Raw genomic sequence first — 142121 nt, forward strand, 5'->3', positions numbered from 1 at the left:
GCCCACAAAAGTGTGCTACAAAAATGCCACATGAAAGGGCTGGGCGAGAGAGAGGTTAGGGATAGGTTGGCAGAAGGAGCGGCGCTGACTGGGCTGAGCTGGCATTGAATTGAAGCTCATGATTATTTACGCAAAGTGGATTCGAAAATTTTTATGGTTTCGATAAGCCGCAAATTAATTTCGTAGCACAAGCACAGAACGAGATGTGGCAACGAGATGGAGATGGAAATGTGGAGAGAGAGAGATGAAGAATGAGCAAGCAAGAGTGGCAGTGGGGTGCGGGAGTGTTTGCCTTGGGTGTGGCAGTTATTCAAAGTTACACACAATGACAGCAAATGGAGCGTTGTACAATTACATTCAGCTGGTGGGGAAGCCCGCCAAGGGATGGCGTTGAGGCGCAGCGAGCGGGAGCGCCAGAGAGCGCGAGTTAAAGGGGAAACCCATTGAAGAGCCACGAATATCGCTGAAAGATAAGCTCACATATCTAACAATTAAAGTCTCCTCGCAGAAACAACAAAATTAGATCACCGAGAAAATCCACACTAACCAACTTGCTGGCCAAAACTGACAGATATGCGAATGGCCAAACTTGAATTCCATTCCTGCACCTCCTCTGGTTGGGGGAGACAAATCGAAACTTTTCAACTGCCGCCTCCTGCTGCTGCTGCTGTTGCTGCAGCGCTGGCTCCAGGGACTGCTCCAAAGTTGGCCCAATGCCCCAGGAGCATTCCCATGTCGAAGAACCAGCAAACAAACAACAAGCTTGTAGCCACACTTTTGCAACAGCAGCAACAACCTACAACGTTTCCTTACAACACCTAAACGTTCCATTAAATTTACGTTTTACAGTTTTAAAACACACAAATTACCAGCTACATAAAACCAAAAGAGTTACAAGCCATCGACCCAGGTGTGCTCCAGCATGTTGGCTGGGGATCGGAGATTGGGGCTGCGCCTGCTGGGGGTGTGCCGCAAACAACTTTACTGCAGCAAACTTGCCAAAGTTTTGTATTTCGAAATGATTTGTGCGGCAGTCGGGGGCGGCATTCTGCAACTGGAACAGGAGAACGAGAGCGAGAACGGTGGAGAAAGCACGGGGGAGCAGAGGCGGGGAATGTGTGCAACTGAGGGCAGGGATATGCGTGCGACATGCTGGAAAAGTTTATTTGCCAGACAGCAGCAGAAACCAAGCAGGAGCAACAAGAACGAGAAAAGCAGCAACGAGAGGAGCAGCAACTAAACGAGAGCAAGGACAACGAGTGTCACAGCAACGAGCACAAAGCGAGCAACAAATTGAAACAAATGAAAGCACATTTTTGGCAGGCTCGAGAATTGGGTGGCAGAAAGACATTTTGCAGTAGGAACAATTGAAAGGAGAAAGCGTAAAAGCAGTAAATGGTGTACCAGCAGAAGGAGTGCTCAAACAGGAGCAAATGTTTCGCAGAGCCCACAGATCGTTCATTGCATTTCCTATGGGTAAACACATCCCAAAAGTGTTGGATCATAGCTCCAAGAGGCTGAGTAAATATTTGCGACAGCTCCACAGACACAAACACAAAGTGTAATGACCGCTGGAGAGCCTCAATAAATAAGAGGAGAAGCCAGAGAACGAAGCTGCTGCCAACTAGCTCAAGTAAATAAGGGCAAGGTGAGGAGCAGATAGACTTCCTCTCTCTCTCTCTGCCAAAGAACACACGAGGAAGAGGGGATAAAGCGGATACCCGCTGCATTGCTGACCCGCATTAATCACATGTGTAAGTCGACCCAAAGCGCAAAGCCCCAAAAACCCGACAAAAACCGAAAATGGGATCCGCACACACACAACAAGAGAGACTCCACACACACACAGGCACACACACAGATAGCGCGTTGCAGAGGCCGAGCTCAGATGTCGCACCATTAGATCCAATAACAAATCGCAACGAATCGAATTTAAAAGCGAATTACAATCAAATGTATTTAAGCATTAAGCCTACCCCACCACCCAGAGAGAGAGCGAGCGAGAGAGAGCTGCAAAAAGTCGGTTAAGAGAGTGACCAAAAACTTGAACCTTTCCCCCTGCCGATACACAACGCCCCTCTCCCCCACACACAGGCCACAGTCGAGAGCCGCTGATGCTGCCGCACCCTTTCGGCACTCAGAGACACCCAATTGACTTTGACAACAGTGTAACTGTAACTGTAACTGTATCTATATCTGTATCTCCCTCTCTCTCTTTATATGTGTGTGGCTGTGTGGCTGTGGCTGTGCCAATTGTTGACTGACTCGATTGAACTTTGTAGCGCTGACTGCTGGGCTGATGAGCGGGTTGAAGCGGGCATTTGTCTGGCTGACGTTTTCATATTGTCCAATGTCGCCGGAAGCCGTAAAATCGCACCAAAAGAGACAGAGAGAGAGCGAGGGAGAGCGAGGGAGAGCGAGTGGGTGGCTGTCATAGGCCGTTACATGAAAATTGCCACACAAAAAGCGTGTGGCACAGCAGTAACGGGTGTGAGAGCCGCAAATCCGACATTGCATTGCCACCCATACACACACACATTCCAGTGTGTATATGTGTGTGTGTGTGTGTGTGTGCATGAAAATGAATCCCCTTTTGGCGATGTTTATTGTGGGGTTCTTTGGCGTAGTGCCGGCAGCCGTAATCATTACTGAAACGGAGTAAGCCACAAGGCAGAACGCACACACTTTGGGGTTTTCGCAGTGGCCATAGCCAGCTAATTCCATAATTCCAGACTACTTTTTGGGTGGCTCTAAGGCGTGGGGCAATACTTTTTATGGAGCAGCAGCCTCGGGCAATGCCCGGCAGCAGCAGCAGCAGCAGCAGCAGCAGCAGCGACTACAGTTGAGTTCACCTCCTGCTTGGTTGGGGTAAGCCGGAAGCTTGGACACACACACACACAGCCACACACACAGCCACAGAGACAGAGAGAGCGATAGAGGGTGCGACCCACATGAAAACCAATAAATATTGTTCATCCACTCGAATGCTTTTTAACTGAAAATCGTTGAACCCTTTGCCGCAGCCTACAAAACACAAACACAAGCAACAACAGCAGCAAAAAAAGAAGCGCCAGCAGAAGGCAGCGAACGCTCAATGAACGGGAGGGGGGGAGGAAGAGTTGTCTAGGCCCAGATCGATGGCTGGCAGCCAACACCCACAGCAGCGTTGCCACACAGGCTGCTGCTGCTGCTCTCTCTCGCTCTATGGCAAATGCATGAATGAACATTTCAATTTAATGCATTTCTCGCCCATGAAGGATAATTGATGCTCGTCGCAGGGCCACACCAGACTGCAGACAACAAAGTGCGGCAGATTGATGCAGCAACTGTGGCAAAAGTAAGGCAGAATATCAATAATTTCCAATACTAATTCTGAAGCACATAAATTCTGGGAGAAAAACAATCTCAGATCGGCCACTCGCAATGGTCCAGCAATCTGCTTTCAGCTCTCTCTCTCTCTCTGACGCTTTCAGGATGTGTCCAAGCTGACACGTTTCTCACATTAGCTGTGTCCCTTTGTCCCTTGGTTGCACGCTCCACTCCACTCCACTTCGCTCCCCCAGCAGTCAGCCACTCCCCTTGGGCACATAATTAATCACGTGACGCGCACGCCGAAATATTTTCAACTAACACAAAAATGTCCGCTGCCTCGCAGTGCGAGGGCGAGAGTGAATGAGTGCAAAAAAATGATTTTAAAATGCCCTTGATGACAATTTAGTCTGATGGCGGGCCAAATAAATTATTGCTGACAGCAGACAGCAGCAGCAGATCGGGGGTCATGTGTCCAGGGCTGTGATTCCGACAAAGATGTGAGGAGTTTGAGTTGGAGTTGGAGCTGGAGTTGGAATGAAGTTTGTGTCCCTTGTTCCCGCTGGAGTTGCAGCGGCAGTTGCATAACAAATGAGACGCCTCAAAGGGGTTGCAGCAGCAGCAGCAGCAGCAGCAAATAGTTGTACAATTTATAACCTTATTGTGAAATTCCTTCCATCCCGAAATGGGGCGAGGCAGTGGACAGTGTTCCCCCACCCAAGCACGGGCATGGGGCACAGGAAGGTGAGAGCGAGAGCGAGAGAGAGAGAGACGCAGCAAGGGCAATAATAAATTTTATAAAAGTCATTAATCTTATTGCAGTTGAGTGTGCTGCCTGCCCTTTGTCCTCTGCCCCGCTGCTCCCGATTTCCAAGTTGGCAATAAAACAACGTAATAAGATGTCCCCTGGCCAGCCATCCACAATGCAGCAGAACCAACCGGACCCCAAGTCGCAGAGTCCCCAGTCCCAGGCCAGTCCCAGTCCCAGTCCAGAGTTCCTTTCTGGACTGCTTGCTGCTGTATCTCAGCAAGAGAATCTTTGCCATTGCATACATGCATGCATTTGTGCCTGTATGTGGCTGTGGATCTCTCTCTCTCTCTCTCTCTCTCTCTCTCTCTCGCTGTGTGTTTGCACTCAAAGCGTTTTTAATATGGCTTGTTAGTCGAGCATTTTCCGGCATGTGGACTTAGCAGGGGGAGCTGCAGCTGCTCTTGGGACTATGCCCGGATGTGGGATACAAGTGAGCCGTCAACATGTTTTTGCCGCCCATAAAGTGCAGACGATTCATCAACGTTCAACGTTGAGTTGCTGCGTGTGGGGGGGTCTGGTTAGGTGCAGCAGCGGAGGCAGGGGCAGGACATTGCATACTCGTGCTTAAGGGTTGATATAGAAAGGGGTGGGGGGGGAGCAAAGTTCGCATAAGTTTCCTGACTGCCACCGAGGGAATACACACTCGCAGTTGTTAGCGGAATGCCTTCAAGCAGCATTGATTAATTGACCATCAGATTGCAAGGCCATCGATCAACTTGGGGTGGGAATGGAATCCATAGAAGATTACAAAAGTTATGCACTGCTTGCCAAGCGGATAGATCAAAACACTTGACAATATTCACACAAACACAAAGAGAGAGCCAGCAGGGAGAGAGAGAGAGCAGATCAGCGTGTGTGTGGCTAACAGAGCCGTTAACAGAGCCACTAACAGAGCCAGTAACAGAGGCAATAACAGAGCAAATAAGCAGAGGCAGAAGCTGCCGTCGATCTCTCTCTCTCTCTCTCTCGAGTAACTACGGAATTCCAGGGCCACTTATGTAACTGTACATGCTTGTAATTCCTTTTAGATCCGCACAGACCTGGGCTTAAATGCTTTCAAATTCAATCAACAAACACAATTAACGCGATTTGAGCGATTTTCGCGATTTAATGAGCATTCCAACTAATCGCCAAATTATCGAATCAAAGCGCACTACGTGTCCGACTGATAGTTAATTAAATACATATGAGTAAATTGTCAGGTGTATAGACGACAAAATTAACCGCAAATTGGGATAATTTTTGGGATAATTTCCCTGGGAATGTGCCGGCTGTGTGGATGCACATTTAATTGCATTTTTTTGTTTGGAGAGCCAATAAAAAACCTCAAAATGTGTGTAAAGTGCATTAACAAAATCGCAGTGCTGCCCCCTGCCCACCCCCCGGGTATTAGTTATTTATCAAAATGTGCGCCTGCAGAAATTTGCACACAAAATATTTGCAGAGAGCAATAGAGAGAGAGAGAGAGAGCAAGTGGCAGACATGCCCACCCCCTGCTCTAATTAACACTTCATTTGCTTGATTTAGCGTGGAAATCCCCCCCCTATAACCGCCAGACTTCACTCCACTCCACTCCGCCCCACTCCTCGACCGCAGCCAGCGACCACGACCCCGACGCTGTCTTGGACTGGAGACCCAAAGATGCCAGCTGAAGGAGCTTATCTAATGGATCGACTGAGACTGAGGGCAGATGCTGCTTAGATGGGGGTCCGCAATGGGAGCAGCCAGAGTTGGCAGTTGTTTTCTCTTCTCATCGCAGCGCCCAACGACTTGAGCTTATGTTTGACTGCCAAATATTTGTGGCAAGTTGATTTTTTTTTAACGAAACTTAAAAACAAAAAGCTGCAAACACACTTTAATGGCAGAGTATTTCGACAACTGTCAACGCGGCTGCCAAACTTTGCAAGTCCTAAACCTTTTTCACGCATTTTATTCCGACCTTCTGCCGGGGGTCGGCCTTATCAGGGCCTCATCTGGGGCCCAAGTTTTCGGGCCTGACACTTGAGTGTGAAAGTGGGAAATCCTTGTTCATTTTTTGTTGGCATTGGCTGGCTAATTGAAAGGCCACAAATCCATTGACTGCCGCCTGGGAAGGAGTTCAGAGGGCAAACACAATGCACACACAGGCTGCAGGTTGCACTGGCCAGGGATACTTATTGGAAGTGGACACGTTGGAGCCTCATCAGCCATAAATAGGTGTGTGTGCCGGCAGGGATTATGGCCAATTGAAGAGCCGAAAGCCGAAAGCCGAGAGCCGCTTTCCTAATCGAAAATGCATCGCATTCAATTCAATTTAATTCAATTCAATTCAGAGTCGAACAGGGCTCGAGCAAATTAAAAGGTTGTTGTGTTCCTGGGGCTGCAATTGAAATGCATTGAATGCATTTGCCGAGGCGAAAGGTGAAAGGTGGCAGAGGCAGAGGCAGAGGCTGAGGCAGAGGCAAAGCCGCATAGCCAGAAGCCCAACCAAGTCCAAGGAAGGACATGCTCCAGGAGCTTAGGCTTTGACTTGGCTTTACTTTATTTTACTTTGGCCAGCCCTTTGCTGACCTGCACAGGCTGAGACTTCGTAGTCCCATGGTCCGCACTCCTTAGTCCTTACTCCTTGGTCCCGCAGTCCCGCAGTCCCTGCTCCCTGCTGAGCTTCCAAGTCCCTCGCTTATAATAAATTGTATGGCGTTTTAGTTGGCCGCACAACTAACTCATAATGCAGCAGCAGCAGCAGCAGCAGGCAATGAAGTGACTTCCAAATGGCCCCGTGGGCAGCCAACACAGAGCAGCAGGAAGGATAAGGTTTAGACAAAGGCCAGTCGCCAGCAGGAAAATCAGCTTACAAAAGCTGCTTTCAGTCTGCGTCTGCCCCCGCCCCTGCCCCCCTCCTGGGCGTTGCTCCTTTCCGGCGGTAATCTCTGTAAATCACTTGAAGCTGTTGGCCAAATATTAAGTGAGCCCAAGCTATCGCTGCTAAGTTGGTCTGGTCTGGTCTGGTCTGGTGTGGCCTGCTCTTGATTTCCACTTGCTCTCTGCCTATTTCGGGCACCAGGAATTTGAATTTTAATCTGATTGATGGGCTGTATGGGAGGACTCTGTTCATCTTCTATGGCTAGACGAACGCAGAGGCTCTCGAATGATTTATATTTGAACTATCGCTGCACAGCTTAGAGCGAAACTGATACGTGTACGTGCTCGGGTGACCCATGCGTAGACGCATGTCCCCATGGCAGCTGACGAGTTTTGAGGTCTGTTGGCAGGCGAGTTCGGGAGGGAGCCCTTTTTTTTCTCCAAGCTGCCTTCAATTTAAGCGGCTGGCTGCTGCGTCTTACGATTCTCTCTCTCTCTGCTGTTACGAAAGCTTCTTCTCAGTTGCTGATCTGCTGTTAGCCTCGCTCTGCTGTTACTGCTGTTAGCCTCGCTCTGCTGTTAATGCTGCTGCTGCTGTTACGGCATCTCTGCTGTTGCTCTTCTTCTGTTATTTGCTGTTGATCTGCTTTGGCCCTCTGTTACTGTTGTTGCTCTCATTTTTCTATTGCTGTTGCTCTTACTCTCCTGCCATTGCTGTTGCGCCCGTTCTGCTATTGCTGTTGATCTGCTCTGGCTCTGCTTGTGCGCTGCAGCCTCTGCTTGTGCGCTGCCGCCACTGCTTATCTGCTGTTGATCGACATTCTGCCGTTCTGCCGTTACTTCTTCTCTGCCGCTATTCTTCGGTTGCGTTGCTTTGCCATTTCTTCGTTTCAGCACACACACTCTCGCTGTCTCTGTCTCTCTCCATTCCCTTTTTATGTTACCCACGGCTTATCGCTTTTGAAGCTTTACTCATAATGCACTCCTTTCCCCCACCCCATCACTGACCCACTGCCATGGCTGTGTTATGCTTTATTGCATTTAAATATGTTTTGGTACTTTGCGCACTTTGCCAGCCGATGCCAGCGATGCGATGCGACGCGATGTTTGCATAATGAACAAATTTGCGAGGAAACTTTATGCCGATTTTTTGTTGCTGCCGCTTTGTCTTTGTTCGTGTGTGTGTGTGTGTGCGTGTGCGTGTGTTGCTTTCTTTTATGACTGCCGAATGGTTTGTTTATAATAATTTTACGTTTGTGTCGCTCTCGGCAGCCCTGGCAATTACTTAGTTATGTAAAGTAACTCATTTTTCGGTGCCTGCGGAGAGTGGCCTGATGATGGGTTGCTTTCCCCTCCGTCCCCCGTCCCCCGTCCACGTTCCATCGACCGAGATGGGGTGCAAACTTGATGGGTTCTTGGGGGCTGCTGCGCTCCTCCATCTGAGGCCCCCTGTGTTGGCTTGGCTCTTAAATTATTCACTGGGCGCGTGAAAGTATTTTACATACGCTTTCACTTTACTCTCGCTCTCAGTCTCTCCCTCGCTCTCAGTCTCTCCCTCTCTCTCGCTCACCCTCTCTCTCTGTCTTCTTTACGCTCTCTTGACGCTGTCGCTGCTGTCTTTGGCTGCGCTGCTTGGCTGTGCTTAAGTGTTGAGTGCACATCGCTTGATGTCACACCGAAAAGTCATTCAATATTTATGTCTGTATATTACGCATATGCCAGCAGCAGAGCCAGCAGCAGAGCCAGCAGCAGAGCCAGCAGCAGAGGCAGCGCCAGTGCCAGCGCCAGTGCCAGCGCCAGTGCCAGCGCTCACCCATACATATGTAGTTTCCACTCGCTTTTTCCTGGCTCCCCCTATTTACGGCATAGTGCAAATATCTGTAGCATTAGGCAGGGATTACCCAGAAAAACAAAACTGTTTGGGAACTTAATTGAAAGTGTCCAACGCTTCGTGTGCCGCACCCATCTCTGGGGCACATTTAACACTTGCCAAAAGCTCCAAAGTCGGCAACACAATTTGTACATTTGCTGATGCAATAAATATTTGAATTTATTACTCAATTATGGCCAGAGCTGGGCCACCATTTGCAGTCCGTGCTGTGGGAGGAACTTCTGCCACTTTCGAAAAACAATTTTATAGGCAATTTGCTTCAATTAAACGATTTAATTTATTTTATTAATTTGTTCCAGCAGCAAACCAAACCAAAGAAGCTCAACACAAACTTTTGCTCAATGCAAACCGAATGGCTGCAAATGCGCCAAAGCCACCAAGGACTGCTCATCATTGGTGTGGCAGGGGGATGCCGGGGAGGAGAAGAAGGAGGAGTGCCAGGTGGTGGCAGGGAAGTAGTGTTTGAAGTGTGCAGCGAAACCGAATGCTGCAATGCTCTAACCAAGGACTAACTTTAGTCTTCCATCTCGCATGAAGTTCAAGTCAATGGCTTAAGTTTTCTCCTGCCAATCCATCATTCTTTCCACTCCTTGGCTGAACCACAGGGTATGCGCTGCTTCGGTTCGCAGACTTTTGACTGTCTGCCTAGTTTTCCTTTTGTTTGGGGCATTGTTTTGGCTGAAATGGCTTCCCACTCCCGTTGGCTGGGCTGTGGGCTGTGGCGCCCCATTGCTCCAACTGCGACCACGGCTTGCGTTGATTGTTATTTTATTGCCCGCACAATGTGAGAGAGAGAGAGGGAGAGAGGGAGAGAGGGAGCACATCCCGGCGTGCCAAAAACCAAAATTGTGCTTGCTGCTGATTTTGCGGTTGAAATCTCATTTCGCACCAACCCACCCCGGCTGGCCCCGCACCCAACATTTTTGCAATTAATGTCTACACAAAAAGTTGCGTTAAAAACAATTTCCCGATGGCCGAGAACAATAATTTGCGGCAATAAAAAAGCGCACAAGAAACTGAAATCGAGGCAGGGAAAGTTTTCGTGCGGAACTTTTCTCGACGCTTTCGGTTGCCATGGCAATAAAATCCCTACGAAATTTTCAACTTAATAAGCCATGTTTGTGTGGCAAAGCCAATCAATCATAAGCCGAACAGCCGACTGGGCTGGAAGTGCCACTTGAGCAGCAGCCGCAGAGCCACAGAGCCACACAGCCTCAATCCAAGGGACAAGGGCCGAGGGCCGAGGGCCAAGGGCAAAAGTCAAGACCCGAAGGTGGCATACATTATGTTTGGCAGCGTGTCATCAAGTTATTAGCCAGAGCAACCAGAACTGAATGACTGGATGGCTGGATGACTGTCATGGCAGCACACTCAGCCCCTGGCTTTGCGGCAGTTCATTTAAATATGCAAATGAAGGGGCAAGTAATTAAATAAATTAAATGTTTTCGAGCCACAAAACTCATCACCGCCCAGGCCTAAACAACATTCCCGTTCCCACATCTCCCCATCTCCATTCTCGATGCTCCATTCTCCACTTCGTGTCATGTGCTAATTTTTGCATGTTGATTTAAATTAACATAAATAAACGAACGAGCAAATGAATGCCTGAGTGAGTGGGTGCCTGCCTGTGCGGCTGTGGGATGAGCTTTTGGAGGTGTGTCCACACCGGACATATGCATATTTAAGCACACACACGGACACATACATACGTACAGGACATGGTACAGGCACGGCCATAACCATAACTTGCCTGCATAATAAACAACAAATAATAATAATAATTGCAATTACACTCAGCACAGCAACAAAACAACAACAACAAGTGGGGTGTCCCGGGTCCGGCCTTCAATGTTCTGTTTTGTTTGCACTGCGCCCCCATTAATCATGTTAATCGCCCAGCAATGCGCCCTCCCGACACACACACACACACAGTTGGTCGAAGGCTTAGGCTGAGAGACTCAGGGATCCCCAGAGCACATCCATGCAGTTCTACTTCATATTATTCCATTAAATATCATTCGGGACTCCTTTTTTCTGGCATTCATTATCGATAAAGCAAGAGATAGTGGTGAATGTTCTATGGAGTATTTCTGTGCTTTCACTTACGCAGCGAACTTCATTTGTTGGCTTCCCTGGTGACCCCAACGGAATATCATAATTGCCATTAAATTATGTATTTGACCAATACTTGGCTCCATGTTTGGCCACAAATGTTTTACACAATCACTCAAATCGAACAGCATAAACGGAAGGTCTGCTGCTGTTAATTGTATCTGATTTGGGGTGACCCCGTTTCGTGTGTGTGCTGGTGACCCCCAAATGGCTGGCATAATTGCTAAGTGCGACCATTGTTTGCATTGTTTTGTGAGGCAGCAAATGTGCGTGGACTTCTTGTTTGCCCGCCGAGCAAGATGGTATTAATTTGTCTCGAAACACTCGGATGACATCATCTGGTGGCAGCCGCAATAACAGCTAAACGAAGCTGTCAGTAAGTGTTCCCCTGCCTAATTGCCATTTAAGCAGGCTGCCGTTTTCTCTGTGGCTGTCTGCACTCGCTGTTCGATTGGGGAATGCGATAAGCAGTCGGCAGGCAGCAGGCAGGCAGCAGGCAGGCAGCAGGTCGAGGACATCCATGGCTATGGCAATGCCACAAGCAGGATTTATGAGTCGACATCGCTCCCACTAAGCAGATTAAATGCGATTTGGCGCACAGGCAAGTTGCCAGGGTAACCCTGGATCAGCCGCAATGATAAAAATAGGCAAATCTGCCAGAGGACTGCCCTGACTACCACCACCAAATCCAAGCTCCAGGACATTCACCCACCCCCCCAATCTCTTCAGCACAGCCAGGTAACGGTAACTGCCTGCCTCCAGCTACCAGCTCCATCGTCTGTCGATTCTCTGCGGGCTGTGGGCTGTTCGCTGTGGGCACAAAAATGTCTGGCTAAAACTTGCGCCTGACATGCGAACAAACAAGTGCCATAAATAAATTTAAATTGCGCCAAAAATCGCACGCTATTATTATTATTTATTATGTAAGCAATTTGCTGGCATTTTCTCTATAGCTCATACGCAATTTGATTGTGTGTGTGTGTGTGTGTGTGTGTGTGTGGGTACAGCAAAAGTTTATTAGAACTTTGTCATAAAGTCAAAGTTCGACAACTTTAAGTCCATGGAATTGGCCAACATTTTCTGGCATTTATTTTGCGCAAAAAGCACCGAAAGTACACCAAAAATTCAATGGGTTAAAGCAGCGGGGAAAAGCAGTCTGGAAATAATTTTTGCCTCTCGCTGGGATATCAGTAAAATTTATGCCGCCGCAAACATGGCAGACAATTTTGAAAGGAAAATGCAAAATATTTACAAATTTCTTGGAATAATTTGTGTGTTTTTTTTAAGCTTGTCCTGAGTTGTGGCTGGCATTATGTATGTGAGGGGAAAAATATTTAAAGAGGTTTAAGCGCTTGCCATTGATTTGGTTACATGGCAAAGTTTGGGTTTTAAATTGTGCTTGGGAAGTTGAAGGTAACGAAAGAGAATATGCGGAGCGAACAGCGGAGTATCCAAGTGCCAGGCAAAAAGCTCTTGCACCAGTCGTCAGGTAGGTGGCCGACTAGGTACCGTACGCAAGAGCACGATCACGGGTGCTTATTCGCAGAATGATGACGCGTACATACAAACATAAACATGTACCTGCATGCAAGAAAGCTCAGTCAGGTACCGCACATTTAGGTGCGAGCAGACAGCAGACCACGAGAGTAGAGAATACAAAGCAAGTCGCGAAAACGAGAGTCAAGCTTTTCAGCTATGTCTCTCTCATTCTGCCCTCAGCCAGATCCTAGCTGCAGCGTGTGAACAAAGCGTGCAGCCTCACCGACACGAAAGCTCCACTTGCAGCCGTGCCATCTCCTTCTAGCGCGTGTCTCTCTATGAAAGAAGAGAGCGAGTTGAAAAGGTGGTTGGATCATGGAAGTAAAACAAGTGTCACACACAGAGAGTGAGGGTTTTGAAGTCACAGTTATTGTTGTTGAATTTTATTTCCATTTGATCATATGTATACATGCATGGATGCATCACTGTATTCGTACCATTTATAGACAATAAAAATAAGTGTTTGTTTAAACATTCAGTAAATGTATGTACTATATGTAGATATATGTATATGTAGGTTGCTGTTTTTGTATATAATAATAATATTCTCATAATTATTTAAATTGTTTTTGCATGACTTGATTGAAGTATCATTATCATTATTATATGGTACATATACATATATATAGAATATAAAAGTTATTTAGCTTTGTGGTCTCCATATCTGTTCAGAACTGAGCGATCAACGGAAATAAAGTAAATGAGAGTTACGTAAATGCATTAGTATGCATACGAGTACATACTCGTATGTACATATTGTATACCGTTAATATTTCGGTATACCAAAACCAAGAGGAGAAACACTCTGCCTCGCCCTTGAGAGTGGAGTGGCGTCCAGGAACCAATTTACATACATACATACATATTACTTTTTATGTATTTATGTATGTACATATAACCGTATGCTACGTGTGGCGTTTTGTGCGTTGATTGATTGATTGGATTTGTAATTACTTATTGGTTAGTATCTATGTCTTAGCTATTTGGATTTAGAGCCCAACTTTGGTGTTTGCAGTTTTTGGTTGAAGTTCCATTTGTTTCATTTTGGTGTTTATTTTTGCTTATTTGTTTTTTCTTTCGATATGTTTTTCTTTTGTACAAAAGAAAACGCTTTCAAGTGAATAGCTAATTATGTATATAATTTCGATATCTGCTTGATTAACTATGCATAAGTATGTATATATCTTTGGTGCTTTATTCTGCACACCTTCAAATGGTTTTATTTATCGTAGTTGGTTTTTAGTTCCTTTCTAGTGTAGATTTGGTGTTTGGTTTGTTTCTTATTTAGAGTTTATTTGGTGTTTGCTTTTGTTCCTTGCTAAAGTATATTTTTGGTGTTTTGTTTTTGCTCTTTTTGTAGAGTTTCTTTGGTGTTTGTTTTTGCCTTTCCTTTTCCTTTGACCGACTCTACCATCTCTCTCATTCACCCTCGTGCTTTCCGGCTGGCACAGCGAGTAAATAATATTAATAAATAATAAATAAAATAATAAATAATTGTGTGTTCAAGTGGATGTTTTGCTAACCGGCATCAAATAAATAATACATATTTAATAGTCAAATTCGTTTCGATTTCTGTTTCATATTTTGGCAACTCAAAAGCTTAAGACTCTCTCTCTTTCTCTTTCTCTATCGCTATCGCTATCTCTGTCGCTTTCACATACACAAATCACTAGCTATCTCGCTTACACAATTCGAGGACTCCAGGACTGTGTCATTCGGTATTTTTGGTATCCCTATAATACAATATACATTCATAAGTTCTACAAATAGCTAAGTTACAGTTTATCATTTATCGTTTATCGTTTATCATTTATCGTTTATCGTTATCTATATATATATATCTGCCAGACTCCAGCCTGCAACCCAAAATTATAAATTTATCGTCAGTTTCTCGATCATTTCTAGCATAGGCACAATGACTGACGGTCCCGCGACGAGAAAAACTAATTACGAACCAAATTAATATTAATTTGAAATATTTAAAATTAACAGGAAATGGCAAAATAGTCTGCGTTTAGTTATCCATACATGTATATGTATGTAGATATATGTATATGCATCATATATGCATGCATTTATGTGTGTATGTAGCTCTTGCTCTGAGATCGCTCTGGGCGTACCGCCAGACTCCGACCCTCTTACCACACCTCGCACTTGCTGCTGGGATTCATGCGCTTGCCCGGCTTACACTGAAAGACCTCGGCGAACTCCTTCATGTTGGACAGCGTGCCAATGACTCGGAACTGTGACGGCGAATGCGGATCCTTTTCCATTTGCAGCAGATTCGTTTCCTCTGTGGTGCTGGAGCACCACACCTAAACGAAAGACAATAATCCCCAGTTAAAATTGCTCATTGGATTATTTGCTATGCATTTCTCATTCACCTGTGCAAAGGACACAAAAAAGAGCTGCGAATGTGTCAGATTGAGGCCGGGCAACTTCAGGATGTCCGCCTCCTTTTCGCTCTTGGTGTGCTGGTAGGCGTGGTAGGCTGCCTTGAGGCCACCATTATCGGCAATGTTCTCACCTAGCGGGGTGGGAATAGAAAAGGCTGTCAGAACTGCACTCCTGCTGCACTTTGCATGATTCAAAACTCACCCAGCGTCTGCTTGCCATTGAGATTCCTTCCGTTCATCTTGTAGCTGCTGTACTGGCGTGCAATGCACTCGGATTTCTCGGTGAATCGCTCAATGCTCTTGGCATCCCACCAGCGATTGATGTTGCCAAACTTGTCGTACTCCCTGCCCTGATCGTCGAACGCGTGCGTCAGCTCGTGGCCCATCACCACGCCCATGGCGCCGAAGTTCAGGCTCTTCGGGTTGTTTATGTCGAAGAAGGGCGTCTGCAGTATGCCGGCGGGAAAGACAATCTGATTCTTGGTGGGCGTATAGTAGGCGTTCACCGTCTGCGGTGTCATGCCCCAGTTGGTCTTGTTCACCGGCTGATCGAGCCGCTTCAGGTTACTCCTCAGATTGTAGATGGCCACCTGCAGATTGTTCTCGAAATACGCATTCGCCGTGATGCTCAGGTCCGCGTACTTTTTGTCCAGATCGGCCGGATCGAGGATGTAGTCGGGGAAGCCAATCATGTCGGAGATCTGGTCGGCCTTCTCGATGGCCTTCTCCCGTGTCTGCTTGTCCACCCACGTGAGATTCTGCATATTGTGCTTGAAGGCCTCCCGGATCTCGACAATCATCTGCTCCGCCGCCGGCTTGGACTCCCCATGAAATGCCTGACGCACGAATATCGCGCCCACAGCAAAGCCCACAACATTGTTGGTGTCCGAGACGCAGTAGCGCCAGATCTCCTCCCCGCCATCGGAGCCCATCAGAGCCTTGCGCACACCCTTGTAGGCATCCCGGAAGGGCTTCGAGAGGCAGCTGGTCAGTGTGCGCACCGCCTGCCAGATCAGATAGTTGTTCAAAGTGCTGCAAGAGAAGAAATCCAATCGGGATTAGCCTCAGAGTTAAGAGTTGTTCCCTGCCTGCCCAGCACTCACATCTTTCCCTCATCGGTCTGCTGCATTTTCATGATTATATCGGAGAGATTCTTGAGGAATTCGGGCGCATAGACAACGACCACCTCGTCGTCGGTGACGCGTCGATTGACCATCTGCAGCGCATTGTCAAAGTGATCCGTCCAGTTGAGGAAGGGCGCCAGCTTGGCCAGCTTGCGCAGCTTCATGGGATGGTACATGGCCTCCTCGTTGCGACGGTCCTCCAGCGGTATGGTGATGTTCGCCAGCTTCTTCTCGAAGTTAATGATGCCCAGCATCTGGACACGGGCATCGGTCTCATTGGCGCCCAGCAGGACGCACACCTTGGTCATGTACTCGATGTATTCGTTGAGCACTTTGCGATGGTTGTCCGTCTTGTTGTTGTAGTAGTCCGCCGTGGGCAGGGTCAGGCCTCCCTGATCGATTTGGATGACGTGGCGCGACGAGTTCTTGTCATCCTCCCCGATCGCCCAGCCAAACAGGCAATTAAAGTTGTATCTAAAAGTGGGAGTCGTTATAGAGGATTGTGTGGAATTATCCCCGTGGCTGTACCCACTTGTTGTGCAATATTTTGAGTGTGTTGCCCATGGTCCAGTTGGAGACGTTGTAGCCGCTGCTGGTCACATTCCAGCCACCGATCTGGCGCAGCAAATCGTTCATGGGCTTGGCACCGAGCTTCTCCATATGCTCGTCGGCATCCAGGCAGGACTCGTAGTACACTTTGGCCTTCTTCTCGGCCTCCGACTTGAAGCTGGCTGCGGGCTTCTCCAGCACATTGCGTATGATCAGCTGATTCATTTGCTCCAGCTTGCCAAATGTGCCCCATGTGGATTTACCCTCGGGAATTGGATTGTTCTTGATCCATTGGTTGCTACAAAGATATCAAATCAGTGACTGAAAGGTGTCCAAAAGGTGCCGACTCTTACCATGCATATCCGTAGAAGTCGTCGCATGGATCGACTGTTACATCGATTGACTTGAGGATCTCGCTCGAGGCAAATATACAGTGCTTGTTCAGGCACGGCAGCTCGCTGCCCGATGGGCAATCTGTCAATGAAAAATGATCATTAGATCTCCATGATATAGGGGTGGTTTTTAGTGGGTTACCCTTCTTGTGCGGCTGCACGTGTAGTATGTGCTTCGTCTTGTCGCCGTTGCTGTCCGCAAAGAGTATGATCAGCAGCGTAAAGATTGTCATCGTCATCGCAAATGTGGCGATGAGCAGCCATTTTTCGGTCTTGCTCCTTGAGCGCCAGTTCCAAGTGGCCTGCGAAAGGGAATGCAATGCGCCGTCAATGGCAATGGCAATGTCATTATTCAGTTTATCTGGCAGCTTGACTGCGCATGGAATCTGTTGTGTAAACAGCAGCCAGCAGCAGCAGTTCAAATGAGTTCAAACTTGTGTATCCAACAGAAAGAAATCTCGTGTACTTAAGCCACTTGCGTCTACATTTCTACACACACACATTGCCCGGCTGCACGTCGGCACTGGGGGAGCGAAATGAAAGTCACAACACAACGACTGCCAAAATACGCTCACAAAAAGAACGGAAAATTAATTGAACATATTCTCATTGTGCCACCCGCCCTCAAGCTTTGCGTATTTATAGCAGAGAGAGCCGGCAGAGTCGTGCTTATGCTTACGCTTATCTCGATTGCATAGAAAAAGATCTCGGGCAGCGCAGTCGGCGTTAAAACTTCGTGTGGCTACGGCCTATGCAATGTAACAACTTCGTGCGTGTGTGTCGCCTATGCGTCGCAGCGGCAGAGAAGCAAGAAACGTTTTCTGACTTTTGCGTCTTCGTTGGTCTTCGATTTATGTGCACAATATTTTAGCATGCGCTTTTGCTAAGCCATAAAACGCTGACCATATGTTAGGGCAAACCTAGAAATCCGACATACACACACAGACAGACAGACAGTGGCACAGTGGGGATGGCGAGCGACTTTTCACTGTCAAATGTTAACCTTCAAATGAATGAGAAAAGCGCTCGGCGCTCGCGTTGGCCTCATTTGCCTACAGTTTTTTTGTTCTTTTTAGGTCATTGTCATAAAGTAACAGATAAACCGACTTAGTGTCTGTGTGGGGATGAGGGAGTGTGAATTAGGGGTAAGAGAAAGAGAAAGAGAAAGAAAGAGAGAGAGAGAGAGAGTAACACTCACCCGCGCTGTGTGATAGCGTATTTGCATGCCAGTGTGGCCTGTGCCTTCGTTCAGTTGAATGCCGCCAATTGAACTTGAATCATCTTCTGTAAATTCTGTCTGTTTATAGCGTGTCATCTGGAATGAGAGCACACTCGCATTATACTTGGTAATTTAGCCAAATTCAAATATATTTATACTACTGTATGTCTGCCTGAGAGATCTGGAGACGGACACCCCCACCCATATGGTAGGGATATATTGCCGAAACTTTGCTTTCTTTTGTTTTGTTTCGTTTTGTTTTGTTTCCACCATCGACCTAAGCAATACATATGTATCTGTGTATACATAACAGTTCATAAACATACATATATTCGCGGAGCTTTTTTCGCTCTGCTTTATTCTTCTCTCTCTGTCGCGCATCCCCTTCGTAGATGCTCTGCTCTGTGCTGCCCGATATTCATTCATTGTTTCGTGAGTTTTTCACTGCTTAACCCAACAGATCATTGAAGATCAATGCGGGATCAAATTGTATCTGTAATATCTCCAAAAATAATGCTTAGAAAACTTAAAAGATTTTTCAAATGTTCCCCCTCAAGTTTTCTAGGTTTAATTTTTGATGCCCTACTCTCCAATCCACCTCCAACTCCTTTCAATTCCTTTTAAACCACCCACTGGCACTTAGGGGGTAAAAGAGGGCACGTCACGGCACAGGCACGACCTACCGTTCGGCAATCGGTAAGCCACATTTTCAATTAGCCAACAAACTCAAACAGTCTCTTCTCTGTGTGTCTTTGTGTCTCTGTTTTCTCTGCGTGTTTGTATTTGCTTTCGGCTGAATGTCGTTTTATTTTGGGTGTATCGTATCGTATCGCTTCGATGGGATAATGATAACAGAGCGCGGCGACGATAGTCTGTGTTCGTGTTCAGCCCATGACCGTTGGATGTGCACTGAAAGCGCCGGCGGGTGGCGAGCGAGCTGCCCGCACAGGAACGGAACGAAACGGAACCACGCCGCACCGCTGCGCCCGCACCTCGTTGGTTCGGCGCACTCGAAAGGCCCTGCCCGGGCAGGCCCCTTGCCGGGCCAAACCCCCACAACGCCGCCAGCCTAGCCACGGGCCCACCCCGCCTCGTCCATACACTCGCACCCATATATTCAATAGTTTTGCATTGTATACAAATTAATTGACTCGTTTGTGGCTGTATGTGTGTCTCCGGCTCCGGTCCGGGCTCGTTCTGTTTGCGCGCATTAAAACCGGAGATGGGGCCACGGAGCAAAGCAGAAAAAAACCCCACAAATTCTCAATAATAATGCAAGGAAGAGTAGAAGAAACTTTAATAGCTAGCTTTAAGATAATTAATTTAATATAAAATTCAACGGAAATCTTTAGTTAGTATATGCCGCAGCCCAAAGGAAGTTGTTTTTCTCTTTGAAACAAAAGCAGCAACAACTTCTTGGATCCCTTGTTATTTCGGAGTATGTGAAAATATTTATTCAATTCCCCAACGCAACGAATGTTTTCATTATAAATTATTATTTATGCGCATTTTGGCGCTTTGTTGTTGTTGTTGCTCTCGCAATTGTTTATTTACACACATCAATTGTTTCTCTTTGGCATTTAAGAATTTCGCAGCAATTTATCCAAATGTGAAAGCCCGATATCGTGTGATAATAAAACCCGATTTGTTGTGCTGGACATTTTTATCGCGATCGTCCAGCAGGCAGTTAGCTATTGTCTGCGATAACTACCATACATATTTATAACTGCATGAAGCACTCACACGAAGGCAGATTAAGGACTGCGAATGATGTGAGCAAAGAGTGGAAAGTGGAGGTACGGTGGTGCCTCGAGAGTAATGAGAGAAGTTGTTTGGGTTTTGGTTGGAGTTGTTTGGAGTTATGTGCTTAATATTTGTAATAACAGCAGGAGCTGCTATGAGCTTTGCTCCATTAATTGATTGGAGCTTTCAATTGAGGCACATAATTGATTATATTTTGGCATTCCAGCTGGATCCCAGCACTGCCAGTGGCCACTGTGCATTATGTACACTGTATTGGCTTACAATATGCGGGGCAGGGCATTGAATTTATTACCAGCAGCGTCAACGCCAACGCCAACGCCAGCAGCGGCCAGCGGATGGACAGGCGTGGACAGCGGGCGGACCGGGGGGACGTACAGCAGAGCACAGGACAGAACAGGGGGAGGACGTCGTCGTGGTGCTTCGTGGCTAAAGTGAAAACTGTTGCGCAGTTTATTACTCGTATTTTTGTTTTTGTTCACAATTTTCTTTTTGATTTTTGTTGTGCCTTTCGTTTTACACGCCACCTCCACCTCCAGCTTCGCGCTGCGGCTTTGGCTTTGGCTTTGGCCCTAGCGTTTCAAATGAAATGTAAACACAAAATACAAACAAACATATACAGTTACACACACACACACATGCACATGCATACACATTCATGCAGTGACAGACATTTAGCGGATTGTGGAATGTAAACAGACATTAAATGGCAAATGCCAAACGAGGACTGCGCTTCGCCAGGCACTCCATAAGCCAAAAATCAAAGCTGCAAGCAGGATTTAAATTTATTTTTTGTCTCTTCATAATAATAGACAGAGAATTTGATGTTTTGTTTGTTAAAAAGGTTTATCTTAAACGAATCCTAGACAAGGGCCAATTCGCTCTAATGCAAAGTTCTATCAGCAAGGGCCAATTCGCTTCACTGCGAATTCGCAATTATGACAAGGGATCACGCATCACGAGAGCAGAACGACGGCGAACGCAAAGCCCAAAACGAGCGAGGGCGAATTCGCTTGCAGCAGCAGCAAAGCATGAACGATCCAAAGCGAATTCAGACGTGAGCGAAGAGCAGAGAGAGAGAGAGAGACTCCAAGAGAGTTTCAATCTTCTGCTTTCCTAGCAGCTCTCTTGGCAGCTCTCAGAATGATTATTTTATGGGTCCACTTCCCATACCGATTTTTCGCAGTGTGGCATAAAATCAACAGAAATAAATTCTGCCTTTAAGCAGAACCTAAACGAGAAGTCATAAACCATCTTTGACTGCGCCTCGCAAATGGGATTCGTTTGCTATTTTAGCACTTAAATATGTCAAAGGGTGGGGGCCTGGCGCTGGCTTTCCATTGTGTTGCATGCAGCAGTTTCGTGAAGCCCCAAAAACAGAGAGCTCGACTCTCGGGTTGCCAGGCAACTTGTAAATTGTGAAACCAGAGCACCCTTTATCACACAATCACTTCGTTTCATTTCATTTGCTCCATCTCTGTCATCCATCTCAGTCTTTGCCTCTCTCTCTCTCTCACTCTGTTTGACTTTTTCGCTGTGTGCGTCTGGGCACAGCATATGTTAGAAATCAGTCTTCGTTGCGGCTCTTAACTCGATTTATGCTGCAGTCCTTGCAATTTATGTATACCAATAAGCCCGGGACCAGGCACCAGGCACCATAACCGTAACAACCGTTACTCCTCCCCCCCACCAGAGTGGGGTTGGGTGTGCAGTCTCTGGTGGCGCCTCAAAAGCGGAGGCGTGGCTTTAACACATTTATTCAAGCAGCAAAAGGCAATTACAACATGCAATGGGAGTGCGTGCATTGAAATGCTAGGGACCTGCAGCATTGTTGATATCACACAGATACACACACACACACACACACACACGAACACACACGGTTACACACACACACATAAAAAAAGGGCAACAAACATTTATGGGAAAGAGGCGCGCGCTCTTGGCCTACCTTAGCGCTCATTTTCTTTGTGCGCCTGAAAGAGTGCAAGGAAATTGGTATCCTGCCGCTTGGACTGCCTGCTTTTCCTGTAGCTCCCTGGCACTGGTGCTCCTCCTGCTGCTCCTGCTCCTGCTCCTGGTCGTGCTGCTGCTCCAATTTCTCGTGCTGCTTCCCGCTAATTTATTGGTTTTTACTTGTCGCAGTTTTCCGCACCAAAACTTTGCTTCACTCGTTACTGGCCCGTTTTGTGGATATTTTCTGCTGCATTTTTGTTGTTCTAAGCTGAAGCTGGAGCGCTGAACGACAAGCCAGCCAAGCGAGCAGCGAGCAAGCAAACAAACAACCGCAAACACGAAACCAGTCCGCTCCCAACGCTGCAACGGGTTCGAGTATCCAGCAAGCAGAGCAGCGAAATCGCGAAAAGAATTGCCAGTCCAGGTGGCGCTCTCGCTTAGAAATTTTGCAAACCGAACGAGAAATGCCTGCACCCCGACTGTCGCTCGTCGCAATGTCAGACAGTGACCCGAGCGGGGCAGAGAGCAGTGCGAAAATACGTCAAAAGGGAAAAACAATAACACACAAACGTAGTAAAATCCCCAAATCACACACAAACAGAGAGTGGCACAAAGAGAGAGAGAGAGAGAGTTAAACAAACCCTTAGCTGGCATATTTAGCTAGGGGTTGTGCTGCCAGAGTTGCCCTCAGTTTCAGTTGCAGTGCCGGGCACAATGCGCAGAAGCTGTACGTCGAGGGCTGGCAGCACTGTCGCAGCACAGCGTTGCCACTAAATTAGCACAAAATACCGTTCGAAAATCGAAGGGCAAGGAGCTAACGGCTAGCGTAAAGCTTCAATTGGGAATACATAAAAATCAAACTGCACCTTTAAGCCTGGTGCACAAATCGTATCAAAAAATATAATCTAAAAATATATAAAAATCCAAATCATTGACGAAATATGGGAACATGTTATGCAGCTTCAATCCAGGCTTAAATAATGCACAACTTACTGAGAAAAATGGCCCCAAGCCCTGGCAAACCCAAGCCCAACTACGAGTATCATCAATGGGAAATCTAATGAATAAATACAAAAAGATGCTCAGTTGCTCAGTTCCACAAATTGTCTGATATGGATAGGCATGCTAGATGGTGCGACCTACATACACACTCGTGGGCCCACTCTGGCCCCTCGGGTTTACGTCACAAGGCAGCGGCGAGAAAGCAAATAATTTGCACTTGCCCCACAATTGAGCTGCGGGCGGACTTTTCCCTTTCTTTTTGCCTCGCAGCAACAACGCGAATGCATTGTTTGCTCTCCCAACTGCCGTTTAGCCACTGATCTGCCCTTGGAATGTGTGAAATGTAAACGTACATAGTACATACATATTTTTATGTACATTTTTAGCTACAAAGAGCGTCGCGCTGCATGCATTTTTTTTTGGGGTTACAACTTCAAAGGCGTAGTATCGGTTTTGAGACATTTGCTATTTGTCGTACGACTATCAACATTTTGACAACCCTTTGGCCCTGGCCCCGGGCTCCGAGCACCGAGCCCCAAGCCCAAAGCCCGTGTCGTGCACATCATTTCATTAATGAGCCAACAAATTAACGTGTTCTATACCGGAAAAAAACTCACCCACACAGACGCACACACACACACAGTCATGGATCCACTCAGCCTGCGATTCTCACGTCGCGCCGCAAAAATGTTCGACCGCATCAACATTACATTGCATCAATTTGCGTGTTCTGTATTTGAAAATAAATTATACACATCGCTGGGAGGAGTGTCTGTGCATCAGCGTTACAACTAGCCGATGACCTGTGAGCTGAGCAGTGGAAAAATAACATAAACAAATAAGCTGCGGAAATGTGTATGTGGAAAACTTCATTTTGAAAATTTGTTAATCACATTTTTGAAGATTTTTGAAGTTTCATATTTGAGCTGAAAGTTCTTTAAATTGAATTAGGAACTCGTGAATTTGCGCACACTTCCCTTCCCCCTTTCGAGTTCATCGTGCACTTCCCGCTCGAAAAAAGGGTATTTGAATAAACAATTAAAATCAACAGCAGCAAAGCAGCAACAACAAATGATGACTCGCTGCTAAAGCAACCAAAACAGCGCCAACAGTGATCAAGTGATTGTTGTTGTTGCTGTTGCTGTTGTTGCTGTTGCTGCTTGGGCCCAGGGCCTGGTAAAACGAGTTTAAAACCACTGACAACGCTCTGGACGCGATTTAGTTGGAGCCAAGCGTGCAAGCGGTAAACATGTCTCAAACGCGTCTCAGTCGGTGGCAAAGCGGCAGCAGCATTGTGTTCTGCCTGCTGTTGGCCGGGCTCGCAGCGGGTGAGTGGGCGATGCAGTGGGGGTCGATCACCTGATGCACGACCGAGTGCAGGGGAAAGCCAGGGAAAAGTGCACTCAAATTGCGTTTGTTTCGTAACACAAGACACAAAACATCTAGAGCGCTGCGAACAGAACAAAAATCACTCTCAAAACAAGAACAAAAATCTCTTCAAAGAAGCACAAAAAATAACCAAAGACTGGCAAAAATAAACACACAAAAAACTGCGCAAAATTCGTAGGAAAAAACTGAAAAACGCTAATTGAGAAAACAAATATTAAACGCTTAGCAAAACTACAGAAAATGCAAATGCTCGCTGGGCTGGACATGAAAATAAAAGCAAAAACAAAACGAAAAGTTACCCAAAAAACTCTGCAAAAATTGTATTTGTTTTTGTACGTTTGTGTGCATTTTTGTTGTTGTTAATTTCTTTGAATCTTTGTTGCTTGCAGTGCACGGCCAATCGGGCACTTGGAACAATGGCAATGGCGGCGTGGGCGCCTGGTCGAACGCCCAAACGGGCGGCGCTGGCATGCATCCGCCGGGCAGTCTGAGCGGCCAGGATCCGCAGTACAGCTATGGCTATGCGGGCGTTGATTCACGCGGCACGTACGGCGGCGCGGGTGGCAACGGGGGCTACTATGTGAGCGGCACGGATGAGCACGGCAGGCCCTTCTCCTACAATGGGCAGGGCAATCAGCCACTGCCCGGACAGCCGGGCTACAACATGGACAGCAACGGCAGGTATCCCGGCAGCTATGGCTACAGGGGCGGAGCAGCAGCCACCGCAAGCGGCACACTGGGCGTGGCACTGACCCTGGCCCTTGGCGCCGCACTGCTGGCCAGGAGCTCTTGAACTGGGGAAGCAGCAGCATTTGTTGGTCTTTTTTTTGCTTAGTTTCTAAGTTTAATTTATGTAAATTGCCGCAAACGTGTGAATTGTTCAATTAAAGAAGGAAAAGTGGCAAGCGAGAGACAATGGCGGTTTTCGTGTTTGTTTTTTTGTTTACTTCTGCTGCAGCTCCCACAGGCAATAAGCCGAAAACCAGCACGAGGCGCCTGTCCAAGTGGAACTGCATTAATACTAGCAATAATAAGCCACAAAGCGGCAGTTTTCCCTGCTACTAAATACTCACAAAATGCGCAAGTTTGGGGTGGAATCGGCATACAAATGGGGCAACCGCAGCTGCAGTTAGCCCACGACATCGACTTCTATTCACAAACAAATTCCATAAAGAACTCCCTGAAATATGCACGAAAAGAGCGTGTAGTAGTGCTCGTAGTACCCATAAAGAATAGGAAAACATTCAGTCATGCACTGCAGCTTCAGCAAAGTGTCTGCTCAGCTACTGTGTAACAAAATATCTTTGCAAAATGAAAAGAGTAATTTTTGTAAATTATTTAAACACTTCCAATTATGGAAAATGCTGCAAACTCTACAAATTGTTTCAAGTTTGCGTGTGAATCTGCCCACTTTGCGGGCAAAGTATTCTCCCTCGCTCACTGAGTGTGAGATTCCCTTCCCCATATGCGATTTTTGGGCAAATTAAGAGCCCGTGCGAGTTTATTTCGACGGCTAATTATAGTTTCTTACACACACAGCTGCGCTGTTTAAGTGACTAACGATTCTGATTCTGATTCTGATTCTAATTCGCAATCCACACGCTCATCATCGTCACTTGGCCCACGCCCACATAATTGATGTGTTTAGAGTAGAGAAACGCCCATGTAATTAGTCGGACACATCGTGCCGACTAAGCAAAACAAAAACACGACAAACGAAAACGAAAACGAAGTAAACAAACATAAATATACATTTGCCCAGCGATGTGCGAGTGTTTGGGAATCGAACGAGAAGACACCTGTTGATAAAGTTTTATTTGGGACAGCAGAGAGCAACTGAGTCACAAGTGGGTGCTCACCCACAGTGAGCTCATCGACAGCCCAGAAGATGAGACATATTTACACTCAAAAATATAAACAACAAAATAAATGTTAAGCTCTTGAAAAATATATCTAATATTCAGTTTTTGGGATGACTTTCCCTGCCGTGATCTGAGCCAGCAATTTGTCCAGCGATTAACTTAATTGTTCTGTCGCTTCTGTCAATGTCAATGTTGTTTGTTTCACTTTTGATGTCTGTTTGCGGTTTGTCACTGACTACGTGCAGTCGCTGTTTATCTCAACTTTGTTGTTGTGAGAAGAAAGCGGCAGCTAAAGTTGATCTCAACGAAGCAGAAAATACGCTGCGATTAGGCAGTATTTTCAGTGAAATTATCATCAAAGTGTGCCCTAAACAGTTGTCCTTTTTGAATGATATTTCAGGGCCAGCCACGACGAGCTTTGGTGCATTGAACATATTGTGAAAATGTTCAAAACCCATAGAAACCATCTGCAAAAATATTCACAATTTCTATGAGTGTTTAAAGCAAACAACATCCATGGCAACCATGTTACATATGATTCAATAAGCTACATCTAATCTATGTACGCGTAAAACCTCTTTTGGTGCCACAGATAGCATATCTTTCCGAGCATAAAACATTGTTTTGTACACATTTGTAGCCAATTTCCGCTGAAAGTTCAGCGCTCATCTTCCATGACAAGTCTCAGGAAAACCACAACAGTGAATGGTAGAGCATGCAGCCAAAAAAAAACGTACTTGTAGCTGAAACTATGCCCCGAACTGAAGCATGTTCGTACGCAAATCGTGGGAATCAATGCAGTTAAGATCACACAGCGCACATGTGACCTTTGTGCGCTCAACAATTTGGAACCATTTATGTAAAGCGAATTTTAATGAACATTTTACGCAGAACTAAAATACTTGAAATAGACTTTATGGCAATTTGCATGTGCAAAGAATCCTTCAATGATCGATGTAATAAATAATTGTGTACTTTTGCGTTGGAAATTATGTTTATAAAGAGCTCAATAGCAGTCAAGGTGAAGCAGGGGTTATGGGCATCAGAGAGCAGTGAAGAGATCTCGGGGTGGTAATTTGCCAAAAAATAAATTTATTTCTCTAGTAATAAACAATAGTATTATATTGGTTTTGATTTATTGATCTTGTTTTGTTTGTTTGTTTGCTGTTGTTCCGCTGCTTCTGCATTACTTTTGTTCATCTAGCTCATTTGTTGTTTGTTAATTAATTTTGTTTGCTGTTAAACTTGTTGCTGTTTGTTTTTGGTGTTATTACAGGATGGAAATACAATGGGAAATGATGGAAATGTGTGGAGTACTTACAGACATAAAACTATCAACTAAATGAGTAAGTATGTAATGTATGTAGGTATGCATGGGGGCAATGGGAATATTGAAATTTGTAAACCATTGATCCTAAAACAAAGGACATTCGAGACGATCATCTCTGACTTTTCTACGAGCTTCTACACAATAAATGGTTAACATTTTTTACCTTCCAACAAAGTGAAATGAGCAAGAGTAAAAATAAAAACTATTTTTTGCTTATTTTTTTTCTGTTTTTTGTTGTTTTGTATTTAGAGGCATTTCTGTGTGTGTGTCTGTGTGTGTGTGAACGTAAGTTTGTTTTGTTGTGCGTGGTTGACTGTACTTGGCCTTGAAGAACTTCGACAGGACAGGACAGGACAGGACAGACACTTCCTTTCTTTCCATTCTACTTATAATACATGCAAATCGGTTCTCGTTCGTTCGCTGCGGGCTGCTGCCTTCCCATAGAAATATATATTTATTTTTGTTGTTGTTGTGTTCGTCCAGCAGGAACAGGCTATTAACTATATATATGTATGTATATATGTATGTATAGGTGTGTGTGTGTGTGTGGCATACAAATATAATGTTTCTTGTCTGTGTGTTTTAGGCCACAGTTTCTTGTTTTTTGGTGTCTGTTTGCGTTTCACTAATTGAATTCCTTTCCACGTCCCACTCCTCCCAGGGTACAATATATGTCTATATATACGTATACGTTCGGTATCTGTTGGATCGATCGCTTTGTGCGTCTGTCTGTTTGTTTGTGTATTCGTATTTGGGTTTATCGTATCATATGTATGCTCCCTATAATGTAGCTGGTAGGTCTGTCTATATGCTGCCTCTTTCTAGTATACTCAAGCGTTCTCTCATGCTCTCCCTCTCTCTCTCTCTCTCTACTTGCTGCCACGCCTACTAGCGCCTACTACAGCTGACTCACCATTACAAATGATCCTCCACCAACACAATTCGGACATAAAAAACTCAAAAGCACTAAAATTGGTTTTAAAAAAATAATACATATAATTTTTTATATTTTTGTAAGTATATCCATAAGATTATACACGTGTGCATAGATATACGTTTGTGTGTGTGTGTGTGTGCATAAATAAATTTCTTAAAAATTTGTGTGTGTATTTGGTATAAAACAAATCATATTTTAAATATCAACTTAACAACTAAAAACGCTACGCTTTACAAACTACAATTTAATTTAATTATACTAAATAGATTATCAAAGACAAAAAAAAATTAGTTCCTTTAGCGCTTACAGACAAGTATTTAGTGTATTTAATTTCGTATAGCTATCAATAATTATATAATAATAATAATAATGTGACTTGTTGTTGTTTCTGTATATTTCTTTTTAAGGACTCTTCCAAATCATTTCCCATTGAAATCAAATTTCTCTTTCTCAAACTATATGCAACGAAAAATAGTTCTAAAATACATAAATCCAAATCTAGTGCTTGTGTTTTTGTGTGGGTGTGTTTTTCATTCGCTTACAAAACCTAACAACAACGAAAAAAAAAAAAACTATAGGTTGGTACAAAGCAAAATGGATATCAAGTGGATTCCACTTTTTCCAGAGTCGGGAATCTCATGTCGAAAGTCCACACATAGATCTATCGATTACTTAGTTTATGTGTCTGTGCGCAAAATGTTTGTTTTGTTTTGTGCCTGAGCATTGGCTGTACATGGCTCCTATGGATAGAGTACATGGGTGGGGGGGCGTAAGAATTTCAAATATTTTTTGAGTACACAAATTTGTTCAACAACCAAAACAAAAAGGAAAGAAAGAAATCTTGACATGATCAGGAGCTGGCATCTTATACTCTAGCAACACATTCCCATAAGCGAACGGCACTGCCTTGATACGCGTATACAGAATTGAATTAAATACTATCAACAGATAGAACGAAATATGAATTAAATCGATTCGAAAAAAGACAATAAATAAATACATTTATAAAACTTAATAACAAAGTATCTGTGCGCGTGTGTGTGCCTTTATATGTTCGTGTGTGTGTGTGTGTGTATAGGTTGGGGGTAGTCAAAATAAATAGTTTCTATAATCAAATGTAACTTATTGTGTTGTTTCCTAAAACGCTCTCTAACACGGTCTAAAGTTTCTTTGCTCTACCTCATTCTATAACGCGTTTTGCCTTCCTACCTTCTCACATCAGCTGTAAGCTTTTGCCTACATTTTGGTCATGTATGTGTGTGTGTGTGTGTGTGTGTGTGCATGTCCTGCCCCGACAGAGGCATGCATAGTGTATATATACGTTTGATTGGGGGCAAACATCAGACAGCAATTGCCATAAGCCGCGATCCGCGCACAGTTTGGGATAGGAACAACGAATACAGTCGCTTGGGCGGTACATGAATTGCTGCCTTGAGATACAGATACAGATACAGATGTCTTCCCCCCTACAGATGGCAGATATCTTTCAACAATGGAGACCCAAAAAAATATCTTTAACAATACTGTAAACTGTAGACTGATCAAAACAATTTTCAACTCTCTCAAATCTCTCCTCCGCAATGGGCCTCTGTCAGGGGCAATCTACTCGCCGCTCCGCCTCCTTCACTTTATCCAAATTTATGCTAATGTTTTGTATACCAAAAAAACAATTGGTATCCTCCTCGTGTGTGCTTAGGACGAGGCTTAAGTGTATGCTAAGGATCGATTAGCTAGTGCCAGCCTTGCGCTAGCTGTGGCTGCATGCGGCAAGCGCACTCTTTTGTGGCAGCTTCAGCAGGCGGCGTGTCCGAAACTCGTACGCACGGCGACAGAACATGACAAGCTCCGGATTCGTGTGCTCCGGCACTGTACGCACTGGATAACAATTGACAATGGCGGTGGTTGTGGTGCTGGTGCTGGTGGCGGCTGCGCTGGCCGTCGCATTGCTGCACGGCCGACGCGGCACAATGCTGACATCCTCCACATCCTCCTCGGCGGCACGCAGGCGGCGACGATATCTAAATGAAACACAAAAGGCACGTTAAATTGCTGCTCAGGGCTCAGTGTTCCCTGGCTAATGCCACCCACCTGCAATACTCGCTGAAGGTAAGCACATAGCACTTGTCCTCAATGCAGGCCACCGAATTGTGATCGCGATGCCGTGAGGCATACACCTCGTCTGGGCAATCGTTGCGCTGCCGCCCCTGGTCCGTATGCTCTGGCCGATAGTACCACAGCAAGGACATCATCATTTCACCTACAACAAAAAAGGGTTACGATACAGAGAATAAATCAAAAGATGGGCCCTGTTCCACTGAAACGATCTCCTGGGACGCGCACTCTTAGCATCTCTCTCTTTTCCAGTGTGGCTTATCAGTTAAGGGTGAGTTTTTCCCCTCAAAGAGTGCCCAGTGGAACCCAGTCATCATCTATGCGTCACCGCAACTGCTCACCATCTTCCGGATTCTGCCAGAGATGCGCCACCTTGGCCACATACGGCAGCTCATTGTCCTCGTTGGCCTTGAGCAGGACACAGTCCCGTGTGCGTATTATGTCACCCTCCACATGTCGCATTGCCGGATAGCAGGTGCGCAACACCAACGGATCATCGCTCTTTAAAGAGGAGAATAAATATATTTCAGTTATTTATTATTTGTTATTTTGGATTTGGCATTGGAACTTACATTCAGAAATACGGCGCCCTGGAAGGCCTTGCCCGCCCACATCCAGCCATTGTTCCACTTGGGCACCACATTCGCCTTCGTTGCCGGCGGCTGTGTCTCATCCAGCTCGTAGCTAACTCCACCCGGTCGATGCTTTTGGCGCTTACGATTCCCAAATTTGCATCGGGATCGCGCACGCTTCGTGTGCGTCGTGTGTTGACTTTGGCGTGTTGTGGCTGTGGCTGTGCTTGTGGATGTACTTCCAGATGTGGACGCGGGCGTAACGGTGGTGGCTGCTGCGGCTGCGGCTGTTGCTGCTGCTGTCGGCACCAGGAACTTGTGTTGCTCCTCGGAATGTTGCTGCTGCTGTTGCAGCTTCTGTGCTTGCAAATCCGCCGTCTGGTACTCGTTGTTATTTGTCTCTGCCGATGCAGGCGACGCTGTAGACGCTGCTGCCGCTGCTGTGGAGGATGCCGCTACTGTTGCGCTTTCCTCGACTGCTCCAGCTCCAGTTGCAGCTTCTTCTGCTGCTGCTGCTGCTGCTGCTGCTGCTGTCACCTTTTTGCCCTTCGCTTTGGCCTTGATGTTGCCCTGTTTCTTCAGTTTCTTTGCCGGTGGCTGTTCCGTGGATGATGGCAGCGGCTTTTTGGTCTCCGACTTGGAACGCTTCTCGGCCGGGGCCTGGGGCACAGGATGTGTGGCCAACAGCGGTGAGGGTGCGGCATAGATACCGGCACTGCCACTGCCACCGCCACCAGCACCCACTTTCCCCTGCACCTGACTGCGACAGCTGTTCAGTTCGGGATCACTGAAGTATCCACGACTGTGCGACGTGTCCAGACCTTCCAGCAGATGCAGGGCGGCAATCTCCTGCTTCCGTGGCCGTGCCCGCTTGGGCGAAGAGCCGCTGGTCACATTTTTGGTCAGACTTTCCTCCTGGCCAGAGGAGCCAGCTCCTGCTGCTCCTCCTGCTGCTGCTGCTGCTGCGTCAGTTGTGTCTGTTGCATCGTCTGCTGTCTGAGCTGTGGCAGCTGCCTCTTCCTCGCGTAGCTGTTGCTGACGCTCTTGGCGTTGCTGCTTCAGCTGCTCGCGCCTCTGGGCACGGATCCTTTGCTGCTGGCGCTGTGCGAGCAGCAATTGCCGCCGCTTGGCATACTTGGCCGGTGCTCGGCCGAGGCGGCGCACAAACGTCCTGCCCGGACACAAGTAATTGCGCGGTTCGGCCTGCTTGATCAGGCTCTTGTAGCTGTGGTGCGTCTTGGGGGCCTTGCCCGAGGCAGCTGCACCTGCGGCGGAGGATGTCGATGAGGCAAGCAGATTGATGCGCTGCTTGCTGGCTGCCGGTGCCGGTGCCTCTGCTGGAACCTCTGCTGCAGCCTCTGTCTGTTGTGCTTCGGTTTCTGCTTCGGCTTCGGCTACGGGTTCGGGTTTGGGTTCCGCTTCTGGCTCCGTTTTGATTGTTGGCTTCAGATCTGGCAGTTGGCTGATATGTGATGGTTTGCTGCTGCCGCCGCCGCCGCCGCCGCTGCTGCTGCTGCTCGCCAGACGTCCCTCCTCCTGCTCCTGCTCCTGCTCGATTTTGATTTTGGTCTCTGCTTTGATTTCCGCTTTAAGTACAAAAGGCAACTCTGGCTGTGCTCCCGCATGCTTCTCCTGCTCCAAATCCAATTCCAATTCCAGCTGCTGTTTCTTTTTCTCCTCCTGCTGCTGCTGGAGCTCCTGCTGCTGCTGCTGCTGCTGCTGCTGCTTCAGCTGTTCCTGTTGCTGCTGCTGCTGCTGCTGCTGCTGCTGCTGCTGTGCTGCGAAAACCATCTCTCTGGCCATGCTCTTGCCGATCCTCGCCTTGCGCGGCGCACCAACACCGCCTGCTGATGCTCCTTTGGCAGGTGCTGCGGCTCCTGCTACTGCTGCTGTTCCTGCTGGCGCTGGTGGTGGTGTGCTAGAGGTCAGATCATACGCCTCAATGTGCTGCTCGTTGTGAGTGTGACCCTTCTCAAGGGTCAGGCCCAGACCCATGCCCATGCCCATGCCGAGGCCCATGCCCATGCCCAGGACCAGCTCCATTTCCGCCTCCTGATCCTGATCCTCCAGCAGCTTGTCATCGCTGGCACAGTAGCTCTCGGGCGGCGTGGGCGGTGGCATCACATGCGCCTCATACTGCATCTTCTGCGTCACCTGCGGATCGCTCTTCAGCTCCGTCTTCACTGCCAGCATTTGGCACTGCGTTCCCATATTGTTGGTTGTCGCTGCTGTGGCAACGGCCACATCCACGTCCCTGCCCGTTTGCGTCTCTGTGGCACGTGTGGCCGCTGCCTTTGCCCGCAACTCTTCTGTATTGGTTGCTGCTGTGGCACGCAACTCCTCCGTGTTTGTTGCTGCTGTTGCTCGCGTATTTGTCGTCAATGTCTCAGTGTTGCTCTTGCTCCTGCTGCTGCCGCTGCTGCTGCTGCTGCTGCTGTTGTTCGTGGTGTTTTTGTTGGCATTTTTCACTGGGCCTCTACTGGTATTCAACGATGTTGCTGTCGCTGCTGCTGTTGGGGCAGCGGTGCTCTGGCTGCTGCTGCTGCTCATGGCACCCGGCAACATGGCACTGCTGCTGCTGCTGCTGCTGCTGCTGCTGCTGGCTGTCTTGTGGCTGCTGCTGCTGTTCTGTTGGCTGATGTTGTTGCTGCTGATGTTGCTACCAATATGAGGCCCAGTATGGACGTTTTTTGGACACGATTGTTGCATTGGGCACGGACACTGCGGCGGATAGTCTGCAAAGCGAAAGGGAAAACATTAGAAAGGATTCCAGCGGAAAGGATGGGCACTCCTGGGACTTGGGACACTGCCTATGAACCATACTTTTCCTTACCCATATACGGTCCCTGTAGGCCGCGTGTATAGCACTGTCCGGCGGCACTCCCTGCTCCGCCCGGACTGTAGCCGGCGTAGTAGCTCGGTGGGCCCGGATAATGTTCCAGATGCGGCGGCTGATGTGGCTGCGGCTGTTGCAACTGCTGCTGCTGCTGCTGCTGATGTTGCTGCTGCTGCTGCTGCTGGAGCTGCTGCTGATGGTGATGGTGATGTGCGGGCACCAGTTGACTGCCTGCTGGACCCACTCCCACTCCTCCCACTGACGTGCCCTGCTGCGGCTGGGGTTGCTGCTGCTGCGGACTGGCCGCTTGGGCAGCGGCTGCTGCTTGTGACGGCGGCGGCGGTGGCTGCTGCTGCTGTTGCTGCTGCTGCTGCTGCTGCTCGTACAGCTCTGGGTGTGTGGGCGGATGCGGTGGCCCTGCGTGCTGGTAGTATGGATAGCGTCGGTAGGCGCCTGGCGGCGGTGGCGGTGGCTGGTGCACAGCGGGATGGTGTCCCGGCGGCGGCGGACCCGTCTGGTAGACCTTGCTGGTGAAGTAGGGCTGATAGGCGGGCGGCGAATAGCACATGACCTCGCCCGGATACGGCGAATAGTAGTTTGGCGGATAGGCCGTCGTGTAGTGCATCTGAGCCGCGTGCATTGAGCGGGAATAGGGCACGCCCGGATGGCCAGCAGCCGCTGCGGCAGCGGCTGCCACGGCACTGGCCGGGTACGGCTGAGGTTGCGGCGGTTGCTGCTGCTGCTGCTGTTGCTGCTGCTGATGCTGATGATGCTGCTGCAGCAGATGCTGCGCCTGTGGCTGATGTGGCGGCTGATGCTGCGACTGGGATGCCGCTGCCGCTGCCGCCGCTTGCTCAGCAGCCTCCGCTGCCTGCTGCTGCTGCTGCTGCTGCAACTGCAATTGCTGCAGCTGCGTGGGTGAGCCGGAGCTCGACTCTTCTTCCTGCAGCTTCTTGAGCAAATGCTGTTGTTGCTGCTGCTGCTGCTGTTGCTGCTGCTGCTGGGTCGGTGGTGGCGGTGGTCCGCCCGCAATCACATGGGGCGAGATCAGCGGTCCAGCCGGCTGATAGTAGCCTGAAAGGAGAGGAAAGGATTTCGGTTAGAAGAGAATCATCATCGGTGGCAGTTTGCGGTGCAAGTCCAAGCAGAGGTGCAATTGCAGTTGAGAAATGTGGCAACAATGCATAAAGTGAAAGTTGGCCAGGCCAAAAAAAAAACAAAACAAAAAAAAACCCCAAACCAAAACCAAAACCAAAGAAAACCAGTTAAGCGGCTCCAGTCAGCCAAGCAGCTGGTCGTGCAACAATCCCCCCCACCAAACCCCACTCCGCATCCCAGTTGTCCTCCCTGCACTGCCCCTTGGGGGCACCTCCCCCGCCCCTGTGAATGTTTTACCTCTTCCCAGCATGTGGGCCGCATACAAAATGTCGCGAAAATGATGCGCCGCATGCTGCTGCAGAAATGTGAACGATTCGGCAATGTTGGCGGCCAAAACAGCGGCCGCTGTTGCATCTTCTGCTGCTGCTGGTGGTGCCAAGCCCTGTCCAGCTGCAGCTCCAGTTCCAGCAGTTCCTGCTGCAGCTCCTTCGGCCGGACCCTGCATCATGGCTGTGACTGTGAGTGCTGCCGGCGACAGCGAGGAGCAGGAGGAGCCTGACGATGGGTAGGAGCGTTCCGTTTCACAGGTGCCGCTGCTGCTGGTGCTGCCCACGCTGGAGCAGCGCTGATATTGATATTGTTGCAGTTGCTGTTGCTGTTGCAGTTGCTGTTGCTGTTGTTGCAGTTGCAGCTGCAGATAATGCGGCCTCTGTGAATGTTGCAAGTATGGTTGCGGCGGCGTTGCAATGTGTAGCGCTTTGACGAAATCTCCAGAGAGGGACCGTCCCAGTGGCAGAGGAGCTGCTCCTGCTGCAGCTGCTGCTGCTGCTGTTGTTGTTGCAGTTGCCGTTGTTGCTGACTTTTTTGTTGTCTCTTTTAGGCGCATTTTTGGACCGACCTTTGCCAGCTTTTCCTCAGCCTTTTCTGTTGCTTCTTCCTGCCTTTTTTTTTAGATTTATTTTTTACTCCCTTTTTTGTATACAAAATATATTTTTGTATATATATTTGCTACGTTATGTTGTGGTTTTTGCTTTGCTTTCCTTCTTTAAATTCTACTCCTTCTATTGCTTTTACTTTATTTGATTCCTTCGTGATGCTTGTCTTGTCTTGTTGTTTGTATAATTACTCGCGTCTCTTGCTTCTTGTATATAGGTTCTTGTATATAATAGTAATAATAGTATTCTTGTATATGGGGTATACTGTATGTATGTATATGTACTTTGTATATAGTATATATGTATATATGTATATATGTATTTGTATCTTGTATATGTATGCATATATGTCAACAAGGAAGTTTCATTGTTAAGGCAACAGTTTTGTTTTTTTCTTTCTTTCTTTGAATTTCTTTTTTATTCAATGTTCTTCCTCTTCTTCTTGTTCAACGTTTTGGTATTTCCTTTCCTTTCATTCCTTTTCCATTTTCCATTTGCTTTCCTGCTTTTTCCTGTGTAATTTTTGGTTGATTTGTTGTAAATTTTTGTAGATTTTTCAAAAGTTTTTTACAAAAGTTTCTGCATTCTTATGGCTGAAAGATCCAAGAATTCCATTTAGCACACACACACGAATACAACTCAGCGCACACACACACAATAACACCGACGGAGCCGACTCCATCTTCGGTTACTCCCGTTATGGCACGATTTTGATCCGTTGCTGCCGAACACCTTTTTCTGTTACGATTTTCGTTGCATTTTTCGGCGCGATTTTGAATTTTTTTTTGTTTTTCCAGCAATATTTTTATGTCCAGTCATTTTTTTGCGATTTTTATTTTTAGTTTCTTTATTTTCTCACGAAGCACATCACTTTTTTGTCTTTCAGCATTTTTTTATTTTTTTTTTTAACTTTATTTTTATTAATTTGTATTTTGTTTTGCTATTTCTACTTTAATTATCCGATTTTTCGTCTCTTTCTTTTTTGGCCGTTGTTTTGAAATCATATCAAGTGTCATGTGTGGGTGTGGGTGTGTGTGTGTAGTGGAGGGGGGAAGCGCAGCAGGTGAAAGCAAAAGAGAAGTGTCGTGTCATCGGGAGGTCGCACACGTTGGGTTGGGGGCGATGGAAAATTGACATATCAGAGGTGGCAGCTAGCAGCACAAATCGACGTCAGAGGGCAACACTGTCGCCACACTGCCATACACACCCACAATCAAGGGGGTGGGGGTGGGCGATTGGGTGGGTTGTGGGTTTCAGCAGCAACCACAACGAACAGCTGTTAAAAGTCATGTGCACACACATGCCGCCTGCCTGCTTGTCTGTCTGTCCTTTTCCCACCATCACCCATGGTACCCTCCCCACGCCACCTACAGAAAGCTCTTTCACAGCCAACAGTAAATTAAAGCAAAGGTAAGGCACGACATTGAAGCAGCCTTGATTTGCATTCGTATGCACTTTATGGCTAAATTCAATATTCGACACAGCGGGAGCGTGATTAATAGAGAGCGGGACATGTCCCACCTTCCAATTGAAATACCTTGCACTCCATCTCCTGCTTAGACACCCACTCAAACCGTAAACTTCTCCCATTTCTCCTAGTCACTCTCTGTCTCTCCACTGCCGCCACTCTCTCCCTCTCTCACTCCCTAACTGTCTGCATGTCGCCGCCCGCTCTCGAACCGAGTGCGTCGTGTCTGTGTTTCGTGCTTGTGTATGTTCGGAAGAATCGAGAAGCCGAAAAGCCAAACGACAACAAACGGAACCCCAACAACAACAACAACACCAATGGAGTTGCAGCGTGTGAAATTTGACGCCAATGGTGACTGAGCAGCCAACGCTGACATCGACATCGACAGCGACAGCGACTGCGACAGGGGCATCGGCACGTAGCACTTTCTGGCAGTGACGTCACACAAGCATGGGGGCGAGTGGAGGGCAGTGGAAAGCGATGATGATTTGGATAATGATTATGATACGCGGACAAATTGTTCGTCTTCTGTGTGGAAGGTATCGAACGGGAAACGGGAGCGTAAACTGGGGATGGAGCGGAACGAAAGAGCAATAAGCAGGGGAATCTTCTTCAGAGAAACTGTAGAAGAAACAGAACAAACAAGCAATCTGCAAGATGTTCTGGAAGAGAGAGAGAACAAGCATTGGAGCAGGCAGAATCTCCAAAACAAAGTGCGTTTATGCCAGGTGAGGCATTTCCAGATAGCGCTCCAACGACAGCTTCGATATTATTTCTATTTTATATGTAAAGGTGACATTTCTTGCAAATCTTCAAAATAAATAAAGCGACATAAAGCCCAAAGAGCTGGTATGCTCGGACACACCTTTAATAAATTCACTTCAGACTATGCCGCATGGTGGGAGAGAGCGGGTGCAAAGCGAGAGAGAGAGAGAGAGAGAGACTAACGGATGTCAGTGTGAGTGTCTGCAGAGTGCCAGAGACACGTGCAGCAGCTATGTATCTTTGTGTGGATATGTTTGTATTTTATGTCAATCGGCTGTCAAATGCAATACGAAATTGTATAAAGTAAACACACAACACGAGCACACGATTCCAGCCGGCAACAATTTGTCAATGGGTGCACTTGACCTACACACACGCACACCTAGATAAAGAGAGAGAGAGGGAGAGAGAGAGAGTGGTAGAACGTTCGAAAAGCAGTCTGCAAAAAGGCAAATAAGGCTTGAGTGAAGCAGTCGCAAAAAACATTAAAATAAAATGTCGGAGCGTAATGCAGCAGCGCCCCTCGGTCGTCTGCTTGATGCATTTTCAGCCCAGTTCGTTTCTGATCATCGATATTCGATGCATGCGTTGTAAGCCCTTTCTCTTTTCCGTTTGTCTTTCTGCATTTTCATTTCCTGCTTCCTCTCCTTCCTGCACTCTCCATCTAATTCGCTTTTGCTCGCTCTATCCATGTCTTTTGCTGAGCGTTATTACCTTCTTGGCTCTTACCACTTAGTTAACGCTAATCGCCCGCTTATGAATCACGTGAGAATTACATAAAAATGTGATAAAAGCAAAACACTTTGGGGCGGCATCGCAAGGCGCACATGTAAGACACCTCTCCCGCTCTCTCCCTCTCCCTCTCCCGCTCCACTGCCACGTTTTGGGATCGTGGTTCGTGCAATTAGCGGGGAAACGCTTGCAATTAAGGGACTGGGACTGGGACTGGCACTGGGGACTGGGCACTGGGGACCGGGTCTAGTCTCAGTCTCAGGCGCGCAACGTCAGCGTCATCATCATTTTTGTGGCATAACCAACTAAGTGAATAATTACGCATCATTAAGTGCACGCAACATGTGCCACGCCCCCAAAACAAAACGCCCACCACAGCACCTGCTACTGCGACTGCGGCCGCTGCAACGAATGGGCGGCTGGATGGGGGGTTGGGGAAGTGCAATCATTAATAACAAAAACACTCTGAATCCTGAATAGCGCCAGAAACCACCGAAAAACAAACAAACACACACACAAAAAAAGCGAAGTAACTTTCACCTTTCTCCAAACGAGAGAGACGCCAAGGAATTGATGAATCCATCGCACAAAGAGCTATAAAATGTCTCAACATAAATACAGGTGAAAGGTGGAACAGCAGCAGACAGCGGCAACACAAAGGACACAATTCCAGCAAGTAATTCAACAATTAATTGAAAACAATTTCATTTGAAGAGATTACAGTTCCAAATACTTCCAATTGCTTCCGCTAACTAGTGTCTGTCCCGTACACCAGCTGTAAAAAAGTAGGAGGCAACGCTGCCTGAGAACAGGAATTTGACAAGAACGTTCCCATGAAGCAGATGAATAAAATTAAACAGAAAGAAGCCCCAAAAAACGGCACAATAAGCCGCTAAATAAACGCTTGTGATACCCTTGCAGTGGGTAAAATGATTATAAAAAGCTAAGTAGCATTTTCGAAACCATAAATAAATGTTTATGCAAAATTTCACAGTCCCTTCAATTCCTTCAGATACATGATACAAATTTCCCATCAGCGAAAGACAATTCTCAATATTTCAACATTTTAACAGCATAAATTTCTATGGCATACGAGGAAATCGGGCAAAAGTTCTACTCCTTTCAAAACATAAATCCCGAAAATATGTTTTCAATCTATAATTTTGTATCACTATCCAATGGATTTGTATCTTCTCGCAGCTTCCTGTCTCTCTCTCTCTCTTTGCTTCCCTGTGCACATTTTTTGTGCACTTTCCTGTCGCCTGGCGGACAGACTGTCGTGCAGTCAAGAGTAAAAGTCAAATATTATAATTATGCAAAATACATAATTTACTTTTGGAATTAACAGCTGAACAGCAGCAAAAAAAAAAACCAAAAATGAAGAGTGGCAAGTGGCAAGTGGCTGGCAGGCAGCCCAGCCGCATAAATGATATTGAAATTGCTGGCAAAAGATAAGGAAACAGCAGGCTGTCATGGGCCAGGAGCTGGGGCTGGGGCTGGGGCAGGAACAGAGGCAGGGGCGTTACCCCTAATGCCGCACAAGAAAACTGAAATAAAATTCAATTAAATTGCTCGTCCGCTCGCTCGCTCGCTCTTGCCCGCAACGCTCTGACGGACAGGGCAAGAGCTAAGAGCCAGAGCCAGAGCCATGGCCAACAACAGGTAACAAAAAAGAGCAGCGGCAACAACAGGTAAGGGCAGAAGACTTACCAACCACCAGAGAAACGAAGAAAATAATATTTTGCGGTTTTGTTTTGGCACCTGCCACAAAAGCCACAAAAGATCCCCAGTGTGAGATGTGCCGGCTGGGACTGGGACTGGGACAGGGACTGGAGGTGGAGCTGGAGCTGGAGCTGGGGAACACAGGAACACTGGCAGGGGGGCACCACACCAGGAGTCAGCTGTTCCGCATCGACATGTGCAACACAATTTGGTTTCTTCTTTCTTTTTTTTGGGATTCACAGAACGATCTTTGCCGAAAGGAAAGGAAGGAACGAAGCAGCAAAGTGGAACAACAACAGCCGGCTGGCAGCTACGCCCTCCCCCTCATTTCTGCCCCTTTCAGAAGCAAGTGGGCGTGTCCTTATTCATTATTCACTCTAGAGTACACAAGCGGATCTGTGAATGGGGCGGACTGGAGTGCCAAGGGACGGGGGGGGAGTGATCTCCGACACACATTGCGCACTTCCTGGCTTCGTCTCGAGTTTCGGCATGAAATTACCCAGCAAGGGCAGACACAGGGTGACATCTCGTGAATGAAGATACTCGTTTATGCAGCATGAATATACTCATGAATATGTGGGTAATTGATTTGAATACACTCACAAATACGCTTCTTTGACGCAACGAAATGTCAAATGTAGATACTCATAGATGCACTTGTGAACCAACAGCTAGAAGACTTGAATAAGAATGTGAATACACCCATTCTAAATGGAGTGCATGAATATAATACCAATGAATATATAGATAATTATGAATACGTCCAAAAAGTAATTTTATGCAAGATATAATTTGCATTTGCACAATTTGGGTATATGTGAATACACTCATGAATACATTAAAGCACATTGCAAGAGCTCTTCTGAATGCTCTTATGATTTATAGATTCCATTACATATTTTTGTACATAATTAGCTACAAAAAGATCGCCAAAGGACAGGAGTTTTATATACGAAATGAATGAATGTCAAGCGAATGAAAGTGTGAGCACGATGAACTTTATGAATACATTTATGAATATGTAGAACTCGCAGAGCGGGAGAGAGAGAATTAGTCACATTGATGGTCTCTTGATTCATGGTACATATACAAAAATACTAATGAATGCGAATGAATGCAGATGCGCGTGAAGAAGCTTACAAGTGCATTTATGAGTTGAGTCAAGTGAATGATTTGTGAATATTTGTGAATACATTCAGATAATATTACAACAACAACAACAACGAGTAACACACACGAATTGAAAACAGAAACAACGAATAGAAGTAGTTGAAAAACATTGAGAGATTCAGAGAAGACGAAGATGATAATTGGAGATGAACAAAATACTCACACTTCTCTCTCTCTCTCTCTCTCACTCTCACTCTAACACTCTCTCACTCTCTTTCTCTAGCTCTCTAGCACACAAAACTCTTCTCAGCCCCTTGTCTTCTCTTTCTTCTCACACACACTCTGGCCGGCCACTCTCTTTCGTTCTCTTTCGCTGCGTCAGAAATCGCTTGAAAATATCACCAGGTCGCGTTTTATGCGCGTTTTTTCCAGCTTCTCTTTTTTGTGTATTTTTTTTGTTTTTTGTTGCTAATATTTACTTTTGGAATTTTTGTTTTTTAGTTTTTTTATTGGTTTTATTTTAGTTATTTTTGTTGGTTTTTAGCTAAAGTTGGTTTTCTATTTGCGCTAGTTTTTGGCAATCATCAGGTAAATGTATGCGTGCGGGGCGCGTTTTTTATCGCCACTTTGGGTGTACGTGTGTCTGTCTGTGACTGTGTGTGTGTTTGCGCGTTTTATTTTATTATCTCGTTTTGCTATATTCCTTTTTGTTGCTGTTCTTGTTTTTTGTTTGTTTTACGACTTGATATTTATTCATTAGCTGTGCTGCCTAGTTTTTACGATTAACTTTTCGAAACTCGAAAAAAATAACTGAAACGACACAAAAAGACGTCCAGAAAACGCGCGCTTTTGCTCAGAAACCGCGTCTTAAAGCCTGTCGGTCTGCCGGAGACCTCTGCCAATCAAATTAACACATTTCAATTAGCATTTTTGCATAATGCCACAGCCAGATACACCCAGCGACACCCAACTTCACCCAGAGGCACACACACACACACACACACACACACACAAATCGAGTGAATGGCAGGGTGGGGAAGGGGGGCAACGGACAGATGAAATCTGATATGCAAATTTGCATATGAAACCCCAATTGGAAATGTCGCTGCCACACAGCGCAGACACATAATGAGACAGATCTGTTTGTTGGCTCTCCTCTCCTCACCGCTCCGCTCCACACGATTCATTCAGACATTCGAGAAATCGTTTCAGATTCGAATTTTGGGGGAACATTTGGAGGTAAGAAAACCTCTCAACGATCTGTAAATTGTCTATAAACCACACTCAGTTCCAGAACCATGAAAAAAGTATTTTAATAGCTTTATTCCTCCATCTTCATTTGATCAAATTGTATCCAATGGTCGGTGCCGGAATAGCATATCATTTGCAAAGAAAATTCATTGAAGGGTGCTTGACTGATGCTTTCCATCAGATTACAAACTTCCCCTAAGCGAAAGGACTCTAGCTGTTGGTGAAGATTTCTGTTGGAAGAGCCACGAACGAATCTTTTGGCTTCCATCGTTCACTTTGAGCTGAAACCAGCTGACTAAATAAGTTCACAAAACTAAACAAAAATGCAACTCCCACCACACACACAGCAAACAATAAAGATTATAATTGTTGTATTTCCAAACATAAACGATAAGCCACAATCCATATGTGGATTGTATTTTGCAGGCCTTTTGTGGGGAATCAAATAAAAACAGAGAAATCTATTTCTGTGGTTTCTTTTCTTTCTTTTTTATTCTGTTCTTGGTTTGTTGCCTTAGCTGTTGATTTTTGTTCGAATTGCAAGTGTCAAAGTCTATAAGAAATGTTTAAATATGTATTATAATTCCCCTAAACAAAAGGAAACAGCGCGCCAACGAAAGACAACATCTCAGAAGATCTCTTACAGCAATTTTGTGTTGGAAAAAAACCAAAAGAGAAGCAAAATATTTGCACGAATCCAAAAGATTTATCTCCTTCCCTCTCTCTATCAACACCTTAAACCAAAAATTTCTCTGTGGCAATTTCCATCTGCACCGTTCAATATTTGATCAGCTCATTTGGAAGTTTTGCCTGTGAACAAACCAATGGAATTCACACTTGCAGTGGCGTTATCCGCCATATACTTTCCATCAATGAGGAATCCAAGTACAAAAAAAAATAAAGCAAAGGCAAAACAAAAACACAAACAAAAATGGGAACACAAGACAACAAAAAAATGAAATGAAATAAAATGAATTGAAGAGAAGAGAAGTAGAAGTAGAAACATGTTTCGACCAAAAGCCAGCCACATTTTGAATGACTTCCGGTTTTTGGGTCTCTCGGTTTCTGGCCTCTCGTCTCTGCTGTTGGTGTTGCTGGTGTCCCACAGAGTGACGGACGAGCGAGTGAGTAAGTGAGTGAGGGAATGACTGACTGACTGACTGACAGAGTGACTGAAAGACGAGGAGACAGAGAGACTAAGGGAATGACGGAATGATAGGCTGACAAACAGAGACTGAGACTGAAACTAACTAGCGACAGCAGAGTCCCAAAAAGAGACTAACAACAAGCAACTGAAGAGCAATGGAGAAGCGGGGGTGTTCTAGAATCAAACAAACAGAGAGAATCAGAGAAAGCCTAGAAAGACAGAGAGAGAGAGAGAGAGAGAGAGACAGAGATGCTTATTGAGGGAATCAGAGCTCTACTTTTGTCGCTCCCTCTCTGGTCTGCTCTCTCGATTCGAATGTGGAATTCCTTGTGGGTTGAGCGATTACAATTCAATGGATGACTGATCCCTAAAGGGAAGTTCCACTAGCCTATTCGGGGAGGATGTTGCAGGGGGCAGGCCTCTGGCTGTGGCAGAGCACTGACAAGACTGGGTCTGAGACCATAGCAGGAGAGGCTACAGGGGAATTAACATACAACGAACGACTGGTAGTATGTGAACCAACTATGCGATAAAGCGTGGACTTTTATAATAAGCGAAGCTCTTGACGACGACGACGACAGAGACGGAGACGGAGACGACCGACGACCGACGCTGGCGATGGCGACGCTTTGCTATGCGAAGGTCACAGCAGACGGCGACGGGCAATGAGCGACAAGAAAAGCCCGACCGGCCGGCTGGCCGTCCACCGCCCTCTCAAAAGTAAACGATAAATGAGGCAAAGGAAGGAGCTAGAGAGAGAGAGAGACAGAGCCGAGCGGAAGAATTTGCAGTGTGGGGAAGACTTTGTGTGTGTGTGTGGGCGGAAAATTAATAGTCGCTGGGGGGAAGTCAAAAAAGAATAGCCGGAAGAGGCCTAAGAACAGAAAGGCAGAAAGAGCAGAGAAAAGGAAGGAACAAACGAAAAAGAGAGAAACCAAACCCAAATGGGAAAACTCCAAGTAAAATCGGGGGAAGCAAATGTGAGTAAAATGAACCGAAAGTAAATACTATGCAGAAAATGGAAAGAAGATTTCCACGGTAGGCTCCGTTGAGGATAACCAAATGAATGAAGCTTTATCTTTCTATATCTGTTCAGAGTATTCTAAATGCATATCTTAAGATCACAATGAATATCGTTTTAATAATTTCAAAGATATCAAAGATGAAAATCGAATGCAATGTAATCAAATTAAACAATAATTGAAAGATACAACTTGATTCCGGCTCAATGAATAAATTCATATGCATAGAGCATTCCACTACTCTCAAGTTCGAGCAGTCTATTGACCCTCAAAGGCCATTTACATGTGAACATTTTCTGTAATTTGATGCACGCTTGATCGAAATAAGTACACAAGAAGAACAGAATCTATGAATACAAAGGAAACGATTCATACTATACCATTCATTGGTAGCTTTTTGTACAGATTTACTCCCAAAAATAAACCCGAACTTCTGTGAATGTGGCCAAAAAATTCTAATTCAGATTACCCTAAAATCTGGCTCAAATCTCATCAAAAGCAGAATCCAAAATCCATAATCCAAAAGAATAATAATTGCAGAGTGAATGAGTGAATGCACTCACAGTCAACAACGAGTGTGTGTAAATAATTCAATTGAATTGAATTGAATGCATTCAGCGCATGATTAATGTTCCCATAACAAAGATGATACTTTTGAAAAAAGAGAGTCAGTCACTCTCTCTCTCTCTCTCTCTGCCTGTCTTTCTGTCTCTCTTTGTTGACGTGTGCCACTCTCCGCCCCTGTCCCTCAGTCCCTCCTTTCCTTTCCATTCATACATTCTGTCCGAGTGCCCGAGTGTCTCTGAGTGTATGACATTCAATTGCGCAGCAACAACAGTTAATTGCATTTACAGAATATTGTTGCCACAGCTAGTATGTCGATCCACTAGAGAGGCCGCCGATAGAGCAGAAGGGGAGCTGCAATGGGTGGCAAAGTGATAGCGAGAGAGGGGCTGCTCCCCCCTGCATCCCATCCCGTGCAGCAGTTCGTTTAACGATCGCCTCAGCGAGACTCATGTTTATTTATGAGTAGTTTGCCAATCGATTCGTATCCACACACTCACACACTCACATTTGTACACTCACTTCATTCCGCTCCACACCACACCACTCCACTCCACTCCGCTCCATTGACTGACACAAAACGACTGCTTGAATCGTTGCCAATATCTGGTGGTGCGGCGCCCGGTGCCCGGTGCGGTGCTGCAGAAATGCAAATTTTTCCTCTGTTTTTTTCTCGGACCATAATATTCCGTTCCCATAGATGGTGGGCCTAGGGGCAGTGCCAAAACGGAGGCACAACAGACACAAATGCCATGCCCCTCAAGGACATTTCAAAGTGCGTCGCAATCTAAACAAGTTCCCTCTCTTCTCTCCCTATCCCCCTCCACACTCACGCTGTGTATGTGTGCGTGTGTGTGTGGATATATGTAACCCTTAGGCAATGTGTGGAAGGGTAGGGCATGACTTAGAAGACAACAAACCCTTAAGAAAACTTTGACATGAGCGAGAGAGAAAGAATGAAAGCGCAAGAAAATACATCAGCCAAAAGCGGCATGGAAATACTCTCACTTCATTGGCTTCACAAAGTGTACCCTAAGTGAAAGGACACTAAGGGATCGAAGTGCATACGCTGCAAAGGATTTGGTAACTTCTGTGATGAAATTTCGAAGCGATGTTAAAGTTTGCCAATTGTTTACATGAACTTATGTAAATAAGAAATATTTCAATATGATTGGAAAAATTTAATCATTCCTTGAACCATTTCGATGCACAGTAAAAACTTGAATTAAGTTTCGAAAAATATCTTTTGACTGTGATCTCTCTCTTTGTGTCTCTCTCACTGTCTGTGCACCTCTGGGCATAATATTTATAATAATGATGATCTTCACGATGATGACGATATCAAGCATGGGCAATGTGTGTCATGAGATCATCCCCTAAACCCTACCCCGTGGCCAACCACTACATTTTCTCTTTCGCTGGCTCCAGAGAACAACAGAAATGAGAGTAAAAGAAGAAGTAAATTGTAGAGCAGGTAGACAGCAGAGAGCCACAAGACACACAGAGAGAGAGAGAGAGAGAGAAACAGAAAAACGACAGCAGACAGCAGCCAGCAGTGTCGGCAGCGGCAAAAGGATAAACAAGCAGCCGAAGGATGAGGACGAACTGTTGCTTCCTTCGTTGGGCATGTGCATGCGTGTGCGTGTCCTTACGTATCGTATCCCTGCCCTGTGCACGTCCTGAGCGCGTGCACAAGCCGTAAAAGAGTGTTTGTGCCTGTGCCTGTGTGTGTGAGTGACTGGCAACAGCCGCCGCTTCTTATTGACATTGAAACCGCCGCCGCCGCCGTCTGTCTTTGCCCCTTGCCACTACTCCTTCTCCTTCTCCTTCTCCTGCTGCTGTTGGGTAACACCCGGCGCAGATGCTATATCAAAAGTGTAGAGGAATTACAATTCCAAAACGAACAACAGAAGCAAGGAGCGTACTCTTCTACCGGTGCTTAGATGTCTTAAAGCAAAAGAAAGAAAGAAAACCGAGGAACAGCAGAAGAGCCAGAGCAGACCCAGAGGGAGTAGGAGAGAAGAGCAGCAGCAGACCAAGACCAAAAAAAACAGGGAAAAAAACTACCAAATAGGAAGTAAACTAAGGATTTGCTTGTGGTGGGTTTGGGGAAGGATCTGCATAAGTAAATGGATGTGTGCATGGGCCAACTGTTACACCAAATGGTGTGACAACAAGGACTCAGTACAGCCCGAGAGGATTCCTGCTCCAGAAAATAGCTGACATTTATTGAATGTATTGTTGTTCTGCTTGGAAACCATCTATGAAGAACAGTGAGCTTTGGCAGGAATATTCCGATGGTATAATCTATTCGCAGATAAGTTTTCAGTTTCCTAAAAGATCTCGCCTTAAAGTTTCTGCTAAGGGAAAACATTTCAAACATTATTTTACCCAGCAGTTGGGTTCTTGTTCTACGATAACAGCGTTGAAAGCAGTTTCTGAATTTTGTATTTCATGCTAAAAAAATGTTATTATTGATACAGTTTTCACGGGAACCACAAGCATTAATTTCGTATGAAAAAAAAGTCCAGAAGCAGCGAAAACTACGCCGACTGCCACCACCACTCTCCCAATCACTCTTTGGCGATATCGCCACCATTCCAGAAATGCGATATCTTTCGCACATATTTGGATAAATTTCTTTGAACTGCGACAAGAAAACACACGAATTTCACGCGAAAACAGCAGCGCGAATTGCTGCGCCAAGCAAAAGTACTCGTATCAATTATAATACCTTTAATCCAGGCGCTGATCAAACAAAAACGTTAATGCCTCTTTTATACATATATAGAAAAAACGTTTTTGGTTGTTTTGACTAGAATATGGAAGGGTGGAGAGGGGAGAGGGGAGTGTCAACTGCAAGTAAAACACAAAACTGCAATTGTAGTCAACCGAAAAAAAGTATCAGTCATACATCTGTTTGTGGTTCGGTTGGGTGGGAGGAGACATGTATGCTCACTCGACTATGTGTATACCCTTTACGGTGATAATTCAACAGGTTTCCAATTATAATGGGCATACAAGTCTGATATAAATCTTGCTGGGAAGGTCTGTTCTTTAAGTGCAAAAGTTATGCACAATTTCCACATTAGGGTAGCAAATCTTTCCATGGATTTTCGCAGATATTTCGATCAGCACTGCAAGGATACTGATCCTCTCTGTTTAATTGAAGCCAATACACCCCCCTCATCATTGTGATCCACTCAAGGGGGTAAGCCAAAAATCAAGCAAACTGCCGAATGGAAATTTTGTGGCACGCAAACTTGTTGCTCTCTCTCTCTCCCCCTCTGTCTACCTCTCTCTTTCTATCTGTATCTCTTCTATACGTGTGTGTATTTGCGGATCCCTATCTCCGTTTGCGTGTGTGTCTGTGGATTGGCTTACACTTATGATATTTTAATCATTGATTATTTATTTGGTGGTTTTTTTGTTTCAGCTCATTCAATTTTAATTTTTAGCAATGCATTTTCCGCTGCCGAAAAAACCGAAGCAACAACAACAAAAACAACAAACAAACTATTGGATTTTAATGCGAATTTTTGCGTTTCTTTGGCGTTTGTTTTTAATTTTCTTGTATTTGTTATATTTGCACGTCACCAGCGACAAAAAACGCGCGCGTATGTGGTTCGGCAGCGTGTGTGTGGTTGTGTTGGTAGCTTTTTGAGGCACTTTATGTGCCTGTGTGTGCGCGCCAGAGACGGGGCGTATGAGCAATGCCACCTTTTTGTTTTTGTTTTGTCTCAAGCAAACGCACTGCGCAAAAAAAAAAAAAAACAGAAAACAAAACACCGATTCAAACACACGACAACAAAAATAAGCTTTACATTTGACGCCGCTGCTGGCTGTTGCGCGGCTGCTGTGTGGCTACAACGACGACGACGTTGCGTGTTTTTCCTCTGCTAACGCGCGCGCGGTTTCCGCCAATGCGTTGCGTTTCACGCGTTGTAAGCGGTTCGACAGGTAGGGCAGCACTGAACGTACGGGCTGGCACTGAGACAAACGGTAAGCCCCCCACCCGCCAAGCGAGCGAGCGACAAAACGAAGCGAAACGAAGCGAGCCGAGCCACAGAAAGAGAGCGGCAGTGCGCGCGAAGCAAAACCGAAGCATGAAGAGCTGCTGTCACAAGAGACACTTCTGCTCGGCTACTCTCTGCTCTCTGCTCTTCGATTTGTTGTTGTTGCTGTTGCAGTTGCTGCTGCTGCTGCTGTTTGCCTGCCTGACTGCTGCTGTCTGCTGTAAATGCTTTTACATTCGCGTGCATTGCGCTTTGTGTTTGCTCTTTTGTATTTGCTGTTGATGTTGCTGTAGTTGCGGGCAACACTTGTCGTTTTTGGTCATTATGCAACAACAACGACCACGACGAAGCAAACGGCTGAAGACAGTCAGCGAAGTAGACAAAAACGAAGACAGGCCAGCAAAGACGAAGACACGGCCACAGACACACGAAGTGTTCAAGCTGCTCTCTGATTGGTAGAAGGATGTCCGACACGAGCAGACACGAACCGGAACGAGTCTCTGGTCGTCTCTCACTCTTACACTTCCTACCTGCCACCACCCCCCGTGACTTTACACAAACGTTGGTCAACTCAAGCAGCGAGAGAATTGGAGAGAGAGCAAAAGAGAGCAAAGGAAGAAAGTCGCTTTGAAGGAGAGTGGCCAAAATGTCATCGGGGGAGACATCAACATCCACATCCACATCCACAACGTCATCAGCGTCAAGAGGCGCTTTTGATCGGAATAAATTTGAATCGAGTTATCCAGGCACACACAGACACACAGCAAAGGGGCAACGAGTGGAGTGGCAAGAACAATTTCCAGGAGTTGCAGCCGTGTCGTGGGGGGGGAGTGCATGAAAACTTAATTGAAAAACTATTTTTCACACTTTTTTTCCAATCAAAATTATGAGCCAGAGAATACCTGTCAAAGAAATAGGTTTTAAGTGGTTTATTTTTAAATTGTTTTGCCATCCACATGGAATTTGTGTGGGTTTTTCCATTGCATTTTTGTACTATGTACCATCAGAAGGATTTTTGATTTCAAGCAGTTTTAAAGGAGTTTCTTCTCTCTTTCAGTGCAGCTTAGCAGCTCAGCTTAACAGTCCTGTGACAAATAGATCTTGGAATTGAAAGAACTTCAGATTTTTGTATAAGTTTTTGTTGGATTTCATCTTCCTCTCTCTCTCGCTCTCTCTCTGCACCCAACGATTATTTTTCTTTTGCTCTCAACTTTGAAAACAAAAACAAACAAAAAACAGCAAAAAATCGGCAATCTGCTGATAAGAATTTTTGTGAATTCGATTCCCTTGTGATCTGTTTATTTGTGGTTATTTGTGGAAAAAACGTCGTTCTTTGGTTGGCATTCCATTTGATTTGTTTTCCTTTCTTTGTGTTATTTGTTGTTCAGTTGCTATTTTGTTGATAAAGATAAAACTGCGTTTATGTTTTTGTTGTTTTCATTTCAATTTCAACGAAATCTGTTTGCCATTGTTTTTGTGGCACTTTTTGCACAAAACGCTGAGGGGCGCTAGCTGTGGATAAGATAAGGAAGGGGGCCCCATGGCAATAGAATCGAGAACCGAACCAAAAAAGCGATCCACAAAACTGGAAGCGTAGGAGAGTGTAGGTGCGGGTGTGGAGGTGGTTCTTGGGTGTCCAAATGTCCCGTTGATAATTATCATTATTATGGTTGTTTTTTGGATTGACCCGAAAAGTGAGTCATTCGAGTTCATGGAATGAATCATTCACATGGCGGAGGAGGGTCACTAAAAAAAAAAGGGACTGACTGCACATCTGACTGCGGATGCAGATACATTTGTATCTTAACCCATTAAGGGCAGCGAACAAGCGAGCAGGAGAAAGTTGTTTTTCGTGTGGAGAGTGGAGAGTGGAGAAAACTCCACAGCCTCAGACAGAAACAGATTTGGAGAGTTGGTGCAAAAGAGATGGCAGGCTGATGTTTAATTTGTTTTCTATGTTTTCCATGCAGCATTCGTGGCAGTTGTTTGCTGTTGCGCCAAAAAGTGTATCATGCTCTTGACCATCATCATCATTATCCATTGTTGGCCAACTTGTTTTGTCTCCTCTCTTCCATCGAGTCTTTTTTTTTTTCAATCTTTCTCTACGGATCTATTTCTTTCCTCGTGTCTTGTTCAGACGCTTTGTCTAGTTCCTTTTTTTTTTAATCATTCTTTGGTTTTCCTTCTGCTCCCTGGCTCCTTTTCCTGACTTTTTCCAGTGACTTTTCGCTCACAATATTTACATGTACATATTTACCTTTTATTCTCACTCTGTTTATCGTTTTTTAAGCAAACTTTTTCTGCCCATTTCTCAGTTTGTTTCTGTATTTTTTGACAGCTTTCCTCTGGATTTTAATTTGGATTTTCTTCACGGAGTAATACCTGCGTTTTTCCCTCTCTGTTCTCTCCACTCTTATGTCGCTTTTCTCTCTTTATTCCGTTCTATGACTGACTCTTGCTTTGGTTCTTTCTCTGGCTGTAATATTTCTTTCCCCTTGATTCTCTCTCTTTCTATGGCTCTGCCACTCGCTTCCTTTTTCTCTCTTGCGAATTTTTGCGAATTTTTGGACAGCTTCGGCAAAGCGTGAGAGAGAGAGAGAGAGTTGTTTTTGTTGTTGTTTTTCGAGCGACACAATCGGAACGGAAATGGAGATGGAAATGGACACACACGATGACAGTCCATTGGCTTATGGAGGGGTCAACAAAGTGGTGGGCGGGGGAGTGCTGGTAGAGATGGATCTGCACGGCGGGGTAGGCATAGGCTGCAGAATGAAGTCGAAATAGTCACGCTTACCCGCACATGGGATGGAAAATTATAATGACCAAAGCAGCGACAGCGACAAGAAACAAAAACAAAAACGAAGGAAAAGCTGCAGCCACACAGCGACAAAGCGGCAAGCAGAAGAGAGGAGACGAAAGAACAACGGATGGACGTGAGAACGCAACGAATCTTCCACCATCCACCAGTTCAAAAGGGACTTCCCAGAGACTTTTGGACTCGTCCAACCATGCAAATGAGACCAAAACGAAGATCAGTTGAATCAAAGAGAAATATGCAGACAGAGAGCGAGAAATGATAGAGGAACAGCAACAGAGAGAGGAAATATAGATATGTATAAACAGAGAGAAGTGTTAAGAGAGAGAGAGAGAGAGAGAGGCGCGTAACCCGCCGAGCGATCGAGTAAGACGATAATGAAACCCGACGACAGCTCGAGAACAGGGCACATGAAACACACTACTGCGTGTACCCTGGAAAGTCAACTTGAAATTATATGAAAACACAATGGAAAACATCTGCGAGGAAGTGGCTTTACTTTATCCAATTGGAGACATGGATTCAGAACCGCTAAGAAAGTTCGAAAGCTAAGAAAATGCGTAAAAGAGAAGCCACTTCCTATGAGGGATTGCAGATGTGAGGCATAAAGTTTTCCCTTCTGACAGTTGGTCAGCAAAGCTACTCCTAAAAGCTACAGCAAAAGCCTCCTTGGGTCGGGTGCTCCAGTTAAGTGAATTTATGATGTTCAGGGCCAACCCATCGACACAAACGACTTCCTAGAAGCGAGCCTCAAACACCATCAGCATTTTAATTTGCATGTTTAAGTTTCGCACTGCACTTGCACCTACCATAAACAGCAGCAGCAGCAGCAGCATCAGCTCATCAGTTGCCCTTCTTTATAGGGTTTCCCTCTCTCTCTCTCTCTCTGGAGACTCTCCCTGCTCCAGACAGCAGCTGTGTGTTGACCAGTCGACAACCTTGACACAAATGCACACGCCAATAGCCACAGGGCCACAGAGGTAGAGCTCTCCTCTGACCAGACACATCAGATCCCATCAGAGCCAGGGCCAGAGACCAGAAGGGAGAGAGAGAGAGACATGAGATGAGGGCAGGGCAGGGCCTACAATCAAGGGCAAAGTGGGCGTTGATGCAACAACAGGAACCAGCCACAGCAGCAGCACTGATGAGTGCTGCTACCTGAACTCATTTCCCTAATAGAACAATTATCGACGCCTACGGGGACTCATGAGAGCCATGAGCCATGAGCCCATAGCACGAGAGATGAGACTGCAAAACGCCATGGCCAGGTGATGATTGTAATGATGATGATGATGATGATGATAATAATGATTGTGCTGCTTTGTAATGATGATGATTATTATGGTAATAGCTCAAGTTAAAGGTGAAAGAATCGCCAGTGAAAGGCCAGACAAAACAATCCTCCAACTATGATAATACACAAATGCATTTTTGGGAACGTTTATATAATTTTGGTTGCGTCCACGACTCGAGCGACATCTACTTCGCCTCCTTCCACTGCCAATGCGACGGCGCTCATGAGATCTCTCCGTTTTGGCGCCAATGGACAAGCCAACGCCAGCCATCAAAAATATTGCCAATTCGAATGCTCACTCAAGAGACTATCAAGCACAGAGACCATGGGAAGCCAGCAGGCCACACAGATGACAGATTCTAGTCCTGATCTTGTCGTTTACTTACTGCAAGTCTGCTGCGGGCCAACAGGACAGCAGGAATTCAGTGGCTGCCAGAAACTGTCAAGCAAATGCATCAAAGTGGACATTGAAAGATCAAAAAGAGTTTTTACCATTAATTTGGAGAACACTCAAGAGGAAAACTAACTCTTAAACATGGGCATCTGATCTACATATGTTTTTATTACTTGTATAATTCTTATAGCTAGAATTCTTATAGTCAAATATCCCCGCTATATGCAGTTGAATTAGTCATGGACTCTCTTACTGGGAGAGACTCGTACATCCCATTCGTGTACCCGCCATCCATCCGCACGTGTCTTGCTCCTTGACCTCCGTCATCCGCTTGAGAATCAACATTTCGCCGCTGAACAAGACAATGAACGCCGTAATGAATATGTAGAGGGGCGTGTGCGGCATAATGCCTGGTGTTTGTTGGGGCATGGGGCATGGGGCATGGGGCCTGGACAGGCAGCAGAGACAAAGTGCAAGAGCGCATTAAACGGGGGTTTTGCAAATAAGCGGCAAGGACGCGTCGTACAACGAAAGGGAGGAACACACACACAACCACACAACCACACACACACACACACACACACACAGAGAGAAAATGGAAAATAAAGCAAATTCACATGCAGGAAGAGGCCAGCGGAAAGGGCCAACGATTTCAGTCAGCGATGTGTTTTAAAAAACAAAAAAATGTCAAGGCTTCGCTTCGTTTTTTTTGTTTTCTTTTTTTTTTTTGGGTGTGGATTGTGGGGTTGGGTGTTGCCCTGGCAACGGCCCAGCACAATTCCCGGCGCAAGCCCATTTTGGCAAAAGCCAACGTATCCATAAGCCAACCCAGTAGTCATCAAGGGCAATTCAGTTAACAGAACAATGGCCAGAGCCCAGAGCCAGGACGAGGGCACACAAAAAAAGAGAAAGAAAAAAAAGCGTTGACAATATGCATTAGGGGTCTGGGCGACATTCAAGGACAATGCAAGAGGACAAGTGATTCAAGCCACTTGAACTTCGGGTACCAAACATATCAGAAATCTATTTAGATAATGCTTCAATCAGATTACAATATCGATTCATTGCAAGTCAATAAATATGCTCAAGCCCAACCAATTAATGTATAAAACCGCCTCTGGGGCATATACAACATTTTGTGATTTTCCATTTGGAGTTGATGAAACATTTATGCCACATGGCAACACTTTTCGTGTGACCTTGACTCGCTGAGTCGCTCATACATATACATATGTAGGCCATCAACAAAACGCAACAGCAAAATATAATCTGGACGCCGCTTAACGCTTTTGCACGCCAATCATTTTTGCGGCCACTGCGTCCACATCCACATCCTCATTCCCAATTCCCATTCTCCATTCCCATTCTCCATTCCGATTTGCTTTTGTTGATTCTCTTTGCGGCGTGGCTCTGCGTGTCAAATCTGATTTCTTTGTAATTTCTGTGCGCAGCGTATTAACATTTTGTGCAGATTTTTGCCAACAAGAAAAGGGAACTTGCCGCCCAGAGCAGAATATGTACATTAAAAGATACAAATATGATCACAAGAAGATTACTTGGCACAGGGCACATATTTTACACGAAAATCCATCACTTTTCCGAAAGCTTTTGGATTTTTCTCTCACTCTTTTGAGATTTGAAGCACTTCTAGTTGCAGTTGTGTGTGCACGAGAATGCAATAATAATCGCAGAACACTCACAACGATAATGTTTGTACTCGCAAATGGCCCTCTAATTGCAGACAGGTTCCACATGGACAGAAAGAGAGAGACATAGAGAGGCAGAGATAATGGAGAGGGAATGGAGAATGTATTGGGGAGAATAGGAGTAAAAATTCCACAACCCAAACACAGAGCTTGCATTTGTTGATTTGTGGTTTTCCATTAGCGGCAACATCGCCTTAAACTAGCTCCACAAATTTCACATAAACGAAAGGACTCTATCGATACGTGCGATATTTCATAAATACATCAAAAACTTTGCAGGTAAGATGACAAAACATGTGCATAAACAGGAGGATAAAATACAACCAATAACCCAATGCAAAATCATTATTTTTGTGCTTAAAAAATCAAGAGAAAAAGCTGTTATTTAATTAGTATTAATTCCAGTTACAATTCTCATATGTGAACGGGAGTGTGGACTCCCACTTAAAGGCAATATTCAATTGTGATTCACTTTTGATTAAAATGAAGTTGACTAACGTTTTGCATGAGCAAATTGTAGAAAAATCAGAAGTTCATCATGCAGTTCCGAATGGGCTAGTTTTCGTTCAGTTTCATCTTTAGATGATTCGTTTTGTGCTGTTTTTAGATCTTAGATCTTATCTCGCATGGCCCACAAAATGATTTACTTTTCGTTTATCATTAAATAAAATTTCCATTGAGTTTTATTATCCACTTTTCTCCACACGCTCTCGAGTGTATTTAATGTGAAATGTTCACTCTAAAATCGGAATTATGGTGTTGCATGTTTACTCAAGGATTTCCATTGAATTCATTCATTTATTTTGTGGAAATTTGCGCACTTTGTGCGCCAGGAGTTTCCCCTGAAATTCTCGTCTATAAATGCCACAAACCATGGCTGCTGCCACAGCCACAGCCACAACAAACAAGCCTTAATAATTCACGCACAGAATCCAACAGGTGGAGGCGGAGGAGCGAGCCATGGCATGAAGCTTTAGGTGGACTTATGACACGATGTAGGAGCACACGATGTGGAATTGCCAGGAAGAGCAACAGGATAGCCTTCTGCCCGACAGCACACGATTCTGCAATCCGGTAAACGATGTTGCAGCCACCCCCCATCCGAAAATCGAGCATCGAAAATTGAAATGTGCGTGTGCAATAAAATTGCGTTTTTCGTATGACCGCAAAAGCTCGGCTCTGCACCAAGGTCCTCCCTCTGTCGACCTAATTGAGGATGGAAAATGGTTATGGATGGATGGAGCTTTGGGGGCTTCTGACTCTGCTGTGTGTGTCCAAAGGTCAGCCAGCACTCTGGCTGTAGCCATGGGTGAGTGGATCCGACAGTCATGCCCATCAGGAAGCTGACACTCTCTGATGACAAGGCTGCCTGTGGCATGCAAAGGCAGAGGCACAGGCAGAGGCAGAGGCAGAAATTGTGGCAACGTCGCCCGATGCAAATTCGATTTCGTTTCGCTGGCCTTGTGCAGGATATTGAATCCTAGTTGGATTGCTGTGGTTTATCGCACCCGACCCCAAAATTGCAATTCAATTCGATTTCGCACCTCCCGGCCCCCAATGCATTCAAGTAAATATTTGCATGTATGGATGAGTGGGAGGGAGGTGGGCAGGAACAACCTCACATGCATACCCTGGCATATTCCATTCATCCATTTGAATGCCAAGTCTCTGGCTGGCATTTAACTGAAGTATCAATCAGAATGAATGGATAATTGCCTGCGTATGCCAGTAATTCAATTCTTTTCTCAATCGTCATCTAATTAATGTTGATTGAACGATGAATGAATGCAGTTATTGAATGTTTACACAAAGGCCACGTACTGTAAAGGATTTTTCTTTGATATGCACAACATTTTTCCAAAGTAAATAAATGAATTATTACGGAAGTTCATAGAGCATTCATTCTACTACTCATTAGCTGATTTATTCACATTTTTCTTCAGTTATGGCTTTAATTTTCCCTTTCCTTTCCATTTCGTTTTGTTTTTCGGTTGAAGAGTTCAAACACATGACACAGGTCACGTTATCTTTAGAGCTGTTGGGGGTGTTTGGGGCGTGTTGGCGCTGCAACAGAAGGTGTGTGTCATGCATGCATATATGTATGTCAGAATCTTCCAGATGTCTTCCTTCCCATACCCATTCGCATCCCTCCGCCACTCCCTGCAACACTGTTTCACTGCTCCACGGAATTCCCACACCTCTCTCTCTCTCTCTTTGCACCCATCACCAGTCAGCTGCCCCACAGCATTCTTTCTTTCTCTCTCCTACCCATCCTCCTTTGCCCTTATGAATTTTTACATCGAGATTTCGTAGCGTAAAAAGGGGATATATGGTTTATCGCCAAGGAAGCGGTTTGTATCTGCATCAAATATATGTTTATTCATGATTTACAGTACATGGAGAGATCTACTTGAATATATTTATAGCGTATAAATAGTAAGAAGCAAAATAATAATCATTTTTGTGTACGAAAATCCCCCAATTTGTATTTATAGAATTTCTCAAGAGTTTCTTTTAAGCTCTTCTGTGCCAAATGTATCCGTTTGTTTATGGGAAAGTTGCAAGCAAATCATAGAGGAACAAAGGGTATCAAAAGCTTCGTTTCTGCGCCTCTGTAGCATCCTTTTCTTCTTGATTTTTGTTGTATTTTTTAGCTCTGTGTGCTGCGCTGCTTTTTGTTGCATGTGTGTCACGTTGAGTTATTTTCAACGCGAATTTTCGAATTTATTTATCGAACATTGGCCGAACGTCTGGGGGGGAGTGGAGTGGAGTTCCCTCAATATGCATTCTCAATTCGTAATTCCTATGGCTACTCCGCTTGCTTTTTCGCGCCCCTCTGTTTCTTTTTCTGCTTCTCTCTGTCTTCCTCTCTGTAGGTCTCATTTTTTGTGCTCATTCATTTTCTGCTTTGGTTTTTTAGTGTTTTTTGGACATTGCCAACGGTGGCATTTTTGTGGCCTAAATTTCATGGCAACAAAATTGCACAAGAGGGCTGGGCGTGTAGCGCAGGAGACGGCTTGATAGGCGTCCCCCTGACTGACTGCAATGTGTCAACGGGATTTTCCTCTTCAAAATGTTTACATTTTTCACTTTGATGTCACCCGCCCGACCCCCCTCTATCACTCACTCTTTCGCTCTTTCTCCTTGCTGACTATTTTTTGTCGCCACTCTTCTTCTGCGACTATCTTCCTGGTGCTCCTCTTACTCTCTCTTTTCTATTGCACCTCTCTCGCTCTCTCTTAACACCGTCCATCGCATGGCATTATGCCATGTTCTTGTTCTTGCTCCACTTCTCCCCCACTCGTCCCGCTCTCACACTGTTTCAGGCTCCCCTCATTACCGCTTGATAGCTGATAAGAGTTTCCAACAAGAAACTAAAAGCAACTAAAACAAAAAACAGACTGACCAAAAATAAGTGGAACGACAGTGCAACAGAGAGAATGCAGAAGAGTGTGAGAGAGGGAGGGGGGTGGTAGAGAATGGCGAAACACTTTTTGTGCAAGCTCACACACGCACTCACATGCACACATGCATATACATATGTAGATGTGTGTATGTCTGCTTAGAAACACCGTTAAACGATGACGGCAAGAACAAGCAAAAAGCCGTTGCTAAAACTCTGCCCAACAGACGTCGACAGACAGCAGCAGCAGCAGCAGCACCAGTAACAGCAGCAGCAACAACTCAACTTCCAATAAGAAGAAGAAGCGAAAGACAAGCATCGGTTGCCTGATGCATTTGATACCCTGCACAACACAAAAAGCAGTTCGTATTATTTTGAACTGCACAGAAAACTTCCTACCTCTTAATACGACATTGTGTTGAAAATTACATGAGCATACCCTCTTTGCCAGGGTAGCGAGACGGCAGCAGCGACCAAAGCAGAAGCAGCAAGAAAATTGTTCAAGAAAATTCTTATAAGAAATTAGCAAAAACGATGACGACAGCAGCAGCAGGCTGGCTGGCTGGCTGGCAGGCAGGCAGCGGCAGCGACAACAACGATGCGATGCAATGCGATTTTGCCGTTAGCTTTTTTCCCCATTTATTTTTTCTTGCATTTTTTTTTTTAGCGTCGCAAAGCTCAAGAACTGGCTGCATGATAATGCGAAGAGCGAGAGAGAGAGAGCAAGAGGGACAGTGTAAAAGAGAGCAGCTGAGAGCAGCGCAAAGCCAGAGAGAGCGCAGAAAAGGCAAGCAAGGCGCGACTTGCAGTGAGATAGAAGCAGAAGCAGCGACGCTCGGCTGCGACAGAGGCAGAACAGCAGCCCAAAGGAGAAAGACAATTGCAACAGAAGCAGGGCAGCGGCCGCGGAGCAGTGAACAGGCGACAAAAGTGTCAACATATTATTGCTGATACATGTGATAAATATGTTAAATGAAATAGTGACGTTTTCTGGACAATCTTATGTTTAACACTTAAAGTTAACATTGTTAAAATCTCACAAATTTGGGGCTTCTGGTAAATGTTTCACACAGCCAGACAGATGGGGCCTTTGTCGCCTTAATATAAGGCATTTCCCTACTTTGGCAGTGACGAATTTGTCGCCTGTGCGACAGTGCACAAAGAAGAGCATTCCTCAGACTCTCAGCCGGATGCTAGTGCTCTAGTCTCTTTTTCTTTCGCTCTTTCTCTTTCGCTCTTGCTGCCCAACGAAACAGAACACAAGCAAAGGCAACAGAGAAAAAATAGAGAGCGAGAGGCAGAGAGAATCAGTAAACGACAACAAAACACAATAATGCAGAGACAAGAAAAAAAAAAAGATGCAGCGCTGCAGCAGCGGCCAGTCAGATGAAAAAAAACAACAACAATTATTGCGTTGTTCATAAATCAGTTGCAATTAAAATTAACTGGGCAAAGAAAACAAAAAATGCAAGGCTAATTAGATTTGTGGACGAAGCCGGGCCGAACCGGACACTGGCCAGCCAGCCGGCCGGCAGGCCAGAGTAAACCGAATGGCCGGCCGTTCGTGTATGCGCTCCTCGGCTGTTAAACGATGCATTTTATACCGTCGATACTTTACTGTTGGTTTACTTGATGCTATTTACATGCCAAACGCATTGGTGTGCATCACGTTAATTCTTGCTGCGAGAAAGCCCAAAAAGTAAACAAATTTACATTGTTTTCTCCCCCCGATCAAAGAAAACGATTGCATGGAGACTTGGGCCCTAAAAACGTTCGGCCTAAAACGCAACGTGCGGCAGCAGCTTGACCGAATGTCGCCGACGCAGCTGACAGACACGCCGGTAGGCAGGTAGCCGGCACGCGATTCCTCTTTTTCATATTTTGTTCTCTCGGCGGTCGGCGTCCGGTGCGAGACGGGGCGGGGCAGAGATACTTTGAATTGCTGCATTCGATTGCTATTATTATTATTAATATTATTATTGCATTTCTTTACATATTCCACACACACAAAAAAGACACTTTTTACATTTTCTCGACTGATTTTGATTTTTTGTTTCTTTTTTTTTTAAATTGTGTTTGCAGAACACGCGCAATGTCGGCGTTTTTTTTGTTTAATAACAACAATAGGTAGCGGGGTGGGGTTCTTCTTCGACTGTGTAGATTCACAAATAAATTGCCAGTTGGTTGCTGTTGCAATCACAAAACACACACAAAACAACAACAAAAACGAATGTGAGCACGAGGATGAGGTGGATGTGGAGTGAGCCGAACGAAACACGCGCTTTTCCACCCACAAAAACGTATACGCCACGCCACGTTGTGTCTCGCGCCTTTCACATTACGTATACGCCCTGTGGCATCACCACCATTCATATTGCGTATTCGCCTTGTGGTGGCAGCAGCAGCAGCAGCACGTTGTTGCCACCGCTTCGAATAATAATCATCATCAGCATCATTATCATCATCTTTCAACTCCTCGTTTCTGCCTCTTCTCTGCTAACCCCACAAAACACGAGCGACTCTCGAGAGGCATCGTTGCCGTGTCCGACGACGTCTAAATGCGCACTAAAACATTTTTCCCGAGAAAAACACACGGTCCATGAAGACCAGAAGAACCGGCACAAAACGGAATGGGATAAAAAAAAAAAATAAAATAAAATGGCAAATGCCAAAATCCTTTTTTTTGCTTTTTCGCCAGACTCTCTGCCGGCGCTCTGGCGTTGGTAACAGAGACGCAGCAGCCCAAGACAGTCGCTCCATCGCTCTCTCTCACTCTCACTCCCTCTCTCTTTTCTCCTTTTCTCTGTCTGTCTCTGTCTGTTTGTGTGTGTTCGCCGTCAGCAGCAGCACGGATGAACGAACGTCAAATAGAACATGTGCTAATGAATTATCAACTGTCAGCAGAGTTTCCACGGAACAGCAGCGTGCAAAGTGCAAACACTCACGCGGACATGAATGAAGGCGAGAAAAAGGAATCGGGTGGGAGCAGAGAAGGAAAGAGATGTGTGAATGGAAGCGACAGAGAGACAGAGAGAGAGTGGAACACAGTTGGCTGTTTGGGTTAATGGCGGATAGCCTTCTTATAGTATGTGTAGCCTGCACATGACTGGCAAATGCAATCGACGATGATCTCTGAATGAATGCAAAAGATAATGAATAAGTGCGTTCACATACACACATACACATATAGAATTCAGTGAATGCAGTCAGGAATAATCTGTTAATCTGTTCCTGTAAATCTGTCATGCACAGGCATGTATTTTGTTTTTGCCTTCGGGCTTGAGAATTAGCAAGTATTGTCAACGTAACTGCGCCACTAACTGCTCATATTTGTTATGGAAACGTCGATAAAGTGCCAACATCCGATGTTCAATCAGCTGTCCAGTCCTTAGCGAACCATAAAATAAACGAGTAATGTCTCAAGCTCTACAAAAATCGGTCGAGTGAAGGCCATGTTCCAGCGCAAATTGCGGATCAAATCAATAAGAATCGATATTGCAAGGGAAAAACCCACCCAAAAGCAGCCTCCGAATCATTTCGCTTTACTTTCCCATCTCTCATCGCATGTCAACTCATCTCAGCTCTTTCCCATGGCCCCATAATATCGTACCCGGAGGGCGCAATCGTCTCCATTCTGCTCTCCAGCCTCCCCTCTCTGCCTCTCACTCAGTTGCATGAGCATACAAAATATGTTGCCTGCTTTTAGGCGCATAAACGCAACTTTTTTGCTACGTAATATGCATTTCCCCGCCTCTGTGTGAGTGCCACACTGTGTACTTGTGTGTGTGTGTGTGTGTGTGTGTGGAAAGGTAAATGACATCAATGGAGGTTGGCTGGCTCCTCTAGGCCGCCGCCCCTGTCTGCTGTCTAGGCCTGGGGAGGAGTCCGTCTCCCGCTCTCTCTCTCTCTTTCTCTCTCTCTTCGTTTTCCTCTGGTGTTTACTTTTTGCTTGCATTTTGGTCTCTGTTTCCGTTTTGCTGCTTGCCTGCTTACAGTTTCCGGCTTTTGGCCAACACAAACACAGACGAAGGGGCGGAGAGCAAGGCTTATTCTGCGCGCGCCTAAGTATATGCAATGATTTTTTGTATTCTTCTTGTTGCTCAAAGAACAAACCGCAAAAGGCTAAAGATGAAGGATGAAAGATGCTGGCCGGAAGGAAGGCAGGAAGGCAGAGACAGGCACAGGCAAGCAGTAAGCCAACAAGACATCGCCCATCTGTTTGAGGACGGTAGGCAGGCAGGGTTTCGGGCCTCTACAAACTAATCTCGACCCCAAAACCCTTCCTTGAATGCAGTTTTAGGCTAAGAAAACTTTTCTAAAACTACATCATTTGCCCCCATTGTTTGATGATAATAGAAATCAATGAGAATTTGCTTTTTGTTGCTGCCGGAATAAACTTTTGGTGCGCTGAGGGAGAGAACTTGTTTGGCCCCTTGCCAGAAAGGAATATGAAAATGAAATATGGAAATTTATCCCCAATTGAGTTTTGGGCATAAAGTTTGCTGATCCTCTCGAAAATGCATTGGGGCAACTTATCGATTATTCAATTGCCGAACTGCAGGCAGCCAGAACTTTGCAACAGAAATGGAATTCAATTGCATTTGAATTGCATTTTTGGATGGTGGAAAAGGTAACCCAGTAACCCCCGTACATACCAGACTTAAAGCTATCGCTGTGCAGAGCATTTAATGAAGGTGTAAGAACTTACCACTGGGATCGTGATGATGCGGCGGTCCTTGTTGCTGGCTGTGATGCTGATGATGGTGATGGGGATTCGGGGCACAGAAGGCGCTCGATCCGCCGCCTATTGTCGGTGGTGGCACAATACCCGATTGCGGCGGGGGATAGGCACTGGCCCGATACGAGGGCGGCGGCGAGCCAACATCACATCGATCGGGCGGCACTGGCACGGCGACGGGCACTGGCACCGGCACTGGCACCGGCACGGGCACTGGCAGTGGCGCCCCAGTTGGCGGTGGCCCATAATGTGGCACCTGGGGCGGCGGTGGTCCTCCGTAGTGATGCGGTGGCGGTGGCGGTCCGTGGCCATACTCGGCCGCCTGCTGGTAGTGATGGGCGTGCGCTGCATGTGCGGCATACTGATGCTGGTGATGCATGTGCAGCATGCCGCCAGCACCTCCCGGACCCAGCTGGTGGGCATGGTAGGCGGCGGCTGCCGCGGCCGCTGCTGCAGCGGCGGCGTACGAGGGCGGCGGTGGGCCATGATGCTCGGGCACGGCATGCTCCGTGTGTAGCCCCAAGTCGGGGGCATGGTACATGCCAGCACTCAAATGTTCGCCGGGCAGCAGGACATGCGGTGCTGGCGGTTGAATCGCCAGCGGCGGCGAGCTATGAGCTGTGATAAGCAGTGTGGTAGGGGGAGGAGTAGATAAAGGTCAATGCAAAATGGGAAAAATCATTCTATAACTCACCCTCGCTGAGGCCAGAGCTGGCGCCGGGCGGCAGCATGCTGGAGAGCGCACTCAATGGCGTATAAGATTTTGGTGGCTCCACGGAGCCGGGCCGCAGGACGCGCTCCTCGGTGACGCTGGACTGCACACGGTATTGCATTTTGCAGTAGGCCTCTTGGGCGGCACCATTGCTGGCATTTACGTAGACGCCGGTGATGGTGACATCTGTGTCCTGGACAATGACAACGCTGGAGGAGGTGGGTCGGCTGCAGTCCTTGGCATCCTTGGTGCTGCTCGAGTCACGGTAGCCGCCGCCGCTGGTGGTTGTGCCGCCGCCGCCGCCGCTGCTGCTGGTTGTTGTGGTGGTGTCCGTGTTCGTCTCCTTGGTCTCCTTCGAGTACTTGGAGTCGTTGCTCTCCTCGATGAGGATGTGACTGCTGGGCGGCACCTTGTCCTTCAGCGAAGACTCCTTCAGCTCTCGCTCGCGCTCACGTTCGCGCTCACGTTCCCGCTCACGCTCTCGCAGCGATTCCTTGGTCTCCTTGGGCTCCTTCTTGATGTGCACATCCGTTTTGTGTGGCATCATCTTGGTGGACTGCTGGACGACGGCCTGCATCTCCAGCTCGTCGTAGCTCTCGAAGCTGCTGCAATCGCTGGCCAGATTCTTGTCCAGATGCCGCTCCACCTCGTAGGTGGCCGCCACAATGGCGCTGGCATTCAGGCTGGCCATTCGCTTTCTCGCCAGGATGCCCTTGTAGTCGCCAATTAGCTCCTCGGTGAATGGTGTCTTTCGCTTCTTCGGCACTTGCTTTGGCGCTGGCTTCGGTTTCTCTGACTTCTTGGCATCTGATGCCTCGCTGCCGCCTGGAGCCGCCGCCGCCGCCGCTGCTGCCGCCGCCTTCTTTGGTGGCGGCTTCTTTTGCAGCTTCTTTTTCTTTGGCTGCGGCAGAGCGGGCAGCTGCATTTCATCTCCCTCGCTATCGCTATCAAACTCCCAGTGCTTGCCCACGCCTCGGCCACCGGGCACATAGCGCAGCTCCCTGCGTGGCTCAATCTCTTTGGGCGGTGGCGGTGCTGGTGGCGTTGATGGCGTCGACGAGGACTCCTTGTCTTTGTCCTTGTCCTTGTCCTCTCCATGGCGCGGCGACTCCTTGTGATTGTTGTCATCGTCACTGCCATCCAATGTCCGTATCCGTGGCGGCTGTTGTGTCGCCTTCGACAGCCCCAACTCGTGGGCGGTGCGCGATTCATTCTCGTAGAGGCACTGCACCTTCGCCAAAGCATTCAGCGAGGCCATGCGATGCCGCTTGGGTCCGCTGTAAGCGCTCAGCTTTTTCTCATCCTCGGAATCGCTGCTCTCCCCAGAGCTATCGCTGTCAGGGCTATGATTGGCAGCCGCCGCTGCCGCTGCCGCCGCTGCTGCTGCTGCAGACTTTCCCGCTGGTGGTTTCTTCTTGCCGGGCGGTGGCTTTGTCGGGGAGGGTGATGAGGGTGTGGCCAGCTTGCGTTTCGCTTGCTTCTTGGCCGTGGCCGTGGCCGTGGCTGTGGCTGTGACTGGGGCACTGATCTTGCTTGGTTCGGACTGTGCGTCTTTTGTGGCTGCTGTTGGCTTTTCCACTTTCTTTTCTTTCTCTTTTTCCTCCTCCTTCTCCTGCTCCTCCTCCTCCTTGATCTGCTGCTCCACCTTGGGCTTGGCCTCCTCCTTCATCTCCTGCCTCTGCTCCTGCTCCTTTTGCTGCTCATTCTCTGGCGGCTTTTGCTCTTCGTTCGGTTTCTCCTTTGGCTGCTTCAGCGGCTTTTTATCCTCCTCGGAGAATTCCCGCAACTGCTTCAACGCTGGCAGCACCATCTTGATGGGCTCCTCATCCTCGGAGCCCGACTTAAAGTCGTAAATATCCTTGGCCCCCGCTCCGCCTTGACACCACGAGGGCATTGCCTTCTGGTGGCCACCCGCTGCACTCTGCTGCTGCAGGCGAACCTTCGATCCTGCCGAGGTTTTCGTGTACTTGATCTTCGGTCGCTGTTTTGCTGCTGCTGGCGGTCCAGGACCCTCCACGGGTGTCGCTGTGGGAGTGGGTGTCGGTGTGGGTGTCGGTGTGGGTGTGGGTGTGGGTGTCGGCGTGGGCGTGGGCGTGGGCGTCGCTGTCGGCGTTTCCGTTGGCGTCCGATTAGGCGTTGGTGTTCTTGTCCTTGCTGCTGTCGCTGTGCCAACAATCTCCTCCAGCTCCATTTGCACGGGCTCCGTATTGGAGTCGGGCAGTCGCTGTGTGGGATTCGTTGCCTTCTTCGTGGCCTTGACCACCTTGGCGGCTGGCTTGGGGGGCGGTTCTGGTGCTGCTGCTGCTGCTGCTGATGCTCCCTTCTTGGCTGCCACCTTGCCCTGTTTGGCGGCAGGTGGGGCAGGTGCTGCTGGAGCAGCTGCTGTAGGCGTCGCAGTTGGAGCTGCTGTGGGCGGCGCAGTCACCGTCTCCACTTTTGTCTTCTTGGCGCTCGTGTGCGCTGCCTTCTTGGATCCTTTCGATCCTTGAGATTCCTGTGGCGTCACCTTCGAACTAGCATCGCTGGTGGACTCTGGCTCCGTTTTGGTCTCCGGCTTTGACTTTTCCTTGTCCTTGTCTTTGTCCTTCTCTGGGGAGGGTCGCGGCGGCCGCTTCACGGGCATCGTTTTGCCGGGATTGAGGCTGGCTATCACCTTGACAGCGGCTGCCCGCGACTTGGTCTTGACATTCTCCGAAATGGACGACTTGGATATGGAGCTGACGTTCAGGGGCCCCTCACCGCTGGGCAGCAGATTGTCGAATCCGTGGATCTTGATGTCCAGATTTTTGAGCATCTTGTTGATTGCCCGCGCCTTGCCATCCTCCTGCCGCTCCTCGGGCGAGAGCTTGGGCGTTGTATTTGCGCTGGACTTGGAGCCACTGCCACTGCTGGTGCTGCTCTCTGTGGCTATTGCTGCTCCGCTTACTCCTGCTGTTGAAGGATCCTTTGTCTGCCTCTTGCCCGATGCTGTCGCTGACGCTGATTTCTTTTCCTCCGTCTCCTCTGTGGGGGCTTTCACTTGTTTCCCCACCCGCTTTTTCCCCGTCGTTCCGCACGCACTTGACGACGCTGGGGCTGCTGCTGCCGCTGCGGCTGCTGCCGCTGCTGCTGCTGTTGCCGTCGAGCGTTGGGCACGCTCAGCGACGCTGGAACGCTTCTTCGAGACCATCTCGTGGGGCTGCAATGAGAGCGGGTGGCCATGCCACACAAGGCATAAATAAAGTGCGGGACACAACACAAAACAGTGGACTATGGGAATACCCTTTACGCAAATATATTGGGGGATAAATGGACGGAGGATTCCACGTGGGTGTACAGGGTACAAACTAGAAGAGAGGAGCACAGGGGGAACCTCTCTGCTCTCTCCTCCCTCCTCCACCACCACATTCTCTCTCATTTTTCCAGCGTTTATTTAGTTCAAGTGTCCGCACGTGACAAACAAAAGGGAATGAAAATGCTTGCTAGAATGTTCCCCCGAATGGGGGACGAAAGAGGAAACTCCTCTCTCTCTCACTCCCTCTTTGGTAGGGGGAGCTGGCATGCTGGGCATAAAGAGGAATCCTCCCTTCAAGAGGAAACATTTGGGAAATCCTCGAAATTCTTATTATTTTCGTGTTCGAGAAGATTCGGCAAAACGGGTAATGGTTAACGGTTTAACGGTACCATCCATGCTTACCTCTCTTACTCTGTCTTGCTCGCACTCACTGGGCCGCTATGGCGACTGCGGCGGCAACAACGACGACGGCGACGGTGACTTCGACGTCGATGGCCGCTGTTCTGCTGCTGCTGCTGCTGCTGCTGCTGCTACTGTTGCTGCTGCTGCTCAGCCACGCAACGGCACTCCTGGGCATCGGCAATGGCTCTGGATACCGTTGAACGATACCCATTTGGCGCTTCAATCGGGAAGTCGGTTAACCCGCTTCCCAAGTCCCACACACAAAAATATTTAAATGCACTTTGAACAAACGTTTTTCGCTGTTTGCTTATTGTTTTTTTTTGTTTTGTCTGTTTATGTTTGTTTGATTTTGTTGCACGTTTTGTTAATATTGCAATTGTTGTTGCATTTTGTTTGATTTTGATTTCCACAGCGGTCTGCAATACATACACACATGCATGTGTATACACGTGCGTGAGTGTGGGAGTGTGAGTGTGTGCAAATAAACATAAACGTAAACAATTTTATTTCGTCACAAAAATTATGCAGCACGCACACAGCCGCACGTACGCGTACGCTCTCTCTCTCACACACACACACAGAGAAAGAAATCCCATTCACACAAATTCACACACATGCATGCATACAAATATGCACAGGGACAAGGTATATTACATTTTATTGTAAGGCAATTCCTGCTCTCTCCCTCTCTACTCTACTCTCTCCAGCTAGGAAAGACCGCTCTTTCAGTGGGACTTTACTTTTTGGCCACATTTGTGTATGTTTCCCACTCAAACAAGTTTTGGGTCTCGCGCTTTTGCACTGCCTTACCTTCTAAGTAATATAGCATGCACACACACACACAACACACACACACAGCCCAGCCCACAAACAGGGCGCGTTTTTCCCCAAAACGTTCATTTACACTTTTTTTATATATTGTAATTTCCAGTTATTTTCTCTTGTCTGCTTTTTCCATATATGTATGCATTAGCAGAGGCTACCGCCTCCCCTCTGGCAACCATCCATCGCCCTCCACCGCCCCATCGCTAACAAAAAACACCAGAGGCTGGGACTCCCTACCCTCCCTCCCTACCACCCTCTCTCTCACTCACACACACACATACGCGCGCCCGCACTCCCCTTTGTCGACAATCAAAAAGAAAACGCTTTGGCGTGCCACACACAAAATGATGCAAACATTTTCCCAATTGGCATTCGATTAAGCCAAAAAGGGAGTTATAAATGCGAATACGAGCGCCACCAACGCCACGAATCATTAATGCCGCTCGACCCTTACATTTGTATTCTACAGAATCGGCGATAATATCCGCGCGAACACGCACTCGATAAACAAATCACAAGAAAAAAAAATAAATAAACTAACGCACATTGGTGTATGTGTGTGGCAATGGATTTATCGATAAGATATACCGCCTGACCCTCACAAATATACGCAAATATACATACTCAATTTAAAAATATACCGTAAATATACCAATGCAAATCTTATGGATCGATTTTGATATTCGGCTTTATATTACTAGCTAACTGGTTTGCTTAGTTCTGAAACTTTGATTGTACCCGATTGATTAATCAATTTTCCCATGATTTGATTATTTCAAAGGATTTCTTTATTGTATTGTTTATAGAAACAAGGATTAGACACAAAAATATGTGACTTTGTTACATGGCAACTACACGGAGACCACATTTTTGATACCTGTCATCGACATATTTGGAGTATGGACGTGTTGTATTCCCTTTTCTTAATTGTTGATAACTATTCATACACTTAAATACAAGTCGATCCGAAAATGCAAGGTAAACGCCACCCCATTACCAAACACACCATGATTCACGCTCCCTGCTCATTTTTGCGTTTCGTGCACGAGCTCTCGCTTGGGATATATCGATAGTGAAACGATTTGGCGGTAACATCTGCTTATTTTGAAAATAGCCAACAGCACAGAACAGTTCTGGAACGGTTTTAGAGCGGTTCTGAAACGTCCATCCATCTAGAAAAGCTTCCAATCATCTAGGGAAACTAAACCCACGCACCTTACACCCTGAGACACATTGAAATTGACCAAAATCATTTTTAAAAATTCTAAATTTTGCATCCAGACTTCTATTAGACAAAAATTAGCCTCCGTGGGGGCTCTGTTAGGCCTGCAGAATGCTTCACTTGGCTCCGTTAAGTCTATAAATTGTTCCATTTGGTGAATAAAATAATTGTATTTGTATGTATGTAGATAACTACTCTTAAAAACGACAAAAAGCGCACTGGTACTGTCTGACAATTGTTTGAACTTTGCAGGTTTGACGATGGAGCAGCAGCTGCGGCATCGCCTAGTCCCATTCGCTGCGCGACCAAACGACACGAGCACGTAGCACCTCCTCGATGGACGCCAGCAGGGCCGAGTCCTGCTCGAAGGCCGCTGTGAAGCCATCGGCCACCTCGCGGATAACCATCAGCGTCTCGCAGTACAGATTGCAGCCCTGCTTGTCGAACAGATCGACATCGCCGCCATCCTCCGCGAGGGCGCCATGCTCCTGGGTGGGTGCCTCCTGCGCCATCAGCAGGAATGGCTCGACAATGATGTTAAAGAGGCGCAATAGGAAGCCGCTGTCGCTGCCGTACTTCTCCAGGCTGGCAATGAAATGTCTGAGGAACTCCTTGAACACAACATTCGCGAGAATCTTCTTGGGCTGCGGCTGGGGCTGGGGCTGGGGCTGCGGCTGTGGGTGGACGCCTTCCCGCAGCATTTGTTCGGCCATGACGGCCGCATCGTTGCGCAGTCCCTCGTCATCGTCGACCAGCAGCAGGAGCACCAGCCGGGCATAGCGGCCGAGGATCTCCACATCGCCCAGGAAGAGCTGACGTCCGATTTCGGTGCCGATGCGCTCGCACAGTCCGATGGCCTTGTGCCGCAGATAGACTGGCTGCGTGGCATAGCTCAGGATCTGCGCATACTCCAGCAGCAGCACCCAGATGGGCTGCGGCAGCTCCGCCTGGCGGTCCATCAGCCGCTTGATGGCCAGCACCAGGCCAAAGTGCACGTGCGCAGCATTGTTCTCCAGCCCCAGCTCCAACAGTCGTTCCAGATCGATTATGGGATTGAGGGGCAGTAGCAGCTGCAGGATGCCAATGCGGCCGGCCAGCTGTAGGCTCCAGCAATGGGGCGGACCCTGCTGTCCCCAGGCGTACATGCGGCGCAGGCAGGCGTGCACCGAGGGCGACGAGGCGATGCCACGGGCCAGCTCCTGGCGCTGGTCGGGCGTCAGGGCCCTGTGGTAGCGCACAATGTCGCTGGAGAAGCTCAGAACCTTCACGTCGCCGGCATTGACCAGATCGGGATGCAGCGGTGGCAAATCCTGCAGCGCCACGTACAGCAGCAGCTCACCCTTCAGCTCCTCAATCTCCATGGGCGGCGGCTCTGTGCCGCACAGATCCTCGACAATGTGCTTCATGGCAGCGCCCGCACCGCACTCCAATCGGTGCAGATGCAGCCCAAACACCTGGAAGATCTTCGGCGAGAGACGCTCCCTTCGGCACACGTCATAGATGCGACCAGGCGACACCGCGTACACCTGCCGCAGCTCTACAATCAAACTCTCTTCGAGCTGTCCCTGTGCCACATCCTCCAGTATGGCCACCAGCAGCTCCAGCATTCCATTGAACAGAAAGACGCTACGGCCGAGCAGATCCAGCGTCACTTTTGGCAGTGTCCTTAGCATCATTCGTATGAGATTCGGGCGGCTCCAGCGCAGTCGCCGGTACAGCTCCAACAGCAAACGCTCTTGGCCATGGATACGATTGTGGCACAGCATTGGAGCAGCCTCTTGGGCGGAGGATGGTACCTGGGAATTGGAGTCGGAAGTTAGTAGAAGAAGCAATTATCCAGAGCTCTATTAATCGATATTTATCGAACTTATCGATAATCAAATATGTAGATTTCAGCGGTTAATAGATAGAGAAATGAGCAAGGATCAATATTTATAGATAATGAATAAAGAAAAATGAACTAAGATGATGAAATTATCAACCGATTAGTTATCGATATTTATCGCTCGATGAAAAATGGTTTAAAGCTGAAGAAAATATCGCAAACAAAATCATGAGAGATATAAGACTATGAGGATCTTTAAATCGATATTTATCGAACTTATCGATAAACAAATATGAAGATTTCAGCTGTTAATAGATAGAGAAATGATCAAGGATCAATATTTATAGATAATAAATCAAGAAAAATGAACTAAAGCTGATGAAATTATCAACCGATTAGTTATCGATATTTATCGCTCAATGAAAAATGGTTTAAAGCTGAAGAAAATATCTGTAAATCATTCTTGCCACTCTCCCTACTCACATTTAATCGTCCATGCAGCGCCATCATTTGCACAAGGATGCATTTTAGCCGCCCAAAAGCATCCTGATCGTCCACGAAATTGCCAAGCACCGCTGCGGCCTTCTCGCGCGTCAACACATCCGCACAGAGGCTGATTTGCAGCAGGTCTGGCACAAAATGGCTCAGCTGCAAAAGAGCGCAAGAGGATCGAGGATCAAGCAAGAATCGTTTCGGGCGGACTCACCTTCAGTGTGGACTCGGCGCCCTCCATCGACGAGGGATAGAGCCGACTGAGCAGCATGAGCATGCTCTGCAAATGAATCTTTTGAGCGCCATGCAGCGTCCGCGGACCGAGTGCGGCCTGGGCCAGACCACGGCTAAAGTAATTGTACAGCTCTGGGTAGCGCGTGAAGAAGATGCGTCCCGTCATCCGATTGCGTATGTGCAGCTCGCCGGCGTCATCGCGCGGCCGTTCCACGCCAAAGACACGAACGACAAGCGTGGCCAGCAGCAGGCTGGCGCTGTTCTGCTCCGCCCAATCGCTGGCCAGCAAACCATTCAGCGTGCAAACGATGCCGCGCGCCACAAACTCACCCACCAGATCGGCCAGCTCGCTGCTGCGGAATAAGGCACGCATTATGTTGAGGGCATGACAGCGAGCGGCGCCCGTCTGGCTGGTCTCGCACACCTTGAGCAGCCGCAACATGCAGCGATGCAGCGTGTTGTGGGTGCCCAGCTTCAGCTCTGAGCAGACGAGCGCCTGCAGCATGTAGGGTATGCCCGCACTGCGACGCGTGGGACACAAACGCGATGGGGATTGCTCCGCCTGTGGCTCCTCCTCCTGTGGCTCTCCCTGTATCATGTCAAGCGCCTCGTTCACCCAAGCAGCTGGCAAGTGATTGAGTGCCGCCGCATCGCTGTGCCAGAAGCGGCGACAGAGCATGCTGAAGCCCACATAGGCCTGCTCGAAGGCGCCACGATGCTTGATCTCGGCCAGCAGCAATAGGAAATGATCACCAATGGCCGTTAGCTGACTACCGCTCAGCAGATATGCTCCTGCATCCTGCTGCTGCTGCTGCTGCTGCTGCTGCTGCTCCTCCTGCTCGAGGGGCGAACGTTCCACGAGGCCGCCGAGAATGTTGGACACTTCCTTGATGCTGCGCCAAGCGCAGAGCAGCACCATTTGCGGCGTGGTTTGAATCTGACGCAAGGCATCGGCATCGAGGCGTCGCCGCAGCACATTCGCCACCTGCTGATCCGTCTCCTGGTCACTGGTCTCCGGCAAGTAGCCCTCGGGCGCCACGCTGCTCACCACCGGCAGCACCACCTCGCTTATGGCCATGCACACAGCGACCAGATCCTGCACATATCGCCGCCACAGCGGCTCCCTGGCCAGCTCCTTCAACGCCAGCAGCTCGATGAGGTGGCGACTGGCCAGCAGCAGCCCGTACATGGGACTCAGCTTGGCCGCTTCGGCGAGATTTGTGCTGGCCAGGGCCAGTGCCTCGCGCAGCGGCTGCAGCAACCACTGCAGCGCCGCATAGATGCGCGGCTGATAGCGCACGCCAGGGGGCAGCTGCACCGCCAGCGGCGTCTCCACTTGCTCGGCCTGGCAGTGCACCTGCAGCAGATAGGCGCCCGTCAGCGAGTCCGGCGGTCGCAGCGACTGCAGCAGCTCCAGCACGCGCTCGGGCTGGATGCGTGTGCGCGGCTGTAGCTGCACCAGCAGCTGGGCGGCCACTAGCTTGTTGTGCTCGTAGCTGTCCCAGAGGCAGGCCTCCACGCGTGCCGCCTGACTGGCGGTCAGTATGTCCTTCATGGGCATGTCCAGGCGGCTGCACATCAGCGCACAGCTCTGGAGCAGACGCAGCGAGAGCCAACGGCGTCCGTAGTTGGCCGAATGAAAGAGATTGTCGGCCAGCAGGGCCATGAGTGCGCGCAAATAATCCATTTGCTCGGCACCCGTGGCCGTGGGACGCTTCCTGTGCTCCGCCAGGCAGAGCTCAAGGCGTCGCATCACCTTCAGCATGTGGCCAAAGCCCAGCTGCCGTATGTGCGCACTCGGATTGTTAATGTTGTGCTGCAGATAGTGGCCAATGATGTCACGCTCCTCGAGGCTGAGCGGCTCACTGGGCCGTGCCGCAGCGCTCACAAAGCGCAGCGTGAGCAGCCGCAGATGATCGTCCTGCCCCACCAGAGCCTCCCGCAGCCGCTGGCTGTGCGCACCGAGCAGGCACTGACGCAGCTCATTGGACTCGGCGTTGCGTGCGCTCAGTATGGCCGTCAGGGTGGTGCTGAACGGCAGGGCCGTGTCGTTCTGCAGCCAAATGTGACGCAAGGCGCGCGGCTCCTCTTTGACGGCTTGCGTGATCAGCGCCTCGATGGCGGACAGTCGCTTCGTTGGGTCCTGTGTGGCCTCCAGCAGCAGCTCCAGCCATTGATGGCGCCAATCCTCGAAGGATTGCTCCTTGCGCGAGGCCACCATCATGGCCTTAAAGAGCGCATCGACGGCATCATCCACGCCCAAATGCTCGGGAAAGACGCGTCCAAAGAGGCTTGGGCAATGCCCGATGGCCTCGCGTGCACCCCGAACGCTGACAAGCTTCTCCAGCGCCACGCAGCCAGCATTGAGGCTGTCGCTGCCATCTTCGAAGCGTGCGTAGACCGCTTGAAAGAGCGCGACGTGGCCGCTGGCTTGGCCATGCTGCAGTATCTGCGTGAAAATGCCGCCGCACATGTGGCGCACCGAGTCCGTGGCACTGCAAATGTTGGCCAGAGCGAAACGCTGCAATGCATGAAGGATGCGCTCGTAGCCGGGGCATAGATGCGGCACGGGCAGGCCCAAGCTCTTGGAATATGCATGAAAATGCTTGGCCATGTACACGAGCACGTTGTTGAGGCTGCCCTCGTGGGCGGTGTGGTCCAGCAGGCGATCGACAATCTCCGCTGCCTGGCTGCCAAAACGTTGGTAGTCCTCCGGCAGCAGCACATTCAGCGCAGCCGCCTGTATGGGCAGGCACTCGATGGGCAGGACCCGCGACGACTCGTCCAGATACGCCGCCAAACGATCAAAGAATCGCGCATTCTTGGCAATGACAAGGCCGGCAATCGAGCGCACGTCCCACGGTGTGTCCCTGTGGCGGGCCACCTGCTCGGCAAGCAGCTGCACCGGCTGCAGCGGCGCATCGCTCGGCAGCTGATCGCCCCACTCGGACAGCACACCCACGTGGAAGCGCAGCACATTCTGCACGAACAAATACAGCTCGTTGAGGCGCGTGGGCGACAGCGCCAAGGGGCCATTGCTGCAAGAGCAAGTCCAATTGAAGCCAAAGCACACAGACAAAGACAAGGCCTCACCTGATGTCCCGCCAATAGCGTTCCAGCGCTATGCTGAGCAGTGGCAAAAAGCTGGACAGCTCGTGGCCCAGTGCCTCGCGGCCATAAGGGAAGTTCTGCAGACACGCATTGGCCGACACAAAGACATCGTTCACCTGGTCGTGGCTCAGTGGTGGTTCTGGTTCTGCGGCGGCCACTGTTGCCGCCAATTCACGCAGCGCCTCTCGCAGTGCCGCCAACAGTTGTGGCTTCGTGTGCTGTGGATGGCCCAACTGTTTGGCCAGCGATTGGTCCGAGAAGAGCCTGACAGCGAGGTGGGAAATGGGTTAGAGTTTGTCGGTTCTTTGTGGTTTTCCTGCTTCTAACTTGATCAACTGATTGCGCACCGAGTGCTTGAGGGGACTGGCAAAGAGCACACTGGCCAGAAATTGCTCCACCGCCAAGCGACGTGCCTCCTGCTCTGCCTCCTGCTCGTGGCGTGCATGGAAACAATTCCGGATGACCATCACCTGCTCCGCACTGCTGCTGGCCGTTGCAAACTGCTGCACAAAGCTATGCGATGCTGCAATAAAATCGAATCAAAATTCCATCATTTGGCGGCATTCGAGACGCTGGCAGTGTGGGGCTCTACTCACATCGCTGCCACTTGTGGGGCACCGGCACGAGGGCGTCGCGCAGTTCCGCGAAACGCTTGGGATGGGCGCACAGCTTGATTGCTGCCACCCGCAAATTTAAATCGTTCATCTTTCCTCCTTTAATATGTGATCGAAAGAAAATAAAACAATGGGAATGGGGAACACGGGGAAAGCAAATAACAACAATAAATCCAAAACGCGCCGGGAGCAACAGGCAACAGGCAGTTATCGATAAAATATACCGACAGACCCTCAATTTAAAAATATACTTTAAATATACCGTAAATCTAAAATCATTTTCCTCGACTTTGATCTTCTGTTTAATATTACCAGCTAGTTAGGACTCTCAACTTTAAAACTTAAATTTTACTCAAATCCTCATTCAATTCTCTACAAGATTGGCTGATTTTCATGACCTATCTTTATTGGATTGATTGCAAAACAAGGTTAAAAATAAAAGGTTCAACCAAAAAAAATAACATTAAAAGTTAGGTTGGTGAATTTGGAATGTTGCTGGCCAACCAATAGTATGGGCACTTGTGTACCCTATTTGCTCCACATTTTACCAGCTGCTTTTAAAGCAGAAAATCCTCAAGGGACATTTAAAAAAAAAAACGGATGGGAGTTTCGATACCCTATATTCTTGAATATACCTTAATAAATTGTATATATGAAACGGATGGATATATATTAATTACCATACCCTCGCCACAGGCACTACGCAACACACACACAGACCGCCACACAGAGCATATGGCAAATGTATCAGTTATCGATAACTTCTCGAATACCGTAAATATACCAAACTTAACCCACATATGCCCCGTTATTTGGAACAGCTTAACAGCTTCAAGTTTATGTTTAAACGCCTTTTCTAGATCAATCCTGTTACCGTTATTTGGAACAGCTTAACAGCTTCAAGTTTATGTTTAAACGCCTTTTCTAGATCAATCCTGTTACATTTCTACCAAAAGCAAAACTGACTAATGTTTATTTCATCTGAATTCCACCAAAAGGAAAACATACCACAAAAATATCAAGATACCGTTACCTTAAAAAGTGCTGCCAATCGAATGCCCATCTGTGAGTGGGGCAGCACTGTTGACCTTTCTCCAATAATGCCGCGAGACATAGAGAAATTTCACTCCAGCGAAGCGATGGAAAGGGGAAGCGAAGGGAGTAGGCAGTTAACAGGCATGAATGTCATGGTCCCTGACGTCAGTGCTTCAGGTAAAAATCTGCAGAAACGAGAGCTGCGTTTGACTGAAGTCTGGATTGACGTCAAACGGCACGTGCAAGCGCGTGATCAGCCAGAAGTCGTGGGAACTGTAAGGCAACGTGTCCCTAAAGATGCGACTGTTGAAGCGAAACACCGCTCGTTCGATGCAGTAAATAAATGTTGGATTACTTTTTTTGAGACTTACAAAACTAGGACAGAAAATAACACGATAGGGGTACAAGGTTTGGATAAATGCAAAACTTATATAAAGGACTTGTCATTGGCATTGCCATTGGAGGCAGCAAACTGCACCAGCGCCTTGATGCGACGCAACAGGGAACCATTGAAGCCCTTGCACTTGACGGTATGTTCTTCACTGGCAGCAATCAGCTCAGCGCAAAAGGTCTCGTTGAAGGTGGAAATCAGATGCTGCTTCAGCTGCAGTATCTCATCGGGTGTGGCATGCAGCACGGAGACGCTGTCGTTGCCGCCGAAACTCTCCAGATTGCTCTCGTTGATGGCACTGCGATTCTCGCTGGCAAATATCACCGCGTTGCGCATGTAAAAGTCTAAATGGATCCACAGCAAATACAGATTCTGTTCCGCTATAAAGACGGCCTGCATCAGCTCGTTGCGCTTCTCGCTGTGCCGCTGGCTCAGCTCCACGTAGCTTTCTTTGCCTGCAAAATAGAAAAGAACACTCAATAAAAATCATGCACACGCATGTATGTTGTTCTTTGGCGCTTACCGCTGGGACCGAAGCTAATGTTTGGCAGCGAGGAGCGCTGCTGCAGCAGATTATCGGCATGCGACTTCTGCGACAGATAGTAGCCGATGGCACCCTTTAGCTGCTCGATAATTGTGTGCATAATGGCCGTCAGCTTCTTGCCATCCGTCTTGCCCGTGCTGCAAATAGAAAACGATTCGATTTGTGTGAGTTATGCAAAGTGTAAGCCAAAGCCAAGCCAAAGCCCCTTACAGTGGTGTCACATCATTGACGATGGTCGTGAGCAGAAACTTGGAGGTGGCGCTCTCCCGCACATGGCTGGTGACGGCATGGCGGCAGTAGAGCGACAGATTGGCGGCAATGTCCAGGAAATACTTGATGTAGCGACTCCTCTGGCTCTGCGGCAGCGACTCCACATGCTGCTGCTTGAGGATCTGGCGTATGGTGTCCTCGGTGACCGTGAAGCGTCCAAAGACCACGATCATCAGCTGCTGCAAGCGATTCAATCGATTGTACAACTCCAAATCACGCTCCACAGCCACGCAGCTGCCTTCCATCTCGGTGCACAGTTCGGGCGTGGAGGTGCGCGAGAAGAGATTTGTGATCGAGGCCAGCTGCTGCAGATGCCCCAAATCCATCAGCGGGGTGGCCGTGCGCAGCATCGTCTCGACCATATCGATGTGGGAAAACAGAAAGTTGAGCACCTGCAGCGCCGCCGAATTGTTCTGTGAGCCGAGGCTGCTGACAATGCCATCGCAGAGGACCAACGCCGGCTGCAGTATGGCATGAAAGCGTTCGGATGTGTCCGGCAGAAAGCCCTGCGCATCCGGGCGCAATTCGCTGGCCTTCAAGTCCGGCTGCAGATCAAACACACGCATATTGGAGAGCACACCCAGAGCGCCCTCGGCGAGCAGCAGGCGTGCGCCCGGCTGTGTCTGCGACAGGCGCGTGAGGAAGGCCAAACGCGCCTCGTACACGTACAACTGCCGCAGATTCTCGGGCACCGGCTGCAGTGTGGCGCTGAGCGCATCATTCGAATCGGCCAAACTGTCCAGCAGAAGCTTCAGATAGCCGCGAGAGACGACGAATTCGGTGAGAGTGCTGACCGCATCCAGTTCGGAGATCATCTCGAGGCAGGCCAGGGCCAGCATGCGGCAGACATCGTGTCCGGTGACTGCATCGTGGCAGATGGAATCGATAAGCTTCTCGCCATAAACGCCAATCACCTCCGAGGCCATCTCCTTGAGGCGATCCTTGTCCTGCTCCTGACGCTGATCGTTGACATGCTGCTTGGAGTGCTCCAGGCGTGAGGCAACGCTGGAGAAGGAAACAAAAAGTATTAGAATGGCTGCCAACTGTGGCTTCAGCCTGGAGGCTTACCTCTCATGAAAGTCCACCTCCTCGTCGGTGCGCAGACGCTTCACAATGCGCAGACAATTGAGCAGCGCGGTGTAGAGATTGATGCGCAGCTTCTGTGACTTGACGCCGCTCACCATAATCCACTCGACAATGCGCTTCAGGATGAAGCGCAGATTGCTCGAGTTGCCCGTCAGCATGCCAAAGATCTTGGACTGTGTGTCGTTGCCGCCGCCGCCGCCGCCGCAGCCATCGCCATCGTCGCCGGCGCGCTGATCCTCCAGCTGATAGTAGCAAATGCGCAAATTGGCCAGCAGCAGCAGAATCGTTTCGGTGATCTGTATGGAGATCTCGATGAGCGGCTGCACGGGCTCCACCTTCAGCAGCATCTTCTCGATGATGTCAATGATGTACTGACGCCGCAGTGCCGGCGGCAGCAGTGCCTCGGGCATGCTGCTGAACAATATCTGCACCAGCTGGCACCAGGCATCGACGAACTTGAGCGTGGAGAAGCGCTGCGTGCGCACACGATTCACCTCGACGGCATATTGCAGCAGCAGCGTTATCTCTCCACTGATCGCCTTCAGCTGTCCCGTGGCAATGGTGCTCTGCACCATGCGCAGCTCATCGTGCAGAATGTCGTGCAGCTTGCGCACATTTATCATCATGTAGGAGCTGCTGGCGGCCACACTGCCCGGACTCGGTCGCGGGCGGGACTCGCACTCCTTGAGCAGCTTTTTCGTCAGCATCGGATCGAAGAACTCCAGCTGCGGCTGTGGCGCCGTCGTTGTGGTCTCCTCCAGCACCAGACACTCCAGCAGACGATTCGCATGCAGTCCCTGGGTCTTGTCGGGCAGCGTGACCGACGTGGCCGCCGTCGCGGGGCCCATTTCCATGCCGAAGAAGCTGGCCGATGCTGTGCCAGCACTCAGCATGCTGTTGTTCAGGTCCTGCGGCATGCCCGCGCTCGTGCGCTGCCCCTCCGACTGCCCGCCCAGCAGCAGAATGTCGCACAGCAGATTGTAGCGCGTCATCTGTCCATGGTTGGCCGCCAGACGCACCTCCACGGCCACACAATTGAGCAAATGGCTCATGGCGTGCATCAGATGATCCTCGCGATAGCGTCGGAACGGCATGGCGCTCAGGTGGCGCAGCAAAAAGTCGTTGCAGGTGAGGCGAAAGAAGCGCAAAATGGTCTCCGAAGTGCGTCGGTTCGAGCACAAGCCCTCGAACAACTGATAAATGCTCTCCACCAAGTGCGCTGTGTGCGGGCAATATTCCTCCTGGCCGTGTCGCTGACTCTACAGAACCAATGAGAGGGAGATAGGGATAGAGTTGGGGTGTGAAAGAGAGGCAAGATGTGGCACATACCTCGAGATACTTTTCGAGCACCAGCACCAGGGAATGAACACAGCAGCACTGCATCTCGATGCCAATCTGCTGCTTGTCGCGTGCCATAAAATCTCTGAGCACATCGATGCCCAGCAGAAAGTAGACAAAATTTGGCGGCGCCTGGCATATGTTGAGGCCGAAGAGCTGCACGACGGCCGCCTTGATCTGCAGATCAATGCCCATGGGTATTTTCTCGTTGAGCGCCACCACCTCGTAGCAGGGGCCGAGTGTCCTGTCAGCCGCATCGGCGGCTGTCATCTCTGGCTCCGATTCGGTGTCCGTGAGGTCAACGCTCGGCGGCTGCTGTCCGCCATGGTTGAGCACATCGCCCATCGCCTGATAATCGTTGAGCACAATCGCATCGAGCAGCTTCTCGTGCTGCTGGGAGAGGCGTGCGTCCATCTCGAGGCACTCGACAAAGCCCTGACGCACCTCCAGCTTCTCGCTGCTGCCGAGGCTGTACATGTTGAGGATCTGTGAGGCGACATTCGGCAGCATGGTCACCGCGCTCAGTATCTTGATGGCCGCCAGCGCGTGGCGCGGCAGCCAACTGTTGTACGTGACAAATTTGATGATTTTCAGCACATAGTCGGGCCGTCGCGTGCGCGGATTAAAGTCCAGGAGCATGCGATTGAGGCCGGACAACAAGATCGGACTATTGGCAGCTGAGTGGGCCTCGAAGAAGGCATTCTGCTTGGCCAGCGCCACCTCGAGCAGCAGCAGGGCATACAGCGCGCACTCCTCCAGCTGCTCCTTGCCGCGGAAGCGCCTGTACTCATCCAGCCGCTCGCGCGCGTCCTCAATGATGCGCAACAGCAGGCACAACAGATCCGACTTGACCTGCAGCTGCAGCATCACGTGGTAGCCCGGATAGGGATGCTCGTCGCGCAGCTCCACAAAGTCCATGGCCTTGGGGCGGTACGTGGCGAGGAGATAGAACAAAAGCTTCAGCCCCTTGGCGCCCACCTCCCACATCTCGCTGGCATCCTTGTACGAGCGATTGTAGAACTTGAGGATTATGGAGTCCATGAGGAAATTCAAGTACGGATCGTAGCCGGGCTGTCGGGCACCGGCGCCCACGCTGCGCGGCATATGGGTGGTCATGAGAGTGTGCAGCAGCTGCAGCACGCCGCGACTCAGATTGTACGACTCCAGGCGGCTCTCGTTCTGCTCTATCTCCTCCGCCAGGCTGCACTGGCTCTGGCTGGGGCCCTGGCCCTGACCCTGTCCCACTGCCAGTCCCAGTCCCAGTCCCAGCGTGGGTATAATCTGTGAGTCCTCCAGCTGAAACCAAATGGCACGCGCCGTTTCCTTGGACTTCGCCAGCGCGGCGAGCGTGAACATAATCTCCGCCTTGAGCACCAGCGGTGTGGCGCATGCCACCAGTCCGAGCAGCACCTGCGGCGCCTGCCAGCTGGCCTGATCGCACATCATCACGCGCGACACACGATCATGCTCGGCCACCGCACGCATGATGCCCATCACAGCCACCAGATGCTCCGTTTCGCGTTGAGTTATGTTCCGCGGCTGCAGGGCGCGCCGCATGAAATGCTCGCCATTCGTGTAGACATTTCCAGCGACTATGACGCACGAGGCATCCGTTCGCATGTTTCTGTGAGTGGGAGTTCAAAGAAGATTAGGACCAGAGGTTGGGGCGCCCCACACTCACCTGTAGTAGCTGGCCAGTGCCTGAAAGAAATGATCCCAGCCCATGGAGTAGCTGGACGCCGTCGCTGGTGTGTTCTTGAGCAGATTGAAGGCGCTGCGTGCCGCCAGTTCGGTGCGCGTGAGGCCCGTTATCATTTTCAGATACGACTTGAACAGCGTTTGGGGCAGCAGCTCGCTGGCCAGCGAAATGAACTTGAACAGGGACACGGCCCGTGAGCTGTTTGTGAATGCAAAGAGGTTGCCGTCGTCGCCGGCATTGTCAGCGTGGTTGCTGCTGTTGGGTGCTGTTATGACCGCCGTCTCGCTGGCTCCCCAGTACTCATTGCACAGACTGTGGCTGGCGCGGCGATCGCCATAGAGACGGGCCACGCACAGCATTAGCAGCTCAAAGTTGGCATCGACATTTGGCGGCGGCTCGAGGCCTTCATTCAGGAAACTGATCACCGTGCGCGCCGACTCGTCCGCTCGATTGCGCAGCTCTGCCACCTTGGCGTGCATAAAGTCAATGAAGTCGGTGATCAAGAGATGCGCCCGCCGATAAATGAACTCCGTGCTGGCAGGAGCAAGGAGGAAAACGTGTTAGCAAAGGATTTAGCTGCGAGCATGTGCTCGAAACTCACTTGTAAATCATTTCATTCTCCAGCAACTGGCGATAGATGAAGCCAAAGACATTGGCGGCGAGTGCCTCGTCCATGAGCTGCTCATCGCGCGATATTAGCGCACTGGCCGGTGCCTGCAGCTGGCTGGGCGCATGCCGCAGGCTGGCCAATGCCAGAGCGAAGCTGTACTTGATGATGGCATCCAGGCGTGGCGTCTGCCACTTGGCCTGCGCGCACAGTGCCTCGTGGAAGCTCTTGGCAAACTCTGCATCCCACATAATGGGCAGGCGGGCAGTGTACGGATTAACCGCATCCGTGCCCAGCAGCACGGACGTGTCGTACGAGTACAGCAGCGCCATGAGCATAATCACGGTCACATCATCGATGTTGCCGCCAGCGCTGTTCTCGTTGCCTTTGCAGCCGGCGAGCATTTTCATGAGGCGTATGGCCTTGGCCCGTGGCAGGCCACGTTGGGCCGAATAATTGAAGAGGCTCATGGCCACAGCCTTGCGGATGTCCTCGTACAGGGCCAGCACTTGATTCTGATGCTTGGTGGAGCCAAAGGCGCGATTTTTTGTCAGCATGAGGTTCTGTAGAGTGGAGAGGGGGTTCATGTTTACAGTGATTACAGGGGGTGGGGAGCGGATTATCCTTTACCTCCTTGACCACATCCATTTCGGTGAGTATGTCCAGCAGGCGGCCCAACAAATTCGATTCCTCCGTCAGATTCTGCACGTAATTATTCACCAACGAAAGAAACTGCAAAGCAGGAAACAAAATTTAACTTTATGTCCTCTTGGGGCTGCTCGCTCTCCCCCCCAACCTACCTCTCTGGGCAGCTCTGTCACCCAGGACACGCCGCTGATTGTTTGCATCATGTCGCGCAGGGCACAGGCCATGGCCTTGCGGCCATCGTAGTACAGCAGGACGGCAACGAGGCCACGCGGCAGTCCCGGATGATGCATCTGCTGCCGCTGGGCGGTGTACAGCAGCTCAACGGCAAACAGCTCATCCAGATCGAACATGTCCGACAATATGATGGCCTCATCGATCAGGTCCTGCGAGAGCAACAGCTTATGGCCCTGGGCGCCCAGTGGTATGCCCTCGCTGATGCCGGCCCTCAGCTGATTGCGACTTTTCTCATTCTTTGGCTGCAAGGGAAAAGGTCAGACAGATGCCGGAGGTTATGTGGTTGGGGGGTTGCCTTACCGGATTGCGTAGAAAATTGGAAAAGTTCTGCTTGTACTTCTTGAGGCACTGCTCCAGTTCGCCAATGAGTTCCTTTGGCTGGGCAATCGCCTGTTGCAGTGTGCTGTAGAGATGCTTGTACGGCGTCCACATGTCCTCGGTCATGCCTGTGGCGTGCGAAAAATACACGAAATGTGCCACCCAATTTTATTCACCACTTATCCCAGTTGAGCTCCGCCTGCACATACCATCCATTTTTGGTGTTTCTTTCTATTGAACGCAGCAAAACAAGATATAAATATATAAAAACGCGGTAAATTTTTTGTTTGCAGAAATCGGTGCCGGTTTTGCCTATCGAACAGTGTGACCAGTCATGGCTTGCATCGAAATCACTCGATGCGGTTGTTCTTTACCAGAATGTATGGTTTTTTGACGAAAGTATTGTTTTCAGTTCTATCCCCAACAGGAGTCTAGCCCCGGTTATTGTGTGCCATAAATATAACTGCCTTAGAAATTACCTCAGTTTATTTCAAAGATGAGATGGTATATTTCGGTATATTTACGAGCTGCAGGTGGTATATCCCATCGATAAATCTGCAGTCACACTGTTGAACTGTTGTGCCGCGCGGGGCGGGGCGTTTTTCGTGAAAATTTACGCACGAAACTTTTCGTAGTCTTTCCCCCAAAAATAGTACACCATTTGTTTATTTTGTTTTGTTTTTTCTGTTCAATTGCACACCCGAACATAGGATAAAGTATAAAGTAAAACAAAGGAGTAGTGTACGCGACAGCTAATATGAAAATGCAGTGCAATTTTGTCTAAGGAAAACCCCCTCTGCATCGCATGGCTGTGTTTAAATAAATTATAGCCAAACAAAATGCAGCAGCAGAAGCAGCAACAAACGGGCTGACTGACGCCGCAAATAGGAATAGAAAAAATTAATAAAGAGGAGTATTGGCAAGGAAAACACATTGCAAGAAGCTTAGCAGGAAGAAACACTCGGGGAAAACGGAGTTGTAAAAGGAACTGCACACATACAAACACTCGTTGGAAAAAAAAGGAGTCCAAGGAGGAAAGGCCAAGAAAGAGGCAACTAAACACAAACGCAATTTGCAATTGGAATTGATATTCGAAATTGGAGTGGGAAGTGCAAGTGTTGTGGGTAGTAGAAAAAGGAGTGTAGTGTGTGTGTGTGTGGATTGAGGAGTGGAGTGAGTCGTTGGCAAAGGAGTGTGAGGGGAAGTTTATTGTGCAATTGGGCAACACATCCAGCAATAAGAGTGTGAGTGCCGGAGCGAGATAGAGAGCCAGAGAATTGCATGTGTGTGCGTGTGTGCATGTGTGGGTGTAGTTGTTGGCTCTCCCCAGTGCATAAACTGTGCTCGTGCTCGTGCTCCATTCGGCTTCTTCGCCCACGCACTTACCCGAAGCGCAGTGATAGAGAGGGACGGAGGAAGGCGCAGGAAGAGCGGTTTTCAAGAAACAAGAAACTGCATCAAAAGCAAAATGCAAATCGAGCCAACCAACGGCTGAGGCGGCTCAAATTTGTTTAAATTACGACGAATAAGTGTAAAACAAGACGGAGAAACCTGCTTCTCCTTCTCAATTGCATTTCTTCAAAAATTTGTGTGCAATAAAAAAAGCCAGCGATCGCAGAAAAGGCTCACACAGAGAGAGTGCAGAGCAGAGCAGAGTGTCCAGAGAAACATATATATAGACAGAAAGAGAGAGAGCAGTGACAGCAGACAAAGAGAGCACACTCGCTCGCTTTTACAGCTGCAGTGCCCTGCTCGTACTCCTACACACAAAACACCACCCGCGCTCCCTCCGACCGACCACACTCTCTTCTTCTGGTAATATGGATTTTGGCGGTCTGGCAGCCCAACAACAACTATTACAGCAACACTTACTACAACAACAACAGTTACATCTGCAACAACAGCAACAAAATCTTGAGGAAACAACAGCAATAACAAATGTAAGTATCGTAGCCTTTTCTGTCTCACTTGAACACACGCTTAATGCATATGCGTACACGAGTGTGTGTTATTTCTCTCTCTTCATTTCTTTTATACTTCATAAATCGCTCCCACACACACACGCACAAAAAACAACAAGAAAAGCAGAATGCATCGCTGCTAATGCTGTTTGCTGCTGCTGTCTTTTGTGCAGTTTATTGGTTTTCTTATTAGATTTCTGTGACGCTGACGTTGGCAGCGACCGAACTTGTGTGTGTGTGGGCGGGCTTGTGTGGAAAAGGAGTCTCGAATAATGGGGTTAGGGTTTGACATAGGTAATTGAAAATATTCCCCATTCGGTGTTGTAAAAGGCACAGAGATTTTAAGGGAAAAGAAAATGAGTCAACGCTGAAACGTCCAATCAGAAAGAAAGACATGCCGATGATTAATCTCTGGGCCATCTGCGCTGCCTGGTGATGCTACTCTGCTCTGATCTTCTCTTCTGTGCTGCCAAGAACAAGAAAGTGCCGACACATTAATTGCGGTACTAACTTTTGTGTTTCCCCTCATTACTTTCACCATGCATAAATTCTAAAGAGGGTGAAGGAGAAAGACTGAAGAAAAAGAAAGAAATTAAATTGTTTATTCAAGTCCAACAGCAAAAGCAGCAGCGCAGCAGAAACAACGCAGTTGTTGCTTCCTTCTTTGTTTCTGCCGAAGCAGCAGCAGCAGCACAGCTCAGCAGTCGCTGTCGTCGTCTCTTTTCATTTACTTTTTGACATACCCAAAGCAAGTGCGAAGAACTCTTCGCTTTGCCAGGCAGTTTGTTCGAAGTACAAGCCAGAAGACTGATCTTCATTTGAACGCAAGAAGTAATCCAAATAAGGTATCTTTTAATTGAGAAAAAGTTGCGGAAGTATCGAACATTTTTGTTTTAGGGTGTTCACTATTCGATATCGCCCATCGTAATGGAATACTCTTTCGTTTTTGTTTTCTTTTGCCTTTTGCTACGTGACTGCAATAAAATTTAACTGCAATTACGTGCTGCCTGCACACACACACGCGCATACTTGGTTTTGAGGGATTCCTGAATTCTGAATGCGGCAAGCGGCATGCAGCGATGCGCGATGCTGGTCTCTGTCCACCTCAAGGATGCTGTCCTCCCAGCAGGACATGCGGCCTGTCCTTCTATGTGCGTGTCTAATTTGTTTAATTGTGCTGATTGTGCGAAAAAAAAACAACCGAAATTCTACAAAAAAATGTCAGTCCCTGCCTCCTGGACCTTTGCCAAACTCTCTGCAGCCCCTATGGTCAGGCCTGTGCAAGGCATATTAAGCAGAAGGTATGGCAATGCGAAATATGGGCCTCTGCTTACAACATAAAGGTTGCATTCTAAATTGATAGGAATTTTTTGTATGAATTTTTGGGATTGAGCGTCGATTTCTTTGTGAGCTGCAAGCTACATACATATGTACATATGTAGCTCTAAAAAAGCGTATTCCCTTCTGCTTCATATACCTTGGCCTTGGCAGCAACGGCCGGCCAACTTAGCAGTGTTGCCAATATCTTTCTTTAGTAAGATTAGGCTAAGTTACAAAACTATAAAAAAGCTGGAATTGCCAAAAGGCAGGAAATAATACTAAAAGAAGTTCCCGATATTTGTTTCTAAATGCATATAAGTAATATGCACTATTTCTTTCTCATCAAACTTATCAACTGACCAACAAAGAAAACAATTAAAGTTCCCTCTGCCCGCTGTTTATAAATTTGAATTGAAAAACAGCTAGAAAAACAGGAAAAAGGCTGATGGGGCATCACTGCGGCCCAGCGAGCCAACTTCGTCCGTCCGTTCAAAGTGAGCAGCGCTCTCGCATTTACAGTTCGAATTCGGCCGACGCGCGCACAAGACGTATGACAGCACCAGCACGACCAGCAGCAGCGGGGAGTAGTACACGAAAAACGAAAAACGGGACCGCAAAGATAAAACTTGTGTAAAAAGAGCGCGCGCGGAAATTGAAATTCACAATTATTTCAGTTTATTTTTCGGTTTTTATTTTTTGATTTTGCGTTACGTTTTAAGCTCGTTTTGGCTTTGTTTTTTTTTGCTGTGTGTGCTGTTGTTGCGTCGTTTATTAAGTTCCTTGCAACAACACAACTGTTGTGTACATACAAATTGTATATATAGAAGTGAAGCATTTGTGGGTAAATGAAGCAATAATTAAAAGTGCCTTTTGTTAATTGAGAAAAGTGGAAGAAGTGGAAAAAAGGGAGCAGAGAGCAGAAGCAACAGCGGGACGTAATCGTTCGAAGTGGTAAGAGGAATAACAGACAAGAAACACACAAATACCGCCGTCCAGCTGGCCCACGCACCCCTTCCCTTGCTCAAAAGCACCGTTTTTTGACGAGAAGTAAACGCAGAGTTAGTGCCAGCAGAGACAGCGGCAGGGAGATTTGTTTGTTTTTGCTTTTGGCAGTTAATGTTAATGCGTTTTCGTTTTGTCTTTGCCTCTGCAATAGTGTGGGGTGCCGCCTGCATCGACAGAAGTTTATTTTCTTTAATGTTCAATCGAAATGGTGGAGGGAACGGAAAGTGATAGAGGGATGAAGAGTATGGAGGTCGGTGGAAGAGGGAAAATCAGCTTTTATTACTGTTTACTTCGTCTTCAATTTCTGTGCCTTATCTTTGTTTATTCCACAGACTCCTCATCATAGTAGTAGTAGGAGTAGTAGTAGTTATACCCGGTACTCGAAGAGTAAATAGGGTATATTGTATTTGTGCACATAACGGTTGTATGTAACGCACAGAAGGAAACGTTTCCGACCCCATAAAGTATATATATTCTTGATCAGCATCAATAGCCGAGTCGATTGAGCCATGTCTGTCTGTCCGTCTGTCCGTCTGTCCGTCTGTCCGTCCGTCCGTCTGTCCGTCTTGTTTGTCGGCTAGTTCTCAGAGACTATAAGAGCTAGAGCCACCAAATTTTGGCACCAGACTGCTGTATGCTCACACTGAAACCAGTGTATTTCAAAAATGAGCCCCGCCCCCTTCCGCCCCCGCAAAAGGGCAAAAACCTCCCAAATCTACAATTTTGAAGATAACAGAAAACTAAAAACGCCATTCCGTAGGGAATGACCTTATCTATCAGATCACCAAATTGGAATCCGATTGGATCATTATTATAGCCACAATGAAGAAATTAATTTGCAGTAGTCAAACCCACCCCGTCCCGCAGCATTCACACTCTGCTTCGGGCTGTTTATGGCCTGGCCCCTGACACGTCACTGCTTTTGCCTCTGCCGCTGCCTCTGCCCTGACTCTGCAGTGTGTGTTTCTAGGGGAGGGTGGCGAGCTAAAGGAGCGTGTTGGCGTGAGTAGTGTTGTTGATGTAGATGACAGATGAAGAAAAAATGTAAAATTGGACAAATAACCGCTAAAGTGCAGATGTAGTACTGAGTGCCGGGTATAAAAGTTGTGACGCGTAAGAAGCGTCTCACACGTCCCTTCTCGTTTTCTTTTTGCTCCATTCAGCATTTTCGTTTCCTCTGTCCCACAGCCGTCTGCTGGTGCTGCTGTTATTTTGGCTCTTTGCCGGCTTTTATGTCGGCTCGACTCGTTTGTGCGTCATCATCCGGCTGCACCCCTCACCCTCTCACCCGCATCGCTGACTCGACTAAAACTTTGTGACTCCTTTGGCCGATGATGTCGGGGTCCTTTCCTGTTCCCACTGTTCCCTGTTTCTCAGACCCTTTTAATTGCTTCTGCACGTTCGTCAAATATTTGCTCAACTCTTTTTAATTACATTGCCACTATACACACGAGAACACGAACGAACAGCATACGCACATTTGTACCATTTACCCTTTCACACGCGCACACACACACGCACACGCCGAACAGATTGTAATTGCAGATCTGTCTTACTGTCTCGCTTTAACACACGCTCGATTGCGGGGAGTGCATTTGTTCGTACATTTTGCACAGTGTGACCAAGAAGGAAATTCGTGGAAACTGCAGTGATTGATCTAATGGATACCGGAAATGTTGTAAAGCGAGAACTAGACTCAGGCTTCCAGTGGGTGCAAAAATGAAAAGCAAAACAGAAAGCAAAAAACGTTGCACTAGACCCCGCACAGTGGGTGATACAATGGATTCTAAAATGTAAAAAGTTCACATGTAGATTAGGTACAGAGGGTGGAAATATTGTGAGTCAGTGGTCTAATAAAGCCCCTCTCCCGGTATAGCTCACTCACAATAAACCACTTGACCAAGAAGTGTACGCATGGAAATCGAAATGTACTCTGTAATAATTCTATGTTGCAATTAATACGTACATATTTCTGTATGCGCGTACACTCTATATGTATAAATATGTATGTGTGTCCCAACATTCTCCTCTTGATCCACATACAGATGTTTTGTTTCGTAAATCTCTGCATACGCCATTAATTTTGATTATTTTTCGCCCACACAAGGCCATGACACGATCCACTGTGCTTTGTGTCGCGCGGCATTTTGCCGGCAGCAGAGCAGAACAGAACAGCGCAGCAGAGCAGCATCAACGCAGCTTCCTCCCCCTACACAAACACACACACACACATTTTAGCAAAGCGTTTACGTCGCTGCCGGTGTGCATTATGGAAGCTGAGTTGAGCTCTTGCGGTTCTTCTTCTTTTTTTTTTTACATTTCTTTTGGTTTTTCGTTGTCCACATTCTTGTTGTTTTTGCTATAACTTTTATGATTCTCTTATTACACGCTTTGGTGCCTTTGATTTTGCTTTAGTTTGCTTATTGCTTTTTGTCCCTTTTTACATGTGACCCCAGGCAGTGCTGCTGGCAGAGGCGTAGCGTTGTCGCTGTTGTTCATTTGAATCATTGCTGCTGTTGTTGTTGTTGTAGCTGTAAATATTTTATTATCGCTTGTTTCCGTTTAGGAACCGAAAATGGAGGAAAAATAATGTACGGCTGCGAGTAGCACAGACACGCACACACACAAATACGCATATATGTACATATGTATACACTTTTACAACATGCACACGCGTGTACATATTTAAAATTCTTTTGTCGCCATATTCATTTCGAAATTATGTACTTGGGGGCCTTGTTGCTTCACACGACGCGTCGCTCCGCTCTGACGCTCCCCCCTCACAATGTGTGTATGCTCTCGCACTCCCTCGTTGCGTTTCCCTGTGCGTTCAATCGCTCACTCTCTCGTTCTCCCTCTCGTTGGCCCCCCTTGTCAATTTATGCTGCTGTTGCTTCTGCTGCTATCTGTCTATCGGTTGAACGGTTCTTTGCTTCTCTTTCCCTTCATTCCATTAGGTTTTCCGCTCTCTCGTCTCTCGGTTGACCCTGTGCATTTTGGTTATAATTTTTATTTTTGAAGGAGGGTGAAACCAAAGAAGGGAAATTCTGCTGCACGTGGGGAGTGGGTAACATATTGATACTCCTGTAATCGCTCTGTATGTACTTACAGACATTTGACATGGTTTACCCTAGGATGGAAGATCATTTACAGGGTAGCAAGACAGCGGCCCTATTGTTTTGCCTCTGCTCATTGAGCAGACATTTTTGCTGCACTCTGGGTGTAACAGGGTATCTGTGGTGTGGTAGCCACAAGGTCTCTTTCTTGTCATTGAAGCTTCCCGTTTCTACTGGGTCGTCGGGTCGTGTCTTCTCGTCTTCATTTCAAAATTAGCGCAAAATATTTGTATTTCTATCGTATTTTTAGTTGTGGTTTTTGTTTCCCTCTTTCATGGCACTGCGACTTTCCCTTCCATTTTTATTTTCTCTCCCGCTCCCGCTCCCTCTCTCGCTATTTATTTTCTCTCCTTCCGCTATCGTCCGCGGATCGTCTTTGAGGCGGCGACTCTCGTGTCCCCTGTGGGCGTCTGTTACAATTTGTAAATTATATTTAAACACGAGCTGCTGCCTGCGGTTCGGATTTGGTTTTGGCTTTGGATTGGAGGGTCGGGATGGGATCGGAACGGAACGGATCAGTTTCGAGAGCAGACCAGGGTCTAGTCGGATGTGGTGTGTTGCAGTTGCAGTCTCAGTTGCCTTGACGTGGAACCGGGAGAGGGGCTCTATGCTCTGTGTTTCTCTCTCTCTCTGTCTCTGTGTTACCAAGTGGGCGTGCAGTGACCCAATTTCGCTAATAGATTGCAGTTTGCCGCACACACACACACACAGAACACTTGGCTACACACAAACACACATGAAAATGCATTTGCATTGAGGATTGGGATAGATTTATTTAGCACATTGAACTCTGGGCATAAAAATGTCTTTTGGGTCACACTCTAAATCAGTTTTCCCCATTCTAATATCCAGCTGCACTGCCAGAATTTCCATTTAAGCATTCCAACCTGCCCGTATACATAAAAAGGTGTTCATTGTGTTTTTACGTAGATGTTTCATTTACCATATCGTTGCATTCACGTTCTGCTTCAGTGTGATTTCCCATATGTCTTTATTTGCCGAACTGCCCGGGTTTCATTCCCATTCCGTTTCCAGCCCATCAACGATTTGCTTTTATTTTATTTATTTTTTTTGCCAATTGAAGCCGCAATAAACATTTCAACCATTTTAATGTTGCACAAACACACACACGCATGAATAGATGTTTAGATGTATGTATTTATGTTTATGTATGCAGACCAGATATGTACATACATATATAATAAAATATATATATTTTCGGTATTTAGCATCCACATTTTGTAGTTCCGCATTCCATTCCTAATTGATTTCGTTTATAACAAACGAATCGTTCTTGTGTGGGTTGATCCATTTCCATTTCGCTACCAATTAGCCGAATTATAGTTTCTATAATTATAGTGCAATATTATTTGGAGAACAATCGCTGGAATTAGCTTTTGGCAGCTACTTTCCTTTCATTTCCATTCCCAATAGTATGCCCCACCCCCTAGAGACCACAGACCGCCCCACCCCAAAGCCATTGTATACCATCGAAACCCGAACGGAACCCCTCCTTGAATATTTTGTTTTTGATTGAGCGGCAATAAAAAATTTGTCAAAGGGGAGAATGACATGGTAAATATGAACGGGGATGGGGCGGGAAAATAGTAGCGTACGGAGCGTGTAATCATATGTTTTGATGATTTATAATGCAAACCCACAAGTAAATACATGAATAAATAAGAAATGAGAAATAAGAATTATTACAAGTGCCGGGAACCCAAAGAAAAAAGCCGGTTGACCCTGCCCTGCCCTGCCCGGCCCTGCCTGCTGCACTGCCACCGGCATCAACAAGTGATTGATGTCGTCGGAACAGAAGCAGCAGGGTTAAGTAGGGAGAGATGGCCCCGTCCCAAGCCAAACGATCTCTCAGCTGGCAACCCCTGAAAGACACCACCAGAGCCCAAAGGAAGAGAATGTCTCAAGTTACCAGTCAGCACTGAAAGAAACAATGAAACAGTGCCATTAGATATCGCAGATTCAAAATATTGTTTCCTTTTCGGAGGGAATTGGAATACACAATGGAAATATTGGAACCTTTAGTTCCATTTTTTTTTTTCATTTACGGTTTCAATTGGTTTTCTCGCAGTGTAGTGTAGCCTGCAGCAATGGGATACCAGTTAAAGGACCACGCCTACAAGGGTCACAAAATGGGATAACCAACCACTGCTGAAAGCAGGAGAGAGAGGATGTGCTCGAAAACGCATCTGTTCGCATGACACGACAAGAAAACGAAGAATGGAGTGCAGAGTGGGGTGAGCGCAAGAGGCGGAGACGGAGACGGAGACGTAGACGAGGCTGTTGCTTATCTTGATCTCATAATCAGCAGAGTGTAGTGCAACAGAGAGGGGGGGCTGTCTGTGTGAGTGAGTCAGAGATGGCTGAAACGACAGAGGGGCGGAACAACGAGACAAAACAAAATCGAGTGAACGTCATTAACCATTTTTGGGTGTAGGCACACACACACACACGCTCACTTGTCTTGGTTCTCCTTCTACCCCTCCCCATCTCTATATTTTTCGTCTCCTTCCACTGCCGTTTCTTCTGCTTTGCATTGTGTTTGAAAAACAGGCGGCGGCAGGTGCAATTTTTAGCCCGAAAAAAAAGAGTTATAAAGACCTCTCTCGGATCTCCGATTTATTGTTTGAGGGGCAGCTGCTACTCCCGACACGCGTCATTTGCCGCATTGCACGCGCGCACCGGCCAAGAGAAGATTATAAGAGAGAGGAGGAGAGGAGAGAGAAGGAGGAGGAGGAGTGGTTTACAATACCAGATTTCCTTTTCTTGGTTCTCGAGTCCCAGCTCTTAAGGGTTCTTCGGTTTCGCTCGGCCTTAAAGTAGGGACAGATGTTTTTTTAGGGGTCCGCATCGCGCGTGTCTGAATTTAATGAGTTTTTCTTATCCTTTCTGCTTCCTGGATGGGTTTTCGATGGGTTTCGAACTCAAACTAAACAAAAAAAAGTGTCCATTAAGGGATTTCGAAGGTATACAGGATTAAGAAGATGAAATCAGAGATCTTTATTTGGCCCTTGCATTTTGACAATCGGAGAAAAGAGAAACAAACAAAGAAACGCACCCATATTGGGACTCAGGAATTTCAGGGATTATTTTCTATCGTCCTGCAATGTTGCGGGTCGCTCTGGTGGAGTTTTCCCCTACCCCACACTGCACTGACCTCTGACTCTTGCCTTGAGCTCTGAACTTCTTTAAATGTAGTGCTTGCCATCGTAGGGGCCTCACTCCAATTAGGCTGCTTAACGAACCACAGTCGTCGTCCCCCACCAACAAAAAAAAAAAGAAAAACCAGAAACCACAGAAGACCAAAGCTCGGAACGCGACTTCTTTGATGGCCGCAATGAAAAATGGTGGATGAAAATACATATCTACATATTTACATATGCTTGTATGTTATATGAATACTCATGAGCATTATAAATTCTGTGTATCCAAATTTTGCCACATTTTTACGAGCAATGGGGGAAATTCGCAAAAGGAGCGAGTGACCAACGTTGCGACTCACGACGCTCTCTATAAGGCCCTACTTGTTTGTTCTCGGGTGTGTGCTTGTGCGAGGGGATCATTAAAAGTTAAATTTAATGAATTAATTTAGTTGATTGTTGTTCCGTGTTGTAGTTTTTTTTTCGCGGTTGCTTCTTCATTTTATTTTTGGCGAAAAACCATTTTGTTGTCCATTCCTGTGGTGGTGCTTCATGTGGCGGCTACCCTGTAAACTCATAATGTGGTTAGAGGGTTTACCTAATTTATGTATGCAATGCACCATTAAAGTCAACTTTTATCACAGACTTGGGAGACTTAATAATAAATAAAACTCATTGGATTGCCGTTGACGTTGCCGTATATTTTCATTGTCTGTGCAACTGCTTACACATGCTTAATCCAGCAGCTCCCGTTGCTTCCTTGCTTATCTCTTAATTCGTTAATTCCAATGTAAACAAACACGTACAGACCCTGCGAAGATCGAGCGCAATGCAGAAAGTAGATTTGTCCCGCTCTCACTCCCACCTGAACGTGCGGAGCAGCCGTACCCGTTATGTCTTCTGTTGTCCTCTGTTGCTCCCGCCCGCTGAGTCGAGAATATCCCATGGCTGATGCTCACCTTTCTTTTTACTATTCTCTGTTGGGTTCTTCATTTTGCAATAAGTCGATTTGGGTATCATTCGAGTCGTAGCACTTCCCCTCGAAAGCTTCTTCTTTTCCACTCATTTTCTTGTTTAGTTTTTTGGGTGTTGCGTTTGTTGTTTTTATTAATTGACAACGGAAGCGGCTGTAAATGTCCACAAACATGAAAATATATTCATAATGGTCTCTCGAGGGCACAGAACCCAGACCCAGACCGAGACCGAGACCCACTCCCATTTTCTTTTTATTCCCACCTCTGCACAGGTGAAACTGATGACGTCGTTCACGCTCACTTTTAGTTAATTGTTGGCAATACTTGGATTATTATAATCAAGTGAAGTAAACTAAAGTAAAGTAAAAGTAATTACACTTAAAGCTTTCAGCCATTACCCTTACCCCCCCGCAACCCATCATACCCATACCCATTCCCACTCCCATTCCCATTTTCATAGCCACAGCGATGACTATACTGAAAAACCCGCTGGGGAATGGTACCGGAACATGCAACATTTTGTTGAGTAGGTCATGGGGAGTCTTTAGGGTCTTCGGGGAGTGTTTACCTAATTGTTAGCCTAGGAGCTAAAGGTAGGTTCACCAAGAACATAGTAAGTATCTCTTTAGATCTTTGGTTAAATTGATTCATAACTAAAATCTCCGTTTGCCTATATAAAATTTGTGGCAGAAAATCAATAAAATTCGGGTATTGTTATTATCAAATGTGTGGCCATGGTTTGGGCCAGGTCCAAAGCCAGCAACAACTACACTGTGTGGCAGGAAGCACCATGGCCCCGTGGCCTTTGTCATTTGCGTTCAACTGGAACTGGAATGGAGCCACGCAATGGCAGGGGGGGCTTTAGTTTCGTTTGAATTCTTTGTGGCTGTCGCACACAACAATTATCGTCGTTGGGCTGAGGTTATAATTGCTTTATCATGGAAATCATGTTTCTATATTGATCTAGCATTGGTCTGGTCTGTTCCCCCTCCATATGTGTGTGTGTTTCAAGGTGAACTTAAGAAAACCCATACGCGGGCTGGAGATTATTGAACTGCAGCAGCAGCAGCAGCAGGGGGAGGAGACTTTTGCTTATTTACAGACAAACGGACGGATTCAGCTTGATAGAACTTTTTTGTGTGTTTCGTTATCTACTGCCACTTTTCTGCGAGTGTAGCCGCGGCTCGTCTTGCCTTGCATATCCATTTTTGTTTTCTTGTGAGAATTTTTAAGAGTGAAGCAGCAGCAGCAACTGCAACTGCAACTGCATCTGCATCTCTCTCCTTCTGTGTCTGCTTGTTACTGCTATCTGTTTGTGTAGGCACTTTGTTGCAAGAAGGAGGTGGGGAGAGTGTGGACCCATTGAGTGGACACACGATGTGGCCAGAAGTCCCCGCTCTCTGTAGTGTTGAATCTAGGCAAATATTTACAACAAATGAATGTTGAATGCTGTGGGGGGTCTGCGACTGTCTTCCTCTCAATTAGAATTGTTGTTGTAGCTGCAACTGTCATTGAACTTTGGAGAGAGAGAGAGAGATCTATCTCCCTCTGTAAGAGAACACGCACCAGCCCCAAATCTACTGCGACATTTTCGTTGTGGATTATTGATCCACAACCCACTGGTGCTGTCGCTGCCTGCCGCCCTTCGTTTCGATGGTGATGATGGCTCCCGAAGACCGTATTTTTAGTCTTTTATTTTTCTGTCTGTCTGTCTGTCACTCAAGTGCCAATTACCCCAATAAAAAAAAAACAACAATAAAAAAATCAAAGCAACAATATAACCAACATAAAAACCTTTTCACAGCCCCCCAATCCAATGAGTCATTCAGTGGAGCGTTGAAAAGCCCATTACAGACGGTGGGGGGAGGGGAGTAGAGCTCCCAAAAAAAAGAAATACCAACAAAACATAACCAGTTACCAGTTACCAGTCGGCCATCAATCGTTGCAGATGCTCTCAGCCAGAGTGCGGGCTTTGCGTACTTTTTTTTCTCGATTGCTAGAGATAATCCAAACGATTCGAATAGTGACGGAGGAACAGTATCGGACATAATCAAATGTTTAATCATCGGTTATCGGTTGGATATCAAAAAAACCATTTACATTGCGTGTGAATGATATCGTAGCACAATGCTTTCAAATGCAAAAAGTCTGCCCCTTGCTTTTGGCACAAATTTTGATTGTGGGAGGGCAAGTGGATGCTCGAAGGTGATCAAATCTTTATTTATTCAAACGTTAAATGCAGTTGGGTTGTTCCCTGCCTCTTGCAGGGTCAACTGTCCTTGGGCTGTTTGTATGTGGGTGTCCGCTTCCTTGAGCCCAACAAATGTCATCAGCTGTTACAGTTTAAAGATTATTGTTACGCGACTTGCAGAAGTTTTCATCGTTTGGGCATGACTTTTTGTATGGTTTCTCTGCTTTAACAGCGATGATGATGATGATGATGATGATGCTGCTCTCTTGTCACCGTTCTTGATGGGAATGAGCATCTGCAGTTGCTCTCTTTCTCCCCTTTCTCTGACTATTCTTTCTGTCTCTTGTCTCTGGCCAATTGCCAGAGGCTTTGTAACTGACTCTTTCTCTCTATCTTTGTCTGTCTGTCTCTCCCCATCCCTTTGGTCTGGCAGCGACTTCTTTGTCGCTTTAGTACGTGACTTATGCCTTGGAAAATTACTTAACACTTGATGTTGCTGCTGCTGATGTTCCAATCGGCGGAACGGAACAGGGCCCCTAGAGTGCTAGACCCAAAGCCGATAAATAATATAAAAAAAAGCTGTCGCAACTATCAGCAATGCCAACTTGGGTCTTATTATGGAATGGGGATCGGCTTTTGATTGTCGAGAAAACAGCAGCAGCAACAGCCACAGCCACAGCCATTGGCTATTTATTATTTTTTGCTGCCAAACGGAAATGTGTAACGTGTTTGGATTCCAGCTGATGGAGCTTGCTTGTAGAGGAGAGAAGTGGTGTGGAGAAACGAAAGGGAAGTCGCGCACAGCTGCTGCAGCAATTGGCAATCGGTAATCGCGAGCGTTACATCGGTATTCGGCACCGGGCACGTACCACACATCATACAAAAACAGAAAACAGAAGGCAGGAAAGAGAAACAGAACCGAAAGAGAGTGCTGATTATGATTAGCGTTTTGTATTTTAGACTGTCGCGATATACCCTCGCCATTTGTCAATTAAAGTTGGGGTATATCAACTATAAAAAATCATACAAATCTTTTTTTTTTTTTGTGTATAGCCAGGAAGAATATTAAAATATATTTATGTAACAAGAATAAACCGTAAGCTGTCATGCGATCATGTTGTTTAATTATTATTTCACTTGAATGTTTACAATAATTTATGTTTATTAACATAAGCCGATGGGCAGGTAACATGCAGTTCCAGGGAACGACACCGGACAACGGTGCTTGAATATCAACAGCCAGCACCAGCAAGCACAAACAAAAAACAGAAGGGGGAATGGAGAGAGCAGAGTGCGAAAATATATCACAATTGGCATCTCTTCTCTTGCTTATCTCTTGCATTCTCGTATGGAAATGTAAACGCACCCGCATGCTACACACACACACAATGTCACACGAAGATCGAGCGCAATGCGGAGAGTAGATTTGTCTCGCTCCCACTTACTCACTTGCCAGCCCAAGCATGCGAGTGGCGGTCTCCGTGTATCCGCTATCTCTCTGCTTTCGAGGTGTCTTCGTTTTTGCATTGCTCGTGGACTCTTTGTTTTTCTGTCCTGCTTTTTACGCCCGCCAGCTTAGTCGAGGGTATCGCATGGTCGACTTTTACTTTTACCTTTACTTCACTCCATTTGAGAGCTCTAAAAACTGCAATTTTATTGAATCCTTCTCGTTTGCCTTTCGTTTTGCAGATAAACCTAAGAGGAATCTTGGTTGGCGGCAGTGCCAGCGGTGGAGGAGGAGCGACGACGACGACGACGGCGGCGGCCAGTGCTTGTGCTGGTGGGGATTGTGGTGTTGGTGGTGTTGTAGTTGTTGGCGGCGCTGGTGCTGGCACTGGCGGCGTCAAACTGCGTAGAAACAGCGACCGTCCGCTAACGACAACGACGGAGGAGGCTGCCAACAGGCAACAGTCGCAGTCGCACACGTACCGCATCTCCATGGCCAACCTCGAGGACACACAGGAGTCCGAACTGGATCAGATATTGGGCGAGCTGAGCTTGCTGGAGGCGCAGATAAGCTATGGGGAGGCATCCTTTCTGCCTGGCGCTGGAGGAACAGGAACAGGATCAGCAGCAGCAGCAGCGGGAGCGGGAGCAGGAACAGGAGCATCGAATGCAGCGGGACATGCTGGCGGAGGGGTAGCAGTGATTATGCCTCCCTCCGTCATGTCATCGGCGGCCTCATCGCGCTCCCATTCGCGCACAAACAGCAGCATCTCGGCGGATGTGAGCACCTGCTCCTCCTCGGGCATATCCGAGAGTGGTGTCGGGCCATTGGGTGGCTCTGTGGCAGGATCCACTGCCTCTTCGGTGATGGGGTCTGGGGGCATGATGATGATGCTTCCGCCGCTCACGCTGGGCGTGGTCACGCATCGTGAGCCACGTACCGAATCGCCGGACAATGATTCTGCATTCAGCGACACCGTTTCGCTGCTGTCCAGCGAATCATCGGCCTCCTCCAACACATCCCTGCAGCAGCAACAGTTGCAACAGCAGCAGCAACATCAGCAGCAGCAGCAGCTGTCGGCCCAGAAACGGCAGGGAAGCAGCGGCAACAGCAGCTCAAAGGCGGCCAAAATTCAGCTGGCATTGCACAAGCTGGAGAGCGCCTCCATACGACGGCTCTTCGTGAAGGCCTTCACGGTGGATGGGGCCTCCAAGTCGCTGCTGGTGGATGAGCGGATGGTCTGCGGTCACGTTACACGACTGCTGGCCGACAAGAATCATGTCCAGATGCATCCGCACTGGTCCCTGGTCGAGCATTTGGTAGACTTACAAATGGGTAAGAGAATCCACACACGACACGAGATGCCATCGAATCTTTATTAATCCTCTTCCCTTTCGTGTAGAACGCCTTTTTGAGGATCACGAGCTGCTGGTGGACAATCTGATGGCTTGGAATTCAGACGCTGGCAACCGTGTGCTCTTCCAGCAGCGCCAGGACAAGGTGGCACTCTTCTCGCGGCCCGAAGTATATCTGCCGGGGCCACAGATGGCGCCCGGATGCCAGCATGACGATCAGACACGCCACATGCTGCTGGAGGAGTTCTTTGAGATGCATGCCGCCCAACTGCAGCTGGACGGGCCGCTCTACATGAAGGCGGACCCCAAGAAGGCCTGGAAACGCTACCATTTCGTGCTGCGCTCCTCGGGCCTCTACTATTTCCCCAAGGAGAAGACCAAAAACACCAGAGATCTCGCCTGTCTCACCCTCTTCAGCGGCCACAATGTGTACACGGGTCTGGGGTGGCGCAAGAAGTGGAAATCGCCCACGGACTACACCTTTGGCTTCAAGTCCGCCGTGGACTCGTCGCTGGGCAAGTCCTGCCGATCGCTGAAAATGCTCTGCGCCGAGGATCTGCAAACACTGGATCGCTGGCTGACGGCCATCAGGATCTGCAAGTATGGCAAACAGCTGTGGCACAATCACAAGCTCCTCATGGAGGATCTCTGCATGGGGGATGGCGTCTCTCAGTCGAGCTTCGCCTCGGCCTCGATGCGCAGCAGTGAGTCCATATCGAGCATCTCCTCGGCTGTGCCCTCACAATGCGGCAGCGTCTCCTCGGCCATCAGCAGCATGTCCAACTCCTCGACCAGCGGCCGCACCTCACGCGCCTCCAGCTCCAGTTCGAGCGGCTGCTTGTCGGATGACAACAATGGCTTCGATTCGGAGTTTACGACCGGCACCATCAAGCGGAAGCCCTCGATGAAGCCCAACCTGCCGCTCACGACAATGACACGGCAGCTGAAGGAGGTCGGAGAGATCACCATATGCGAGAGCGGCGGCGGCAGCGGCGGGGGTGCGGGCGACGCCAGCTCCCCGGAGCGTAGTGGCACACTGACGCGACGCCACAGTCGTCGGAAGTCGCAGGAGAGTAATGGCAGCGGCACCCTCAAGCGGCGGCCTGTTGTAGTTCCATCAGCGGTGACTGTCAAGCAGCAACAACAGCAGCAGCAGCAGCAACAGCAACTCCAGCAGGAGCAGGGCAGTGCCTCATCGACATCGTCGAGCAGCAATTCAACGCCAACGCCCACGCCCAGCATATGCGCTGGCAAGACGCTGCCCCTGCCGCTGCCACTGCCACTGCCGCCGCCAACGACATTGAATCTCGGCGATGCCAACTCCTCCAGCGATGCGTCATTGATGTGTTCGTCCACTTTATCACTCGATTCGCTGCCACCACCGCCGCCGCCGCTGGCAGCGCACGGTCTGGACGGTGCCGACGATCAGGATGTGTATGGCTCGCAGTTGTCTTTGGCCTCGTTGCCGCCACCGCCGCCGCCCGAGGATGTGATGGTGATGCATGCCATGGCCTATGCATCCGCCGGACCAGCGCCGATCCAGGGGCAGGTGTCCAGCCCTACCACGCCCACGCCCACGCAGCAAGGGATGATGATGCCCATGGGCATGGCCATCATGCCCAACAGCAATGGATCCCTGCCGCCGGCAGTGCCGGCCAAACCCAATAAGCCGGCGGTGAAGCAGGCCTCGCTGAAGGCAGCGCCGCCATACAAGGCGCCGCCCGACTACGTGGGACCACAGAGCGGCATCGGGGGAGGACCACCGCCGGCACTGCCGCCACCTGTGGCCCAGAAGAAGGTCTCCTTTGCCGATTCGCCGGTGCTGCTGCGGCGGAAGATGTGCTCCCCAGAGCCGGTGCTGCCGCAGCGTTCGCCCAGCACGACGCTGAGTACGGGATCAGGATCTGGATCAGGATCGGCGTATCAGCAGTATGCACCCGGGCCGATGCTGCCACCACGCACCGATCTGGCCCGCCTCTCTGCCCAGAGCAATGGCAGCGGCAGCTGCAGCGAGGTGACATCGCCCAAGCGGCTGCAGGAGTCCGCCTCGAATCCGCCGCGAGACTTTCTCAAAGATCTGCAACGGGTGATGCGTAAAAAATGGCAGGTGGCCCAGAAATGTAAGCTAGAGCCGGCCACTACGCCGCACGAGGTGCTGGGCTTCAGGGACTTCAGCAACGAGGATCTGCTGGCCGCCCACAATCTCAATTCGGGTGCCAACTCCTCGCACTATTATCGCGAGACGGCGAATGTCAGCCACTGGGTGCGGGAGCACTACGAATACGCACACAATGCCCTCTACGAGAATGTGCACGCCCAGACGAATGGATCGGGAGCGGGAACGGGAACGGTATCAGGCGCTGGTGCACCGATTCTAGGTGCAGTTGGAATGCTCACAGACGTTGCTGCAGCTACAGCTGCTGCTGGCGGCATGCCAGCCCCAGCGCCAGTTGGGGCTCCGTTAGGTGTGGGTGTGGCCGGCAAAAAGCGTCCACCGCCGCCACCACCCAAGCGCAGCGACAAAACGCACCTCACGACCAATCGGGTGTAGGAATGTGCTGTGGTCCTGCCGACCAGCAGACGCTGCAGCTGTTGCAGGATGCAGTAGAGTACGAGTAGAGTAGAGAGTGAGTTACATGCGGACACCAATCGGAGACTGAAACTAATCTCTGCCTTCTCCTCTCCTTTAGCACACATTTGGGATGGATCGGATCGGATCGCATGGAAACCTCTTTCTTGTTGTGCTTAAAACCAGAAAGAAGATTCAAATACAAATACAACAAATTCCTATTTAAGTCTTAGGCGGAAGCAATGGAATGTGTCCCTAAAAACGAACATTACGTATGCATAAATATAAACTAACTATGATCTATATTCTATGCAGCATATTGCATATGTATCTGCCAACTCTCTTACACAAGTATTATGTATATCGAATGAGAACGAGAACGAGAAAGAGAACGAGAACGAAAAGGCAGGATCTTAAATCACTCGAAATGTCGATGCAAGAGCGAAAATCATTTTTAGTAAAAATCTATTTTAAGCTCAAATTTTAGATTGTAAAACGAAGAAAAGCAAAAAAGCGATAAACGTGTAATTTGTAATTCAATATTTTTTTGTAAACGATAGTGCATTATTTTTAACAAGAGGAAAATCGATATATACGTATATCTATTAAGTGTCTGAGATGCCTGTTTGCCTGTTTAAGAATTTTGTATTTATTATTTTTATTTTTGGCTATTTTTTGTTTGTTAATTTTTATTTTTGCAGCGCATCAAATGCGCGGCTTCGGCCGAAGAAGTGGAAAATCGAACCGTATAAACCGGAAGCCCTACAATACAATGCGCATAATATACCTACATAGATCTACATATATATTTGATGTTTACATGCCAATGTGTACCTACCATAAGAGACTACAAATTCCTTTGAAATCCTTTCTACTCTTGTTAAACCATCAGAGAAGCTATAAAACAATAACCTGGTCTCGTTAGAATCGATGGAAATCATTGAAAAATCGAAGAATGCTGTGCAAAAATCATTGGAAATCGAAAATGGAATTACTTTCTTGATCCCTCAATTTGCTTAAAACCTTTTAGAAATCATAAAGATAAATGGCATTTTTTACTAGCCCTATAAAGATTGTACTTACATTGCAAAAGCAGCAGAAAGAAACCCTTAAGAGTGTTCTCCTGGCATGGGAATGCAAGATATATATGAAATATAAAGTATATTGCGCATTGGTATGGGTAAATCCAACTAGTTTTTAACGAAGAACGCATATTAGCGTCGTCTATATATATAGAGTTATTTCTGTACACAAATCAAATATTGTATTTCATCTAGTAATTGGTAATTGTAACAATATAATGTATTAATTAATTAACTATTGTTTTCCTAGAATATTCAGATTTTTAATCATTTTGTAAGGCGCGTTCCTAATGGTTCAATATCATATATTATGTATATATGCATATGTATGTATGTGTTGTATTTGTTCATCTAAGAGTTAAGAAACGGAGGGGGGGGGGGGAAGAAAATATCTGTGTTGGCTCCATTGTGTTCTCCCCGAAGTGCAGTAATCAAAAGAAATCAAACTATAAAAACATCCACAGCAGAGATCCAATCAACAGTAATCAAAACCGCCAATCGATCAACGATAGCTGTAGTCAATTTAATTCTCCTATCGATTGCCTATCGATTTTAGCCGCCCCATAATGTTCTTCTGTAGTAACTTGATTGCCATTTTATGTGTGTTTCTGTTTTGTTTCTTTTTTTTTTTCGTCGGAGAAAGCCATTTATATAAATATGTACGTATATCCCGTATGGAGTGTGGGATGTACTATGTACTGCAGCTATAAGGAAGGAAGTTTGTGTGCATATGTTACGTTTGGTTACGTTTAAGTGCGATCGAATCCATAGATTATTATTATTCACCCTCCCATTTTGCATTCAGAATTACACGCTACGTTTGGGTTCCGATATTTAACGCCAGCATTAACCTAGCAGATACATAAATAGAAAGAGTTTGCATTTTACTTTCCTATCCCATGCAGAACTAAATGGTATTATGCATATAGAGCTCTAGGGATTACTACGATAAATAACTATACTTAAAACTAAAGGAAATGCCAATTTTTTAAGCTTGATATTTATACGGAATATATGAAGATATTTTTTAGAAACTATACGCTATATATATATCTATATACATACATGCACTGCACACACATATGTATGTAGTGTGTGTGTGTGTGTGTGTGTGTGTGTGTATGTGTATGGTGGGAACACAAGGATGTGCCATAGGCGCCGTCGTCGTGAATGTTTTTTGCTAAATAAATGTACTAAAAACCGAAATTAGAGCGTAAGCAACAGAAATCAAAGCTAAAAGAATATATATATATATAAATAGGGTTACTAGACATATAGTACATATATGCATAGCGATTAAAGGCAAAGGAATGTGGAATCTAGAAACCTACTCGACAAGTAAAACAACAACAACAAAAAACAAAAACAAAGCTTCAACTAAAAGCATTTTAACACGCATTTTGATTTGCCATTTCGTTTTTTTGTACTTTATTTATACGTATGTTCCCTTTTGCATATGTTTTGTGCTTAAATAAAAATCAATTTTAATGTTAAACAAAGCGAGGGGGAGATTAGGTAAATAAGATGTGTTGTGTTCGACCAAGCGAACGAGCAAATCGAACAGAAAGCAGAATCCTAACTAAAGTATCTACTAAGCGAAATCAAACCAGAAACAAAACTCAAACTGCAGTCACAGCAAACAATACACACAGAACACACAGAACAACTTCATAAATAAATAACTGTAACACACATTCAACCATCATTCATCTATGCATTAACTACAAATTTACAACAAACAAAAATAACTACAATCCAAGCAAAAACACAAATAATAATTCATGAATATTGAATACTGAATGAAAAACAAAAGGAAAAACAAAACCATGTATATGAAAAGCCCAAGAAATTCTTTGCAGGTCTATTATATAGTGAACAATGTTGCCATTTGATACGATTTTTTCCCACAAAAAAACCAAAACGAAAACGAAAACACACACATTTGATATAAATATATATATATATATAGATATATAGATGTATTACTATATATACCTTATATTCCGGAATCGAAAGGGAATTTTTTGTAATTTTGATAGAAACATTCAAAAGCATATTAAAAACAAAAAAAAAGCAAAAGCAAAAGCAAACAAACAAAACGATAAGCAAGTGAGAGAGAGTGTTACGACAACTATAAGAAATAAATGCGAGAAATGCCTAAGAAAAATCGAAATCAACTAAATCACATTTTATTCCATGGATCCCACAGATCGTCTGGGGTTTTTTTTTGCATGGCTGCACAGTGGAATTCAATATCGATTGTTAGCTGCGGGATGGATCCATTTTGGTACAGCTTTGGGAAGGAGATTTGAATGCTGCAAGTGCAACCTTTCTGAAGGTTTTCAACTCTCTGACAAGTTTGATGTTGTGGAAGATCCGTGTGGGCTTTGCTGGTGATTTGCCTTTCGCAAATGGTTGGCTGTTGCTCTCTACAAGTTTTAAGATCTCCAGGGTGCAATCATAGTTGGAACGTGGTTCTTCTTCTCAGCGATCTTTCTTGGCCGGACTTCAGCTGTTCAGCTAATACTCTTCTTCATTTTCAAATCCCAAACCGAACTGCTGAAAAACGGTTGGATTGTGAAGGTCGGGTCTGGTAGGGGAAACTCAGAAAAAGTATCAAAAATCGGTCCGTTTTTCGGTTCTTCAATTCATCAGAACTTAGATCTATATTTCCATATTTTATTTGGCCAACCCCCATGGGCAGGGTCAAACCCTATCCAAGCCTGGCATGGCATGGAATGAAATGAATTGAAGCGAAAAGGCGAGGCAATAATGAGCGAGGTCTACGCACCTTTGCCTGAGGCATGACTAGGCCTGCCTGTTGCCCAGCCCCACGCGTGTGCCCCCCACTGCCGCCTCAACCCACTCTCAATCTATCACGCTGCTCTCCTCCACCAATTTGGCAACCAGACAGACCCGTAAATCATATTACTGCGGCAACGTCGTCTTGTGGACCTTACGCCAATTGAACTTTTTGCACGCCTGCAGTTGCCACAAGCGGGGACCATCTGCATATGTGTCTGTCTGTGTGTGGGGCAACCCTTACGGCTGGCAAGTGTTGCCCACTCCCACACCCACTCAGCATCAGCTATAATATTTATTTGCCTATGTACACGCACGACGGTGTCGCTTCAAGGATGTGTGGCTGAAGGACCCCAAGCAGGAATGGATGATGGGTCAGGGGCCACAGAACGTGCCAACATATGTGTGCAGCCGAATGTGCTGATGGCTTCATGTACATGCAATGCACGCTCTTGGGGCCATCCGCCGCCATACCCACCCAATTGCAAACGCACAGTGGAGTGCAAGCAGGAGAAATCCTGTTGGCAGGCATTCAATATAGTTGTAGGTACATTTAGGAACACATTTGCATGTGGTTATAGCTCGCAGAAAGCAGCGTTTGTGACACCTTAAAGTGCACCTCGATGGAGACTCAGAGCTCTCAGAGTCGGATTTTGTATGCAGACTGCCAAGGCTTCCTGCCTCTTGATTAATGTTTAATTTTGAAATGCTTCAAAATGTGCCTTTTTGCAGTAGTTGTTCCACTGTGCACCCACGCAGCGTATCGTTGAAAATGGTCAAGGCACAGGCGCAGGCACAGGCGTTGGACCAGGATCACTGGCAGAGCAGGGGCACGACAGTCGGCTTCAGTCGCAATAATTTTTAGTTTCCTCTTCGGTGGGTGGCCATGGGAGTGCTCGGGCACGCAGCACTGGCTGGCCACTGGCCGAGCAGCACTCGAGCAGAAGCAGAAGCAGAAGATAGCGTAGAAGCAGCCCAGAAAAGGGTTGTTCTGTGTGGGTGTGGGTGTGTGCTGCTGTTGGTGCTGGTGCTGGTGTGCGTGGGGGGGCTTGCTTGGCAGGCATTTTATTTATGCTGCGTGGCCGTTTCTTTGCGTCCATCTACCTACATAACTCCACTCTCTCTCCCACTCTCCAAGTCCCGCTCTTTTGTTGTTCTTTTTTAAATTGGCAAGTGCCAGCGGGCGGATCATCACCACCCACCCACCCACTGCACTGGTGGCCTGCTCATCAACGTTGCTGGGCATCCTTTAGCCCGCCACCCTCAACCCGTTACCCGTTCGTGCGTTTTGCTGTCCAGCCTCTGCCTTACCCCTTGCCCCTTTCCTTTTGGCATGGCTTTGGGTGGGTTGGTCCAGTAGGTGGGCTTAATTTAAGCGGGTTTTATTTTTTCTCAATTCCTCGCTCTCTCATTCTCTCTCTTTCGCTGACCATCCATCTCTTTCACTCTCTCTCTCTCTCTCCCTCTGTAGGTCGCTCTCTTTTTTACATGCTTTTTCGTTTTGGTTTTTTTTTGCTGTGTTTTTTATTTGATTTTGCTTTGTATTTTCACTTTTTTTGTTGCTGGTCGCCCACTAAGGGGGTGGCTTTTAATGTGTGTGTGTGTGTGTGTGTGTGTGTGTGTGTGAATCTCGTTATGTTGTCTTTTGTTTGAAATGTCCGCTGCCGCTGCTGCTGCTGCCGCGTGTTGTAACTCTTTTCTTTTGCTTTTCCTTTTCCTTTTATTTGTTGTCTCCTTTTTATTTTATTTTATATAATGTATTTATGTTGTTGTTGTCTTTGTCTAAGTTAAACAATTTTAATTGAATTTTTAACAAAAATAGGGGAAACCATTTATCCCAGCCAAAAGCGGTCGCAAAAGGTTTCACAGGGGGACTGAGGCTGGGGGCAAAACTAAGGCAAGGAAAAAATGAGACACAACTAGGGAGAAAAAGTAGCGCAAAAAAAAGAAAAAGAGTTTTGCCTGCCTTGTGGGGCAGGAGCTGCTAATTACTGTGTATATTTGTGGTAAGAATGCATAAATGTAGATCGTAGACTCTTCAATTAAAAGGCTAATAATAGTTTAGATTTGAAAATTAAAACCTGACAACAAATTGAATCCACTCGGATACCTGAGCTTGAGCCCGCCAATGCGTTCAGCTGTCATTGCAAGCGGACACGAAAACATGCTTAAATTTGTCATTAATTTATGTTGCACAAATTTATTTAGCTACCGAATATTTGCGAACATTATTTTATATTCAATTTCCATATTGGATTTAACCAGCAGTTTGGCATGCATCCCATTAGCACTGCCTGAAGACTTTCCATTGATTCAATGAAATTCATATTCAAATTTAACTAAGAGCTTGAAAAAACCAACATTTATATATTTAAAGCAAATTAAATAAGAACTTTTAGAGTGGCAGCACTAATTTTAATGATTGCTGCAGTGGAAAATTCTACGCATTGAATCTGCATTTGGTCTCCATTAATTGGCAAGCAGTTTCTGTTGTTTCAATTGCTTTCAATGTACTGCTTGCCTTCGCGGAGAATCGTACGCGTTGAGCGCGCATTTGCCAAGCAGTTTCTGGGAACCGTTAGGCTGCTCTCCACCTCTTCCTCAATTAAGTTGCATATGTTTTCGGTAAACTGCTTCATTGAGCTTCATTTCTGTTTGTTTGCTTGTTTGTTTTTGTTGTTTTGGTTGTCAATGTTTTATTGATTCAGCGCTGTGTGATCCCTTTTTTTCTTGATGTGAAGCTCTCTCTCTAATGGTGCTTTTGCCACCTTCCCACACACACACAACCCAACTGAGTGGCATCCATTGCCATGACAAATGATGCAAATTTAATTGGGCAAAAGCATCAGCAGCATCAGCATCGGGCTTCGGTATCAGCTTCTCAGGTCTGAGATGGTCAGAGAGAGAGAGAGAGAAATGTGAGCGAAATTGGGAATTGAGGCAAATGTCCTTTGATATTTAATATGTTTAAATATGCGAAGCCTTTTCAGGCGTGTCAGCAAAAAAAGGGACCCAACTGGACACAAACAAACACATGCACACAAGACATATACATGTGCATGTGCATGTGTGTGTGTGTGTGTGTGTATACATATATGCTGATATAGTGGAAAACATCAGGAACAGTCCCAAGCGAAATTCATTCAAACGAAACGAAATGAAACGAATTCAATTGACGAAGACGACGACGACGACGACGAGAATAATGCCAATGAAGAGTAAAGTAGATCGATAGATAGCCCACACACACACACACACACGCACACAAACACTTATGTGTATGTGTGGCCATCATGTGTGACAGCAGGGGGTGCGGGGAGTGCGGGGAGTGCGGGGAGTGCGGGGAGTGCGGGGAGTGAGGGGAGTGCGGGGAGTGCGGGGGCTCCGACGGGGTTGACTAGAGATCGTAATGCAAACTGTCAGAATGCGTAACTCAATTTACAATTTTCCCTTTTCCGCTTACTTCCACGCAACAAAAGAAAGTCGCCCAGTCGGCGCGGCCAGCGCTCGGGGCGGGGGGTCAGGCTGAATTAAAAGAAAATGGAAAATGCTAAAAAAAAAAAACCCCAGATAGAGAGCGAGTCAGAGAGAGAGAGAGAGAGAGAGGACAGTGGCCAAAAAGCAACCAACTGGACGGCGTCCAGGTCCTTGCTTTTTTGGCACATGGCTGAGCGCGCTCGCTGGCTGTCTCTTTCTGGCCCCCGATAAAGACACCCAAGTGTGCGTGTGGCATGTGCAGGCTGGGGGGAAGGTGGGGAGCTGATGGGTAAATGGGGTGTGGGTGTGTGGGTGGGTGGCTTGGTCAACTCTGGACAGGCTTTTTGTTTCGCACGAATCCTTTCGCCAGCAGCGCACACAAAAAAAAGCGAACAGGGGAAAAAAAACGTAAGCGAAAGTGAACAAAAATGTAACAAAATATGGGGGTGCGGTGTCCAGGGGCTCAGCGCGGGGTAGCGGAGTGTGTGCAAAAAAAAATGAAAATGGAAAGTGCTGCACACACACACACACACACAGAAGGTACAGTGATGCCTGCTTGAGCAGTGCCAGACGCTGCAGGGAGATGATCTCCTGCCACTGGGCATATAAGTTGCGATTGCCGACACTCTGCACGTGGCTTGGCTCCAACTGCAGCCGCTCGTTTCGTTGATGAGAGTTCACTTTGTGGAGTGTCAACTGTGCAACGCGCACGCGGCACAGGATTCGTTTGGACAATTGGCCCTGGCCAGCATAACCCCTTGCAATCCTTGCCCGAACAACCCTTCCCCCTGTGCACACGTTGCCCACCAACCACCCCCCCGCTGACCCACTCCCAGTTCGTTTTTTTCTCGTTTTTTTTTGGCAATGTTTGCCAAGCGTGCAGAAAAGCTGACCAGCCCAAAAAAAGAAATGGAGAAGAACGAACAAACGAAAGAAGCAAACGAAAGGGGGAAGCTGAGGAGGAGGGGGACAGCAGGAGGACAGCAGGAGGACAGCAGGAGCAGGGGCAAACGCACCAAATTATATAGAAAATATACAAACAGACATAAAAAACGAGCCAAAAATCTCTGAGAAAAGCAGAAGCGAGAGCCAGGAGGTGGGCGGCAGTAAGGCGGCAGGCAGCGCGGGTGGGCAGAGCGCGGGGAGTGGGAGGATGAAAAGTGAAAGTGCCCAAAAAGGGTTACCAGAAATTGCGTCGGCGAAAAAAAGCCGAAAAAAGGCGGACAGCAGCAGTGGACGGGTGTGGGAGTGGGAGTGCAAAAGAGAGAGAGAGAGAGAGAGAAAGCAGCAAAGAAATGTAAAGAAAATTACAAAATCACCCCCTTTGGCCAGGCTTACATGCTTACAGTTATTACCATGATAAGGTGGACAGATTGTCCAGAGGCAGCAGCAGCAGCAGCAGCAGCAGGAGGAGGAGCAGGAGGCAGAGAGTTTTCCTGCATCTGGCACAGGTCCTGGTCCTGGCCGCTCCATGGGCTTATCTGCCTTGTCCGGAAATGAGTTGTGCCAAAAGCGCAAGTTGCAAGTTTATGACTGGATCCGGCAAGTAGCAAGAAACAGCAGAGGGGCGGCAGAGGCACAGCAGAAGGGTTTTAGCAGCAGGTTGAGCTGAATGGAGTTAGGTGCACGAACCGAGTCAGGATCAGGGCTAGGAGCTTAGCAAATGGTCAAGCTTGGAATGGTTGGACACATTTTTGTGCCATTTTTAGTTGCATTTTACGCGATAAATTCTTCGCACAAGAAAAGAGAGAGAAAAAGCAGCGATAAATGGATAATTTAAGTAAATGCCAATGAAAATTTCAATGAAAGACAAAGACTGCGAGCAAGTGGGCAGCCAGCCAGCGGCACTCCGGATTTAGGAAGAGAAAATCAATCGCTAAAAAAGGGTTTGCAAGCCTCTCTTCCATACTTAAACATACATTAAATGGCACTGGAAATAGGCGTCCAGCAAGGCTAATAAATATGGGAATATTAAATTGAAATTAGCTCTAAAATGCGTCAACAAACTTGTGCAAATAATTGCTAAAAACAAATCAAAGCTAAGCTCAAACCAAGGGAAACACGCACAAAATGTGAGATTATTTCCGCTGCTGTGGATGCATCGTGCATTCTCCTACTAAGCCTCAAACTTAGACCATCGAGCGACCTCCTTCGCTGCTCCTCTCGCTGCTAAGTGCAGCATTTCGAGAGCAAATGTTGACCACACAAGGCGCGGGACGTCCAACGCGTTGCCTCAGCAGCGCAGCAAAATGAGAAATTACATAAAAAACGAAATTTATACATGCAAATGCAGGCAGGAAGGCAGGCAGGCGGCCACATGTACCTTGTCCGTGTCCGTGTCCGTGTTCCTGTCCGTGTCCGTGTCCGTGCATACATACACATGTCTGCCTGCCTGTCTGCCTGTCTGTCGAAAAAGAAATAAACAGTGGTGCGGGGGGGAGTAGCACAAAAAAATATAAGGAAATCTTCCCTTAGCTTTTCATTTTCCATGTTGTGTAGTTGACAGTCCAGACCAGCCCCCTTTAGCGGACGGGCGTTCGGCCTTTTGCTCGTTTTTCTCGTTTTATTTTTTGTTTGGTTTTTTAAGTAGGAAATTGTGTCCAAGCTTCGCTCGTACGCTCTCGTTTCCTCACTCCCGCTCCCGCTCCCGCTCCCGGTGTGTCCTGTCTCTGCTGTCTTCTGTCTCTGTCTCTTATCAAATGATTTTCTTTTTGGAGACTTTCGCTGCTGCCCGTCAAAGGCGGACAAGGACAAGACAACCCTTTTAGTCCCTGCCGTGCGGCCCCTGGCAAAAGAGAGACAGAGACAGAGACAGAGAGAGAGAGAGAGAGTGAAAGAGATAGCAATTTGATTGCTGGGCAGCAAGCGATGCTAATGCTGGCACGGACCACAACAAAAATTGAGCCATGATTTTGCATTTGCTTTTCGATTTTGATTTTTCTTGCAAAAACTTTACCCCAAATTTCAATGTAAGTCACTGGGTCTCTGCCTGTAAACAACAAAAAAAGGAAGAACTAAAAAACTATACGCACACGCAGACACGGTATGTGTGTGTGTGTGTGTGGCTGGTCATAAATTAAACACGCAGCCCGCAAAAGTATGCTACGGATTTTGTATTTCGATTTGGAATGGGTTTCGGGTGTGTGGGGGGGCGCTGTATGGGATCTCTGTTGAATGCGCTGAGGCGTGCAAATGCCAAAGTTACCAGAAAAAAGCCCAGCAACAACAAATCAAGTCAGTCGAAGTTCTGAATACTCTGACAGTAGGATTTTTGCTCACAAAAAGATTTTAATTGGAAGTGCAGCCAATGGTTGCAGCAGCTTCGATGGTAACATTGTAATGCCCGCTGCCTAGGGTAGTGCCGCCTCCAACATCTACAGCTACAGGGCAGCCCCCAGCCACCGGCAGCCACCTCCAGCTCTAGCCTTCAGCCACATCCCCCATTGTGGCCATCCCCCATTTGTTTGTCTGTGGTCGCACAACTTGAAAACTACTTTGCATAAGACAAAATGCTGTAGGCGCACACCCGCACAGCCGCACACACATGACCAGAAGTTGGCCAAACTATCCGTAAACTCACACACACACACACACACACGAGCAACCCACCACCAAGTCCACCCTTTGGGCAGACAAACAAGAACTCGCCTTGATTATAAATTTCAACTTAATTACAAAAACAGAGTTTAATCCTTTGCCAAACTGTGTCGCTGACTTGGCAGCACATACAGGGGGCATGTACATACATATGTATAAATGTACATTATGTACATGCAAATTGGATGTGTGCTGCAAAGGATGCTTACTAATTTATGGCCAGCCAAACTATCCGCTCCACAGCAAACCGCTCGAGGCACAGCGCACCGAGCACAGTGGCACCCAAGCGAGGGGGCTGGCAGCCCCACAAGAAGCTGTAATGGCAGGGCTGTCGTTCGGTTTTATTCGCTGCCCAAATAGAGTTGACAATGGATCGCATCAGACTGCTGCTAGTTGCAGCTGAATGGCAGGACTAAGACAGCATTTTCTTGCCAAGATCAGCCACGGCCCGCGGTGGAGCGCAGCCCCCCCTCAAGCTGTTCACGTGGAGTAAAATCGACAAAAGTTTGCTTACCTAAACACACACACACGCACACACGCACACACACACATATGTATGTATGCATAGTTTTTGAATTGAGAATCTGAAGTCAGAGTTTGGCATACAATCAGGCAGAGCGGAGCAGAGCTCTGGCATCTCTCTCTCTCTCTCTCTCTCTCTGGCTATATTTCTGTGATGTTTATGTGGAGAAAGTTAGGACATTCGACGCACACACACAAGCACCCACCTGCATTACATAAGCGCTACCCCTTCCCCCACAGCACACACACACACACACACGCATGGCTAAACCAATTTCCACAGAGAACATTTTAAATTTCCGACACACACACACAAAACGAACGAAAATTTGCGAATGCCAAACGGAACCCCCCTCCGGCCACACACACACACACACACACAGATAAACAGCTATGCAGACACACACACACACACACATGAGCATGGGCTTGGGCATGGGGCATCAACTTAACTTACAATAAAAGCCATTGCCCAGCCTCCCCCGGCCAGTACGGGACGTCTCTCTGCCCCCTGTCGATGTCCTGCACCAGGCTGTCCTCCCTTTCCAAATGCTGCTCAAGCGCGTATGCCCTTGGCTGAGGGTATGGTGACTTTTGAGCAGATATTGGCCACACTTTGAGGTAAGTAATCGGCTCATAAGCCCACGCTGGAGTAACATTTGGCATGGGATTTTGTAGGGGCAACATCCGCAGGAGAAAGTGCAGCCAAAATGCAAAAATAAAGTTGAAAAAGTAGATCTAAAAAGCAGAACCAAAAGAACCAAAGATGTGTTCACAAATGCTTTCTGATCTTCTCTAGAGTTTTCTGTTCCCTTATCAGACTTCTGCAGATCTTTCCCATTGATTTTGTAATAGCAAAAATTATTATCAGCCTCAAAAAGCGCAGATATTCTTCAGCTCTAACTGCTGTTTGTTTTGCGTGTGTGTCAGGGTATCTAAAGCTTCGACTTTACTTTTGTTTTTCGCTCCACAGTTTTGTCTTTATGTTGTTGTTATATGTAAAGTGCGTAAGTTGTGCCCTAAGCCAGAGTGGGTCGGGGTGGGCCAGCACCAGAAGCAGAATCTGAATGTGAATCAAGGCCAAGCACAGGGACAGGGAAGTGGCAACCAGAGGCAAGTGACAGAGCCCAAGTGTGTGGGCAGAGGCAAGGGGCTAGTCAGCCATGGTAGGATGGGTTTCCTCTGCACTATTTTACATACGTAATGCGAACTTCATGGGCCGAGAGCCTTCATAAGCGCCGTTGGCCAAAAGCTTTGAAAATTAGCGCTGCTTCTACGGGGAGCTGGGAGCTGGGAGCTGGGAGAGCCAGGAGACAGGAGACAGAAGCGGCAGTTGCGGATGAGCGCATGAGGCAGTGGGGGGGAGCACTGGGCGAGAGTTGGAGGTGTGCCATCAAAATCTAAAACACAAAAGCAAATCCAATTGAAAGAGATCTTTCCGATTGCAGTCTGCCTGACCATTGGATCACCCACATGAAGAACACCTTCCGCTTTTGTGTGTGTGTAAAAAGTGTACAGAAATATTATTTCATATTAGAATCCTTCACAAATGGATACAAAATGTTTGTGTGTGTGTGGCAGGAACATTCGCGTGGCATGCTTTGATTTTGGTCTGCTTCGAAAATCGTACACTGCGGAATTTGACTCTTGACTGTTTGCTGTTGGGAGAGATCGAATCTCTGGGCATTTGATTATTCTTTTGGGCTATCTTGATTTTTGATGTCTAATGTCTGATGTCTGATGTGTGGGTGTGTTGAATCTTTACTTTAGTTGGTGGCCGCCTTTTGGCTTTGTTGGTGCTTCATTTTCTTACTTCGTGCCTGTCTGTGGACGCTTCTGGCGATTCTGTGCCACATTCAGTTGCTTGGCCGTGCCACTGCCCAGCTGCTGATCCTCCAGCAGCTGTGGTGTGGGCATCTGTGGCATTGGCGTTGGCAGCAGGCCCGTGTAAATGCTGCTTGAGGGCTCAGTGCTGGGTATGCCACCATAGACACGATAGTTGTTCTGATACTGTTGGTGCTGCTGATAGTTCTGATAGTTTCGCTGATTGTTGTACTGATTGTTGTAGCGCTGCTGCTGCTGCTGGTGCTGGTGCTGCTGCTGACCGGCAGCGTTCATCGTTTGACTCTTGGGTTGACCGCTCTGCGCCTTGACGTGGGCCCAGGGCGTGCAGCCGAGCACAACGGACGGATGCGGCTTGCGATGGGCACGCGAAGTGGAACGTTGAAATCGCTGGCGTTTCGCAGCACGCGATGGGCTCCGTGGTGCTTGGGTGCGTGAGGTGCTGCGTGAGGTGCTGCGTGCTGGACCACGTGAAGAGCTGGCCGGGCGTGCCGGACCGCCAATTAGGGGCCATGGATTCGGGGCCAGGGAAGTCGAAGAGCTGACTTGTTGGGGCCCTGCAGGCGCTGTCTGGGCGGTGGCACCGCGCACTGTGGTACCGATGGGGGGCCACTGGCTGGGCTCCTGGTACTGTAGCGTGGTGCAGGCTGCCTCGTTGGGCTTCCGGATCGCTCCGCCCCGGCTATTGTCTGGCCGGTACCACGGAGTGTTGGCTTTCGGATCCGCTGGCGTTGCTAGCAGCGTCATTTGCTGTGTGGGTGCCGCCGCTGGTGGGGTCTGGGGCGTGGGCAGCAGCGGAGATCCCCGAAGAGTGCCCTGCGATGTGTCCGGGGAGCCTGTAATAGTCGCCGTTGGTGAGCCCGTCAGTGTGCCTTGGGAAGAGTCGGGCGACTCTTGGTCATCGTTTTGTGGCGACCCAAATGAAGGAGGAGAACCCATTGCCACGGATGGTGCTGGTGTTGAGAACTCCGATCCCTGCCATGGACGTTGAGCAGCAGACTGCTCCGCGGCACGGCGCTGTGTGGCTGAATGCAGCGCGGACCATGCAGCACAACGTGCCGCAGCTGCCTGCAGCTGCCAGGCGGCAGGAATATCATTCAAGTCATCTGCGGCTTCTGGAGAGCCATTCGGATGTCCTCGATACCCGCGAGTACGCTGCGCCGCTCGATTCGAGTTTGAATTCCGATTTGGACTTACATTCGGAGCTTGATTGTGGTGACTGTACTGCTGCTGCTGCTTTGGTTTTTGGTTCGGAAACTGAGCGGGATTGCTGCTCGGATTTTTGTTCAGAATCACGGTCGGATTCTGGCTGTCAGTCTGGCTTGGATTTTGGTTGCCAACCCGAGCGTAAATGATCCGCTCGTTCTGGTTCTGCTGATTCTGTGCGAGAATTTGATTCTGCATTGCATTCTGGTTCGCGACGTGGTTCAACATTTGCTCCGCAAATTCATTTATAATCCGGTTCGCTGATTGACCTGCACGCAGGTTCCCAGTCAGAGCCTTATTGAGGTTCTGACTCATCTTATAATACTGGTTCAGATTCAGGTTCGCAAATATGTTCTCGGTCTGGTCCGCAAGCTGGCTCTGATCCTGGCTCTGATTCTGGTCGGCAAGTTGACTCATATTCTGGTTCAAATTCTGGCTTTGATTCTGGTTTGCAAAATGATTCTGGCTCTGATTCTCGTTTGCGTACTGGATCTGATTCTCGTTGGCATACTGGATCTCATTGTGGTTCAGATCCTGCTCCTCAAACTGGCTCTGATTTTGGATCTGATTTTGGTTTTCAAACTCGGACTGATTCTGTGTCTGATACTGGTTCTGATTCAGATTCTGGTTCGCAAACTGGCTCTGATTCTGGTTAAAATTCTCGTTCTGATTATTGTTCAAATGCTGGTTCTGATTCCCGTTCGCGAACTGGCTCTGATTCTCATTCGCAAACTGCTTCTGATTCTTGTTTGAAAAATTGTTCTGATTGTCGGATTGATTCTGATTGGCAAGTTGATTCAGATTGTGGTTTTGATTCTGGTTCGTGAACTGACTCTGATTCTGGTTCGTGAACTGGCTCCAGTTGTGGTGCTCATTCTGATTGGCAGGTTGACTTGGATTCTGGTTTGCAAACTGAATCTGGTTTTGATTCAGATTAGAAAACTGGCCATGGTTCTGGTTCGCAAACTGGCTCTGATTCTGGTTCAGGTTCTGGGCGTGACATTGCTGATTTTGCTGCTGGCTCTGCTGCTGGTCCGTATTATGAGCGTAATTGTGGCTTTGATTTGCTATCGCACTGTGGGCCTTATTCTGTTTCGGAATCTGTTCATTGGTTGCATTCTGTTCTTGAGACTGCTTCTGATTCTGCGCCAGAGCATTGTTTGGTTTCTGGTTCTGATTCGAGTTCCCGGGCTGGGGCTGCAGCTGTGGCTGCATCTGCGGCAGAGTCTGCGACTGTTGCAGCTCCTTATTCTGCTCCGCCTGAGCTTGCTCCTCATTCTTTGCTGCCATCTCGGCCTTCTGTTGCTTCCGTTTCTGCGAGAGCCGCTCAAAAATCGCCTTATGACGCCCCTCGAGCAGCTTACAGATCTTCCGCTCCGCCATCAGATGCTGGCCGACGAGCTCCTGCTGGAACAGCTGGCGCTGCAAGTGCGTGGGCAGCGTATCGCGAATTCTTTGCGCCAGCTTGCCGCTTCGTGTCTGCAGTCGCACCAGCTCGCTGTACAGAATCTCGTTCGTGTACTCGAGTGTGACGTCACTTGCCGGCTCCCCGTCGTAGTCGTAGGTGCTAGCCCTCGGCTCTTCGGCTTCGCGGTGCTGCTTCGGGTCGTTGGGTTGGTCGGGCGCCTGCTCTTCGGGGTCCCCCGCGCTTCCCCCCGGGCCGAACATTCCATCTGCTTGTGGTCTGCTCATGGTGCTGTCTGGCTGTTGCATTTTTGTGAGCGTGAAGTACGGCTTGAAGGGGCGTCCCCATTGCGGTGTGACTTCATCGGTGGTGCCTTCGTCAGTAGCTTTGCTCTGTTTCTGGCTTAGGGTCTGTGCCGTTCGCAGACGAATGGCCCGCTCCGCCCCAATGGGCAGCAGCGGCGGCTTCTTCATTTTGCTCTTTGAGCGTTTGTGCATTTTTTTTTTGGTTTGTTTGTTAGTTTTCCGAACAAATGAACTGCAAAAAGATTTCCCACAAACGAACAAATTTTGACAATTAATTTCACAATTTAACTAAAATTTTTTTTGTTCTATTTTTTTTTTTGTTCACCTGTTTTTGGAACTGCACTGTTTTCACAACTATGAACAACTGAACACTGGCTCTGAAACTGGGAAACTAACACAAAGCGGAGTCCGTGACAGGCAGACAAAGTCAAGGCCTACTTGCTTGATCCAGAAAGTTCCACAAAAAAAAGACCAAAAACCAAACAAAAAAACCCAAAATGCATGACACACTAACGGATTGCAATTATGATAGTTCAGGGTTGCCACCATTGCATAACATTTGTATTCACATTAAATACAACTCTTTTTGTATGTATCCCGCGCCATAAATTGGTTCAAATGTAAATGTTCATCAGTTTTAATTTATTTATTTTGTCGGAAGATTTACTTTTATTTAAGTTTTCTAACGTTTCTTCCATGTAAATTGCACGCTTTCAAGCGTCTAATAATTATATTACAATTCCATTGCTGAACTCTTTCTCTTCTTGAGTTAAGAACCAATATTTGACCATGACAACTGTCAATTCTTTGCCTTCCAATTATTCTACGGCTGAGATTTCTATCAAAATAACTTTTTTGCCAATTGGGGATTGCTTTTTGCCAAATTTTCTGTAGCAAAAACCATTCTGTTGGCAATTACCAAAAACTGAATGAAATGAAGACATCGTTTGTGGCATTAATGGGCCATAGAGGGACATCATACCGCGTGCAGAATTTTTGGCAACCACCCAACAAATTGAATGGAAATCAAAATGATGTTGAGCTCAATTCCCACAGGAATCAATCTTGGACACACACCCATGCCAGCTGAGAGTCTGAACGTTCTTGTGATCTGTGCAAATCGTTTTACGCCGCCCCAGCAACCTGCTTTCAACATAATTTTCAATTGTCCAAATGAATTTAAAGTTCAAGTCTTCAGCGCCGACCCAATCCAATCCCACATCGCACATCGCACATCCCACACCAGCCCTGCCCAGGCAGGAGCAGGAGCAGGACCAGGACCGGGGAACTTTGATCTTTGCATTATGCAATCCTCGTATATTGTAGGTATTGAAATTTGAAGCGCGTTGATGTCTGGATATATTGGCCAGGAATTGCCAGCAGCTGCCGGCGAAGGACATTCAATGACTTGTGACTGACGCAGACGTATGTGGGTGGGGGGAGGAGTGGGAGTGGGACTCGTAGGGGGGTTGGGCTGGTGATGCTGCCACACACACACACACACGCATACGCATACGCATGAATTTTTTACGCAGGACTTTCGCTCGCTCTCTCTCTCTCCCTCTGGCTCCTTCCATGTGGCAGCTTTCTCGTTTTCGTTTTCGTTTCCTGTTTTCGCTTCTGTTTTTCGTTTCGTTTTTCGTTTTTCGTTTTTTGCATTTTTTACTGGACGTCAGGACTTACGTGCGATTACGTTCTTTAGCTTCTGCCACATGTGTGGCACGCGTTTGTGTATGGCAGTGGGAGTCGGAGTCGGAGTGGGAGTGGGAAGCTGCGTGTGTGTGCTCGTGTGTGTGTGTGTGTGTATTGCTACCCCCATTTGACATTCACTTTCGTCTGGACTTTGCCTTTGCCTTTGCCCCTTTCCTTTGCTTTCTCCACCTCCCACTACCTCACCCACTTTCAGTTTCCCCGCCCCCTGCCCTGCACTTTCACTTCTTTCCAATGCCCAAAATAAAAAAGAAACGTCCGAAAACTGCGAGAGAAAGATGTGGCCGCAGATACGTTTGCAAATACTCTTGCAGATCCGCAGAGCTTCAGTTATAGCCAGACAATTTTTGTCATATTTGAATGGATTTGTTTGTAAATAAAATGTATTTTTCATAGCAAGAAGAACTCTAAAAGGAGCTGCATTCGATCATGGTTTGCGATTTTCTTTCCCAGAAATTATTACTGCAAAAGACAAGAGCAAGCAACAACGAATAAAAACTGCAATTAATCATGTTTTCGAGGGGAAATATTTGTCAGAAAATACATCATAAATACGAGCTGTGCGTAAGCTTCGTCAAAACATTTTTATTTTGTTTTCTTGGCACTTTGCAGGTGTCTTAAAGAGTCTGTTGTGGCGCTCAATTCGTTCGAAATTTGGAATGTTTGGTGCAACTTTTTCATTGCAGATACTTCCTCGATTCATAAACAATTCATAGTTCCAATGTCGTACCATTATTCCACCTTAGGCTCTGCAGTGCAATAGCAAGACGCTTTATGCGATGGCTTCAAGAAGTTCCTCCAACTCCAAAGATATCTTTCCTGGCTGTCCTTTCGTTCCACCAAAGACTTGTTCCTTGACCACATTCCATAAACAATTATCAGCTTAATATTCAAAACTGTATATCCACTCGTATTTACCACAGAGGGAGGCAGCGCTGTGTTTTTTCAGGGTATACAAAAAATCGAATTGGAGCGCAAAAAAAAAAGAAGAAGGAAATGCGAATCGTTTTGTCTGGCTGTCCCTCTATTTTGTTTATTTGACAACATTTTTGTATATGTGCCATGTGTGTGTGCTTGTGTGTGCTACTTATGCTTGTGTGTGTGCTACTGTTGGCTTTTAAATTTTTCATTCACATCCTCCACAGTCGTCGGCGAGAATCGCTTCGACCGCTTGGACCGCTTCTGCTCCCGAATTCAATTGAAAACTTGTTCCTTGCCAAAGTCAATGTCAACTGTCGGGGCTTAGGTGTGGGGGGGGTAGCTAATTAAGAGAAAGATGTGCCAGGCCAAACCCAACTCTTTTTGTGTGCAACTGTACTTTTTGTTGTTGTGTTTGCTCCTGTGTGCCTGCCGCTGCGCATTAGCCGTAAATGACATTGAAATATTACGAAATTTAAAAACCATTAGAAACAGACCGAACAGAGCCACCCATCACACCCCACACACAACCCGCTCCCAATCTTATTTAGATCGCCCTCTTTATGTACCATATACCAACCCATGTACCCATGTACCCATGTACTCCACAAGACCAAAATCTTAGCGGCGAAAATTGCTCGCGAATAAAACCAACAACGACCAAAAAACAAAAAAAAAACCCAAAAAAAAAATGAATAAATAAATAAAGAAAAATCATCCACTTTTGCTCCTTTTTGTTTTGTCCTTGCCAACGGTTGGTCCAAGCTGGACTCCCCACCCCCAAGGGGGAGAGGGGGGTGGACGTCAGGAGGCAGTGGCTGTTGCTGTACATCGTACTACCAATTTGCTAGTGACCATAATCAACCCCTTTTTTCGCTTTCTCGCTTTCTTTTTTCTGTATGCAAAATAAATAAGAGAAAGTGCGTAAGGAGGAGAGGATGCGTAGGGCAGCAAGGGGGCGGGGAGGACAGCTCAGAGCCGTCGTCTAGGAGGGGCACAAGGCACAAGGCCCAGAGATCGCAGAGTCCAGCTGCTCCTAGGAGTCCCACAACTGGACCACAAATAATCCTTCAAAAAATAGATTTTCTCATATTTGTTTGCAGCTTTCTATGGTAAGTCTGGATGCGTTTTAATGCATTTACCTTATTTTTTGTGATATTTATATCCAAAATAAAGTTCTGAAAATGCTAAAAATGTCTATAATTATCATGAATGGTTCTGGATTCCTTTGAAAGATTGCTGCTAATGAAAAGTTCTTCAGAAATTACCGCAAAATATTTAACAAAATTGTCCAAGTTGAGAAAACATTGAAATTGGTGGAAAACTTTAACTTTAAGTCGTCATAAGTTCGGGTAAAACCATTCTATCAGCAGGAAAAAGAAAACCTTTGAGAGGTGGAACAATTTTAATGCAAAATATTTATTTTTTGTGGATAAATTTCTTATAATAATTCCAATTAGTTTGCAGCACTCTAACGATTTGTAAGTCTCTTTTTGGTACCAATAAAACTGCACTTTGGCAGCACAGTGATCGCATTCTCTGTGCCCAAGCGCCCCCCTGCCTGTCTCCTTCGCTCTCTGGTCCAGCTACGCACGTGTCATCCATCAAAGCTTTGGACCAAGCCAAGGACTCTCTGCCCCAACACTCGGCATTTTTTTGGGCCGTCTCATGCATATTCAAATGACGGCCGTCCAAAAAGGAAAATCACAGCAACGAAAATCAAGCCAACGCACTTAAGGGGAGCAGCAGCAGCAGCACCACCCGAAACCCAGCCCATGCCAACGCACACACCCACATCCAAAATGTACTCCCCACTCTCCATGCCACACCTCCCCCACCCAAAACGCTTACAGGCCATAAAACGCGACAAATGCCAAGAAAAAAGAATCTAAGAGAAAAGAAAAATATTTCGACTCGAAGAAAGTGCAGCGGCAGAGGTCGCAGCTGCGAATACACTTACGGCGAAGCGATTCCACTTCAATCAGCTAACAATTATGGGTCTTGGAATTATTTTTCTACATCAAATATTTCTGCAACTAAAAACTAATTTGGAACAGCTTTTAATTTTCCTTTTTCATTTTAATTGCACATCTTCTTGGCTAAATAATTAAATCAGACTAATCGTTCTTGTGCTGGAAAATGATTAATACTCTGCGCTGCAAATATCTGCTCAAAAGTGCAAAGTACCCTCTTTGGCAGTGTATGGAAAGAAGGCGAGAGAAAAGCTGAGGCGCGGTCTAAAAAACGGCCGCGAAGCGCAAAGAAAAATTAAAATACGCACAAAGTTTTGACAGCTGAATTGGCATAATGATGGGGTTAGTGACGCCCATGATGGGGTTGCTGGGGTGGGTGGTGCTGTGTGGAGTGGGGCTTGCCGCATTGTCACTGCCAGTGCCACTGGCTCTGGTCCTTTGTCCGCTTGTGTCTGTCGCACTGGGCTTCCTTCCTTTCGTGCTTCTGCCCACTGATGATTTTTCCCTTCATTTTTTCCCATTTCCTTTCTGCGTTTTTTTCTTCTGGTTTGTCGGGGCAGCGCGCCATCATCGTTAATTTTATCTACGCAAATGCAAAATAATTACTTTACTTTTTCTTTGGTTTTCCCGCAGCACTGCCCCACCCCCACTTCTCCCCTTCTTGCCCCTGGCTTACCCCTTTCCCCCTTTTTGTTGGCTTGGGACAACGGCTGTCGAAATTTATGTTTTTTTTGGGTTCATTCTTCGCTGCTTCTTTTTTTTTGTTTTTGTATTGAAAAGCATTTTAAAATTCTGCGCCAGCTGTCCTGCTCTGTCCTGTCCTGTTCTGTCCTTCTATCCTTTGCCCGCTTCCTCTTCTTTGGCATTCATCGTCTTCTTCTGCATCTCCAAGGGTTTTCCTTCTCGCGTTTTCCCGATTTCTCTTCGTTTTTTTTGCGTTCGTTTGCTGTGTTTTTTAATTAAACAAAAGGGTTAAAAAGTTTCGCCAGCGGACGAAGAGAGATCTATGCGGATGCGGAGAGGCAAGGGCGAGAGGGCGAGAAAGGGGATAAAAAAAATACGAACAGAAAACTGAGTGAAATGGGGGTAAAATCAAATTTTTGCCCTCCCCTGGTGCTGCCTGGCCTTTGGTCTCTATTACGTTTTGCGTCTCTCTCAGTTTTCTATTTAGTTTTCATTTATTTTTAAAAGGAAAAATTTTAATAACCCAAGGGTTGGCCCGATAGCTGGCCAGGGGTTGGAAGGGGGTTGGCCTAGGGGGTGGGGTTCTGCTGCTGCTGCTGCTGGCTCTCACAAAGAAATTACATTAATGTAATTTTTTACATTTTTCTCTTTTTTTTCCGTAATAATTTGGCAGCGGCAGCAGCAGCATGGAGAAAGGAATATTCAGATGGGATGGGGGCGGCTAATGTTGGGGGTGGATGATTTACCCCTTTTTCCCATTGCCCTAATGTCCGGTTTTTCCAGTTACACCCGCCACCCGCTCTCCACCACTCATGTGTCCCCCCCAGTGTCCTGCTTGGACTGTAGAACGAGAACTAGAAAATGGGTAAATTGTATAAATCTTTCATTACGTTAATTTGTTGTGAGCTTTGATGTGAAAATTCGCGCAGTAGTTGACAAAACTTTTAGCCAAACGAATGGCTCGCCAGCGGGGTAGCCTAAGCGCGTTCCCAAGAAGTTGCCAGAAGTTGCCAAATTACCTACAGCAGCGAGAGACAATCGTTGGAAGGGTCATCTCTGAAGAGAATTGGAAATGGTAACAGTCCTGAAACTGTGCCAGAGAATTGGTAAAAAAAAATATAATGGTTCTGCTTGCAGATTTTATAGCTGCCAAGCAAAATTAACTGCTAATCGAAGCTATGGAGCTATGGAAAAATCAGAAATCTAAATCTAATCTAAAATCAAACATAAGCAACCAACATTAGGTGCTAAAAACGCATTTCATATACTTTTAGAGTATTTTCTTTAGCTGAAAATTTTTAATTTTCAATATTTACCCATGAGCCTTAGCTTTGGGCGCTTGAACGGCACTCAATGACCAATTCCTGCAAAATTGGTTGCAATTGGCTTTTAGCTTGCTGCAACTCATCGTTTGGTTGGTTATTCTTCAGTTCTTCTATGAGAAAATAATACATTCTGCTTGATGGCAGCCTCACTGTAACAGTAAAACTGCTATATATGGCAGGGGTTACATGTTTAAGTGCCGTTTAAATGCACAGAAAACGAAGACAAAATCGTTTCTTGCTTAGGTAACGGATCTTCACTTTGCATTTACATATGTACCTCGCAGAGAGTTGCTTAGAGGTGCAGCTGACGAGAGAGAGAGCGAGCTTTCTTCTTTGGCGCTTTTGCTCTCTGGTTTTGTGGTCTAGTTGCTGTTTAGCTTTAAATCAGTTATCCACATGCTAACAGTGCGCTTGCATGCACGCGGCAACGCGGACTCCAAGTCAAAAAGTTTCTTGCTTCTCTGCCGCATCTCTATGCATAGCTAACGGATCTTCATTTTGCATTTACCTCTCAGAGAGTTGCACAGAGGAACAGTAAGCAAGAGAGAGAGAAAGCTTTTTTCGCTCTCTGGTCTGGTCTCTCTTTTAGCTGTTGTTGCTTAAAGGCAGGGATCGGCACGCAGTTACTTAAATGATTAAATGCTTTTGCATGCATAGACAACAGAAACGAAGTGAGTAAACTTTTCTTGCTGCTCTGCCGCTGCCGCCATACGAATTAGTTTCTCTGCCGCTGCGTAGATATTCTGTGCATAGACCGAAGTCACATAATGCTTTTGCGCTATGCGTGCGCCGACTGCGCTGCCAGAGATCTGTTTCTATGCACAGAGAGCATTCCACGCTACGGGACTTTGTTCTATGGTTGGAACTTCGCGAAGAGCGACAGAGAGAGAGAGAGCGCTGCAGCGTGGGCTGTGAAGTTTCTTGTGTGATCTGGCTAACATTTGGATATAAACGATACTATAAATAAGTGTATCTCGCCTGAATTCTCATCGGAGTGAGTTTCTCTACCATTTTCAGTTGATTTTTGCAGCTGGAATTGAACTCGTTTGCAGCATTGATATTTGCTCATTTGAAAGCATCGATCCATATGCCCCACATGTGCGATTTGCCCTCGCCTCTGTGCACGGTCCCTCGACATTTGCAGGGCTCGTTACAGCCAGCCACCTACCACCCCTCCGATGCTGGCAACAAGTTTCCTAATACTAGCATTAGCTACCCGCCTCATGGTTCCTCCGGCTACACATTTATATTTGTATGTATGCGTCCCCCTTCCTGGCCCCTGGCTGTGGCTCGAACTTGGCCAAAATTTAAACTCACATGAAGTCGCATTTATTTCTATTCAATTTGATAATAACCCAAAGGATAGCGGGAGCTCAGCTCTGTGAGGTCCACAGGGGGCTGGAGATGGAGGTGGAGGCGGAGGCGGAGTGACTGACATAGGAGGCAGGCAGGCGGGCAGGCGGCAGCAGCAGCTGTTTGGGGCAGCCGCAGTGGGGCATTTAGAGTGGACCCAATGTATCAACGGCTGCTCCGGGCGGCGCTTGCCCCATGACTCTACAACTCCTTCTGGTTCCCTCGGCTCTCACTTTCACTGCTGCGTACACACCACCCCCCACCCTCATCCATTCCCCCTTTCACTTTCACTTTCACTTTCACTTTTTCGTCCATATACACTTTCTCCATCCCGCACATTTCTTTCTTCCTTTGGACACCAACCAACAAGAAAAGAAGAAAAAAACTCATTTTCCCCCTTTAGTCGGGCATTTTCTTTCACTTTTTTGTGTGTTGGCCAAAAAAAGGAAGAAGATGGAGGCGGAGGAGGAGGAGAAGAAGTGAAAGAAAAACTGTGAAAGAGCGGTGGGGCGGGGTATGGACAGGGGTAAACAGAGGGGGTTAGCTGGTTGGGGGCATACCCCCTTGAGTTTATAACTTAAAAATTCAAAGCACGAACAAAGTTCTAATTTAAACACCCAAAAAAAAGAGCCCAAGACCAAAACGAGAGGCGCAAGAAACGCCGAAGAAGAGGACGAAGAAGCCGTCAAAGAAGGCCAAACAACCAGAAAGAGAGGCTGAGCAAGAAAGAAACGAAATTCTTGCGAATATTGTAAATGCTGGGTGGAAAAAGAGGAGGCTGAAAAGAGGCGAAAAAATGCTCGGACATAAAGTGCACGCTCCGAGGCGAGTAAATAAAAAACGAAAGCTCAGGACGCAGGACCCTTTTCTTTTGTGTGTGTGTGTGTGTGGTGGACAACACAAGTAAAAGGGGTGGCCAGCGCAGAGTGGGGGAACATAGAAAGTAAGTAAATATGAGAGAGCGAGAGCGAGAGAGTGCCGAAAAAGGGAAAACTATGCAACACCAAAGCTACAATACTCTCAACCAAAGTGCCTTAATGGATAACATGTTTACGCAACTTTAGATACTGGGAGTGTGGAGAAATGCAAGAGAGAGGGATAAGCCAGGGAGAATCAGCCAGTAACTAGTATTTGGGAGGGTGACAGGAACATGCAGCACATCCTAGAAGGGCATAGGAGAGACACAAACTCTGCAAATTCTTGCAGAAACATCTGAACATCTTAAAGAAAGGCCGTGTAATCGTAACAACTTGTAATTTAAGAATCTTTTATTTTGAACCCTTTTCACACGCAAAACGCTGCCAAGAACCTTGGAGATAAGCATCGGCTTTTAGTTTCAGCTAGTTTCAAATAATTTCTGCATATCAATTCTCGATTAGGTTCATCACCGTTTCAATTGGTATGGCATCTGGCATACACAACCTAGAGATCTATAAAAATTAAAAGATTAAAAGCGCATGGCAAGATCGTGTGCAGATAGTGGCGGCAGGTTTCCCGCTCGCAAAGGGAATTGCTGTCGCTTGTTGTTCCACCCCTGCGAGCACTTCCTTCTACGTACATTTATTGATGAGATTGATTATCTTAATGGGCTCTCTCCGACACTCGTTACATGCTTATGTACCACTGCCCGACTCGTTTTCTTTTTTTGTTGTATTTTTTGCTTTCACTTTCCCTTTCCCTTTTCTTATTTTTTTTCCTTTGGCATCTCACTTTGCATTTTGGATTTATATAAATGCCAATTTTCATTTACCCGGTTGGTCTGGACCAACCCTTCCCTGACACACACACGCAGCCACCCAACCCACCACCCCCCACCCCCACCAATACGGGCACAGAGTCCGAGGGGTCTGCTTTTGGTCTCTCCATTATGTACTGGACCGGCCACGAGCGGTGCGTAATCGCAGCCTTCACTTTTGGGGCATCATCATTTTGCCTCAACCTCTCCTTCTACTTCTACTTCTCTGCTCTTCTTTTTTTTTGTTCATTGGTTCTTCCTTTGTTCTCCTTTTAAAAATTTGCGCTGCTCGCTGGCTTCTTTTTTTACCAGAGGGGTTAGGCCGATGTGGGAGGTCGGCAATTATGTTTAATTGGACCTGGCGGGCCAGCCTCTCAAAATATTTGTACGCAGGTACGCACTTGGCCCTAAACGCAAAGAAAACTCTCTAAGGTTCTTCGTCCTGTCTTGAGGACCCCCCAATGAAATCTGTGCTCAGCCAAGCCGACTTCAGGCCTCAGAGCGGGGGGATTTAACTGATTTATGATGTCAAGAAAAAAGTGCAAATATTATATTTAAAATAGTAAATGATGTAGTTGAGGTTGGGCTACCATAAGTGAAATGATTCGATTCATTTCAGTGTTTAGTGTTTGAATTCACATATTTTTTTGAGAGTTTTCATTCTCTCATTCTGCTGATTTATTTTGTAAGTTGATTAATGAATCTTCACTCTCATTTATTGGCTACTACAACATTCTATTCACTGATAGAACTAAGATATACTACTGTCCTTCTGCAGAAGTGTGCGGCTCAGTGCTGATGGAAGGACTTACTTCACTGTGTTGGCAATGTGGCAAGATCTGCAGGGAAAGATCTCGTCATTGAATGTATGAGATCTGTATGAATGTCCGACTGCATAGACTGATAGAGCGAACTATCGTCTTAGTTTGCATCTGAAATATAACATTTGCCATCGTAAATAACTCACAACCACGCAGCGTTCTACAGCTATTAAAAAAGTGTTAAGTTTGTTGGCAAACCAATTATAGTAATCAACCAATATAAAAGCCAAAAACTCATGGAAGTTTAGTTACTTTTCATTTCAGATCTCGCCACTCAGTTGTGTTTTGTTTCCCAATCTATCATATCGAATGTGGCTGGCTGCCAGTCGCATGGTTTCCAATTCCAATGCCAGTCCCAGGGCGCTGCATGGAGTGAACTATCAAAATAAATTGTGACAACCATCAGAACGGGTAGAGTTGGGCAATTCCTGACGAAACAGTTATGGTTATTGTTCGAGCAGCGGGACAATCAAAGAGAGACAGAGAGAGAGCGAGAGAGCAATGTGTGTGTGTGGGGCAGACAATCAAAAGTGCGAAAATGTTTAGAGGAAGGCAGAAAAAAGAAAGTTGTTACTGGATGCCTTCATCCTTCATCCCAAAAAAGGGGCCACTGGCAATAAAGCTGGCAAATGCTACATTTGCGTCACTTAAGCTGGCCATTTAGTACACAAACACACACACAGACACACAGACACGCAGACACACACATAGCCATATATAAATTAAGTTATTTTGATAATCAAAACTGAAACTGAAAAGCGAAATGTTTTCGCTTAGGCAACAGCAAAACAACAACGCTGCCAAATGTTTTCGGTGGGCGTCGACCCAGGGGTTTTGGGGGGGCGGGGGTGTGGCCACATTTGGTGGGCATTCATTTGTAGTTTTAGTTAGGAGTAGAGTCGTAGGCGTAGGCGTAGGCGTCAGAAGAGGGACTGCTGCTGTAAGGGTTGCTCCGAAGTCCTCACCCTCCTGTCGTGTGCCCCAATGTTGCCGGGGCGCATGTTCTGCTTGGCCATTGTTTTGCGGCTCGTTCGTAAACCCTTTGCCACTGGACCTACCCCCATCCCTGCCCCATACATTACATAAATCAAGCAGGCCAACATAGTTAGCACAATTGTGTTGCATACTTTGTTGGGCATGCGTCTAAGGAACATGCGAATATTTGCCCATCTCTCTCTCTCTCTCTCACTCACACTCTCTCTTTCTATCTCTGTGTGTGTGTGTGTGTTTGTCCAACAACTGCCCCACGCACACACGCACGCATTAACTTACAGTTTTAAAGGGACTTTTTGCTGGAGCGAGGGGGGCCAGTCGTGGTGTTCGATAAGATGGCACACCACCTTTACACCCACCCACCCACACACGCACACGCACACACACAGATACATGCGTAGAGCAACTAATTTACCTACGCCAGCAGTTTTTGGCACACACAGAGAAAGGGACACGGACATGGACACGAACATGTACATGGACATGGACATGGACATGGACACACATATGCAAATTTTCAATGCCTATTTGGGGGTTGCTGCACGTGTGTGTGTGTGTGTGAGAGCAGAAGGTAACTGTACTGTGGTGTGGGCAAGGGGGACCGCTGCGTGCGCGTGTGTGTGTGTGTGTGTGTGGTTTAAGCGCCTTCGCCATTGTCCTGCCTCCCACCACCACAAGCGACTCCACAGCTCCTGCCCCCAGCCATCACACAATGTCGTTAGGGGCTGCCTCTGGGCCATTGTTGGACTTATGTTTCCCTTTCACTTTTACTTTCACTTTGCCCCCAACCATCACCAGCCATCCACCATGCCACATCCTCAATCTGCATACCCCTTCTACAGCGATGCCTGGCCATGACCATTACACAAAATTAATGGTAGAAGGGGGATAGCTGGGTGGGTAGAAGCCCACCAAGGGCTATGCATGATGCATACATATTTACATACATATTATGTACACACATACATATGTACATATGTACATATATTTCTATGAAAATATATTTTAATCTTTAATTTATGGCTTATTCAAAACTAATGACACTGAAAGCGTCCAGCCAAAAGGATTTTGGGACCAACAACATGTGGCTGGGCAGGGCAGGGAAGGGAGAGGAAAGAGCTTTGGGCGGGAGCCAGCACTGTAGATTGGAAAGTGTCAGGGTGGCTGTGGCTGGGTCCACACTATGCCTTGACGAATGGCGCTGAGACAGCGACTCTTGGATGACGGGTCAACCGGTGGGGTGCTTCACCTCAAACCTCTACCCCACACCTCTCCATCTACGGTCAGAGATCTGGGATCTCAGATGCGAAAGCATTTAATGCAGGCCAAGATGAGTGCTCAGCTCAGGCTCTGTGTTTGCCACAGTATTTACACAGAAAGAAAGCTAAAGATTGGATACTTAGTGTGAATAAATGGAAATTGTTAGACACAATTATTGGAAATTTTCTTTAAATCTTTACGCTAAGTCAACCCATTGCTCTGGTAGCTCTAGATATGGTGGATATTTCCGCACCATGTGGATCTCTCTTCGTGCTTTTCCCATTCACATTGCACTCCAGCTGACTTCTAGCCAATCAGTCCTGCATTTTTTGTATATTTCTCGCTGCAGCTTGCTCGTAAAAATCTGTTTCGAATAATGGCATTTCGTTTCATTAAGTTTCTGTAGCAATCTGTGAATATGGATAAGCACTTCCCACTGTTACCCACCATTTTGTACCCATTTCGCGCTTCGGTTTTGCTCAGTTGACCGCCTCAACTGCGTTTGCGATATTCCTGGAGGTATTTTATAACAAGATGCCAAAGCTCGTGGCCTGCCAGGCAACCCTTGAACGAGCCACTGACGCTCTGCTGTAATCATGTGTGTGTGTGGGAGTGTATCTGTCCATGTGTGTGTGTGGCTGAGTGAGTCTCAAATTGTTTGCCATTTGTAAGCGCTGTGTGTGTTCTAGGCCTTGCCCCGTTCTGCTGTTGTTTTAAAATTAAAATGAATGCCCGCAAGCAATAACTACGACAAGGCCAAGCCACCCATATACCCACACCCATACCCGTACCCATACCCACTTACACTCAACCCATCTGCCCACCCACTCTGCAGCATCCCCACCCACTCTCCAACTGTAGCAGCGAGCACCGGGCGCCTTCTGGGCTGGCCAAGACAAGCCAACATCATTATGCGTGGCTGTGTGTCCATGCTTCTCTCTCTCTCTCTCTCTCTCTCTCTCCAGCTAGCTCTTGCTCTTGCTCTTGCTCTCTCGCCACAATCTCCGCCTACGCCTAAGCCTGTGTGTGTGTGTGCGAAATAATCTCGTAAATTACGCAAAAAAGGAAACACAGCATCAGGAAGGACGAAGAACCAGAAGCAAAGCCGAAGCTGTGGCCGGTGGTTGGCTTTGATGCCAGACGACGACGACGCCGACGACGACGCACCACGTGCACTTGGACACACACAGATCTGCATATGTATGCGTGTGTCTTGGTCCGGCTTAGACTTCGACTCGACTGTGTGTGTCTCTGTGTGTGCGTGTGCGAAACTAGCAACCACCGAGCGAGCTGGCGAGGGCAGTTAGAGTAGTTCCGAGACGAAACTGGAGGGGCTGCTAAGAGTCCAAAATGCAGCTAAGAGTCGCCCTTTAAAGATGCTTTCTCTGGGATGTTAGTGGCCATTTCAGCCACTCCTCTTTTGGCAATCTCTTTCTCGAAATCCCAAGCATCCAAAAGATTTTTCTAAGCAATTCGAACTGCACAAATTAGACAGACCCTACCCGACAGTATCAAACGATGAGTCCTCTCACTTATGGGCACTTTAAACAGCGAATTATAACCAACTAAATGGCATAACTAACTATTCTATAATTTCAACAAATTTAGGCTTAAATTTTCCACTTAAAATGTTTCATTAAAACTCAATTTGTTGCTGCTTTTTGCAGCTCTAAAAGTTTAGGCTACCCGCAATTGTGGTGGCAACCCTGGCAACCCTCGGCAAATATATACATATGTAGACACACGTAGGTACGAAGCAGAGTCCACAACTGTAGCGGCAGAAACGCAAAATTGTAAAATCCGTTCGTGCTCCCACTGCCCACCATCCACGCAACCAACTCCTGGCATCCCCCATTCCCCAATCCCCAACCCCCACACCCTTAAACATCCATCTCCGACCCCCACAACTGGCATGATGTCCATTCACAACACTTGCGACGCATAATGTCCGCCTACTTCCTGCTCCCCAGTCCCATCGATACAGCGACATCAACGATGTCTGCTTAAGGTCCTTTTGGACCACACACACACATACTTTCACTTTCTCTCTCTCTCTCTCTCTCTCTCTTTGTCGCACACATATTCGCACATTGATGCAGATACACTCTCTCTGGTCTCTGGTCCACTTATGATGAGTTTACATTTTCAAAAACTGGGCAAAGGCAGCAACAACAAACATTTCAGGAGCGGCAGCAGCAGCAGCAGCCTTACCTCTAACATCCATCCACTCCGATAGTTGTGGAGGCGTGTGGAAAACTGAAGCTGCACTGCGGAAAAATCATGGCACAAATATATATTTTCATATATTTATTATTTTATATTTTATGTATCTCAAATCCGAGCCAAGAGCCAGCGCCAGAGATCCACCCAAAACATAACTAATTACACAAAAAATAATGCCCAAAGCGAGAGTCATTTCCAATCATTTAATTTCTATTCTTAGACATATTTGAAGAACTTTTTCGATGTGCAAGTATTTTGCATATTTAAACAAACTTCTGAGAGGAATGATCGGAACATTTTTAGACCTCATTCGAATCGTTTATTATACGATTTATTTCAGTGTATTTGAAGGTAGAAATACAAGAGGAAGAAAGTGAAGAGGGTGTTGGGGGAGACGTCGCAGGCGGCTGTCACACATTCAAAACAGTTCGGGAAGCAGTTGGGCCAACAAAGTTGGAATGGGAATGTCAAGGAGTATGAGATGAAATGGCATTGGGAGGAGTAAGGAGAAGGGGGGCCCAGCACAGACATACACAGGAAGCCAAATGTGTGTTCGTCGTCGTCGTCGTCGTCTATCGTCCGTCCAACTTTTAAGTCCAACCCAAAAACCAACCACTCTCCATAGCCCCATCCGCCCAGCCGCCCATCAACCGCCCATCAACCCACTCCCCACCGGCACTGTCCGTTACGTATGCATATTTTGTGTATTGGCTATGGGAGTGAGTAAAGACGAGTGCAAAGGAGAGGACAGCGGAGCAGAGGAGAGAGACTGTGGCACTGTCAGTCACGACTGAGAGCGGAGGATGAGGACGATATACAAATGAGTTTGGGGCAAGGACGTCGGGCCGAAGATGTATGTGTATGGTCTGAAGTTGAAGCCGCGCGCCATATGTGGTGGGGGGAAGCGGAAAGAGCGAGCGACACAAGGAGACGGGGCTGATTCCAAAATGTGCACAGAGAGAAATAAAGCGAGAGTCCCTTTTGTGCGCTGCTGAAATTTATAACAGAAAAAGGGAATTGTATTTGATTATATTGAATGAAAAATATTGTAGACATATAATTGGATACCGACTACTTGCCACACAAAACCTTCTCGCAGTGTAAATTGTCTTCAATTTTGGTATGGAATGGCAGTGGGTGGAACTGGGAGATCCATGGTGGAGCCTTTGCGGACGTTGGCGATGCTGACTTTGAATGTCCATGGTAGACATTTTGCAATTTTCAAATATATGTGCAAACACACACACACACACATAGAGAAAGAGAGAGAGAGAGAGACACAGAGACACAGAGCCACAGAGAGCTAGAGAGAGAGAGAGAGAGTGAAATGCTTTTAACAATTTCTAAGATTCAAATTTCGTAAATTATCCCTTTGTGTGTTGTGTGCGCGTGTGTGTGTGGGTCTGGTGGGGGCAGCTCATGTTGCTCGACCATTATGAAACTACGCTCTTGATGGAGGCACAGGCACAGGGCCCCGGTGGCAAAGTGGCATCCGTCGTCTCGGCGGTGGGGCGGCGTGGGGCGCTGGGGAAATGGAAAATCCTCACGGGCTGCGTAATTTCCGCTTGTGCCAAGTGCTCTCTATCGCATCATAGTATTTTGAGTGATCTGCGTGTGTCTGTGGAGCGCACAGACACATACATACATAAGTATTAGTGGGATACGCCACATGGCGTATGAGCAACGTGGAAATTTCCAATGCTGAAAGAGTACAAAGCTAATTGTATGGGAACATCTAATAGAAATGTAATAATACTTTTGCTGATCGAACTTCCACCGGCACTGATCCATTTTCCACTCATTCGTCGATGGATTGAGGGTGTTGGGAATGAAGGACCTAGAATCCATTCAGTTAGCTGGGACCAGTGCAGCTCTCGATTGCAGCCAGATTAAGAAAAGCTCACTCATTAATTAGAAAATGAATTCTATATTCTTCTAAACATGAGTTAAAATTATGGTTTGATTTTGTGCTGGCCAGTTGTGACTCCCAAACCACACCTAACATGCTGAGGGGGCGGTTATTGTGTTTACTTATTTTGTTGGCAGTCAGATAAGAACGCTTCTGGAGCTGCTTGAAGAGTCAGACATGGATAAGCCAACGTGGATCTGTGATCGTTCCATTAGAAACGCTGGTAAAGCAGTCGAACTGATGCTTTCCTATCAACGCTGGTAAAGCAGTCGAAGTGATGCCAAAACTGTAAACTGCAAAAAGTGCTCTTATAGCTTGAGAGCAACTGGTTCTTGTGAGACTGTAGTTTGTTGTATGTAAACTTTCGACAGAATTGAATTATTTTCTTTTGGTCCTGTTCCTGCCAGTCTATCCAGGTAACATCGTCTGTAGCCATCTCCATTCAATGCCTGGCTCAGCTCTGGCCAGCATCTCTCTGATTTTGGCATCTGTGTATCCATGTGGCGTTTGTGTGTGTAGTTGAAATTGTATTTGTTGTGCGCTCCCTGGGTTTACATTCGAAATTAATTTATTTGTGTTCACACACACACACACACACACAAGATACTCACACACACACACACACACATAGAGGCACAGACATTTGCAAGTGAAAGTGTCGGCCCTTGGGTCCGCGACTGCCTGCTGCCTTTCCCACTGCCGCCCCCCAACATGTTGCCCATCCTCTTTGCCACAGTGTCCGCGCATTTTGGTTGGCTGCCCTTGGTGCGTGTGCGTATATGTGAGTGTGGGCGTGTATGTGTGTGTGTGTGTGTGTGTGTGTAGTTGCCATGCGGTTAAAAAGGTATATCAAAGATACTAAATACTTTATGCATGAATGTGCCAAATAGATTTACGAACAGCATGGACAGTTCTCTATACGGGTACACTGAACGAAAACGAAGGGAGACACCTCGCGGGCACTACGGCTGAAAGAAGATCCAAAATCAGAGACGAGTTTTTGAGCATTCCAAATGAATGGCAACAGGCTTCTGGAGCTTCGTTCCTGTTCAATGTTCCAAGTTCATTTTCTTTCAGTGTATGTGTGGACATGTGCGTGTGCCTGTTGGTGGTGGATTGCCCATGCGTCGATATTAAATTTAAATTGGCGCTCGGATATTTTAGAGTCAGCTCAAATGAATGTGCAGACGGATGCGGGGGGGCTTAGGAGGCTGATGAATATAGGGATGATAAGCGGGGGGGTGAGGCTGAAGGTTGAGGGGCAGTTGTGTGTGTTCGTGTGTGTGTGTGTGCATGAGCGTCTAGGGGGTTGGTGATGGGAGATGGACAGAACCATGGTCATGTGGGGGGTGGGGGACAGGCAGGCGGCGGACACGATGGCTTGCAATTAAGCTTTACAGCAGTGAGTGTGTGTGTGTGTGCCTTTGCTATATGTGTGCATGTGTATGCGTGTGTTTACATAGAGTGTACATGGACATGGTTAGTTGCCCACCATGTGTGTGCCGCCTGCCCTTATGTAGAAGCCTTAAATATTAATAACAGTTACAATTTTTAATGATTAAAACTTGGCGCATGTGTACGCTTACCCGTCCCGGTCCATGGCCATGTATGAATTTATGTGTGTGTATTTATGTAGATTTGTGTGAGGGGAACGAAAAGTACAGTTGTACACAACACATGCCAGTCAAGTTTTAACAATTCACTGCCTCCTTTTAACCCACTCTCCGTCGCCCTTTACCACGATTGGCACCACTGCCCACGGTAATTTCGGTCTTACCCCAATTCCGATGTCAATTTGCTTTGTCAGTTTTTCAGTTTTTAGCTAGCCATTTTCTTGTTTCCAGGAATCGATTACAGCCGGCGTGCGGCTGCCTACTTTTGTGGGCAGCGTTTCGGCTGTCGATCAATCAATCGTCAATGGGCATCAATATTTGAAGAGTTTCCGAAACATTTCTTAGTCACACTTAGTGGTAACATCAGTATGCAAAGCAGTGGATATGCATTAAATAACATCGTTAAACGTTAAAGCAAGCAGTATTTAGGGGCAGCTGGGGCAACCAGAACTCCATTAGACATGTGCACAAGCAGAAAAAACAAGCAGTTATTTTAACATCACGTATGCAAGCAGTGCAACAGCTGCAATCAACTTGTTGTTAACAGTAAGGCATGCGGGTGTGTCGCTGTAGCGCGTTCTCTCCCTCTCTTTTGCAAAAAAAAACAGCAACAGCTAAAAACCACAAAGGAACAGAAACGAATGAGCGAATGCAGGGCAAAATTAGAGCCTGGTCGTCATGTGGCTGCTGTTGTTCGTGTTTTGCAACGTGTTGCACATGCCGCCGGGCGACCAAGTTGCAAAAAACACGTAAAATAAAGACACAGACAAGGATTAGCCATGCACGACGGGCGGGCGGTGCTGGAGGCGGGGCGGTCGCATGACGCAGCGGGGAATGCAGACAGCATTCCGTTTTACAGCATAGCGCCTTTTCTCTCCCTCTTCCTCTGACTTCCCCACATCATTCTCTCCCATCGTACTCTCTCTCTCGCTGTTGCCGCTCCTGCTGCTGCTGCTGCTGCTGTGCTCATTTCGCTGCCGTCTGGCTATCGTTTCATTGCCATTTTGTTGCACTTCTTGGCGGGCGAATGTCTGTGAGTGTGTGCGAGTGTGTGTATGTGCAGCATTGTTTGCATTTCAAATTGAATTCCTTTAAATTTTCAATTCCTATGCTTGTGCCTCTCTCTTGCTCTCGTTCACCCTGGTGGCTGACTGACACCCTCCCTCTCCTACTGTTGCTTGCCAGTGTTGGCTGTTCTCCCTCCCTCCCTTCCTGCTTGCGTGTGTTGGCATTTTTGTTGTTGTTGTTGTATGCGTTGTGCATCTGCTGTTTTTTTGTTTTTCCAGCTCCTTCTGTCCTGCTGTCCTTCTGCCTCTTTGCTGCTCTCTCAGAGCTGTTCGTGCTTCTCTTATTGTTATACCCTTCCAGAGGATGCACTTGGTACGGGCATCTTTTTGCAACAGGGTGAGAACAATTCATTTTCGGATCCCATGCAGTACATGCACACATGAGCATAATAAAATACCGTCACTGTAGCTGGAAAGAAAGTTGTTGGCAGCAAAACTATTTTCTAAAGTGAGTCCATGGAGGTTCGACAAGGGTATTACGAGTGCGACATCATCTCTCTTTTTTTCATCATCTTCTTCTTCTTGTTTCTTTCTTTGTCATCTTTTCTTGTTGTTTTTGTGGCATGCATTTTTCAATTATGATCGAGCAGCATTTGTCGCTCGTTTTGTTATTTTGGTTTTGGCTTAGTTCCCCTTCTTTGTGTTTTTTTTTTCTCTGCGTGTTTTTTTGTTCTGTTTCTCGATATTTTTCTCGCTTTTCACCCTATTTAGATGGGCATCACGAAATAATAATTTTGGATGATGGCTTTTGGCATTTCTTCTATTTCGGCCTCTATCTGTGTATCTCCTCTCCATCAATTTAGCGAACTATCAATTTGGAAGAGGCAAAATCTTGAGAAATATGCAAATGTGAGAGGAGGCATTGGCCTCCTCCCCCCATAACCAACTTAAGACACCATCAGAAGATAAACGAGAAGGGACGTGTGAGACGCTTCTTACGCGTCACAACTTTTATACCCGGCACTCAGTACTACATCTGCAACTTAGCGGTTATTTGTCAAATTTTACATTTTTTCTTCATCTGTCATCTACATCAACAACACTACTCACGCCAACACGCTCCTTTAGCTCGCCACCCTCCCCTATAGACACACACTGCAGAGTCGCGGCAGAGTCAGCGGCAGAGGAAGCGGCAGAGGCAGCGGCAGAGGCAGAGGCAGTGACGTGTCAGGGGCCAGGCCATAAACAGCGCGAAGCAGATTGTGAATGCTGCGGGACGGGGTGGGTTTGGCTACTGCAAATTAATTTCTTCATTGTGGCTATAATAATGATCCAATCGTATCCCAATTTGGTGATCTGATAGATATGGTCATTCCCTACGGAATGGCGTTTTTAGTTTTCTGCTATCTTCAAAATTGTAGATTTGGGAGGTTTTCGCCCTTTTGCGGAGGCGGAAGGGGGCGTGGCTCATTTTTGAAATACACTTGTAACAGTGTGAGCATACAGAAGTCTGGATGCAAAATTTGGTGGCTCTAGCTCTTATAGTCTCTGAGTACTAGGCGCTCATCAGGACGGACAGACGGACAGACGGACAGACGGACAGACGGACAGACGGACAGACAGACAGACAGACAGAGACTCGGCTATTGATGCTGATCAAGAATATATATACTTTATGGGGTCGGAAACGTTTCCTTCTGTGCGTTACATACAACCGTTATGTGCACAAATACAATATACCCTATTTACTCTTCGAGTACCGGGTATAATAAGAATAACAACACTGAGAATTTGAGAGAAAAGAATCATAAGACCACCAGATTCTACAAAATAGTACAATAAGATAGGAAGGGCTAGCCTTGGAATGCCTGATACTTTTGGCAGTTTTTTATGGCATCTAATACCATTTACTCATCAGCAAATTCATTCGTTCTTTGTGTATATAGGTGGAACTATCCTTGGAAATATGTACATATACAGGATGTGCTCACAAATCACTTTATCATCTGAAACTGGTCATAAATTCTTTACAAACACACTGTATATTTTAAAGTCCAGGAAATACTTTCTGGATATTTTGATAAAAATAATAAAAAATGCAAGAAGTGTTGACCAAACAATTGGGAGATTGAATCCCATAAAAGTTTGAAAAAGAAATGATAATAATGAAAAGAAAGAAACAAAGAATGGTGTGATGATATTGTGCAAACGAAAGCAGGAGAGGAGAGAAAGACATGAGAAACGACGACAAAATATTTCTGA

General features: G+C 47.2%; 5 protein-coding genes and 1 long non-coding RNA gene across 16 annotated transcripts; 2 read left to right on the forward strand and 4 right to left on the reverse strand.

Annotated features, from left to right (window-relative positions):
• Positions 1-13153: 13153 nt before the first annotated feature.
• Positions 13154-22031, reverse strand: LOC117903187 (neprilysin-3). 2 transcript variants are annotated; one of them, XM_034815044.1, is made up of 9 exons: positions 18867-19099; positions 18163-18279; positions 17107-17266; positions 16926-17046; positions 16556-16870; positions 16003-16497; positions 15102-15931; positions 14888-15030; positions 13154-14818 (listed from the first exon to the last, which is right to left on the reverse strand). In XM_034815044.1, exons 1-9 carry the CDS (start codon positions 18888-18890, stop codon positions 14642-14644), a joined length of 2382 nt encoding a protein of 793 aa, XP_034670935.1. In that variant the 5' UTR covers positions 18891-19099; the 3' UTR covers positions 13154-14641. The 2 variants fall into 2 exon arrangements, with proteins under 2 accessions (XP_034670935.1, XP_034670936.1); XM_034815045.1 differs by lacking the exon at positions 18867-19099 and adding an exon at positions 21896-22031 and having other exon boundaries at positions 14642-14818.
• A 2073-nt stretch (positions 22032-24104) lies between these two features.
• On the forward strand, positions 24105-25202 carry LOC117903208 (pupal cuticle protein Edg-91). Its single transcript, XM_034815095.1, has 2 exons — positions 24105-24230; positions 24681-25202. The coding sequence occupies exons 1-2, from the start codon at positions 24152-24154 to the stop codon at positions 25082-25084; spliced, it is 483 nt and encodes a 160-aa protein (XP_034670986.1). The 5' UTR covers positions 24105-24151; the 3' UTR covers positions 25085-25202.
• Positions 25203-28930: 3728 nt separating this feature from the next.
• LOC117903186 (nuclear pore complex protein Nup205) lies at positions 28931-85340 on the reverse strand. Of its 7 annotated transcripts, XM_034815037.1 has the most exons (17): positions 85211-85340; positions 84984-85129; positions 84602-84925; positions 84432-84533; positions 83796-84364; positions 83177-83728; positions 81487-83119; positions 80140-81416; positions 79312-80076; positions 67475-67484; positions 64815-65481; positions 64091-64738; positions 33938-35014; positions 31105-33839; positions 30874-31033; positions 30509-30677; positions 28931-30438 (listed from the first exon to the last, which is right to left on the reverse strand). In XM_034815037.1, the coding sequence occupies exons 1-17, from the start codon at positions 85215-85217 to the stop codon at positions 30168-30170; spliced, it is 11112 nt and encodes a 3703-aa protein (XP_034670928.1). In that variant the 5' UTR covers positions 85218-85340; the 3' UTR covers positions 28931-30167. The 7 variants fall into 7 exon arrangements, with proteins under 7 accessions (XP_034670928.1, XP_034670929.1, XP_034670931.1 ...); XM_034815038.1 differs by lacking the exons at positions 67475-67484; positions 79312-80076; positions 80140-81416; ... (5 more) ...; positions 84984-85129; positions 85211-85340 and adding exons at positions 73905-76144; positions 76200-76481; positions 76545-76740; positions 76814-76995 and having other exon boundaries at positions 64815-66752; XM_034815041.1 differs by lacking the exons at positions 28931-30438; positions 30509-30677; positions 30874-31033; ... (3 more) ...; positions 64815-65481; positions 67475-67484 and adding exons at positions 78193-78712; positions 78781-78938 and having other exon boundaries at positions 79012-80076; positions 85211-85339.
• Positions 36522-62370, reverse strand: LOC117903211. Its single transcript, XR_004649489.1, has 2 exons — positions 61884-62370; positions 36522-36566 (listed from the first exon to the last, which is right to left on the reverse strand). It is a non-coding gene; the product is annotated as an uncharacterized LOC117903211 (long non-coding RNA).
• A 235-nt stretch (positions 85341-85575) lies between the features above and the next one.
• On the forward strand, positions 85576-107092 carry LOC117903134 (ras-associated and pleckstrin homology domains-containing protein 1). Of its 2 annotated transcripts, none has more exons than XM_034814974.1 (4): positions 85576-86941; positions 100416-101508; positions 101576-104155; positions 104219-107092. In XM_034814974.1, exons 1-3 carry the CDS (start codon positions 86822-86824, stop codon positions 104077-104079), a joined length of 3717 nt encoding a protein of 1238 aa, XP_034670865.1. In that variant the 5' UTR covers positions 85576-86821; the 3' UTR covers positions 104080-104155; positions 104219-107092. The 2 variants fall into 2 exon arrangements, with proteins under 2 accessions (XP_034670865.1, XP_034670873.1); XM_034814982.1 differs by lacking the exon at positions 85576-86941 and adding an exon at positions 88804-89233.
• Positions 107093-117150: 10058 nt separating this feature from the next.
• On the reverse strand, positions 117151-120713 carry LOC117902980 (GATA zinc finger domain-containing protein 14-like). Of its 3 annotated transcripts, none has more exons than XM_034814673.1 (2): positions 118365-120713; positions 117151-117671 (listed from the first exon to the last, which is right to left on the reverse strand). In XM_034814673.1, the coding sequence occupies exons 1-2, from the start codon at positions 120525-120527 to the stop codon at positions 117387-117389; spliced, it is 2448 nt and encodes an 815-aa protein (XP_034670564.1). In that variant the 5' UTR covers positions 120528-120713; the 3' UTR covers positions 117151-117386. The 3 variants fall into 3 exon arrangements, with proteins under 3 accessions (XP_034670564.1, XP_034670554.1, XP_034670544.1); XM_034814663.1 differs by having other exon boundaries at positions 117151-119624; positions 119706-120712; XM_034814653.1 differs by having other exon boundaries at positions 117151-117574; positions 117638-120712.
• Positions 120714-142121: the final 21408 nt, after the last annotated feature.

This window comes from Drosophila subobscura, chromosome A (assembly GCF_008121235.1).
Source record: "Drosophila subobscura isolate 14011-0131.10 chromosome A, UCBerk_Dsub_1.0, whole genome shotgun sequence".
NCBI classification, from domain to species: domain Eukaryota; kingdom Metazoa; phylum Arthropoda; class Insecta; order Diptera; family Drosophilidae; genus Drosophila; species Drosophila subobscura.

What these genes read in the sequence shown, in the direction of transcription:
- LOC117903187 (XM_034815044.1), bottom strand. Translation starts at nt 18,890, where the DNA reads ATGTGGCTTACCGATTGCCGAACG. An exon ending in CGTGCAGCCGCACAAGAAGG is followed by an intron (nt 17,047 to 17,106) that starts GTAACCCACTAA and finishes TTTCATTGACAG; the next exon opens with ATTGCCCATCGGGCAGCGAG. An exon ending in CTCAAAATATTGCACAACAA is followed by an intron (nt 16,498 to 16,555) that starts GTGGGTACAGCC and finishes TCCCACTTTTAG; the next exon opens with ATACAACTTTAATTGCCTGT.
- LOC117903208 (XM_034815095.1), top strand. Translation starts at nt 24,152, where the DNA reads ATGTCTCAAACGCGTCTCAGTCGGTGGCAAAGCGGCAGCAGCATTGTG. An exon ending in GTTGGCCGGGCTCGCAGCGG is followed by an intron (nt 24,231 to 24,680) that starts GTGAGTGGGCGA and finishes TGTTGCTTGCAG; the next exon opens with TGCACGGCCAATCGGGCACT.
- LOC117903186 (XM_034815037.1), bottom strand. An exon ending in GAGAATGAAATGATTTACAA is followed by an intron (nt 83,729 to 83,795) that starts GTGAGTTTCGAG and finishes TGCTCCTGCCAG; the next exon opens with CACGGAGTTCATTTATCGGC. An exon ending in CAGCTCTGGCCTCAGCGAGG is followed by an intron (nt 64,739 to 64,814) that starts GTGAGTTATAGA and finishes TGCTTATCACAG; the next exon opens with CTCATAGCTCGCCGCCGCTG.
- LOC117903134 (XM_034814974.1), top strand. Translation starts at nt 86,822, where the DNA reads ATGGATTTTGGCGGTCTGGCAGCCCAACAACAACTATTACAGCAACAC. An exon ending in AAACAACAGCAATAACAAAT is followed by an intron (nt 86,942 to 100,415) that starts GTAAGTATCGTA and finishes TTCGTTTTGCAG; the next exon opens with ATAAACCTAAGAGGAATCTT. An exon ending in TTTGGTAGACTTACAAATGG is followed by an intron (nt 101,509 to 101,575) that starts GTAAGAGAATCC and finishes CCTTTCGTGTAG; the next exon opens with AACGCCTTTTTGAGGATCAC.
- LOC117902980 (XM_034814653.1), bottom strand. Translation starts at nt 120,527, where the DNA reads ATGCACAAACGCTCAAAGAGCAAAATGAAGAAGCCGCCGCTGCTGCCC. An exon ending in GCAGCAGCAGCGCTACAACA is followed by an intron (nt 117,575 to 117,637) that starts ATCAGTACAACA and finishes ATCAGAACAACT; the next exon opens with ATCGTGTCTATGGTGGCATA.